Raw genomic sequence first — 122,418 nt, 5'->3', positions numbered from 1 at the left:
CTATTAACCTTGCACAATACATCCTCTGAGACAGTAATATATATTGTACAATAGGCTAGTTGTTGTCAAATTGTGTGTATGAGTTCTATATATTAATACGAATTGTAATAAGCATTAAATTATAGTTTGCAAATGTTGCTTTTTTAAATAAATGTAATAAAATGAAAGCGATTTCGAATTATTTCTTTTTGCATAAAAATGTTTAATTACAAATGCATCTAGAATATTTAATCGTAGCATTTCTAAAACTGCAATTTGTGCAGTGTGGCAGGGTGCATTATCCTGCTGAAAGAGGCCACTGCCATCGGGTAATATTGTTGCTCTGAAGGGGTGTACCTGGTCCGCACTTTTAGGTAGGTGCCACGTGTCAAATCGACGTCCGCAGGACCCAGGGTGTCCCAGCAGAACACTGCCCAGAGCATCACACTTCCTCAGGTAAATGGCCAACGCTGACCCGGCTGTCCACATGATGTAAAGGAAAACGGGACTCGCTGGACCAGGCGACCTTCTTCCATTGCTCCGAGATCGTTCTGAGGCTTGTGTGCCGATGGTGGACGGGGGTTCGAACGGGCTATCCTGCCTGGTCTGCGGCTACGCAGCCCCATACGCAGCAGGTTGCAATTCACTCTGCGTCATAACAAATTCCTCCTGTAACCATCATTAAAATGTTCTGTGATTAGTGCCACAGTAACCCTTCTGTCGGTTTAGACCAGGCAGGAGAGCCTGGTCTTGGGTGCCCAACACAAGCCTTGCCCTTTCAGAGACACTCCGTCCGTGCATCTCTGGCCCTTCCAACACGTCGACTACGAGAACCAACTATTCACTTACCATCCAATATAATAATATATATATATAGAGCTTGACATGTACCGTTCTTACTAGGTAATCTACGTATTTCGCTTCATCTATGAGCGGTCAATTTCAGTTTTATGGTGTATATAGAATTTACAAATTAAACATAATTTGAAAACCACTCGTACCAGGTCTGTGGAATAAATCAATTGCTGTTTTGTAAGGAGCTGTGAGCTACGACACTTTTTGGGAGCTTCCCACAGGTTAGAAGGCACAGAGAGGCTGGAGATGAGATGAATAGAATGTATTTCAGCCGCACAAATGTAGGTGTGGTCTGCGGAAGCTATGGTGCATCACTGCAGAACCCCAAATATACGACAACCCTGGAATAAAAATGAGCGATTATAGAATTTGAATTGCACTAATGAACAGAGTTCAAAAACTTTATTGACCTATGACCTGATTAAAATGTGTCTGATGATAACCAGTCATGTACAGAAAGTTGTACAGATTTTTTTCTCAACATAGAAAACTTTACATTGCTGTACCATATACATTTTATCCATTAGTTTTCTACTATGACCAGGAATGCTTCAGACCCATTCAGATCCATACTTCTCCATCAAAATGCCACACAACGATTATTATTCATATTTCAATACATCCAGCCATCTCAGAAAAAAACCCTAATTTTTTTTATATATTTAACCATTTTGAATTTTGTGCACATACAGTGAAACCTACATCAAACATGGAAACGGACGATTCAGATGCAGTTCAGATTAGTTTGCATTGTTTTTTTCCCAGTTTTAAGAGCATCCCAGTCACTGGCTGCTGTTCATTTTAATTTAAATAAAAGCCTCTGTACATATAAAATGGAATCATTTTACTCTCTCCTTTCATGGGCTTCTATTGCATCAAACTGACCACAACCCTCATCGGACAATCCCAACGAGCAATGGTAAAGTTAAATAAAAACTCTGACAAAAAATAAAACTCCCCAGTGCATTCTGCAAATAAAACATGTGCAGAGAAACAAAATGACAAAACAAAATCACAGAAATTAAATTATTGCAGAAATGATGTCTAGTGTTATGAGATTATATTACAAAGCTGCTTTTCTGTACAACTAGTTTCATCCAAGGGTCTGTCGATGCTTAACGTTAGCCATCGGCTGTGCAAAAGGAAAAACAAAACAAACAAAAAATAATCAAGTCACAAACATTACTCTTCATTTGCACTAATTATCCATCATCGGTTTGTTTGTTTGGAATAGTTTAATTTCTTCAGACGGTGTGAGAAAGTCACGAGATAGCAAGTAACACACGCTCGTTTGAAATACTAGGCTTCTGAACATTCAGAAGGTTAGAAAGTAATTAAATATTTTCATTATTATAATCATCAGTATAATCCTGTAGAGTATTATCCTACTGTACAAGGCGTGGCTCCGAGCTTCACTGGCCCCCCTGCCTGTGGCCCTTGGAGCAGTGCCCTACGCAGCAGGACCCCCGGAAGAGCTTCCAGTACCGTGGGGGTGGGGGGGGGGGGGTGGGGGGTCACTGGGGTGCTGCCAGAGCCGGCTGGGGAGGAAGTGCAGGGGGGAGGGGGGGCAGTTCAAAGAGTCTCTAGTGCCCTTCAGAGGGGGAGGGATTTGCGATACACACCAGACCTTTTTCAGGAGGACAGACAGACAGACGGAAAGGTGGAGGTCGGAGGTGCTGATGCGGCATGTCGGCCTGCCGCCGTGTGCGGTGTCACTGGCTCCCTGCCTCCTCCTGCTCCTCCTGCTCCTCCTGCTGCTGCTCCTGCTGCTCGCCCTGCTGCTCGCCCTGCTGCTCGCCCTGCTGCTCCTGCCCCTGCTTGTCCTGTTCCTCCTGCCCCTCCTGCCCCTGCTCCAGGCTGAGAGGCTGAGATATGTTGAAGACGATCCCGATGCGCAGGTAGAACTTGCGCAGCACCGCCCTCAGCTCTGGGATCAGGTCAAACTGCATGATCTCGCACAGCAGGGGGTAGTATCTGGAGGCGTGGGCCTTGAACTGTGGAGGACAGGGGGGGGTGGGAAGAAGTGGGGGGGCTCATTAAATTCTCTCCCTCTTAAGATTTCCCCAATGGTGGAGGTGGAGGAATGAGATTTCTGATCCATGCACTTCTGTAAAACTCGGCTTCATTTGGAAATCAGTGCAAGTGCATCTCAGGGGGATGTTAATGGCGCTCGCCTTAATGATTTAGGAGTTTTAATTACTTCAGAAAGGCGAACCGAGCCTGCTGAGACATTAATCATGAGCTCAATATGGACGCCATGACACATACAACGGGACACGTCAGGGAAAACACAAAAGGCTTCAACAGAGAAGAAAGATCATATTCCTTAGGAGCATTTAAAGAAGTTTTTGAGATGAAATTCTCCGTCACTCTGTAAAAGTATTTCTGAAAAAGGACAACGTGACGATCTGGGGGGGAAGGGCCTTACCCGGTCGTCGCTGATCTTCAACGCCTTGGTGAGGAAGAGGAGGAGCAGGTTGGTCCAGGCCTCGCGGTGGCTCTCCGACGTCAGGGTCAGGAAGTACGCCACTGCCTCGCTGCAGACGCTGAAAGACAGGAGAGACTGTGACCGCTCTGAGAGGAGCGATAGTGACCTCTGACCTCTGACCTCTGAATGACAATGCCCCTTGTGTTCACCGCCGAGCCCTTCTGTAACGGTCCTCTGACGACCTGACGCCACCCCCGTCCCTGGCTGCGTTCACACACCCCTGGCCCTACGTGTCCTGACAACACGGCTACAGCGCCACAATACGTCTGAAAACACCGACAGGTGCTATTTAAAAAGGAGCCCGGGTGAAGGAAGAGGCAGAACACATCAGTAATCTGCACTGATGTAAGTAGTCCTCAAACTAAACACTGTTGCCGTCTTTTCAGATGATTTGCTTGTTTAAAACCCCATGCCATCTGCAACTCGCAAACTCTGAGCGAGACGGCAAACCACTCTACAAATCAAGCCAACTGCCCCGCACAAGCAGAACGGTTCTTGGCAACTCATTAGCGCGCCTTGCCAGACAAGATGAGCCAGGTCTGTGAAGCGACAGCCCCCTCCTGAATTAGCTGCGAGTCTGCGGTGTGAGAACAAAACAAACACTCCGGGGGGCAGGGATACAGCTTTCTTCTTTTCAACTTCACAATCCAGTAAACAAAAAAAAAAAAGTTTAGGCCAAACTTTGCTAGTACTTGACATTCTGCAAACAATGCAGAGGCTGTAACGGGGAAGGAAATGCGCTTTTTGCATTTGGCTGGAATTGAATGGTATCATTTAAAATATGGTAATAACAGTATAATTCAAAACACAATTCAAACCATCTGCTCCTCCTTCCACTTCCTATGTGCACATCATGCGAAATTGCTTCCATTGATTTTTGGAGTTCACACTTGCTTCTGTTCATTTTGAACAGAGAATAGTGGGAGAGCCGTCTGCATGTTTACTTCACACTGGAAGGTCAAATGGCCCTCAAGCTGCTCCCCGCTGCGCTCTAATTGGATGCCCATTGAAAGGAACTTTGCTGATGGCCTATCCAAATTTTACACTTGGCACGGATCACACACTATGTTCCGCTGTGCACTGGGCAGATTTTGTGAGCTGACCCTGGTCATCACCTTCATTCAGCTCAATGTGCCAGGGCCCCAAGAGACCGTCCATCCAGAGGGCACTCCAGTTCACCGGCAGCACGGCTTCATTTACAATGCCAGTTTCAGCCTCAGCCTCAGCGCAGAATGTAAGCTAAAGTCACACGTTTCTCACAGAAACAGTACGTTTTACTCCTTTCCTTATTCAATTTGACTTTCCAAAGCTATAGCTGACAACACTACTTTGCTATTCCTAGCTCTTATCTGTGGTGGCAAAAAAACAAAATCAAAGTAGTAATGCTATTTCACATCGTGACTGCAACGATAAGTGGCATCCAATACCAGCAGTTCAATAGCATTCCAAAGCATTCTACCTCCGGGCACAGTTCATTAAAACACGCGATGTGACAAGCCGTCTCCCCCGGTGAAATAATGAAAGCTGCTTGCACTGTGCAGATTACAAAAGCGTCTTGAAGAGCTTATGCTCATGTTACTCTGACGCTGCTAGTGTTGTGACCACAAAAACGACTTTATCAAAAAAAGACTTCAACTTTACAAGTCATTAATCTAAACGTAGACCACATTTCCAGAGCTATTTAATACATAAAAAGATGGTTTGAATGAAAGAAACCCAGTGAAAAACGGTGGTGATGCTGTGATTATCTATTGCTACAGAATAGAAAACCTCATTAAAAGGATAAAAGAGTGACATTGGATTTTAATGAGATTGTGTGCAAAGCCCTCAATGACAACATGGTATTCATTTACTCGAGGGCCGAGGAATAAATGTCTCCACTCGACGATTAAAACAGGCGGAGGACACAGGAGCAGGGTGTTGGAGCAGCCATGAACAAGTAGAAGAGCAGACGATAACAATGCGAAAGCAATACTTACCGGTGCCTAAACGGTGCCTGAACGGATACCTTCATGAAGGCCAAATGGTTAAAGAACATATTTTTATTGCAAAGGCAAAGAAATTGAACAACTTGTTTTAGTTAAATATATAAATTATGTTTTATACTAATAACTTTAGGCCTTTTGACAAATTTGAACATTAGCTAGCTTGCTAACGGTACCTGCTTTCAGGGACCGACAGTGAGTGTAACTAGTGAAGCCGGGAGGCACAGGAATCAGTGCAGCTGTTCAGTCGGATAGGTATGAGGGGTATGGGATCCGGTACCATGGTGGACAGGAGTGGGCGTAATGTTAACTAGTGAAGCCAGGAGGCACTGTAATCAGTGCAGCGGTTCAGTCGGTAGGTATGAGGGGTATGGGATCCGGTACCATGGTGGACAGGAGTGGGCGTAATGTTAACTAGTGAAGCCAGGAGGCACTGTAATCTGTGCAGAGGTTCAGTCGGGTAGGTATGAGGGGTATGGGATCCGGTACCATGGTGGATAGGAGTGGGCGTAATGTTAACTAGTGAAGCCAGGAGGCACTGTAGTCTGTGCAGAGGTTCATTCGGGTAGGTATGAGGGGTATGGGATCCGGTACCATGGTGGACAGGAGTGGGCGTAATGTTAACTAGTGAAGCCAGGAGTCACTGTAATCTGTGCAGAGATTCAGTCGGGTAGGTATGAGGGGTATGGGATCCGATACGAGTGGGCGTAATGTTAACTAGTGAAGCCAGGAGGCACTGTAGTCTGTGCAGCGGTTCAGTCGGTAGGTATGAGGGGTATGGGATCCGGTACCATGGTGGACAGGAGTGGGTGTAATGTTAACTAGTGAAGCCAGGAGGCACTGTAATCTGTGCAGCGGTTCAGTTGGTAGGTATGAGGGGTATGGGATCCGGTACCATGGTGGACAGGAGTGGGCGTAATGTTAACTAGTGAAGTCAGGAGGCACTGTAGTCTGTGCAGAGGTTCAGTCGGTAGGTATGAGGGGTATGGGATCCGGTACCATGGTGGACAGGAGTGGGTGTAATGTTAACTAGTGAAGCCAGGAGGCACTGTAATCTGTGCAGCGGTTCAGTTGGTAGGTATGAGGGGTATGGGATCCGGTACCATGGTGGACAGGAGTGGGTGTAATGTTAACTAGTGAAGCCAGGAGGCACTGTAATCTGTGCAGCGGTTCAGATGGTAGGTATGAGAGGTATGGGAGTGGCTGTAAGACACGGCTGCGGCGTCTCACCTGAGCAGCCGGTTCTGCACCTCCTCCCAGGCGGCGCTCCGGCTGTCGTCGGTGTACATGCGGAAGAGGATGCGCAGGCCGCAAGCCAGGCTGCCCGTCTCCTGCTTCAGCAGGTTGGGCTTGGACTTCCCTTTAAAACCTGGGACAAAGACCAGAGCCACAGCGGTTTACTGACACGGCGTAAAAGACCAGAGCCACAGTGTTTTACTTACACAGTGTACAACAGACTGTTTTCACCCTGGATACTGACCGGCTGAGACAGCACTGGACAGCGATTCCAAATCCCATAGAGTAACAGTTAATCAAACAGCCTGTTCACTCCACACTCAACTATTACTGACAAATAATGCTCTGTGCTGTGAGTGTGTTATTCTCTGAGCTGTGAGTGCTCTGTGCTGTGTGTTATTCTCTGAGCTGTGAGTGCTCTGTGCTGTGTGTTATTCTCTGAGCTGAGTGCTCTGTACTGTGTGTTATTCTCTGAGCTGTGAGTGCTCTGTGTTGAGTGTTATTCTCTGAGCTGTGAGTGTGTTATTCTCTGAGCTGTGAGTGCTCTGTGCTGTGTGTTATTCTCTGAGCTGTGAGTGCTCTGTGTTGTGAGTGTGTTATTCTCTGAGCTGTGAGTGCTCTGTGCTGTGAGTTATTCTCTCACCTGCCTTCCACAGCACAGTCCTCTGCTCGTTGTTGGAGTTGAAGGCCTTGGCAAAGCGGTGAGACTCCAGCAGACAGTCCAGCAGTTTAAAGAGCTGCTCTGAGGTCAGGTAGCGGTACATCCCCTGGTCCTGTGTGTCCACGTGCACCTCTGCCTCCAGCGTGTCTCTCTGCACAGCCCAATGCACAGAGGAAAGGTATTCAGCATGGCAGGAGACATCCCACACAACATCTCTAATACAGTGGTCCTCAACCTTGGTCATAAAGCACCAGTTGTTTGCTGCTACTGAGCACTGTGATAAATGAAAGCAGTGGATTACACACTTCTCACCTGGTTTCTGGGGAAAATCGGCTGATTTTAAAGATCAAATGGAAGACTGTCATAGTGAAGCTGTTACACGTAATTGTTCTGGTTTCAAATACTTTGCTGCACTAGATTGATTTTACCGGGAGCAATTGAGCCAACCAAGAAGACCAAAATATCCTAGGTTCCAATACACCAGGCAAACTCATTAAAGCATAGAAAAGTAACTGAATCGTAAACAATTACAAACATAATTGACCCAGGTCTGATTAGGTCCATTACCTGGATGAGGAAGACGTACCTGGGCAGCAGCGAAGTTCTCGGCGTCCTCCTTCTTGCTGGTGGCGGGGAAGAAGACGATGTTGTCGATGGTCTGGATGAGCTCCAGCTGCACCACACACTTGATGAGCAGCGCAGCGAACAGCCTCTGCTCCTGCACCTCTGTGACACGAGGGGAGAGACCGCGTGACCGGACAGAAACACCTAACTGCTCACAGCTCCCCCCTCACAATACCAACAGCCTCTGCTCCTGCACCTCTGTGACACAAGACCATGTGACCGGACAGATACACCTAACTGCTCACTGCTCACAGCTCCCCCCTCACAATACCAACAGCCTCTGCTCCTGCACCTCTGTGACACAAGACCATGTGACCGGACAGATACACCTAACTGCGCACAGCTCCCCCCTCACAATACCAACAGCCTCTGCTCCTGCACCTCTGTGACACGAGACCATGAGATCAGACAGAAACACCTAACTGCTCACAGCTCCCCCCCCAACAGACACTCACTCGCCGGGGTCCTGGCTCTGGGGCCGTCCTCGTAAATGCCCGAGCCCACGCTGTACTGACTCTGCCGCCGGTTCTCCAAGGAACGGTTCTCCACGCTGCATACTGACTGCTGGTCCTCCGCCCGTGACTGGATGTCAAGGGACTTCTGGGAGATTGAGTCCTGGGTAAATAAATCAGGCACTGATTTTGTTGGCATATGCAGTACTGGACAGATGTTTACAATTAACTTCTTGCACGCATCATTGCAGAAGAAAACGCTTTCAGAATACCATTTCCATGCTTTTGTGGACCCTCTTTTTGAATTTTCCAATGTATAACAGATTTAAGTACAAATATGATGTGACGGTAAGAGAGGGGGATACGAATGAGAACATTTCCATTCACATACCAACTGCTTGTCTGACACGTCCAGCTGAGAGGTGTGCTCTCCATCTGGCCCCACTGGCCTCCATGTTAGGAGCCTGGGGAGAGTGACAGTGCAGGACAGTGTTAACGGGGCCCAGCACGGCGTGACACAGGCCTGCACGGACCACATTATTAATATATCACCTACATTTTACTACTGACAAGAGCGTGCGCATGGGGACCTAGGTTTACTTTCAGCATATTTACTGGAACTGAGCTGAATGCCATTTTCCCATAAAAATATGAAGACTCTTCTAATCTATCTGAAAGAAGGTGAATATTAAGACGGCGCATGAGCTGAATGAATGAAAAGCTGTATGAGACAAATTAGAAAATATCATTAAAAATCTCTAGCAAAAGAAACACTTTGAAAGCTTTGCTGGCTAGAGTGCCACAGAATTTTTAATCACTCAAATTCATTTCTGGGTGGAATAACAAAGTCGCTCCGCTTTGCACTGGTTAACACTTCAGTGAATGCGGCACTAATCAAAATATCTAATATATTGCCAGAGGAAATCACAAATGAAGGTTTCAGTCCATGAGGTTTTCTAGTCTTGCGGACCAAATTATACAAAATTAATTTTTTTTACAACTACAGAGCAAAATACCTCCAAGGAAGCAGGGTGGCTCATCCTGTTTTAGTGTATGGATGTTCCCTATGGTCTGATAGTATGAGTGGAAGTTCCCTATGTTCTGATATTGTTCATGGATGGGCCCTATGGTCTGATATTGTTCATGGATGGGCCCTATGGTCTGATATTGTTCATGGATGGGCCCTATGGTCTGATATTGGGCATGGATAGGCCCTATGGTCTGATATTGTGCATGGATGTTCCCTGTGGTCTGATATTACATTACATTACATTATTGGCATTTGGCAGATGCTCTAATCCAGAGTGACGTACAGTTGATTAGACAATGCAGGGTTAAAAGCCTTGCTCAAGGGCCCAACGGATGTGCGGCTCTTATTGTGGCTACACCGGGATTAGAACCACCAACCTTGCGTGTCCCAGTCATTGTACCTTAACCACTACACTACAGGCCACCCCTGATATTGTGCATGGATAGGCCCTATGGTCCGGTATTACATCCAGCTTTGCCAGTGCAGACTGTGGTCAGTTGCTCCACAGGGTAACATACAATTAGCTCCAGCGGGTTTCATTCGGCTGATGTGTCAGCATCTCATCATGCACCAGCGACACGATGCTACAAGAAAGAAAAAAAAAAAAGAGCCAGTTCCATGTCCTACATGTGTGGGATGGTGGTTTTGAAGATGTCCAGCATGCAGTTGCAGGTTTTGTCCCAGGTCTCCAGTGTGAACTTCTCTCCATTGAGGATGACCACGTTCTCCAGGCAGTTAGTGCCTGAGCGGGCCAGCTGCTCGTTGTCTGGAGAGAGAGCGATAAGGAGAGAGAGAGGGAGAGGGAGAGAGGCAGCAGTGTGAGGGAGTGCCAGAGATGTCCGGCTGACCCAGGTCATCAACACAGTCCCACTGACTCCCACTCACCTTGCTGCACGCACCAGTACAGCTGGGAGAGGATGTTGTCCAGGAGAACGTCGCTGAGAGACTCAAAGTACTGGGTGAAGACGTCGCAGATGGCGTAAAGTGCGTGGTTGCAGGTGGTGGTCATCCACTCGGCTTTCTGTCAATGCGAGCACACCAGAGAAAAGGCATGATTTCACCTGAACTCCTGAACGCAAGAACAAATCATTGGAGCACTACAGCCGCACCGTGACTCTCCTGTTTAAGACGCAGCTGTGTATTAGTCACAACACAGCACCAGGGCCCCCTGTTACGATATTAAGTGGGGCCTCGTACTGAAGGAGAGCCAGAGAGGAGCAGCTGGCCAGTGTACAATACAATACAATACAATACAATAGTTGTGAAGGCAACACCAAGGCTCTCTGGTTCCTATTTCGAAGGAGGCTCCCACCTCTGTCTGCTGCTCCGGGAGCTTCATGTTGTCGAAGATCCTGAACACGATCCTGAACAGGTCCTGCCACCAGTGCTTCTCATAGGTGTGACCATAGGTCTTCATGACCTCAAACATCACGGTCAGGCCCCTGGAGGGCACAACGAGAAACAAGGTCATGCATAAGGCAGAGGATCACTAAACTAGACCTCTACTCAGCAGAGGTCTATGCTATTTTTGTCCACTGAGAACATGTGCTCCTAAGATGAAAAATGTAGGGGAAGAGCAAAACATCCTAATTAGTAGATGTGCTCCCAGTAGACTTTCAGTTCCATTTAACACACATCAATTTTCAGGTGCAAATGCTCCTAAAATTGGAGCACTGTAGAGTGTGCACTGCTCAGATGTGTTTTTCTGCAGGTGAGAATCCAATTAGACCAAGGGTGATAATATAAATCCTTCTGCCAGAGGGAACAATGTGAGGGCACACCTGGCAAACATTGAGGAGTAATTCATCCATGAGTAATTCATTTATGAAGGGCTTTTAGTGACATTATTATAATAATCACGATACAGGTCTTTAAATTCTACACATATTCAGGTTTGGTCATATCTGAAATGTAGTTTATATAGTTTTTTTTTTTGTTTAATTTCTTATGCAAATGGTTGCTGTGACATTACTGAAGGAGTGTCTGTGTACTTGGGACAGAGAAGGATATTTGAAATTGAATACAGAAGAAGGATATAGATTGTGTGTATGTGTACGAGAGAGCAGCTGCTCTCACCTTGTTCTCACATCCAGCTTACACCTGTTGATTATGCAGGAGAGCTCGAACAGGATGGGGAACCAACCTCGCACCCATACCCGGTCCTCTGGGGCTACATTCATGTCATCGCTGGTGTAGTCTTTGAAGGCCTGCAGGGGGGCGACATCACAGCTCTCTGTTAGCACCGCAAACCCGTAACCCTGAACTCACACTCTCTCAGCACTGGAGGCTACTGTCCATCAGAGTCTTCACACATGCAGGTTTGATTCCAGGCAGTGGGAAGCAGGCTAGAATATTCTCCTCCAGTCACACCCTTCATCCTCCGTGTTCTACTTAGAGGATTGATCCTTCCACAGGTCAAAGGGTAGGTTGGTCAGAACTCTATAAAACAGGGCTGTTCAACCCTGTTCCTGCAGGTTTTCAGTTCACCCCTAATTTGATGCACACCTGCTTCTGCCAATTAGCTGCTCAACAAGATCTGAAGCTGCTGAATGAGGTGTGCTTTTTTAAGGTTTGGTATGAAAACCTTCAGGATCATAGATCTCCAGGAACAAGGCTGGACAGCTCTGAACAGTAATTTCATAGCTTTTGGGTTCTGAGCGTGACTGGTAATCCTGACATGCACTAGTCACTTATACTTAAATGTACTTTTCACAGTTCACTATCTCCTGGGAGTGAGAAACCCAGCAGGAGGAAAGGGAACATTGCTCACCTGGGGCCGGTCAGACACGTATTTGGCACAGTGGCGGATGAGTCGGATGGCCTCCATGCTGGTGTCGGGGAAGGAGGCGTTGCAGGCGAACTCCGACAGACACTTGACTGCGTCCTGGAAGGAGTCTATGGTGGCGGGGAAGTGCTTCTCAAATACATTCGCTGGGAGGGGCAGAGAGCAAAAAGAAACAGTGGGTTTTTATGACTGTGCTGGTCACTGAGGAGCCCTAAGCACCACAGTCACAATGGCCAGCGGTTTTTACAAACTAGGGCCTCCTTAATTCATGGGCACGAAGGCTTACGATCCACACAATGAATGAAGATTGAGCTTTCTTTATGGACTGAGCACAGGCCCGACTACGAGCTGAACTGCCTGCTGAATGCACGGCTTCATGGATTATTGGAGGAAGCAGGGCTATAAAACAGTTTACATAAGGTCATGTTGCACAATGCATTCTTTACCAATTCTGAGCTTGTATTGAGTAAAAAATGCTCTCCAGGTATAAGGCTCGGCTGTGCTATTTAAGCCTCCCCCGCAACATGGCCCTGCCTGTCTGGACTGTGAATGTGTGTGACTCACTGACGATGTGGCCGGTGGTCTGGAAGGCCAGCTCCACGATGCTCTCGTCCTGGTCGGAGGCTGCCAGGTGGAAGACGGAGAAGATGTTCTTCCACCCGGAGCGGATGTTCCCCGCCTGGGAGTTCACCATCTGGGCGATGCAGCGCACCACCATGTCCCGAATCGTGGGTGACCTGCAGAGACAGCCGGCAGTTCCCATCAACAGCCTGCCGTCACAGAGACCCTTGAGCGGTTGGTTTGGACGGCGGCGGTGGTGGTGGTCACGTGCAAACAGCTGGCCCTGTTTCCCTGGGTTGTGATGAATAACCACGAGCAGACCCTTTTGCTCCCTGGCTCACTCGCTCACTCCCCCCAGATAATGAACTTGCCTGTGTGTGTGTGTGTGTGTGTGTGTGTGTGTGTGTGTGTGTGTGAGCCAGCAGTCCACTGATTCATTACTCCAGTGCACCACCTTCACTGGGCATGGGACTCATACTCTTTATGAAGCCTGCTGACGGACAGTTCTGGAGAGAGGGAGGGAGGAGGGAGGAGAGAGAGAAAAGGGAGGAGACAGCCCCTCCCGGCAGGGTTCCCATCAGTCACCACACTGGGTGGGCAGATTCATCTTCCCTCATAGACTGGGTTGACACTGGGAGCTGAAATCAATCTTCCCGTGTCATTCCCCAGAGACTGAAATCAGCCAGAAGGAAAGGGCGGGGTCATTCCATCTCCAGGGTTATGCATTCAGGGTCGCCTGAGGTCAGCAGTCAAAAATGTCACAATTTTTTAATTCTGCTCGTTCGGCTAGTGACAAATGACTCGTAGACGCCTCGTTTGTCAGCTCTTTTACGTTTGTACGTGCTGCGACATGACAACAGTACGGCAGCATGAGGATCCATTCAAGGGCCTATCTGACCACAGGGAAACACAGTTCAGACTGATTTTACAGCCACTACCATAGTCCTACCAACAAAGTCTCTGTTTACTTGAGCATTTCAGCTGTAAAGTTCACACTCCTAATATTGTGTCCAATTGCATTGGCTCCAGTGTACTGTAAATACTGTGTGCTTTTGAGTCAGTGCTGTAGAGCTGAGAGACTTCCAGGACCCCACTGTGCTGTATCTCTATCTGTGGCCCCAGGCCCCTCTGTGCAGTATCTCTGTCTGTGGCCCCAGGCCCCTCTGTGCTCTATCTCTGTCTGAGGCCCAAGGCCCCTCTGCGATTTAATTCAGGCTGTGGCCCCAGGGCCCTGTAGTGCTATAATTCAGGGTTTGTCAGTGGCCCCCAGGCCCCTCTATGCTGTAATTCAGGCTGTGGCCCCAGGGCCCCGCAGTGCTATAATTCAGGGTCTGTCTGTGGTTCCAGGAGGGCAGACAGGCAGAAGATGGATGGAAATGGAAGATAAAGACACTGCGCTGTGACACAGAGCACAGAGCCACAGACTGAACTCTCTCTCACAGGAGCCCACAGCTGCATCTAACCAGTGCCAACACATCAATTAGCTTACACGTTTATCAGTGAAACACAATCAACAATAATCAATCACACAATCAGAATGCAAAATGCATTTGTGTGAAGTAGTGCTACATGGCAGACATTACGTGATTTTTACAGCTTGAATAAAGCTGCTCTCTGAAAAGCAGAAACAAGTTCATATTTGTTAATTACTACTTTCACTTAACATACACATCTGATTGAAGGGAACACACTTCAAACTCACCCTGAAGGTGCGTTTAAAAGCATTTATTCTTTTGTTGTCTCATTTCTAATTAAATGTTAAAAGCAACCATTATGTGATTTTGGTGATTTGAAAGTTTGTTGTTGTTTTAGCAATAAATACATAAAGAACTCTAAATACGCTTACCTGTTCTTTTTCATGATATGTTCAAAAGGCCTCAAAAAATCCTTCTGGAACCTAAAATTGGCAAGCTCTCCCTTCTCTAAAAATTTCATGGACAGCTGCCTCAGTGAGTCCACAGCAAAAATGGCCACATCCTCATTGGGGTTACAGCCGACCTGCGGAGACAGGAAATTGCACGGTTTTAACTTCCACCAAAAAAACCCCTGCAAATGATGATGGCTGGCATCACAGAGCAGCTTGCTGGTGCTATTCCTTATGACTGTGGCGTTAGAAACGGAGAATCACATAAAGGCCTACCTTGTTGAAATGATCTCCGATGACCTCCCAGATGCGGGACCACTGCAGCCGGATGCGGCCCATGTTGTAGTAGGAGATCTCCACGATCTTCTGCAGGCTGAACATGCGCGGGTGTGTCGGGGACGCCAGCTCGTCCATCGACACGGCACACAGCCACCGCACAAAATCCACTACACAACAAGGGGTAACAATTTACCATACATAAACTGCGGCGACTTGGGCTAATGTGGTAAGCTTCTCCTTTGTCTATCTGTACAGCCAATGAGAGAGTATTATGATTCATTACTAACCGATTGCATTTCCATCCAACCTGGTAGAGCCTGTGAATATCCTAGAGCAACACAAATATGCAGATATTAAGCAAATACCACAGTGTGTGACTTCAAAAGTAAGTCTGCTTCAAATAGCAACAAGAGCACATCACTGCTTCTGGAACATTCCTCGCAGTCATTCAGCGGAGCTGAATTTATCAAAAACATTGAAACTATGTGGACTGAAAGGGCTGTTAGGTTACCTGTCGACAGCGACCACAACACTCTGTGAGCTTGTCTCCCCAATCGACTCCTGTATGTTTGCTATTTGCTTGCGATCAACGTTCCCACCAACTGCGTCACAAATGAAACAAAAAAACAACAAAAATCAATTAAATGTAAGCCTCAGGGTTTGCGGACAATTCCACGGTCACAGCACATGAAATGGTGGCGCTCCACACACACACACTCACACACACTCACACACACTCACACACACTCACACACACACACACACACACACACACACACACAGGAGCTCACCCAGGCCCAGGTACTCGTCGGAGGAGTGGTCCTTGGCCCCGGTCAGTAGCCCGTCCTTCCCCCGCACGGTGCCGGAGATGTAACGGGCCTTCACGCCCGTGCCGATCAGCTGTGCCAGCTCCAGCTGGCTGATGCACTTCAGGATCTGCAGCGTTGCACAGGGACACACAGGCCTTCAGCCGCCCGCCGCCATTCGTCCACGCGTGTCACATGACTTCACCCGCTCTAACGCAAGGCCGCACGACCTCAGCTCAGCTGCAGACCTGGGTCAACTATGTAATTGCTTTGGATTCACATACTTTTCTGTGCTCGATTGATCTTGTCTGGTGCAATTGAACCAACCAAGCGGACCAGAAGGCAGGGTTTGCACTTTTTGTGTTTCATAGGTTCCAATACACCACACAAGCTCAGAAAAGCACAGGAAAATGTTTGAATCCAAAACGATGATGTATTTGGCCCAGGTCTTCTCTGGAGGGGTGTGATCAAGCCAATTCCCCTGCTGCCTTTGACTACCATTAAACAGCTCAGAGCAGCAGTTATGAAATACTGAAATATTAATACATTAAACCAGGTGCTAAAGTGTTGGGGGAGCTGAAGAACCTTCTAGATTGCGTGACTGCTAACCCCCTTGGCCACCCTGATGGAGGACTGCGGCCTGTCTGCTGACCTCGTGCCAAGAGTTGCCCAGGTAGTTGCCATCCGTGTGGGCCACCGTGATGAGGGTCTTGATGGTGTCGATGTTCTTCTGCTTCATCTCGGTGATGCCGGAGCTGGCGGTCAGCAGGGTGAACCGGGCAAGAGCCTGCACATACGCGTCCCTCTCCAGCTGCAGGACAACCACACTGTTCACCCACACCGCTTCCAGGGGCCCTGGGCACGGGGCCCTGGACACGGGGCCCTATGCGGCCACTCATGCGCCTTATCGATTCCAGTCAAATGTGCTGATAGCTTTCATTAGTTCAATGACCTGTCTTCATTTGTTAGATATCTCAGATTGTGAAACTCAGCAATGACTATAACTCATAATTACAGCATTCCTGTACAAAACACACCATCTGATTCCACTTCAACACTGACAAGCTCAACACTGGCGGAGATAGGGAAAATGTTTTTAACAGTAAAAGGGTGGGTGATTTTGAAGGTGGAAACCTCACAGGAGGTTTGTTTGTGAAGCATCTGTCCGTACGTGGGCGTCAGAGTGACTGAAAGCGCTCCGTCGTGGGGCTGTTTGCGGATGAGGAGCGCGGCCCCACTCACCTGGATGGTGAAGATGCAGGCTATCCTAATGGCACAGCGAATCCCCTCCAGACAGAGGAACGCCACTTCTGTGTCATCACAGTCCTGCAGGCCAACGCTGAAGGCTGCCAAGAAGGGTGTCCATGCAAGCTGGAGAGAGAAAGAGAGCAAGAGAGGTAATGATAAAGAGAGAGCGGGAGAGAAAAGAGAGAGAGATTCCCTGTGAGGAGGGACAGCTGCAGCTAAAGCTAATGAACAGTTTGCCAAACAAACTTCCTGCTGTTTTCAGAAGCCCCTTGAAAGAAGCCATTACTGTTACTCAAATTATGGCAGGGTGAAAAACAAACCCAAGAAATAATGAAATTATATCAAAACAAAGCAGCTGATCACTGTATTATTATTTTACTGCACAGCATTATGTTATTGAAGAACAGGGAGGGTTTCTATGTATGCATTACATTATTGGCATTTGGCAGACGCTCTTATCCAGAGCGACATACAGTTGATTAGACTAAGCAGGAGACAATCCTCCCCGGAGCAATGCAGGGTTAAGTGCCTTGCTCAAGGGCCCAATGGCTTGCTCAAGGGCCCAATGGATCATATTGTGGCTACACAGGGATTAGAACCACCAACCTTGCGTGTCCCAGACATTCACCTTAACCACTACATGCTACAGGCCATGGTAACACTTATTATCATAATAGAAATGTTCACCATTACAGTAATAATTACAATAATTAGGGAGGAGTGCTGAGCCCCCAAAAAATACCACTGGTACTCAAAACTTAAAACATCCTGTGCTACCTTACTCAGTTTTTACTTATTTAAACAAATTAATGTATAATGGACTTTTTCTACAGGCAAAAAGCTTTTAAACAGATGAGTATGAGGAGTACGTGTCCTATGGTTCCTTGCCTTGAACATGGGCCGGACGTGCTCCAGGTGTGTGGCGCTGGTGAAGGGAGCCTGTACGTGGCTCACTGCCTCCATCAGGGCCTTGGCTGTCTTGGCCATCTGCTCCATCTCCACGTTATAGAGCAGCCGCCTCTGCTTCTCACTGGCCACACCTGGGACAGGGACGGGGACGGGGACGGGGACGGGGACGGGGGACAGGGGACAGGGGCAGGGACGGGGGCAGGGACGGGGGCAGGGGACAGGGGACAGGGACAGGGGACAGGGACAGGGGACAGGGGCAGGGGCAGGGGCAGGGACGGGGACAGGGGACAGGGACAGGGGACAGGGCAGGAGGACAGGGACAGGGGACAGGGGCAGGGGCAGGGATGGGGACAGGGGCAGGGGCAGAGACGGGGACAGGGACAGGGGACAGGGGACAGGGACAGGGGACAGGGCAGGAGGACAGGGACAGGGGGCAGGGACGGGGACAGGGACAGGGGCAGGGACAGGGGCAGGGACAGGGACAGGGGCAGGGACAGGGACGGGGACGGGGACAGGGACAGGGGACAGGGGACAGGGGACAGGGACAGGGGACAGGGGACAGGGACAGGGGACAGGTGAGGGACATGGAGACCACAAGAACACCCACCTCCTCCCGCCCTGGAGTCAGAGTTTACACAGCTTCAGTTGCCTCTGGCCTAAAAGCTGGAAGCAGGTGAAGGAAGCTTAGCTTTAACTGGGAGCCATCATATACTTTACTGAGATTAATCTAAGCCTAGTTTCCCCTTCAAACAGGCCTATTTGACACCCTCAGTCGAAGAATTACCTAGATCTCTAACAGCACTGATGAATCCGATGTCATCAGAATTGTGTCGTGAGAACAACAGTGACACTGCTTACTTTGCTTGTTTGATTTGATGGTTAATTCTTTTGTTTCCTTCATTGAAATCTTCTTTCCTGCAATTTCATCGTAGATGGCCGACAGGTATTCCTCGGGTAAATCTTTGCTATCGTTGATCCCTCTGTTCATTTTTATGTATTGCTCTTTAGTCATTTTATTTTTTACCTTTAAAAGCAAAAAGATTAAAATCAGTGAGAAAAAGATCAAATAATACCCACCAAACCACAAATACCCAAATGGATTAATGCCCTCAAAATTCCCAAACTCATTGACATTGTGATCCTGAGATTCTTAGCACTGCTTGGCTATCCTACTTTTAGTGTTACTGATGTATGTCTATAGTGTTTATTCTATATGAAATCTACAGCATACATTTACAGCTTTGCAGTCAACTGATAGAAATGTGAGGATTCAACTCCAAAATGGGAGGAGACCTCAGTTGCTCTCCATGACTCAGTGAGTAGAGTAGTGAGAGTGGAGAGCCAGGTGTTTTTCATATGGAGAGCCAGATGCTTTGTTTGGCTCATACAGTAGCTCACACAGAAGCTCATTACAGGTTGGTGTGCCCTCAGAAACCGGTCTTACCTGGGGGCTATGCAGGTCTGTGGTCAGCATAATGATTGAATAAGCAAGGACATAGGCAGTGTCTGCACTCGCAAACAGAGTTTGCCTGCAGAGGGGAGAGAGAGGGAGAGAGAAACAGGGAGAAAGAGAGACAGGGAGGGAGGGAGAGAGGGTGAGAGGAAGAAAGAGAAACAGGAAGAGAGGGAGAGACAGGGAGAGAGGGAGAGACAGGGAGAGAGTGAGAGGCAGGGAGAGAGTGAGAGGCAGAGAAAAAGAGAGAGAAAGGCAGGGAGAGAGGGAGAGGGAGAGAGAGAGAAAGGCAGGAGAGATGGGGAGAGAGGGAGAGAGGAATGGGGGGGAGATGGAAAGAAAAAGACAAATGTTACATGTACACAATCAAACAGAAAGCTAAATGTCAGGCTGCTGCCCAGGAAATGCTAATCGGTGAAGCAGAGCGCTGAGGCAGAACGCGGGTGCTCACCCCTGGTTGCATTCTAAATATCTAGCAGCAAACTTCTCCATCAGCCGATCGATTTTCTGAGCCTCGCCGGGGAGGCGAAAGCCCTCCAGGAACATGCGCAGGGCCGAGACAAAGTCCTTGCCTTGGAAATCCATTTGGTCGACGTACGCGTACATCACCTCTTTATTGAAGCGGTCGTTGTCCCCGAGGAATTCGCCTACCTGAGTCTGGGAGTCAACGACACGCAAAGGATTAACAGCGGAACACCTGACGTAACGCACGCTAAAGCTCAACCCAACCTCTATTCCCCATGCACGGTCACAGCTTTCCTCTTCAGCATTTATTTTAACTAAGAGATCAGAACCGCAAATTATACCACATCAGTACACAACAAGCAGTACTCCCAGTTTTTTTGAACGGCCGATTTGTCAGCCCTTTTTATTTAAAAAGCATTGTAGAAATGGCAGGGACCCTGAGGACACTATCTATCAAGTACTGAGATGTAATATAAATATTTACGGTTTGCTGAGGATTTCAAAGAGGAAGTAGAACGCACGATGCTGAGGGATCACCAGGAGGTTAAGTATTTGTGCGTTTGTGTGTGCGTGCGTGGGTGTGCATTCGTGTAAGTTTGTGTGTCTCTGTGCCTCTTTCTGTGTGTGTGTGTGTGTGTGAGAATGTTCAACAGAAACTGTTGATCAACATCTGCAGTAATTCTGCAGATGGATCTGGCCAGATGTTGGAAGTTGAATTAAGGAGAGCGGATCAACTGCCAAAAACTGCCTTACAGAATCTAGCCTCTCCTCCTGGTGCAGGAACTGGGCGATGTCCTCTGGGGTAGTACCCAGCATGCCTTGCTCCTGCAGGTACTGGATCCCCCTCTTTGGTTTTTTGTTGAACCTGCGTGCACACAAGCAATCAGTTTTAGCTTCTGGTACAGAAAAGCTCCACTTGTAAATGGCCGCTTTTCCCCAGTGGCGATATGACTTACAGGTCGATGCCTTGTTCGATGATTTCTTTCTGCTGTTTGAGGACCTCAAACTGCTCGGGGTTGTCCGTGCCGGACATCTGCGTGCTGTAACTGCCAATGCCCGAGGAGGCGGTGGAGTCCAGGGAGTTGATGCTCCCGTAGCGGTTAATGGTCTCTGGGTGTTTGGTCTCATTGGTCTCCTGCTCTGAAGGCTTCTCCTGGCCTGGGGATATAGCAGTAAACAGAGAGCAGGTACAGCCCATAAACAACACGCGCCTTGGCTGTAGGAGGTAAAAAGCCTGATGGATTGATCTGCTGGTGTCCTTGCTGAAGGGCAGGGGTCTGAGCTGTTAAGAGCTGGCACTAAGACCAGCAGGGTTTATGAGGTAACAGCAGGGTATATAGGTTACTCGTAAAATGGCCTCCAAACACATTAAGCCCACACGATGCTAATCTATGAGTGGTGCTGTTGGTGTGTATTGTGTGGTCTGAGGCAGCAGGGGGCAGTCACAGTCTGTACCGGGGCAAAAACAGATCTCTGTGCAGTTGGGACAGTGTGTATTGTGTGGTCTGAGGCAGGAGGGGGCAGTTACAGTCTGTACCAGGGGCAATGAGATCTGTTGCCAGGACAGGGCCTGTTGGTGGCCGGCTGTAGTAGAAGCCGAACGGAAAGGGATCTCATTACACACGGGAAAAGCTGTGAAATATTGAGCAGGGTAACGTGAGCCCACAGTCGGCCTGGTTCCTCTTCAGCACAGCGCAGTGTGATAGAGCACTGTGGGAGAGGCACTCCTCCATTCCCCACTTAATCAGCCTCAAATGATTCAGCTTGTTTTCACAAACCACACAGCGTGGCCACAATTCAACCCAAAATCCAGTCTTAGGCTACAATACAACCTGAAATCCTGTGTTTTAGGCCACAATGAAACCCAAAATTTTGTGCTTTTGGCCAGAATTGTATTTTAGCCCTCAATGCAACCTAAAACACAGTGCTTTAGGCCACAATACGATCCTGTGTTTTAAAAAATAAATAAAAGCCCTGCGTTTTATCTAATACAAACACTGCATACTATAGCCACGGGAACAACACATCTACATACAGCTAAGCAGAGGACACTGAACAAAACAAAGTGTATGAGCAGAAAGCCTGTACATCTCACAGATAATGACATAGACCGAAAGCTATTTCAGTCCCATCGCCAATAAAAAGGATCCCTTAAGTGCCATTACTAAGCCAACCAGCCTCTACCAAATGCACATCAACTTTCTGCGGTTACCTGCTCTTCCTTTTGAAGTCAGCACATAAAACAAAGGACAAGGAACAATGACACATACCAGTCGGCTGAACATAACCGCACAACTAAACAATTTCAAAAAGACCAATGGCACAAAACACATTCATTTCTCTGACACTGGCAGGCACTGTTTGCATGTTGCAAATCCTTCTACAGTATGTTTATCCCACAGTTAGACAGACATTATGTTCAGAACACCCTGTCACATATTGAGGAAGCTGTTGCATTCAGATTCAGTGCAGTCAGTATGAAAACCATGATATTATACTTTACATGACCCGACATGAAGGTGTACAGACAGCTCGTACTGATAAAGCCATAATTTTCAAGGTTTAGTGCAGTCAGTATTCAAACAGCCCAGCTATGTTGGATCAGTGAAGTCGTTATCATCAGAGTTCTCATGAATACAATACACTGAGAGCAGATATTACAGTTATTATACGTAATGTTTAATGAAACAGTCATTTCGTTAATACTGCGATAGGTTCAATGTAGTCTAGAACAGTTAGCAAATATCCAGGGTGTGAAATCAGTAGTCAGTACAGAAACATCCCTTATGTTTGTATACAGCATCGCTAGTACTGATACAGCATTACGGGATTCAGCAGTGAGTGACAGTGCAGCCCTGGTTTCAGGTTCAGGTTACAAGTACAGTGGATCAGCGATGTGGACAGTGTGTGGGGTTACACTGTAGCAAGCTGAACTTGAAGGCGTACGCACTGTAAGGCAGTATGGACTTGGCTGAGAGTGCCAGGTGTCAGTGGACGGACTATGCACTCAGGCCAGGATGGAGAGCGAGTGTTCTGTTCCAGCGCAGGTCTCAGGTGACAGGTAAGATCACCTCACAGCAATTCCAACAGGAAGTGAGAAATGCAGGGGCCTTCGCAGACTTCCCAGACGCCGGCTCTCCCCAACGCCCGCGTTTTATCTTCACCTGCCCGGGACTGCAGCCCCTGCCTGCCGCCGGCCCGACTACCCATTAACCTCTCTGATAAACGGCAGTCCTGGGCAGCTTTGAGTAAGATTAAAGTTTGGGCCGTGTTTTGTCTCCCAACAATCTTTAATCTCGAAAATTCTCTCAGCAAAGACAAACACCGGCGCTTGATTGACCTCACACCCTCAAGGATTTTGTAAATATGCACCAAAGGACTCTGTTATCAGGGAGAAACTATTAAGGCGCTGAAAATAAAAATGTAAGGTCCATGATGGCTTTGCCCTTCCGTGAACACTTCCCCTTTTCTACCAAAGGGAACCCATTATCAGAGTGTTACTCAAAAGAAAGTCACCGTGTAAATCTGTCCCAGTCGGTGAGACTAACGAGCACTAAATCAATAGGTCAATACAGGAGGCAGACAGATGACTGGAGAGCGTGTGGAGGGTTGGCGGGCGGGGTCTCACCGAGGCTGGTCTGAGAGTTGGGGTTGACGTACTGGTCCTTGCTCCACTCCACCATGCACTTCAAAATGGACACCAGACATTCCAGACCTTTCTTCCTCAGGCTCAGCTCCTGCAATACAGCGACCACATGGCGGTCACACGCCCCGCTGAGGCAGCTCGGCACGAGCGCAAATCCTGGTTCTCCAACCAGGTCACAGCCCCAGTAACCAGCTCTCATTATGCCAGTAACATGGTGTTAGATTCAGGGGACTAAAATCTTCTACAAAGGAACAGTGCATGCGTTACCAGCTTTCAGTTAGTTTCATTGTTCCAGTGCAAATTAGTCCAGAGGGACCACATTAAAAGCGCTCTCAATATATTAATTTCCATTTCTCTTCCCAGAAGGAAAAAAAACTACATGAAGGAAATGAAATATAAGTGTAAATGGATGAGAAGTGCATTTAAAGAAAGATATTACAGCAGCCCCTCACATTCCCGCTCGTCATGCACACGTCCCTCTGAAATAACCTGCTTCGTGTGTTCAGTTATGACAGCGTCAGCGTCAACGGCATTAAACAGCGTGTCAAAATCAGCATGATCAAACTGCAGCGATGTAGAGTTATTTTCTTCAGAGAGAGGAGAAGAAAGACTCAAAATGATTGCGGCTATTGGGGAAATTAAGTGACTGGAAGTGCTGCATCTCGCCGTCTCAGACAGCACAGTGACCTATATGAGAGTCTCAGAAGGAAATGAGTGCCTTTGTGCCGACAGTTTCCCCGGTCGCCGGTGACAGACAGTAATGAGGGGAGCAGGGAACGAAGCTGGGCTCAGACGCTCCTCACAGACACTGTTACTGGGGCATTACAGATTCAGGGCAAAGGCCAAATTATTCAACCAGTCAGAAAGGGACGCAGTTATTTTGCAGTTATTTCCACAACCCGCAAAATGTTAAAAACTATAAAACATTAAAAAGGTAAGGTGCAATGTAGTTCATGTAGTGATACAGCTTCCTCTTGATAGAAACCTGAAAGCTGCAGTATTCATACACAGAAATAAGCTTGGTAAAAAGCTCCCAGAACCTTTATGGTGAAATTCCTGTATTTTGTAATTATTTAGTTATACAGATAAGCTTGCTCAGATATGTTCAGAAAAAACATATTTTAAGCAATGTAATAATGCTGAAGTGTTTGCAGAAAATAATTTTTGTTATTTGAATCGCAGATGTGAATTATTGGTTGATTACATACAAAAGTGTGTGTTCTTCACTCTCACACTCTCACTCGCGCTCTCTCTCACTTGTTCTCTCTCTCTCTCTCTCTCTCTAGCATGGTGGGTAAGTGAGGGATTATTCGGCTGCCAGGGGGGAGAGCAAACTTCATTACCTGAACAGGAGTCATGCCAAGCTCATGTCCGGCTCGGCCCTGTGCAATCTTGGAAAGGTCATTCACAAGCCTTTCAAATATATTAGCAGCATTCAAGTCACAATCATAATTCACATAAATATCAACCACGCTCTGGGCATCTGCAAAAATAAAAACAGACAGATATTACAGTGCGAAGAGTCATGAAGACGCTTGTGTGCATGAGAGCAGGGTCGCAGACATCGGAGAGCGAGGCTACATTTACCTGCACATATCCTGGTAAGGTTCTGTATAACCATCCATTTATGGTCAAAGGAACTTGTGGAAGTTTCCAGAATATACAGAAATATCTCTTTGAAAAACACCTGAAGGAAATACATTTAAACCGTTACAGGTGCTGAGCACTGATGCACAAAATATTGACAACCACAACAAATAATTGCATAACAGGCTTAACTTTAATTAACCTCAGTAACATAACTAATTTTACCAGAATATTCAGGTATTGACTCAAGACGCAACAGCTAGATGCAAACATACATCAAACTGGCCACTGAGCTATATAATCATGTTAGCTGTAAGATCATCTGGTAATAGGAAATTGATTTCCTATATAAACAGGTATGGAGCAGCTCAAACTACAGCAGACACGCAGACACACACACACACGCACACACGCACGCAGACACGCACACCAAAGACACTGAAAATATATCAGAAACAACAGTCAATAGGTGAGAATGAAACCAAGACCACTGAGGGGGAACAGAGCTGTACTAACCAAGTAATAAAACACAGTGCTAATAAAGTCCTCCATGTTTTCCAGGCTGATTCTGCTGAGTGATATTATCTGGGAGTGTAAAATGTGCAAATATACAAACACTTCCTTCACCGGGGGGGAAAAAAGCGTACCTCGATTTGCATCTTGAGATGAGTCTTAAAGTTGGACAGCAGGGTGAGGAATATGGACAGGGACAGCTCAAAGACCTCGGGGACAGAGGACACCCCGTTCTTGGACAGGGCCACGCACAGGTACTGCTTGATGGCGTTGATGAACATCTCGTTGGTTTTGAAGATGGGCCCGGCATTCTGCAGGATGGAGAGGAGCAGCTGGAGGGAGAGGACCTTGGACCGGAGCTCGTGGGACCTGGAACACAGTAACAGAGGAAGAGGGGATTGGCACAGAAACACCCTCCCATTCAGGCCTCGTCGGTCTCCCTGCTATTCCCAGGGACTGCAGTCCATGAGCCGGGAGGAAGACCGGAGGAAACTGGCCCCCATTAACTCAGCCGAGTCCGCTTTGAATCCTCATGTCATGTCAGATTCATCATTTCAGCAGTAATGACCAATAATGTAATATTGATAACAGATTAGTTTGAACTAAGCACGCAAATATCCCAGTCAAAGTGCCTTCCAAACATCTACTCAAATTTGACACAGATTATAGGTAAGACTGAGAGGTCAGTGGAATTTATTTCATAGGAAGACGAACATTAGATTCTGAATATGCCAATATTACGGATAACCAGACATGGGAGCCAATTTTCTGCACTGCCATCTGGAGCTAAGGAAGAAAGCCAGGCACTTAGAACTGATAGGCATCGCCTTCTCTGCAAACCATCAGTGATCAGTAGACACCACCCCTCGCCCTATGAGCAATGCTTGCTTCACTCTCATATTATTTATGCAATCAATTCTCCAGCCAGAGCCGAAATGGCGCTCAGTAGAGAAGTTAAGTAGGAAAACAGACTGCCACACAACAGACATTTTGATACATCATAATCCAGTAGCACAGAGCTGCAGGACATGCAGCAGCAAGCAAACCAGAATCATTTTAATAGCACTGCAAGATCTCTCCTAACACTCCAGTACGCAGATAACCCAAACTGCAACGGGCGGCTGAGGAAACTAAACAGCCAAGACCAAAGGAAAGCTTATCTATCAATGTATCAAACAGATCCTATATTAGCTACTGCTACTCTCTGTGAAACAACAGTGAATGAGAATCACAGTCCACACCGTAAATGCATTTCAGATTCTAATTTCGTGACACTTTCTTTTCTAGCTTCAGCTAGTGGAACTGGTGCTTGAGGCCTATCTCGTGGCTAATAAACCATCTTTCCGGACATGTCGGGTCCTGTACGAGCCTCTCTCTCCCAAAGGTCTACAGAACAATCATGACACCGCACACCCCACTCCCGATACCAATCTCAAGGGCAAACAAGCCGCAGTCCCACTGACGCACAGATCGATAGCGTCATGACACACGGTTCCTACAAAGGCCTGGTGAAGGCAGCAGTGAAAGACAGGCCTCTTTTGCATGCAGCGGGGGGAGGGGAGGAGGGGAGGAGAGGAGGAGAGGAGCGGGGGGAGTATCTCCTGTCTGTTGGCCCGGTTCATGTGCTGATAAAGGGAGCGAGAAGGCGTTTTGGGAGAGCCGGAGAATCCCGCTGGAACTTCAGACAGGACCGTGGAGAACTCAGCCAACCTGCAGGACATCTCCTAAATTAAATTACGCTCAAAAACCATATTTGGAAATCCTATTTTGTGGACACTGCTATCGGATTTCCAAAATCAGATTAATCTCAGTAATAGGTTTGGAAAAAATATAACACCACTGAGCAATCTCACTTGTATCCTTTACTCAAGGATCCAGAATTGGATTATGGGGAGAGGGGGGTTTGGGAATTCATTTTCAGAAAAAGCTAATGTCTGTAAAACAGATGGAGGCTCTGATGATTAGTGCAGCACAGTTTTATGTTTGTTTGTTTGTTTTGTTTTGGTTTAGGCTCCTTAGAAACTGAAACAAAATAAAGAATGAATTGGGTGACATCGAATCTTCTGCTGCATCAATCTGACTGGTAAAATAGCCCTTTATTTGAAACAATCCAATGTGAATGAAGAATATAATGAAACAAAATGGCACTCAAAAGGTTCTGCGTAAGATCATTTGTCCAATGTGAAACAATTCATACAAAATGCTGATTCTTGAAAGCTCTGCATTTCATATACTCTATTGGTTTGAAAAAAATGAAAAAGTTATGATTCAAGAAATCAATGTGCAGAAATGATCTCTTTGCCAATGTCTCCCAGGAAGACTGCAATGCCTAGCAATAAACAGTCAAGGAAAAAACCAATATGGTATGTATGCAATATCAAACTAAGAACTAAGAACTAAAAAAAGAAAGCTTACTTTGGATCAGGGGGCCCGTCCGTAAGTGGTTTCATAGAGAGCTTACAGAGCGATCGGAAAACGAGAAAGGCATCCTTCTGTAGAATGTGGGAGAACTTAGCACTGGGGGAGGGGCCAGTCGTCACTCCAGATTCCTGCAGAAAACAGTCACCAGTAACAAAAACAATAATGATGGAAAAGGCATTTGAGGTATTGCAATAATACCTGGAGCTAAAAATAAGCTTCATAAGATCAATTTGTCACATCTCTGACCTTAGAAATCATTTTCCTACTTTAGCCTGATTTTTAATGCTGAGAGTGTGAGAAATGCAGAGTATGGTTTTCTTATGAATGTATGTACTAGAAATAGACTGAAGTTAAGTGACTGCTCTAAAGGCCAGTTTTAGTCCAGTGACAGTGTCGCTGTGACCAACGACATGCAATGGATGTCAGTGGTCGCAGGGACATTTGGTTTATACTCTGGACTACTGAAATCGTTTTATATTTTTTGCTAAAGACAACGTGCACAGTATATGTTTGGCAACAACAGAGCAGTCATCAACGTTTTGCGATTTCAGTTGAGTGTCGTTGGATTATAAGCAGGCCTTAACCGAGAGACTCCCAAGTTCGGGGCTGGCAGTGGGCTGACCGTCTGGCGGCAGTGCACCTGAGTGTCGTTGGAAGAGACGGACAGCCGGTCGTCGGGCAGGGACGGGGTGAAGCTGGCTGAGATGGGCGTGCCGGGGATGCCGTTGGCGTGGACGTTCTCGCTGTCGCTGCCCAGGCCCCCTTCCTCCTCCAGGGAGGTGGGCGTGCCCTCGGTGCTCTCCGTCCCCCCTGTGCTCTCTCGCGAGTCTGAGGCGAAGGAACACGGGAGCAAGCGTCACACACACAGGAGCTGGGCTTTACACACACACACACACACACACACACACACACAGGAGCTGGGCTTTACACACACACACACACACACACACACACACACAGGAGCTGGGCTTTACACACACACACACACACACACAGGAGCTGGGCTTCAAGCACACAGATTGCACACATCACACACATCACACACACACACACACACACACACACACACACAAAATCAGGAGCTGGGCTTCACGGACACAGATCGCACACATCATACACACACAGGAGCTGGGCTTTACACACACACACACACACAATCAGGAGCTGGGCTTCACGCACACAGATCGCACACATCATACACACACACACACACACACACACACACACAAACAGGAGCTGTGCTTTACACACACATCCCACACACAGACACACACACATGGGCTTTACATGAGAACACCACGTGTCTCTGGCCGCATATGGGTTCCACACAATGAGGTAAGCAGATGATGCAGCATCATAAAGTACTTCAGATTCACGGGATGAAAGGCACTATGGATATTTAACTGTAATTACCTTCTAACTCACAAAGGCCACTGCCTTTCTCTCAGGATGCCTTTATCTCTTTGACTATTATCTGTTCAGCCAAATATTATGCATCTGTTATATGCATAATGACAGGTCCATTTCAGTTAAAGCTCTTAGTGGTGATGATGGTGCCCATTGCTCTATTGTACCTGACAGTGCTATTAATGAATGGGACCCACCATACTAACTGTACAACATCTGTGACACTTTGCTAGTGTTATGGCAAAGTATAACCACTAGAGGGTCTCTGTACAGAAACAAGTTACATCAAATGGGCAAGGGTCTGCAATGTCTGATCTTCTATCACTACTACTAAGAAATAGATTTTTACTGTCAAACACCAGAGTGAAGTGCATTCATTTATGTTCATATGAATTCATATCAAGGCAAAGAAATAGCACTGTCAGCAAGGACGTCCATCTGACCATAACCAGCAAGCAGAAACCAAAACAACAGGACTAAAATAACAGCAGGTAAAGCCAGTAAGCGTAAATGGCCAATGACAAATTACCTCCTACTACCGTGTTGACAACTTCCTGCAGGATACTCTGGACTATCTCCTGGGCCTTCTCCTCGTAATTTGGTGCTTCTTCCTCGTCCGCAACATCGTTCTCCTGCTTTGATAAGCCTGAAAAAGCATCCAGTCAAGCTCTTAGGAGCTGACCTCACACTCATTTGTCTGACTTTCCCGCACGCTGAAGGTCATCTTTTATCACAGCCTGCTGAATAAACATCAGCGAGGCAGGTTTCATGGACATTTTTACATTTTATGAACACTCATTAATCAGTGTAAGGACTGGTAAGTGAATAGGATCCACCATCAGCATGAATCACATACATTAGAACAGAAATCATCTTAACCTTCATATATAAACCCTTATAAAAAGATCTATAAAGTTATTGTATTTTTCCCAAGCATTCACTGTTAAATTACAGTGATGTCAGATTAAACTACAGCTGAAAGTGTGTGTGTGTGTGTGTGAGGGGACTATACATCTTTGACCTAGAAGAGCATGTGACTTCAACCAAGCAAGATGGCTCGAGAATGTAGTTCATCTTCACAACTGTCCTCAGCACCCCATCACATTCCAGCCCCCAGTGAAAGCCTTCATGTGAATTATGAGCCAGACTCGCCTCAAAACGTATTTACACCCAGCACACACTGATAGAGATAAGCCCATCAACAGCCTTACACATCAACATTTATAAAAGGTTTCCTTGCAACACTGCAAAAACCAAAAAGAACAAGTATTTTAGTCTTATATTGAGACTTCCAACCTTATTTATTTTACTTTTTTGTTAAATAAGATGAAAATATTATATTTCTACTTGAGAAAATAACAAGATCTTAAGTCTTATAACAAGACTAAAGTGCTTGTTAAGACAGTCACTTTTTGCATTGGACATGTCATATCCGTGTCTGGCAAATATCACAGTAGCAAGCTGACCACTATGAGTGAGAGAGATGGAGACACAGACTCTGAGATAAAGATGGAGACACAGAGAGATAAAGATGGAGACAGAGAGATAAAGATGGAGACACAGAGAGATAAAGATGGAGACACAGAGAGATAAAGATGGAGACAGAGAGATGAAGATGGAGACACAGAGAGATAAAGATGGAGACACAGACTCTGAGATAAAGATGGAGACACAGACTCTGAGATAAAGATGGAGACACAGACTCTGAGATAAAGATGGAGACACAGAGAGATAAAGATGGAGACACAGTGAGATAAAGATGGAGACACAGAGAGATAAAGATGGAGACACACACTCACTCTCCGCGGCGGTGGCCTGGTCGGCCTCGGTCTGCTCGTTCTCCACGCTGCAGAAGTCGGAGCCGTTCTCGGGCTCCGGGTCCTCGGCGGCCGGACCCTTCTCCGGCTTGTTGCCGTGAGGATGGGGCGCTGGGTCGCCCCCCTGAGGTAGCTGCTTGGACGGCGGGTCCTTCTGCGGCGGGAGCTGGGGCGACTCGGGCTCGTGCTGGCTCACAGGGGACTGCTGGAGGTGCTGCTGTCTGTGCCGCTCTTTCTCCATCTGCCGGGCCTCCTGGAGCTGAGAACACACACACACAGCCAGGTCCATTTACACACGGCGGGCATGTACACACACACGCACACCATGCTCATTCACACACACTGAGCACACACACACACACGCAAATCGGCATGCTCATTTACACACAATGCGAAGGCACACACGCCACAATTCTCATTTACACACACACACAACAAAACACATACACACACACACACACGCTCATTTACAAACGGCGAGCTTGCATGCAGACACAAACACACACATAATACACACATGCAAGCGTGTGCACACACACACACACCGCCATGCTCATTTACACACACACACACACATCGGCATGCAAGCAAGCACACACACCATCATGCCCATTTATACACAGTGGACAGGCATGCACACATAACACACACATACACACACACACACACACAAACACACACACAGCCATGATAATTTATTGATTCTCACTCACTCCACTCAGAGCTCCAGGCTCATTTACACACTGTAAGCATGCACACACATACAAACACACTCACACGTACGCACAAAAACACACAAACATGCATGCACGCACACAAACACGTGCGCACACACAGGAGCACACACATACATGGGCACCCACAGGGGCGGGCGCACACACACACACACAAACATGCCCACCACAGGCTTGCGAGCCATCTGAAATGCCATTTGGCTGCTCAGCCCCAGAACTGAAAATGCAAAGCTGAAATGCATCCAGGATTGGAGGTAAGAAGCAAAACCACAGCTGCTTTCTGGGTGCCACCGTTCTCCAGGAACCAGACGAAAAGTACATAAAGCTGAACTACTGCAGACGTGTCAAATATTTCGGCTTTCGGGAAGATCAGGAGAAGGTCAGAAGACTCGCCTCTGAAGAGATGATATTCTGAGGGCCTTGTTATGTAAAGTCTTCAGTTCATTTAAGGCTGAGAATATTCATGTTCAGCTCTTATGTTACGGCTCTGTATGTATGTGTTATTCTTGCCTGACATGATATATATATATATATATATATATATATATATATATATATATTATATAGATCATGATGTATTATAATATAGTGCAACAGAGCACTTATGAGACAAAGGCATTGTCTTACACCGCGGCATTGGTCGAACTGATTCATAAACAGGACATCTCTAAATGAGTCACTCAATATTTATGCATGGTGAATGAAAATCAGCAAATCATTTGAGTGAAACACACACGGACGTATTCTATAGTAAGAGTACAGTATATTCTATGGAGCTACGCAAGACCAAGGGGCACGGATTTACACATTTTAATATTTTCCTTTACCTAGGGTGTCTAGGGGGGCTCTGTATTGTTCTCTGTAAATTGTTTTGAAATAACAAAACAACAACAAAAGGATGAAAGTGTGGTAATTATGCCTTTATTGCATACCCCATTCCTTCATTTCTATTGTGGCTTTGTCTCAACGAGGCTACCTACAAGCATTCAGAGGGTTGCAGATCCATGCAATCACAGAGTTCCACTACACTGTCCATTCAAGTGCATATTCACAGATCAAACACAAAAGTTCATAGGACTGAAAAGCTGGGCCACAAAGTGATCCAAACAGGAAATAAATGAGAAGACATAGGCTATGGATCAAAACGGAGAACAAACGAATAGCACCGTGATTGAGACCGACAGGTCTATTAGGGTACACACATAGTGCTTAAATTAAAAGACAAAACAAAATTCCTCTCTTTCCCTGTGGAATTACACTGAAACTAATCAAATACCTGAGATTCAGGCAACTGCACCAGAGAAGCATTGCGGTCTAATAACTCCAATAGACCACTGAAAATGACTGATTTTGACAATGCATATATGCATCAAATTTGAAAACCGTTGAATCAAATTTTTCTGGGATTAGCTTCTCAGATCTATCTGGAGCCAAGCCAGGAAGTTAACGACAAGGAAATAATGAAAATGACATTGGTTGCATAAATATTCATCAGCGATTTCGCCCGCGCCGTTGGTTTTTATGCAAGCCGTTAGTGTAGCGTCCGCGCTGTGGCGCCACAGTGGGGAGGGAGGTGCCCCTGGTTCCTGAGCCGGGGGGGAATTAGCATGGCGCTCACACGCTCCGCTCCGCCTTGCCGCTTCGAGTCCTGTCCCCTGCATTTCCCAGTCTCCTAATGAACAGGGGTCGGGCGTGTAGCGCAATTACGGCACGGCGGCTTGACGCGACACACACCGCGCACTCGGTGTGGCACGGGGGGGGGGTCCAGCACGCGCTCCTCTGGGAGAACAGCGCCAGACAGGCTAATTAAAACAAGGTCGGAGGTCGTCTCCCGGGCACTTCGCCGTGGATTAAGCTGTCTGGGGTGAGCGAACTCGCACACCCTCACTCTCCCAGTCTTATCAGCCGCCGGCGAGCACTTCTGTACCTGCTCTGTCTGGACAGACGGGGGCGGTGGTTTCACCCACTCATTCTCACCCGCTTCCTTCTCATGAATGGCACAACGACGTACTTCTAAAGGTTTGAATGATCTGTTCCTCAACACATCACAGCATGCGGGAGGAATCGGAGACTCCGCGCAAGTGGGGAAACATAGAGGTGGAAGGCTTTAGCAGATATGAGTGCAAGATATGAGTGTAAGCTGACAAAACAAATTCAAACACTGTCTTGCCCACAATAGTAACATGAGGTGTGTGATAATCTAGGGGAGGGGTATCACTGCAGCATCACTCGGTACACTGCCAGTCTGACCTTCATATACTCTTCTCTCTTCCTTCCTCAGACAGGGAAATCAAACACGGAGAGGCCATTTTAACAAACCCATTGCCGTTTCTTCTTTCTGACACCAGACATGACACATGGAAATCATAAAAAATGTTGTGTATCAACAGACTACAGTTTTACTTGAGGAAAGAAGACTGCAAGCAAAAGAACAGAAGCCACAGCAAGCACAAAAAAATAAAAACAAGGCACACCGTCTCAAATACTGCCGTAGGAATGTATCAAGCCAAGGCGTACACAACCAGAGAGAGTTCAGATCAGGCAAGTCAAGGCAGTCCTTTGTGCTTTACCTGACGTTCTCGCTTTCTGGAGGCCAAAGACCATATTATCTTGTGATTTGTAAGCTATATTACAAGGGAGGGGGACGAGGGGGGGTGGGGGGGGGGGGGAGAAACGTCAATAGTAATAAAAATAAAGAGGAACATTAGAAAAAGCTTTTTTTTCCCAGCAAGGCGGGGACGAGAGACTCACTGCCTGGTTCTCCATTCGGGCGAAGATGACGTTGAGCATCTGCGTGAGGGTGGCCTTGGCCGTGGTCTGATTGATGAGGTTCTTGCTGGCCAGGTAGATGTTGTAGCACGTCCTGACCGCCTGGAGCACCGTCCCCTCGTGGATCTCTATGTGCTGCGAGGTCACGGCCGTCAGCAACGCCTGCGGAGGAAATCGCCCCGTTAGGACACACCGCTTCTTCTCCATGGCAACCAGACGCACTACAAAGAGGCCACAGGGAACCTTCCTCCCCGGCTTTCAGGTTTTATTGATGAACGCAATTAATTTTTTCCACAAAAGAAGAATTGTGCTGGCAAAAGGCTTAAAATACATGTTCCCGAACGTTCCCATGCACCTGATGCACTTCAGACACCGAACAGCACAACCAGAACGTTACTGAAAGAACAGCTCCGTCCCTGAATCCTCTTTCTGGAAAGTTCCAGACAATCCGGTTGTGTGTGTGTGACATCAGCTCCGGAACATGGCTGACAGGCAAGGCTGTCGGAGAGCGGAGAGCGGAGAGCGACTGAGCGTGTGCAGAGCGGACCTGCGGGGGCCGCACCCGCGCTCACCTCGAGGCTCACCTCCGAACCTCCCCTCGAGGCTCACCTCCGAACCCCCCCCCCCGAGGCTCACCTCCGAACCCCCCCGAGGCGGAGCGGCCACCGACCTTAATGATCTGCAGCTGCACGCCCTCGTCCGTCTGCGGGCCCTGGAAGCAGCCGCAGATGGTCTCGATGATCCTGTCGATCAGCTTCTTCCCCGGCGCCGTGCTGTCTGGAGCGCTGCCCGTCAGGTGGCCGTATGCGATGAGTTTCTGCAGGGCCCAAACGCAGCCCGGCTCAGGTGAGCAGCTGCTCTGCACGCTAATCGCAGACACACCTGACCTGTGAGAGCGCTCACTCATACGTTTCCAGAGCACGAGAGAGCCCGACTCCCATAATCGGAGCATCCTGTCCCACAGACAGAAGGCCAACATGCTCTGGCGGGCAGGGAACTTGCCAGGTCACCTGCGTAAGTGCCGATTCACGCTGCTGTTTTTGCTACATTCGTCACCACTGCCATTTCACACTCTGTACTGCAGCGGCTGCTCACCACGTACGGGGGGGGGGGGGTTTTGCGCACAACTGGCATCCCCAGCACAGTTCTCATCTGTTGATTGAATTAGCTCATTCTTCTGGAGCAGGAAGCCGGTGGCATACTGAGAATTAATAACACCAATACGCCTCATCTCTTGGGGACCATAAACCCAAGTGCTAATGGCACCGCTTAGAAATACCGTCATGATGAGACACACTATATACACATATTATATATAAATAAGGGACTAATTAAGCAACAAACTAATTTTCTCCCACATTTCCCCAGAAGTGCATATATTTAAAATGATTTAACTCCATATACTGTGGTAATGGCCATAGGACAGTGGTTTGTCGCATTTGTCTGTAGTGTTGGGTGTTGGAACACAGGGGTGTCAAAATAAATCTTTTGTGCTTGAGCCAAGAGGTTTCCAGAGAATTTACACACCTGTTGGTGTCAATGCACTGTCTGTAGACACCCTGGAATTGCTTCGTGTCCCAATAAACGTACAGCACACTTGAAAATCAGGCATTTCCTTCTGCCATAATCATTTTCAGCTCATTTTGCAAGATTGAGTTTCCAGGATCACAAACAACAATCACATTTCCACGACTGCATCCTTTTTAGCATTCAACAAGCATGCCTACCAGAAGTGGAGAGTTACACTACAATTAACTGCCATTAAATGAGAACAAAATGTTTGTAAAAATGTACCTCTGTAGAAAAATGGATGCCAGGAAGGAATTTCTGCCTAATTCTTAAATTCCCCACACACAACGTTCACTGTTACTAACCTGTAAACAGTCTAGAGAGGTGCTGACGATACGTGGACATTTGGACTGACATGCCAACTCGAATGGTAAGAAGTATTTATCCGCCTCTATGAAGTTGGTCTTTGATTTGACGGGAGGCAAAGTGCTGGAGCCGGCTTTGTTGTCCCCGGGGGGAGGGCTGAACAAAGAGAGGAACAAATGAAGAAAAAAAATGTAAAAAGGAGAAAAGATCAAAGTAGCAGAGGATGTGATGTTGAACATCCTTGGTTACGGCCGTACAGAACAGCACGCTACAAACCCAGCAGACGGGGGGGGGGGGGGAGGCGGTGGTGAGAGTGTCTAACTAAAGCTCTCTATTTCCACCTGCCCCAAGGCTGCAACGGTTCAACAAACTCTGATCACAGCAAGACCCGGAATGACCCAGATCCAACCGCGCGGCGGGGAGGAGGAAGGAGCAGAGTGCTAGCGCACTGACAGGTTTTCACTTTTTTAAAGAAATGGACACATTCCGTTCGCTCAGTCGGGCTGAGCTGGGTTAGCCCTTCTAGGTGTAAAATCAGCAATATGTGACTAGAATGCTCTTAATGGAGCACTCTAAAGGCTAATTTATGCTTCGGTGATAAAGTGTCATGTGACATGTCCACAGACAAACATTATGCAATGTCTGGCAGTGTCGGGTACCTGTAGATTTGTGTAAGGTTGCACGTCAGAAGTGTTGCTCAGCTGGGATTGGTTGACTGAAATGAAGAAAAGATTGCCGTGGCGAGGATACTAGTAGTACTAGGTACTACTAGGTTATTTGTTTTTTTCTTGTTTTTAGCTAGCTGGCAGAATGGACAGGTTTGAGGAGAAGCCAATTGCTGTAATAACGAAGCGCACTCTCTGATATAGAAATGCGAAACGACGTCCAAGTACTGTCAGCTGACACTTTGACGTGGAAGCGTAACTTAGCCTTAATGCTGATATCACAATCACTACTGGTAATTTAAAGCAATGGAGTTCACCAACATTGAAAAAAACACTCCAGAAACCGAAGGGTTAAAGCGGTGGGGCATCAGTGTGGTGCAGGAGGGGCACAGAGAGGGCCTGCCTTCCACCGCCCCCCACCCTGGCCACCCTACACAGGCCACTCACTGCGACTCATTCCCCTCTGTGAGCCCGTGCCTTAATTACACAGGACATGGAGGGGATTAGCCTGCTCATATTTTATAATTGACATAAACTGGAACTTAGCCAGGAGCACAAGGGAGGCGACTACACACCATTCGCCAAGAACGCCTTCGACTGTGTTTACGGAGCGTGGCTCAGGGCACATGCACATTCACACAGAATATGCGAGTCTCCACTCCAGAAATATACAAGAAGAGAGACCCTTTTATAAAAAATGCATCCAGCCACACGAGCCTGTGAGAGAGGAGACTGTGTGTATGTGAGAGAGAGAGAGAGAGAGAGAGAGAGAGAGAGAGAGAGAGAGAGAGAGAGAGAGAGAGAGAGAGAGAGAGAGAGAGAGAGAGAGAGAGAGAGAGAGAGAGAGAGAGAGAGAGAGAGAGAGAGAGAGAGAGAGAGAGAGAGAGAGAGAGAGAGAGAGAGAGAGAGCGGGGAAGGGGAACTCTGAAAGGTGAGGGACACACTCCTCTGCCCTGGGGCCCTGGGTGAAAGCCCAGACACTGACTCTCTGTTGCCATGCGCATGGTGCACTGCATTCCTCTACACTGGTTACTGCGCAGCAGAAAGCACACAGCCACTGAACCCTCTCAGCCTGAGCCGAGACTCCATGACCAAACACATCAATGTCCATCAGCACAGCCAACCAGACAAACAAGTCTGCAGGGGACAACAGCACATACACAAACACATGTATACTGTATGCAGAGTGGTGTGAGTGTGTGTGCATGTCTGTGTGCACAAGTGTGTGTGTGTGAGAGAGAGAGATTGTCAGTGGGATCAGTGTTTGTATGCAGTGTATGTATGAGGCTTAGAAGTGACACTTGTGACGGTCACAATATCAGCTTACCTTAATTTTTCGCTCTCTTCTTTTATTTCCTCTGAAAAACAAAAAAGAAAACAAAACTTATACAGTTGCCAGAGAACAGGATGAATAACAACCTTCACACAATGCTACAGGGACTAGGGGAAGTGTATGAAGCGTGTGCACACATTTCATATTCCGCAGCATCACCGCCGTATTACAGAGCCCGCAGCATGGAGGGTTTTTGTGTTCTATTAAATGCGTCTTCCCCAGCTCGTGTTACAGCGCAGGAGAAACAGACAGCTACATTATATGAGAGGATGTTCCTCTGCTCCTCACTCCGCAGCAGGAGTGTGTGTGTGTGTGTGTGTGTGTGTGTGTGTGTGTGAGTCAGTGTGTGACACACCTCCGCTGTTCTTTGACACCGGAATGCTTGCTGCACTCCGCAAACAAATCTCATTTTCAATCGCTGCAGATCGGTCCCCAGCACACCCAGCACACAAGTGTTTGTGTTTATTTCACAGATACGTCGCCTTGAAAGCCTTCTGCCAGAGGCTGACTCACTGGGGAATAATGCCAATGTTCAGGGATTTTCTCTTAATAAAAACTAATGCAATTTCAGAGTGGTTTCAGGCATACACGAGTTGAAGTTGTTTGATTATCTCTATCTATTCTTAAGGTTCTTGCCCAAGACACCATGCCCTTTTACAATAGACAAGCCTTAGAATAAAGATTTAGAAAAATCTTCGAGAAGTAGTCAGCAATCTTTAACACTTAGTTACCGATTGTTACCAGTACCAGGCAAAGCCTTCCATCCACCAGCTTCTGTGAAAACTCAAGCTGTGAAGTATGAAATACTTAGTTCAGCAAGATTACTTCTGTCTTTTGAAGTACACAGCACCACCATGAAGAAAATATATTGGGGTAGTCTGGTGGGCAGCCGTGTGGCTTGAGTTTAATTCCCTACAACTGCTCTTTCTCAGCTATCTCCTCTGGAACCTTCCCTGTCTTCCATCTGTCTTCTCCCAGTCTGAACATACATAAGAACAGCACACCCCCCGCTCTCCTTTTCAAAACACATTTCTAATTATGTAGCTATAAACCTTACACTAATAACCTTGCTTTTGAAACGTGTGTGAAATGGAAAAGAGCAGTCCGTATCTCTGGACGGCGTGTGTGATGCCTGTCAGCTGAAATGGGCAGTTATCAGAATTCCGGACCAAAAAAGATCAGAAAATAACTCTATGAAAGAAAGCTTTAAAAACACGTTTGAAAAGGACTTCGACCAAACTTAAGCGATCTTGGCAGCTTACTGTGGTGTGCTAACCTTACAGAGCCATGGCAGTAGCTCTCTAATAGACTGGTAATTATGAGTGAGCGTGTGTTCAGCAGACTGGCTATGAACTGCTGTCGATTAAAAATGCTTCTGGGCAGTAAACAGGGATAAAGGCAGTAACCCTCCAAGCCTATAGGTGGCACCTACATTTTGATCGGTCATATGCATAAATCCCCCCCCCCCGCCCCCTGCAGTCTTCTCCCAGTGTGGAATGGCTAATGGCACTTACGCCACAATCCCCACTGCTGATGTGGGCACAAACATGCACTCTGCTCTGAAGCACCAGCTGCGTCTTTTCACACCACAGCCCACAGGTCAAGCGTGCACAGATACGAGTCCAGAGAAGAAGATTGGACCGTATCCAAAACCAGACCGTAGGCCACTTCTCCTTAACAGGACAGGCCACCCAGCCCCAGATTTACTCTCGCCATTTGTCCTTGTGTGCCCCTGATATCAGGCTTGCACTCAAGAACATCCATTGAGTTCTCCTGCCAATAACTAGGACACCCTCAGGGGCGGACCCAGATGTTGTTGTTTTGGTACATTATAGTTTCATTTGCTTTATAGAGGTCCCAACTATAAATAGCTAAAAATCACTCACTTCAACAAAAACAGGCTCAGGTGGCTGCCTGACTGCACATAACCCAGCAAACTTGTGCATCTTCCCTTAGTGGCCCACATCAAGCAAAGATGATGCACTTTCCTCAAATTCAAGCCCCCACCTCCGCAAATTCTGTCCAACCAGCAAGTTTCATCAACAGCCAGACCAGTACTGGGCACCGCAAAAGTAAAGGCTAATGGTGTTCCTTGGGAAAAGGTCACTGCTCATGATAACAATGGCAGAATGTGACAGCAGGAGAGGCTCCCCCTTAGAAATGTGTGCCTATATTTAGGTACTTTTTAATTAAGATTCAATAAACTGCAGTCACATTTTTGTATAGCACAAAACTTAATTAAACAAGCTTGTGTCCCCTTTAATTAGCCCTAGCATTAATCACACACACGGAATGGATGCTAGTCCTCGACCCGCATGCAGGCTGGCTGCTAACTCAATGTACAAGGGAACGCTATGAACACAGCTGGCCGCATCAAGCAATTCCAACACAATTAAGCAACGTTCAGTTGTTGTTTAAAAAAAATTCACTTGGAGATATGCAAATTTACAGAAACCATAGCAACTCTGCACCTGAAGTCCTATCTGGGATGCTTTAACAGGCCTGCTCCTGTGCCCTGCTCAGAATACAAACAAGGCTGCTGGTGGCTGCATGTAAAGGTAGCATTCACAGATATGCTTCAGTCTGACAGTCATTTCAACACCTCACTTCCCAAGAGAACAAGCACAACTGCTTTTAGTCACACATGGGAATGGTACAGAAATTTCACCATAGTTTGGCGATTGGATTTCCATTTGAGTCTGTGAATAAATAATGTAAAGCTAATTTATGAGGACATTTCTCTTCTGCTGCCACAGAATGTCATAAAACAAAAAAAAACACACCATCCTCAAAGCATTTGAAAACGCCATTTGATTAAAGGACTCAACAAAATAAAAAGCCTGTGCACACAGATCTGACATATTTTGTGCCTGAAACTGAAGGCTGAAGATAACGATATCTCATTTCACCAAGCTTAAAAACAAAACATCCTTCACTGCATTTCAATTTCATTAAAGTCAATGGCTGCTAAATATGCATTAAAAAACTGAGAAACAAAGGTAAACATTGTCAGGGCATAAAAGAAAAAAGGGCTCCCTTAGCTGGCCCTCAAAAGGCTTAATATGCTGTGGCCTTGCAGTTTCCATAATTTTATTAAAAATACACAGTTAACTGTAAATGTCAAGGATGATATGACTAAGCATGATGTCATTGTTCAAGATGATGAACAGTCCCCAGTGCCTGGAGCTTGCATGCTAACAAGTAAAGCTGAACGAGACAAAATAACATGCTGCAGGCTACACTACACAGTGTACAGGGTTAGTGTACACTACACAGAGCATACTGTATGTTACACTACACATAACATGCTGCAGGCTACACTACACATAACATGCTGCATACGGTATGTTTCACTACACATAACATGCTGCAGGCTACACTACACATAACATGCTGCATACTGTATGTTTCACTACACATAACATGCTGCAGGCTACACTACACATAACATGCTGCATACGGTATGTTTCACTACACATAACATGCTGCAGGCTACACTACACAGAGCACACTGTAAGTTACACTACACAGAGCATGCTCTGGGGTTAGTGTACACTACACAGAGCATACTGTATGTTACACTACACAGAGCATGCTTTAGGGTCAGTGTACACTATATAGAGCATGCTCTGGGGTTAGTGTACACTACACAGAGCATACTGTATGTTACACTACATAGAGCGCACTGTAGGATTACAATATATTGGCAGTCTCACTCAATCCAGGCTAGTATGCAAAGTGCCACACATTCCCAAACATGACACTGGGGAGTATCACCCTGGGGAGTATGAGTTTTCCATTTGCTGTTGTAATATGAAGGAGAAATTCTGAGGACATTTAATTCTATTGTGTTTGGTGGTACAGTCAAACAATCTAAATTTGACACCATACATGAGACAGTTCAGCTTGGATTGCAGAGGAATGTCAAGGAATCCATTACTCCACATGGTGAAGCTCAAAAGAAGTTTAAAATGAAAATTTTAATATTTTAAATTTGTATAACTGATGATGCCATAGTTTTTGATGATCACAGGCTTTTTGGCCAAATGTAGAAGACTTACACGGAAATATGTCCTATTACACAGCATCACTTAGGGTAATAAAGGCCCACAGAACCTCTCCCTACATCGCACATTACATTTCTGTGCATGTTTAAGGTCATACCTCAAGGTTATCTCTGCAAAAGCAAGATTTTAACACCTAAAACTGGACTCCCCCTACTTTGGAGTGCCCCGGATCGTGTTTCAGCCAAAACCTGCAGGAGTTCTTCTGGAGGAAAAATAATAATATTTTAAAATGTTAGATAAACTCCCCAAAAAACTATTTTATCCAAGCATTTGGTGGTTGATCTACTAGACCTTTTGAATGCCGCAAACCAAGGCAGTTACAGTATGTTTGCATTTGTCATCATTGGTTCATGACAAATGTACAGAAAGGGGGAGAAATGGGAACTCCTACCTTAACTCTCGGCACACACGCACGCTCTTTGGACACGTTTCAGCATCGTGTTCATACTATGCCACCCAGTAATCCCTCTGACATTCTAAGAAATGCTGATGGATTCCCGGGAATGCCACTACATTTGTTTTGAATCTAAACAGCTCTGGGCTGAGGAGGGAATTATTTGCCTTGGAAAAAAAACTAAAAAAATAACACAACACTATTTCAGTTTCTTCCAAAGTGGAAATTCAATACCCATCACAATCCTGCCCGTGCAAGATACCGGAGCTCGAGCACCTCATTGTATGCAAGAGAGAACACAGTAAACAAATGGCACTTCCACTACAGTCAGCATCTATTTGGTGCTTGTTGCCAGCAAAACTGAGTAAATTAATCATTCTGAACAACCTGCAAGAGCTCCAAAGACAAGCTCTAATAACATCTGAGCCCCCTAAAACCACTCAGCTGGCAAACGTGAGGAACAATGCACGCCTCAGGGGGCTCTCCAGGACCTGTAACAAGGATGGGGCAGAGAACCCAAAAATGCACAATACAAAGCTGGAGAACCCCGTATTTCTCCAACAGCCTTTTGAGCCTCCCGCAATCCAGTGTAGCGACTAACATCAAATAAACTACCACCTCAAATAACATATTTGAATATGGAAAACAGGACTACTTTCATCTAGGTTCTATGGAAACCCTCGCTTTGAAATTCAACACAGTGGAGCTGAAAAAGGATACGGTCAGGTGGGGTCTCTGTGGCAATCTGTGAATAAATCTGCTTTTGCCACGAATTACAGTAATACCTCAAAAACAAATAGTCCCAGAAACAATCATTTTCAAGATCATTTTGCACTGTTAGCCTATACTCGGAAAGCCATAAAATAGGCTGGGTATGGGAAACCTCCATTTTTAAATAGTCTGTAGCTTTAAGGAAGCAAGTGTACTGCTTCTTTTAAACCATTGTCTGTCACCGAAAATGGGGTAACAAAGTTCTGAAGTATCATAGTGCTGCTACTCCTGAATTACTGGACTAAATATTATAATTAAGTCAGAGCCTCGGCTGAAAGCCTCATCAATGCCTTCACATCACCCAGTGACAAGCACAGGAGGAGGAGCTGAAATCTTTCACCGAGGATCTGGGAAGATTCAGAACAATCCTCCAATTACAAATGCCACAAGGTTATCCCAAACATGCACCTCTTTTGATTTCTAAAGTTTCGCAATTAGAATGCTACTAACTCAACATGTAGTCAAGAATCTGAACCAAAACTGGTTGACATGACTGAAAATTCCTGGTCTAGAAACAACAACTGTAGAGAATTTATTATGGGGGGGGTTACTGTTCGTGGTGAGGCATCGTGAGACACTAGATCCTTCACGATGGCCCTGAAACGGTGCCAGATCACAATCGGTTTGAGAAAGACAGAGAAGCAGACAGGGAAAGAAAAACAGAGAGAGAATATCAATGCTCATTATTCTCACTGCATTACAGGGGGTAAATAAAAAGCTCCATATTCAACTGATAGGGATTGTCTTAACATATACTGTATGTACGCAGTCTCAGACACTGAATCAAAAGTACATTGTGCACTCAGTCTTATCAATTGGCCTTCCCCTGGCTCCGTACCACTGCCAGAGCAGACACACATTACCTGATAAACACTGAAATGCAGCAGTATTGACTGTGGTGAATTTAGCTTAAAGCCTGTTTGTTACACTTGGGACTTTTAGAAAGCAACCAGCTGAAATGTCCCAGTAGGAAGTCTTGCCCAAAGAAAATAACAAACACAAACAAAAATAAATACATTTATCATGGTTTTTAGGCTGCAAAGATTGTCTGAGGTTGTAGCAGAGGCATCAAACTAAATTCTGAACCGATCAGCAAAATTACAGGCTTTGCTCTTCAATCACAGACTATCCGAAATAGGGCCTGGGTTCAAAAATATCCTTTAAAACCATATCTTTGGAGAAAACAGCCATTGAATCTGGCTACTGACCAAAGTGATTACCAGATCCGTGAACATCATGAGAAAAAGAGAAAGAATAAGAAGAAAAAGAGAAAATAAGAAGAAAAAGGTAACAAACATATCTGACAACAAAGATGTTGTGTATTAAACAAATTCTCACTTGTGTGAAGAGAGAAAAAAATGATTAAGTTCTTAATTGATTCAAACAAAAAAAGCCAGCAGGCCCTGTTAGAAGGTTTCTGCCAATCAGCCACCAGGTGACCACACACATCACTCCCTAAGCCAGGGAACAAAAAGGATCCATACACAATGCAGGCGCATTTCACAACAGTACAATCACTGATCTAAATCCCCGGCTCTTCCTCCGCTCAGTGAGAGTACAAACAATTGTGTAGGTACTTTCAAAGTTTCAAAGCCGAGGTCCTGCACAGTTGGGTAATTACAGGAGCCACGGAAAGCTATATCCTCAATATTTTGGATGTAAATGGACAGGAAACATTATATACACCTCTAAGTGTTTTGGAACATCTGAAGCGTATGCGTAAAAAAGTACCAACAGTTTAAATTCAGCTCAAATTCAGTTTTGAAGCTGAAATGTGAAAAGGGAGAATTTGTTTTCATTTTCATGTCGCATGGATCAAATATTTAACATGATGACAAAACATTAGTGTGATTTGTCAATTCCACACATTAGGTGTAAAACATGGACAGCAAATACAACACATTACAAGAAGCTGGCATCAGACAAAGAGAGACTTGGGGAGCGTATCCACAAATACATTTTAAAATAAAAGCATAAATAAAGAGGTTCAGCTTCGTGTTTGGGACAAAATATTAGGAGACAGTTATTCTGGGGAAGCACTTGTGCCCTCAGAGGAACTGTTTACAGACAGATCCTGACTGAACCGGGAGTACAGAACCCATGCAGCAGAACAACATCCCCAACCCTGCTCAGAAATGGAGCTGTGTTGAATCTTCTCTGCTGAACCGGAACAGTCCGGAACTGCGACCCTGTGAACCCAAAGCCGCTCGGCTAAATAGCCCCGGAGTCGAGACACACCCCTCTCAGCAGATTTCAAAGGAAAAGTGACATCCTTAGCCTTTAAGCTACTGTAATCCTACATCGGTGTCAGCACCCTGATTCAAAAACATCTCATGGAAAACTTGAGACATGTACAGATACAATCCTGTTTGCATGGTTACATTGTAATACACCTGCTACCAAGCAAAATGAGTGCAAATATGGTGGGGGTGTTATGACACTAGAGCTCAATACATCAAAACGATTTATTTTAAAAAGGGATGTGCAGCATATCATATCTCACATTGATTTAGCCTCATTGCACCTTGCAAAACAAAGTACTGACTTTAGCAAAACCCAAAGGTAAACATGAATCACTTGTCTAAACCGTCCTAATGAGTTTTGGTGTAAAAAGGTTGCGGTATTCCCAGAGGCGTGGGCTTCCTGTGATGTTGTGCTGCTCCAGCGTTTACTTAACCAGCTGAGCTCACTGCCATCACCTAACGAGCAGCCGCCTTCCGCACCTGTGCAGAACAGATGCTCCGCTTCCCAGCTGTGAGCAGCTGCACCACTCCTAACCCCAGCCACGGTTCTAACCCCGCTCCTAACCCCAGCCACGCTCCTGACCCCGCTCCTAACCTCAACCACGCTCCTGACCCCGCTCCTAACCCCAGCTACACTCCTAACCCCGCTCCTAACCCCAGCTACACTCCTAACCCCGCTCCTAACCCCAGCTACACTCCTAACCCCGCTCCTAACCCCAGCTACACTCCTACCCCGCGCCTAACCCCAGCCATGCTCCTGACCCCACTCCTAACCCCAGCCCCACTCCTAACCCCAGCCACGCTCCTAACCCCAGCCACGCTCCTAACCCCAGCCACGCTCCTGACGCTGCTCCCGGCCCCAGTCCTAACCCCAGCCACGCTCCTGACCCCGCTCCTAACCCCAGCTACACTCCTAACCCCGCTCCCAACCCCAGCCACGCTACTAACCCCGCTCCTAACCCCAGCCACGCTCCTAACCCCAGCCCCGCTCCTGACCCCGCTCCCGGCCCCAGTCATGCTCCTAGCCTCGCTCCTAACCCTGCTCCTAAGCCCGCTCCTAGTCGCTGAGTTGCTAAACAAGCGCTCTGGTACCAGTGAGCCAAATGGGCAGAATACTCAATATGATTATGGCCAAAGATGGAACATCCATGACAATAAAGACATCTGCACTACAGTTCTTTAGGGGGAACATAGGACATGTAAATTGTCCCTGAGATATGGCCCTTATAGTACCATAGACCAAACTACAGAATAACCCATGGGTATATAGAAGGAGGGGGGGTTGCTGGATTCAAAGCTTAGAAGGTGTAGCTCCCTTGGCTCAATTGTGCATATCAGAACTTGAAACATGACAAAGCAAATCAATTTTTCATATTTACAGAGTTTTCCTTGAGGAATTCCAGTCTCAAAAAAGCCTCAAAAGAAGAGCTGTATGCCAAGACACATGCATCTAGGCCACAGAAATAGCTACGCATCAGACAGGCCACACTTCCCCACACAGGCAGCTGCACGAGCAGTGTCTCAGAGAGTATAACCAAATCCAAATCATGCCTGATGCCTTCCCTAATCCATCACCGGACTGAACCGCTGCTGAACATTATCATAATCAATGCCTCCGTTAATCATACATATATATAATACATCCAAATGTATTTTACAGCAGGTACATATAGGCCATCAGCAGCCTCTTATTAGCCTTTTCTGTCACTTTTTCTGAAGTAAGAAAAGTCATTTGTGTACAGCGCATTCATTCTTCAGGGAAGAGCTGGCTGGTTTTCTGGGACTGTTTTTCCCGCTATAAGTGAAGAGCTTGTCACAGCAGGGCCTGTGGTGGACACTCCACTGGCACGACGCGTCACTCCTGTAAGCTACACCGCATGAGTCGTCTCTCTCCTACAACTTTAAAACAAGACTAACTACATCATTAAAACTCCTTCCACGGGTGCGTTCCAGACGCACGTCCTGGACCATCTGGGACCAGCATCCAAACACACGGAGTGAGACTCACAAATAAAAGCATTTTCAATTAATTCCTCAACACATTTTCATGCTTGTTTGTATACAAAACCTAAGAAATTCCAAGTTCCCCTCCCTCCATCCCTAAATAAATGAGCAAATTTGCACAAATGACCTAAATTAACTTTAAAATTGCCCGAGTGCTCACAGTACCAATTCCATTTTCACACTATCAACATTATAGATTGGCCAACCTCCGGTGATTCTCTGTGTTTAGAGGCAGTGCAATCTGAATTAAGCAAGACTTAAGCAGGCATACTAATGGCATTTCAAGCCATGAAAACAACCCCAGAGGCCCACCGCGCAGTAAAACGGCGCACGTGTGAACACCACCTGACAGCTCTTACAAGTCCACCGCTCACCTTAAAGTTGCTGCACTGCCCACTGCTGCGAGACGCACTTAACGTGCAGCCAGATCGGCCGAAGGAATGGAAACGCCGATGGCGGGAATGGAATGCTAGCTTCACCTGGACAAATCGTCCTTTTTAATCAACTAAATTAATTCAATTTATCCGATTATGCAGTCAGTCTGGCAGCGAGGGACCCGCATTCAAAAGCATTTTACATCAATTAGGCAACAAGCTGCTGCCTGGTGAATAATCACGCTGTTTGGCATAAGCGCGTCTTCGGGGCGGGTGTGGGGGAGACGGAAAAACGGGAGATCTCCAGAGGACTTCCGCAACATGCCACGACAACCGGCGAAGACACCGGCCTCCAGCTCGCAAAAAAAACCCCCTGAATGAATAAACTCAATCTGACTCATCCTCACACTCCACACTCCACCCCCCCCCCCCCCCCCCACCCAACTTCTCTGTGGCGGCCTGATAAAAAAAAACAAAAAACCCATAATGCACTGTGTAATTTATCTTTGCATTGCTGGAGACCTCATTTGGATGTTTGTTTTTGTAGAGCGCGGCGCTGCTTCTTCTCCCAGGGGGCCGCCCCTCCGCACAGCCGCGCCGCGGGCGCGCCATCGCCACGGCGACTCCGCGGGCCCCCGTTCGCTTCGGGCCCCCGCCCGCCCGAGGCGGCCCACTTCCCAGACGAGCGCACCCGCAGCCGGGACGGTCTCGCCCTCCGTGCCGTCACCTGACAACCTGCCTCCAGAATGCCACGCTGTCGCCTGCCGCCACATTTACATTTCAAAGGCAGGAGAAGCCATCAACAGCTCTGCCTTGGCACAAATTCAATACGGATTTAAACCACTTAAATGCAGCATTAATTCCAACTCAACTGCACTTGCCTTACAAACCCAATGATTATACAATCCTCCCCACCCCCCTCAAGGGTACAACTGCAGCTTGCACTTCCCTTCGCATCACAATTACCATACTGAAAATAACAGAAATGTGTTGTGAGATCCCGTGGAGGAAGATGAAGCCATTTTAGAGTCTAGAATATTATAAAGCTTTCTTTGTAGTTAATTTTCCTAACACAAAGCACCTTGTACAATGTCCTCTTACAATATTAATTTGTTACAGTAGACAGTACAACAGCATCAAGCCCACACAATGATGACAATAACATGTCAAATTGAATTACTAGGTCTATATCAATCCAGACACCTGAATGAGCTGGAATAACAAACATGCCAAAGTCTAAGCAGGACAGAGGCGAATCTGCAGGATTACTAACTGTCAGAAAGTAAAATTGGACAATTGTTCTTCTGATGGCCAGTAATACTGTGTACTCTATATCCATTCTGAGGACTCACCAGGTTACCTGCTAGTTTAATACTTGAACTGTTATAATCTGAACCTATAGGCCAGCGGAGGGTGGGTATCCCCCTATAGCCACGTTACTATTGAGATCTCTTACCATCGGGGAGTTTTTTCCCGCCACCGTTTGAGGGTTTTTCTCGTACTACGGAGTAATTTACCTCGTATGCTATTTGGGGGCTTAGGGCTGACATTTCCCATTTTCCAATGGGACAGTCTGCTGTGATAAGCGCTATACAAATAAAATGTAATTGAACTGAAAAAACTGAATAGTAGAAAAAGGCCTTTGAATCTTCTGACCAAACACATGTTTTAAAGACACATTTTTTCCTTGCATCTATGGTGTACAAGATAAAGATTTACTTTATAAACCCGGACAATTTATTTCGATGGAAATGCAGAAGCTGGAGGATCTGTATCGAAGTTAAGTTCTGATTGGTGGTTCAACCTCAGACCTAGCAACGGTTTGCCAATTACAGACCTTTTCATGCTGGGCTATCCTTGGGGTCGGATCACAAATCCTTGATAGGAGAAAAAAATAAATTTCCATACCAGGTATGTAATTTGTTTAGCTATTTTAAAGTGTAAAATTCTAAGATGTCTAAACAAACCCAGTGAACAATATGAATTTAGCACAGGGCAGTTTAACACTAGACATCTCACAGGGCACTTCGCAAACCTCAACACCGGAAGTAGATTGGCAGAGATTCCAGATGTAACACTTTGAAAGGGTGAACAGAATGTTACAGACCAGAGACAAGAATACAAAATGAGGAAACAATAATAGACCATATCTAATGAACGAAAAAATGAGACAATATAAATAACTTAATAAATCTTAATTAAAATGACATTGGCATTTGCAACAATTAGAATTAGAATTATTATGCGTGCAAGCCTGAAGGTAATGGGCCTATATGATCAATGACTACTAGTTTTATATTGATGTAAAAAGTGTGAAAAATGTGGAGTACATGTTAATAATCCAGTATTTCAGAAACAATCTAATTCTCCAGATAAGAGCTACTGCATTTTTGTTGTCAAACCATTTGAAATAAATGTGAGCTGAATGAAAATGCACAAAATGAGGTAAAATCTTCAAACCACATACTGGAAAATTGATGACAACCGAAAGCACGCAGTCACATGACCATTACCCTATCCACACACGGGGTGCTCAAGTGAAGCACAGTAAACACCATTCACCTGAGTCACATCACATGACTCTATGGCTGATCGACGAGTGTAGGTGTTGCGTGATGAGCTCTCCTACCCACAACGGCATGCTGTTGTTCTACGGGGTAGGAAGGATCCGAGAGGTTATCTTCAGCTTTCCGCTCAGTTCCCATTTAATAAGAACGTTTCCTCGAGGCAAGCTTTCACACAATGACGGCTCGCCGTTAAGAAGTTAAAGCAGCCGCTATGGCTGAAACCGAGAGAGCTGAGCTTGAGTATCTGTCGGGAGAAATGCTACTTTAAATGTCACCGTCTTTGAAAAGGAAGGACGCCGGGGTGTGTGTGTCTCCCAAAAGGACTTCCATTGGCAGGCACTGGAGCATAACAAACCGTAAGAGAAAACCTCTCTTCACTTTCCACAAGCACATCACAGCTCCGTTATGATGCAGCAGTGCCCGTCATGTTTCCATGGCGAGAAAATGAGTGACTGCCCTGAATTTGAATCAGACCGGTTGTCTTCAGCAAATTAACCCTCCGGTTTGAATTTTTCCAGGTGCCCCACGGCAGAAAATGGAAAAGCGACTGACTTTCATTCCAGACGCTCTCCTCTAAAGACAGGTGGAAAACAACAGAATAATTACTGGACGTATGCCGTGTCTGAAAAACCCAACGTCTCACATTTTTTCCTCCCCATTGAACAACAGCGTTTCTAAAGCAAACAGAATAGAGAAACCGAGCACTCTGAATGGACGGGGATTTGGAGCTGAGGTAACGGCACGGCTCGCGGTGGTGCTGAAAACGGTGGCGGTCGGGTCCGGGTGGTTCTGCTTGGCGCAGTGCAGGGCTCACGATGACGGAGGCCCGGTCTCTCGCCAGCTCACGCTTCCATGGTGAGGCTCAGAACAATCTGGCTCCTGACATTTCCATTGTAGCGGGGAAAAAGCAAGACCCACGCTGCCGTAATTACATTCTGGCCAAAGGCAGGAAATCCTGCTCGGGGTTGCCAGGACTACATGATTCCCGGGTCCTCGGCTTGTTTGGGGGGTTTTATCACCGCATTACCATGACAATATGAAGTGGCAAGTTTTTATTGCCGAATGCAGACAAAAATCTTTATTGAAAATAAGATTACAAATCCAGAGTCACTGACAGTACCGGGTTATTAAGTTATCACGCAGGCGTCTGCATTTAATGATTTCGCCATTCGAAACCCACTGTAAACAGAATGCAGGGCCGGCCGCGTAATTTCCTCTCTCCCCAGATCACCCCCTGGCTCAGCATCAGGGCTCTACTCCTCCTCCACCAACGTACACTCAAACTGCAATGTTGGGCAAATCACAAGAACAGGAGAGAAATGTAAGTAAGCTCCGGCCCTTTAATAACTGCCGCCTTCCTCTAGCTCCGGACCTGCGAAAGTGTCCCCATCGCTCTCTCCTTCTGGTAAGGTGAGGCTTCATCAGCCTCAGACGCACGCAGATGGCAGCCTCTAATGAACACAATCACAGGCTCACTCAGCGCAGGTGGGGCTCCGGGACCATCCACTCCCATCAACATTGCAGGTGTACCATAATTAATTCATCACAGGTGCAGGGATTGAATGGACTGGCAGTGAACAGGCCTGCTGCATTATTTACGCTTTAAGTGTAACTAAATATCTTACAATTGTGCCTGTGGTAAAAGATTGGGGTTAGCGTCTTCCCCCGCACTCCCCCAACAGCCAAACCGCAGCATTTAGCATTTCTGCTCTTGTGGAGGTGGCACACACAATAGAGTTAGCTCCCTGCTAATTATCATCTTCATCATTGTTGGTGGCAGTGTGTGTGTGTGTGTGTGTCTCTGTTCAGGACCTCCACGTTTAGAGCGGGCTCTGAATCTCTAACACTGTCCTGTGTTTCAGATCCCAGTGCTCCTCTCAGCACTGAAAAAGCAGGCTGCAAATCAGTCTATCACATTACAGTGCCACTCTTTACCACAATGCCACACACTGGCCAAGATAACAGCTCAATGTCTGATCCCTTAAACGGTCTGAAAACACTTTTATACCCTGTGTTTGTACTGCGTATTTCATTTTATATTTGCATTTCTGGGAGTCGCTGCGTTGTGTGTGCGTGTGTGTGTGCATGGGTGTGTGTGCACGTGAGTGTGATGCATATTATGAAATGTTTACTCAGGCATCATTTTAAGCTGCAGCAGCAGTTATGGTGCATTCATATCAATTTCCATTAACAACAAGGGAAAAAACAGCCAGGGGAAAACAAGCCCAGCACACCGAATCTTCCCTGCTGTGGCCCAAGACCACAGAGCACTGAGGACATGAGCAACATTAAACATGGCTGACGGCTGTTGTATGCTCACTCAGTTTCTCTGGGAGGAAGGGACTCATATGGAAACCCTGCCATTTTAATTAAAAAGTGTCCCCCTTTTGGGTGTTCCGATACGCTTCTTTTTTTTTTTGTCCAAGTCTGGCAGAAAATCTACATTCATAACATGCTGGCAGGTTTGCTTGTTTCCCTACACAAGCCACAGTCCAAATGTAAGTCAGTGGCCATACTGTCCACAATGCTTCAGCTGATAAATAGGACAAGATAAACAATTTCTGTGAATAAATGAACCTTTCAGCGTAAAAAAAGAAGATTAGTGTGAGTGAACGACAGTCGCTTACAGCTTTCCCTGACACCCTCCCAGCACATACAGCTTTGGGCTCTTTCATAGGCAAAATCTGTCACATTTGCATCTTTTCAAACCAGCCGGCCCAGGAGAGCCTGCAGACGTTTCGTCACGTCTCGCCCGCGAACGCCGTACAGTAGCTGCCTCTTTCCCAGACTTCCCTCTGTCACTCCACCCCGTTTCTGATCAGTCGCCGATCCTCCTTCTCTGCTCTTCCTTTCCCCCTCTTCCCTCCTCTGTCGCTCGTCGCCCTCTCTCTCTCTCTCTCTCCCTTCACTCTGCCGGCCCCCCGCTGTTTGGCAAATTCACTTCAAAAGCCCTCATACTCGTTCTCCACTGTGACAATCATTCTGCTTCATAACCAGCAATCTTCTATTAATACTGACACGTCTACCTTGGCTGTGCATACTAATGATGATCGTGGTGCTCACCGTCTCATAATCTCAAATTAGTGTGGATGTCAATTTTAAGAAACCACGGAAAAATTATGAAGCGACAAAATGACCCATTTTAGCGTTAGGTAGCATTTTTACGGCATTCAGTCTTGTTGGCCAATGACAGAGGGAAAAACCCAACCCGGTGGGCACCTGAAATTGAAAACAGAAAAAAATACACCTCTAACAGAGCATGACAATTTATATTTACCAGAAAACAAACCGCCTCTATATACCATGCAGTTTATTTACAGTGGACCATGAGGGCAAGCGTGCTCCTGCAAGTATGAGTCACTGCATGTGAACAGCTCATGCCAACACAAACCTCAGCCACAGAAGCAGCAGTTGCATCCAGGCAGCCACTGGACTGGACTAGACTAGACTACAGTGATTAGAAGAGGAGCAGTGTGGGATAGTACCAGAGGGCCCTCTGAAATGAAAGGACACTACAGGTGATAGAGCGGAGGAGTGCTGGGAGAAGCAGTAGGCCCATCAGGCCATTTCCCGTATCCCTGCACTCACATGACGAGGGCCAGGATTTATCACAGCCACGGCCCGTGAGTCATTCGCTTCCACCAAATCACAGCTCAGCAGCAGCGCCCTGCTCCAATCACAAACCTGCCAGGCAAATTCACACATATGTTAATGATCCAGGGTGCTTAGGACAGAACTGCCTCTCGCACCTGTCGGTTGATTGACAATCAGGGCACCCATATTCATTGGGCAAGAGGTCTAGGTAGGTGTGGCTCCTGTCCAGAGTGCTCTGAATGAAAACCTGTCTGTTTCTTCCCTCAGACCACAGAATGGCATCAGCCACAATTCACCGTGTATCCTCATGCCAGACAAGCCCTCCACAAGGTGAACATTCCGACTCAACCGTTTACTAACGACTCCATTTTGTTTACTGAGGGCATTGATCTAATGCCCTCTAATGGTGGACATAGAAATGTGAAGGAGAGTGAATTTAATCTGGGCTCAACTTTTACGTTAAGAAACAGCATTACATTTATTTAAATTAATTAGATCAGCTGAATGAACGCCAGTTCTCTCTGCTTCGTCCGCGTCAGCAGCCATTTTTGTCCACCGTGAGCATCGCTTTCAGACTGTTAGCAAACATTAGGAAACCTTTGAAGCAAACAGAGAAGGTGCTCAAGTATGTTTGTGAACCTTTTATATTTTCCGTGTTGAATACAGCCAGGCGAGTAGATTTTTTATACATAACCCCTAATCACTCAATTTGTTCAATCATTCCGGTTCATTCCAGTTTCTGTTCAAGGTTTAGCATTAAGACTGCACAAACTGCATGAATCATCCATGATCAAACAATACCGCACAAGGACACTGGTGATGATGGTACACCAGTGGACACCAAGAGCAGGTCTTGAGTTTCTTAAATCCACCCTACAGTGAATGTTTTTCCATTCGGCTTGCAGCACAGTGCCAAGTAGTCTCTGTGTCTGTCCTTTTTGTCATGCCAGCGGCGTACTTTGACATTTTATTCTTCTTCTTTTTTTTTTTTTCACATGCTTCAAAATATGTCCAAGTATCATGTTGGACAAAGTGAGCTTTCAGAATGGATAGAAAATTATCCTGTCATGGTAAAGTGCCTAAAATTGCTTCCATAAAACCTAACTCTAGTTGTGCGATATACTGAAAAGGTTTTGTTACAATGGTTAAATGGTGAAAAGTATACCTAAAACAAGTGGTGTTATGTGTGGAATGGTGAGGAACGCCCCATCCTGACATTGCACACTGTGGGTATGTGAAGCAGAAGAGGCCTTCATTTACTTCATTAAGACATCACATGATCAAGGTTATTCCAAGCCCACAGACACATACTACTGTTCATATATTAAAAACATGACATTTATCGGATGCTGTAGATACTTAGAAAAATGTTTATAAATTGATTTTATGTCAGATTAAAAACAAAAAAAATAATAATAAAGTGAAGATTCTTACACAAGTGGTAAACATGAAATTAGCTCATATCACATTATGAACAGCATTATGCCTACATGGTTGGGAAACCACTGCTCACTGGGTGCATAATTCCAGATCCCTCTGCTTCCCATTTTCCACAGGAGAAAATGTTAATCACAGCATACAGTACAGGAAACACAACGTCTCCGTTCTATAAGGGCAGTATAAGACACTATGACTCTCAAAGGTCAACCAGCAGAATACCAACCAGCACAATAAAACGCCCAAGCAAAGAGCATGCCCGTCAGCGGAGACAGTGGCCTGTAATTTCTCAATATACAGTACAAAGAAATGACCGCCTATACCCTACCTGCAGTCAGCTAAACGAGCATGAGATGCTCCCATCACAGGGAAATGACCATCTATACCTGCACACTGCAGTCAGCTAAACGAGCATGAGATGCTCCCATCACAGGGAAATGACCATCTATACCTGAAAACTGCAGTCAGCTAAACGTGCCTGAGATGGTCCTGTGCTGTGAGCTCTCCCAGGCAGGGGGCTGACCTGTGCTTCAGAGAGGGAACCTGTGCTTCAGAGAGTGAGGCTGTGCTTCAAAGAGGAAACCTGTGCTTCAGAGAGGGAGGCTCTGCTTCAAAGAGGAAACCTGTGCTTCAGAGAGGGAGGCTCTGCTTCAAAGAGGGAGGCTCTGCTTCAGAGAGGGAGGCTCTGCTTCAGAGAGGGAGGCTGTGCTTCAGAGAGGGAGGCTGTGCTTCAGAGAGGGAGGCTGTGCTTCAGAGAGGGAGGCTCTGCTTCAGAGAGGGAAGCTGTGCTTCAGAGAGGGAGGCTGTGCTTCAGAGAGGGAGGCTCTGCTTCAGAGAGGGAGGCTCTGCTTCAGAGAATGAGGCTCTGCTTCAGAGAGTGAGGCTCTGCTTCAGAGAGGGAGGCTCTGCTTCAGAGAGGGAGGCTCTGCTTCAGAGAGGGAGGCTCTGCTTCAGAGAGTGAGGCTCTGCTTCAGAGAGGGATGCTCTGCTTCAGAGAGGGAGGATCTGCTTCAGAGAGGGAGGATCTGCTTCAGAGAGGGAGGCTGTACTTCAGAGAGGGAGGCTGTACTTCAGAGAGGGAGGCTGTGTTTCAGAGAGGGAGGCTCTGCTTCAGAGAGGGAGGCTCTGCTTCAGAAAGGGAGGCTGTGCTTCAGAGAGGGAGGCTCTGCTCATTTATTCTGCTGCTCCCTGATGGGTGAAAATATCAGCACAGCCTCCAGGCCTTAATTTCAGAGAGAAGACCAAAAAATTACAGCCGACATTCTGCCAATTGGTTTTGATTTACATCGCCCAGGATAAATTAAATAGCTGGAATAGTTTCTTTTATGAAATTATACACTGACGCTGCAAATATTTATGTAAATTTAATGGAATTTTAGCACAGTCAATTAAACATGAAAATATTTGCTTCTGTATAAAAACATGTCATACATTTTACAAAAATAACAGCCCGTTAAGCCCACAATCCACACAGCCATAACCAGCCAAACACGAAACTGATTCAAAAAATTAATTCACAGACTGGAGACCAAACACACCACACAGCGCATTCTGGATGCAGCTAGACGAGTGTGCTGGCTGCCGCAGCTTTTTAAACACTGAGGTTTTATGACTCCCGTGGACTTCATAAGATTTCATTGCACACGCTGTACAAAGTCTCATGTTTGCTCAGAAGGAAGACGTGAATTCTTACGGAATTTGCTCCCTGACGATAGCTGCATTTCCAGGAGTGAAGAGCCTGGTTAGGTTGCCCTGTTGGAATCTCACGGACTAAAGTGCAGCCTATACGTCTCCCTACAGTCCTTCCTGTCCCGAGATCCCCTACTGGCAGCCAACCTCCTTCTCTCTCACCAATCAAGACTCCTCCCGTCTTTTCCTCCTAACGTTTCCCAGTGGTGGAACGTACTGCCCATTAACATGCAGTCTCTCGTTCACCTTGAAGGGAAATGCATCACTTCAGCAATGAAAGGCTAATACTGCAACAGATGCTAATTGGCTGCTGATTCATTCCACCTTTTTTTAATCTATGCTAGTGCCTCAATTACGCAGAGCCACAAGTACAGAGCAGAAAAACCACCCACGTCAAAGCAAAATGCAGGTCAAATTAAACTACCCAAATTCATTTTTCACCTGTGGTTATTTACTCAGGGTACACAAAAACTAGCAGGATGTTTAATATTCCAGGAGGGCAAGGCACAATGCCATAGTCTGGCACAAACTCATTCATAGAGTCAGAACAGTAAGAGCTGCAGCTACATTTCAGACACAGCAACAGTAGCCGGTGGTCTAAACACAACAACTGTCATGGCAATTAGCCTAGCTAATCATTTAGCGGTGACAGTTCGCTCATCACTCAGAGGCAGAAATTAGCCGATCGCTCACTGGTTCCTCCTAGCTTATCAGTCACAGGTGGCTTTTAGCGGAGTGCTCAGAGCTGCCACTGCAGCTGAATCAAAACAAGAGCAGGCATCGGTCGGTTGCGCACTACCTGGAAGGACATACAAATGTCACTTATATTTCACCTCCTTTCTCCTGGTTCCTTGCCTGACCAGGAAATCAGGCCCGCCATCATTACGGAAATTCCATTCCGTAAAATGTTCGTTCTTGGAGCTAGGAGCTGGAGCCAAGAGGCTCCTGAAGATTCCTTGAGCAAGGAAACAGGGGAGAATCCTTTCTTTTTTGGGAATTTGTGACGTAAAAATGATCGACCGAACATTCCATTTGCCTAATTTATGTTTTACCAATTGCCCCGTCTTCACCTGCTTTTCTGGGTTTCTTTTCTTGCCTCCCCCGAAGGGTGAAGCTAGGAGCATGGAAAGGAGCAGGGGAAGGAGGAGGTAAAAAAATAAGCAATTGGAAAGAGCCCGATAAATTGCTTGTTGAGGTTTTGTATGATTGAATGTATGAGTATGATGATTTGATTATTTCCATTTCAAAACCAAGGATATAATTTTCTTGATATAAGGACATAATTTTCCTTAATCATTTTAAATTCTTGAAACGCCTGAGTATAGTGCTTTATAGAAAATCTTTCAACGCTGCCCACGCCTGCAAGCAACTGCTGCATGTTTTGCGAAACTCTTCCATCAAGATATCCTGAAACTAGCCTTCCCTCAAAGAGTCATGTGGCTCCATAAAAGATGAATAGCTTGGTCATTCAAGCAATGCTACCCTATCTTTCTTAAATGGCTAAAGCTAGTGATTAATTAGGCTTAGTAAATATAAAAGAACTGATTTAAACAGTGATTAACTCAATCTGTAGTGACGAGGCCTATAAACTGAACCGTAAATGTGGAGGGGTTAATGGATATTCAAGTGCCCTGTGATACTTTGGATCCATGCAATCACCATGCATTTCAGCTTACCATTATCACGATTGCATTTATGATTTCATAGCACTCACCTTTATAATTCAGTTATTACAGCTACTCTTGACAAGCGCATCGATATCCATAATTTTTGGGACAAAGACCCATCATTTATTTATTTGCCTCTGTATTCCACAATTCGTCATTTCCGGAAATGGGGGATATACATATAAACATCGTTGCAAAACCAAAATGTATAAAAATACCCTTTAATAAAATCTGAGAATGAGCACTTTAACCATATTTACCAATTGTGTGATTCCAAATCTAAAATTGTGGCAAATAAAAGGAAAATCAAGACATAATGGGTTTATGTCCCAAACCTTATGGAAGCACGCATTCATCTTCCATACAGTTACAGTGACTGCTATGAACCACTGGCCAACATTATATTCAATGTTGAAAAAGTTTTATTTCTGGGGAGTAGTGGATATGAATGCTGAGGATAATATTTTAAAAGGATTTCTGCATTTACTTCATTTAAATGGTTAAAAAAATGGTTAAAGGCTGTATTTAGTTTACATAAGAAGAACAAACTGATGGGAGCATAGCCCTTAAGACCGTTGTTTAATAAAATCATCATGAATGTACACACTCAGATTAAACACTCTCTAAATGACTTGGCTAGAGTGCCAATTATGCCCTCATCTTAAAAAGGGAGGCCTTAAAAGCCCCTCACATCATTCAAGAATCGGCCTGCGCTTCTGAAATGGGTTCATCACTTTTCACAGATTCTCTGAGAATAATTTAGGCATGCAAACTATGCAAGTTGTCAGATAATGTTTTCTCAAAGGACCAGGGTTAAGTTCATGGGGAAAGTTATTTTCCCATTTCCTACTGTGTCGATTTGGTCAGATCATTTATCTGCTCAATTATTTCAGTAATAACTCACTGGAATAGGCTAACTGTTTTGTTGATGAACTGAAAATAAACAACCAGCTCGATGACATTTTGAACTGAAAAGGAGCTATGCAGGATTAAACATCAAACTTGCTTGTAAAATGAAAGGTCAAAATTGATTCCAACAAACAAGAAAGGGTCATAAGAAGTCTCCCATTTAAGAGTTAATAGGTGGCCACAGCCATTACAGAGCGCATTTGGCCCTGATAATTAGTGTGAAGGTACCAATTAAACTGACTGGATTACTCTAAAAACAGCAGTAGTAGGCTTTGACTCACCGATGATATTTATAAATGTATAGACCATGTCCTGCTACACTAACATAATATCAATGAGCTTACCTGGGGCTTCAACAATTTGCAAAAAAAAAGCAACACAAACTGACTGTGCCATGCATGGACTTCTGAAGAGGATGCATGAGATGGTATATTTTAGTTTTACAAGCCATAGCTTATTGGATCAACTATACAGGCTTCTATAATATATGCTTATAAGTTTGCAGTAACAGTCAAAGGCAGTAGCTTTCATGCAAAATTGATAAGACTGTCTCTTGTGGCTGATTAAAATAAGAGTTATTTTATTTTATTTTTATTTTTATTTTTTTTACCAAATGTTGATATCTGCCCCTATTAATTTCTAATGATACTACCTCATCTTTGATTGAAGATAAAAAAATATATATATACATATTATATGCTTGAATATGAATCTTCCATACACCAAACACAATCATTATGTCAAAAACCCAATAAAGGGCCCGACAAGAAGACAAGGAGATTCTTTCATTCTTTCTTAAGAGCTCTCAGATTGACTGGTCCTAAGTAAACATGGTTTATTTTAATTTGAGACAGATGTGCCTACGTTGGGTGAATTTTGTAATAAGCTGAATTCCGTAGAGATGGACCATACGTGCATGGAACTGTTCTCCTAAAGCACAGCACTGAGGGGCCCAAATTAATCCTCGCTCAAAGCGTGGCCTGCACACACTCAGGGTGCCATCACACTCACCATTTTAATTCACACTGGAGAGTGATTGACAGCTTAATGCTCGCTATCTGGCATTTGAGAAACCACAACCGTATCAGAGAACAACAAACGCTGGAGTTCTTGGCAGAGGTGGCCCAGAGTCCCGGCAAAGCTGACTTGTGCAACTTGATACTCAGTGAACAGTTCTACGACCCCACGAGAGGAACCTACGAAGGACTATGGTCCAGTCACAGAATAGCAAATATATTTTTAGCATGTTAACAGGAACAACTGTTGCTCGTGTGAGGAGACAAAAGAAGTCAAAGTCAGAAATGCTAGCAGTGGTTAAAAGACAACATGGTCTGTAAGGGACGTGGAATACCTTTTAACTAGTTGGTGACATGAAGGTATCAAGGGCAACTGACAGCTATGTACAGAAATGGGAACATAGATTTTCAGACAGTCCAGTGAATGACTATGCACTCAATGGGATTTCACATCATGGATCGTGTGCCCTCTGTCTGGTTAGACTTTCCACTCTGAAAGAAAACACTTCTAATTTGTCATCTGAAATTGATCTAGGACAAAGTACCTGAAAACAGATCTTAATATAAAAGCGCATGACCAGACATCGACCAGAAATAATTAAGCTGCCTGTGAGTAACAATCTATTAAGGGCTTTAATCATGACTGACCCCATTACAATGATACGGCTTTTAAACTCGCACAAGAAAAAACAGCTTAGGAATGAATGAATTACAACAGTGCTTCATTGGTTAAATGTATGAAATGTAAGGTACCAGTATCATTTGAGTTGCATGGCAAAGTAACACTCACTGAATTATTGAATATCAAAAAAGAATAATGGTCAGATTCTACAGATAAATCGTTCAAAGTGTTTTTGTTGCCAGGGAATAGAACAGTTCCACACAGAACAATAACCAAACTGCAAATTTGAGACAGCCACAAATACAACAGCAATGGCAATACAAAGGCAAACACAATGTTCCAAGAGCCATTTGATATGGGCTTTATGTGAAGCAGAAACACTATGACATACACAGCCTGTTCATATTCATAAAACGTGTGCTTTACAATGACAGGTACTATACTCAGCGTAGTATAAATGAGTAGCCACGGATAGAGCCGTCAAAGTAACCTGATTGATGTTGATAGGTAACCGTGAAACCTTTCAGAAATGTTTTTATTCATTTGTAACACTACAATATCATTGCAAACCACTTTATTACAAGTTGTCAAAGTTACTGCAAGTACACGAACAAGAGTTGTGGAGTGCACATATACTCACACAAAACTAGGTCCGTATGTCTAAATACAAAATTATGTGGTAGAACAGTCAGCGTTTGGGAAAGTATTTTCCCTATTGCTTATGAGATCGCCCATAGACATGGGTTGTTGTGCTGACCAAACCCCCACTGATAGGCAGGCGAGTGCAAGCACCTGCACACCCTCATTATTATAGGGAAGCAAAGCTACCTTGCTAGCAAGCAACCTTTCTTAATTCAGCACTGTCATCGCTATTCGTTCTCCATGACTGGGACAACAAGCGAACAAACCGAATATTCGCATCGCAAATAACGGGGTTATCTACACGTGCAGTTGAATGCAATAGGTTATTCACAATTATTTTCCATTTCTACTAGGCTATCTATCAACGTATTCATCTCTCCGTCCCAAAGCAAAGCAACAAAAGAATTTGGAACTGATACATTGTTCCGCTCTATTCTTGCCAAAGACCATGGCTAGCTTGCGCGCTATGGCTGTCCAGCTACCCAAGTAATCCAATATTTATGTCAATGTTAATTACAGTGTTTATTACAAACTACCCAAGTTAACTACCTACCCACTTAGCAAAGCTCGTCGGGAGCTAGTGAGCTGCCAAGTCAAATTATTTGTTTTTGAGACGCTCTATCACTGGCTAATTGGCTAGCTACCGTTAGCTTCCAGTGCCCTAAAAGGTAACCACCCCTGTTGTTTCCCAGCACCTTATTTTGCCATTGAACCAATTAGCTAGATTTCTAGCTAATCGATGTTTAATAAGCACACCCAGTCACACAGGATTACATGTACATATAAAACGGGAAGATAATATTTAACATGTTGACGTCCGCTTACTATATTGACCTTTCAGCTGCAGGAAATATTGTGTGGCTAATTAAGCAAACTAACCATCTATTGATGCAATAGCTGGCCCCACACCTTGCCGGTGCTGGTTAGTGCTGGCTACTGCTTTCCAGTTACGAGTTTGCTTGCAATAGTAGCTAGCGAGCTAGCTTGCAGCTACCCACAGATGTACCCAGCGAACAAGCTTCCCAACATTAACTATCTATGTGACGTGCGGCTAGCAATGACAGCCCAACATTGTAATATTGATAACTAAAACAAAACTTACCTAATGCCACCTCACACGCTTTGCGTAACTGAGAATGGTGAGCCTTTTTCACCTCCTTGTCGGCTAAGATCTTCTCCAACGCTCGGGTTAAAAACATGTTTTTCGTCTTTTTCCCTTCATACATGACGCGCTGGAACTGGGGCGAGGAGAGCCTGTCCCAAGGGCAGAAATGGCTCCCGATCTATCGCTCTTGTAAAAAGCACTACCGATGTGGCCCTAATATACAAACATAAATAAATACGGAAGGTGGGCTAAATGTACACGGAAATCCCTCAGTTTTCCATTAGCAACCTGCCTGCGCCATGTTGGAAGGAAACGACGTCACGCACGTCAAAACGGCCGCAATGAGGCAGGGTGAGTCAGGCAGCAGTTCAGAGAGGGGTAGGGATAGAGAAAGAATAGAGGAAATGTGAGAGAGAAACAGATTGACAAGTGTGCATTCCAAGTGCCCATACATATCGGAGCGATTTAACAAGTGAGGTTGCCTATTCTGATAAACAGCATCCTTTTGCCATACTTTTTCAGAACTGAGGTACTACATTTTACAAGTTGGTGTATTTAAGTGACATAGCCACTAGTGCGCATATCTGCAGTAGTTGCCCTCCCTCATCTGCAGTGTAGCTGCATTCGACAGTGCAAGGTCCTGTGAACTGAGCTGTCTCGGTTATTTCTGATTGGTCAGTGAACCTTGTTCGGAAGTTTTGAATCACTTGTTTTGAGTTCCACTGACCAAACATAGTAGAGGACCCAACACAAAATAACATTTGCATGACAAATCTGAGGAATGAGAATCCCCCAAATTATATTAAAATGCACTATACTCATACTAGTTCTCATCCTATTCTATCGGAGTAAAAACTGTCTAGGCATGAGGCTATCCAGGCATGATGTGATACTTCATGCAGGGCAGGATTCTGGCAATACGTTTTCATTCTCATAGGGATCTCAGATGATCCTCATGATGTGCTCTGTTTTTGCAAGCGACGTCTTAATATGAGATACTTAATAGTTACTTCAAGAGGATTTAGACACTGGGTGGGATACAATTGCATAATGTGATTAGCAGCAACGCCTGTCCAAATGATAAAGATTTCCATATATGAAAGTTAAAGAGAACAATGTGAGGAGACAAACATGACCATTGAACACTAGTGGGAAATAGTTATTTATTTATAATATATTATATATTATAATGTCAGAAATTGCTATGGCTTTAAAATCTTTAGGTTATAAAATATAGCTAGTGCATAAAGGAAAATGCCTGCTAGATAAAAAAAGAGGATCCAATAGGTGCTCTACAACCAGGACTGATAGATTAGATGAGACTCCTTGCTAGGTAGTGCATGTCACAATGAAATGAACACATGATTTAGCTTGTCTCTTATTTTGAACTTGTGGTATGTGATATAGCTAGTTAAATTGCATGCTGTTTTGTGGTCACAGCTTGCATCTTGGCTGTGATTTTGCAAGAGCAACAGAGCCTGTCTCAGCAATTCTGCTCCGCCCTCTCCATTTGCAGTAGTCAAGTTGTGTGAATTTCACAATTGAATCTCAGTGAGCCTACATCTGTGACTCTGTACACGTCAGAGCTGCCTCTCCCTTGTTCGCCTTTTAGGCCATCGATACAGTCATTTAAAAAAAGTTTTTTTGGTCAGTTTGATCTTTTACCTACTAATTGAAATGCCTGGTTGAATTATGACTGTTGCACCAGTCCTAGATTAATTCAATAGTCAGAGTGATGATTGAAACACCTTGGCCTAAATGAAAAAGAAAAACAGGGATTAAAATTTCCCTTGCACAACTCTCAAAAGTTGAACTAATCCAGAGCTCTAACCACTTGTATTTGTTAGTCATCGCTATGGTCCACAATCAAATTGTGACTATGCCAGTGCTGTGGTCAGGACTTCCATGGGTCCCACCACAATTGACCGAGGGAGGACAGGTGGTAGTTGATTAGATATTCCTAATCTCATTTCTTTATAACACTCCTCCATTCAGTTATAGAGCAACTGGCTTTCTGTGCAGCTCTGCCAATGTCTGCACATCTCAGCAGGTGGACTGCAGAGTTAAATAAGTAACAGATTGCCGCTGCCTAATTTTGGAAGATGCACATGATAGTGCATTTCCTTGGCCTGAACTGACAAGATTGTTGTGTTAATGAGTGGTGACACATGGGTTAACAACTACAGGCATTACCCATGAAGAAATAAAGAAATGGGTGCTAAAATTTAATTGCCCAAAAATGCAAAAGGCAAGACAATATTTATTCCATAGCAGGAAAACTGACATAATTCATTATTACTTAACCTCATTAATGATTTTTAATAAGTCACTGGCTAGCGGGGTTCTGCCTGAAATTGACACAATACAAGTGGTTTAGCTGCAATGTGTGCTTTGCACTTGGTTCAAGATGCAGTAACTTGGGATTATGTTCTATTCCTCTCATAGAGCCTGGACAAACATATGATTGTTCACTCTTCTCAAACCACACATGTTCAATGGGGCTTAAGTCTGGTTAGGAGGACATCTGTGGCATAACTGTCCCATTCTTTTTTTCATAAGTAAGCCTTTGTTACATGCACTGGATGAAGAAGAGTGGTGTACTGTTGGAACGATACTGTATTATGTCAGGGTGAATGGCCAGGAAGACCACCAAGCAAGGAGCCAGAAGTTCAGCAACATTGCTTCTGCACTGTGTAGCCAGGTCGCCATCATTCATGGCAATTTAGCTTCTGTAGTGACTAGACACTTCTTCCCAGACTGTTATCTGTGAACCTCCCCATCAATTTGTGGTTGACAACAGTTAATACATCGTCTGTATGTTTGAATTGCATGACATGTCAACCAAAGTTGTCAATTGAAAACCTTTATCATTTGAGTACTCGATTACTGACACCAATTCATTCTTTTTGGTTAAAAGATCATTGGGCAATGTATACTTTGTGCAGGATTTTGGCTATTCTGGTGTAGTCTCAAAGTTGGAACATACTGGGATCTTGCTATTTAGCAAAACACTGTGACTGGTGATCTTCTCCTGAGTTTGGCTGAAATTACAGGCAATGAATGTCAGAGTGTTCAAACTAGGCACCAGGTCTGAATTTTCATATTTACCTGGGTGCAGAAATATAACTATCATCATAATGCAGACATTCATTTAATACAGTCCAGGCATACTTTAAAAATGAAATGTCTTTCTGATGAAGATCAATATATTCTCAACAGCCAGATACCAGTGGCTGATGGTACAGTACTGCAAAAGTACAGAGAGAAAGAGTCCCCGAGGCACTGTAACAGAGAGGTGTTTGAATGTTAATGAGATTAAAATTTTAAATGAACAAAGTATATTTGGCCAGTGAATGACAGATTTGTCAATTAGAAGTGAGGTTTGTGTTTGGTTAGACAATGTGCTTTAACAAATCCATTGAAGTACTTTGCCTGTTTGTCCACATACTTTATTACAGGTTTGATTTCTGCATATTGTTGACAACGGTCATATCACCTCTTTTTAAGTGAAATAACACACACGCACAGAAATACACACACGCACTTGCATTTGCATTGACATTGCATCCAGGTGTATCCACATTCTAGATAGTCTCTGTTTCTGGGTATTTTAAAATGTTATTCACTCTAGTCAGTTCTATGGTGCCTAATTATCTTCTATGTAAGTACATTAGTAGTGCATCTTGTAAATTCATGCCTTTATTTAAAGATGGTGTTTAAACATTTCACTGTTAAATTATATTACTATATTGTAAATAAATTGCAAAATAACATTAAATCAGAGAACAATGTATTATATTTTGCTAAAATCTGATTGCTATAATATGAAGAGACCATCATTTTCACTTCAATTAACACAAATGATCTGCCTCTGTCTGTATGCACTCACATTAGTTACCACTCGTGAATGTTTTATGTAATAATTCAGCTGTGGCTTATTTGCCACGTTGTTTTATTCTTTTCTGAAGCCATTGGATAAATATGGAAACATAGCTAAAGTCGAAAAACAAGTTAGTGAAAAGGAAAGGGGAAAACATCCACCATTCACATAGTCATATTTCAGTGTTGTTATAACAAACAGGCTACTGTCTGAAAAAAATAATATTGGTAAATGCATACTTCCCGTGCTTTGCATGCTTGTTGTAAAGCCACCCCTGAGAGAATGACAGGAAATTACATGAGGAAGTTCAGATAGGGAGGCAGGGTGATTTTTGAGCAACTCTATAAACAACAAGCATCCACAGCAACTGTCAGAGCTCATGGACTGTCTTCCTTTTTGGAGGTGTTTACAGTCTGGATGGCTCAGAAGGTCCCTCCCAGGCTGGCCAGCTTCAGCCATTTGAAGCAGAGCCTCACATGGCCATAACTTTGATCTTTTTCAATATTTGAAGTCAATACCCATTTTTAAAATATATTCAAACCTTGTTTCTCCATTATATGGAATCACTAACTGTACACAGACTCAAGGGTAGGATTCAAGGATCTCTTATTCTGATCAATAGTTACTGCAGCCAATAGACCCTTTGAGCCAAAATAAACCCAACTAACCCCTGGTTGAACCCAACTTATAGACTGCATGTCATATTTATCCAAATGATCCAAACTGCTCTTGTAATGGATGTCTTTATAAGCTGAGCCAACTGAGAACCACAGAAGTACCATTTTAAGTTGCTGGAGGCATTCACCTATAGACTGAATCCACTAATTTTAAGCATCGACTCAGATATGATGTGTGACACAGGCTTTTAATTTGATGTCTGTATTCTAGCTTACTCCGAGGGCAATTCCCTTGCATGGGCTTCAAAGGTCACATTTTGGATCTTGTCTGTTAGCCTGTTAGATGCAACACTGGTCACAGCCTAGATGCAGTCCAGCATAACTGGGCTTCCAAAGCAGAGTATTCCTTTCATAACAGTAGAAATAGCCAGGCACATGAAGCTCAAGCCAAACTCATTGGTCACCTAGCAGCGAGACAATTATATGCTGACAGCATGGTCTGTGTGGCAGTTGGAAAGTTTTTGTTTTTTTTGTTTTTTAAACACTTGGTCAATACTGTCTCTTGGTGTGGGAGGACAATTAGATCACCACAACAGCAGGAAATCATAATGATTTATTCCCCAGGAGACAAATAAGAACTTAATTCCAGCAGTTCTGTAAAGCTTTCTTTCTGTGCAAGATTGCCCTTTCATTTATTTAATCACTTACATTTTGTTTTAATTCGAGAGCATCTTAACGACTCAAATCTGTAATGGCTGAACACTTTGTTTGTCGAATTCCGGAATGCATCGCATACTCCGAAATGTAGTACTGAGCACGATCTGATCACAATAAACATTATAGGTACATCCTTTAAATTCTATAAGCAGTGATATTTTAGAATGTGGGCACGTATACAGGCATTTTATCTTGTCTGCTGTCTGTGAAAAAAGCATGTACTTGCAGACAATGGCTGTCTGTAAAATATCACAAATAGAGAGAAAACAGTTAAGATAGTAAATGGTTGACAACTACCTCGAACAACAAGCTGTTATCTGTCTGCACAAAACAAGAGATTGGCTTGGCACAAGGATTCTCTCTGCACTCTGTGGATCTGCTCCCTGTGACATGTTTAGAATATGGAAAAAGTCTGAAAATCTCAAATTTAGTTCCAGAGGTACAGTAGTGCGCAAACATTTTGGCACTTCTAGTCAAAAGGCCTTTGTTATTAAAATCCAAGTGAACAGATGCTCTTATTTTGGTACAACGTTAAACCTGACACATTTCTACAAATTTTAAAGCAATATTACTTTTTAGTTGAATTTTTTGCAGTTGCAAAATAATGGAAAAAGGCCCTGTTCAAAAGTTTTGGAACCCTATAAGTTAGTGCTCTTTAACACCTCATAAAGCTTGTAAACGCTACCTGTAGCCAGCTAAGAGTCTTTCAATTCTCGCTTTTGGAATTCTTCCTGGCAGAGCACCTCTAGCTCAGAAATATTCTTCAGCCTCCTTGCATGTACGCCATGTTTGAGATCTCACCACAGATTTTTTATAATAATAATATAATAAGTATGGGGACTGTGGTGGCCATTCCAAAACCTTGATACGTCTTTCCTGGAGGTACTTCATGGTTTCGAGGTATGCTTTGAATCATTGTCTTGTTGGAAAACCCAACCTCTCTTCAACTTCAATGTCTGGACTGAACTTTGAACATTAGTCTCTATAATGTATTGATATTTGGTGGAATCCATTCTCCCACTCGCACAATATTTCCTGTGTCCCCAGCTGCCACACAACCCCAATGCATAATGGATCCACCTCCATACTTCAAAGTTGGCAAAGTGTTCTTCTCTGCCAAGGCTTCACCCTTTTTTCTCCAGACATACCGTCTTTGGTGGTGGCCAAAAAGTTTCATTTTATTTTTGTCAGTCCAAATCACATCATTCCATTGTTGTTTAAAGTACGTTGTATTGCTGTCCTGTGAACAGCTAGACCTGTTTGCTATTCTTTTTTGCAGCTCTTTTGCAGTGGTGTGTGGGTTCTTCTGAGCATTTCTCACCAGGTCTCAGGCCAATCTGAAATCTTTCTTGGTCTTCCAGACCTTTGCCTTGACTTCAACTGTTCCATTCATCTTCCAGTTTCTAATAATGTTTCTGACAGCGGAAATAGATCGTTTGAAACATTGACAGAGTTTTCACTTGTATTACAGCCATTGCGCTTCAGGTGTACCATTGCAAGCATGCGTGCCTGCTGTGCTGATATTTACTGAAAAGTGTGAAAACATAAATATAATTTGTTATTGGAAATGGAAAAATAGCTTGAGATGTTAGAACAGCTATAGGCCAGGCTACATGTGTTTCATGGGGAAATGTCAGTGCACACATGCTGCAAAGAGCAGACACACTTATTGTATTCCATATTGTGGTTTCAAGGAAAATAAAGGCAAGCTCAAGCTTCTATCTGGCTGCAAATATGCTTCAGATGAATACAGATGAATTCACACACCTGCCTCTCCTATGGCTGTGAGTCTGATTCAGATTGTGTGAGTGTGCAGGATTCTCCTTTAGGTGTAACAGTGACTCTGGCTAATGAACAGGACATGACCAATACACATACCTTTGGCCTGGATTTGTTTACTCGTGTGGATTTGGATGGGTGAAAGCCTATCTACAGTGATTGACAGGTGAGAATGGGGGGCCTTGTATGGAAGAAATGGTTTCACAGGTTTCACTGCATGTCCAGCACCAAGGGCCAGTCCAAAGATGTGAGGATCAGTTCTTTTTTCATGCTGTCCAAAATGGGTGATTAAGAAAAAATGGAGCCATATGTGTGGGATGAATACTGTGCTGTAGCAGCCAGAACAGATGTTGAACCAAGGTCCTGTGTGAGTGTGTTCACTTTTCTGAAGCATAGGGGTGCTAAGTTCATTGTCCTGTTAAAATTTCCACAAAACCGGCTGTCTCTACATCTGGTCATCTAATCCTTCATGAACATTTGATCTCTTGCATTCAGTATACCCACTGATTCTTCAGGTCATCACTCCAAATGAATCGTTGGTGTTTTCTAGCTTGTGTTTCTACTCCACATTTCAACAAAAAAAGTTATACACAAGAACCAGGGAATGTATTAAAAATGTATAAAACTTTACTTTCATCACAAATACACTGTTCAATGCCCCTGCTAACAACAATTGTGGCTGTAAAAACATAAAATAAAATAAATACCAGATACAAAACAATGCACATTAATATGACTGAATACAAATGTACAGCTTAGCACCTTAGGAGATCCACTGAAAATATAATTTGCAAATGCCCGTGATACTGCTTTTAAATTTACACTACGCACTAGTGAAATGCCCCATGTCTTTTGTAAACACTTTCACATTGTCAGAAATTCTACAGAAATGTACCCCCTTAAAACTAATGAAAGAGAAATTGAAGTGGATAGTTTTTGTGTTAACACTGAACTCTGAGTTTGTGCCCCATGACACTTAATATCTCGACAAGTGCTACATTAATAACATCTGAAAGTTTTAATGCTCACAATGGACTTTTGATTTCATTTTCAAGCTTATCTGTCTGTGACCTGCTTGTCACTGTTCTGCCTGAAACTACTGTGGCAGCTCAAGATTCACTGCATTTCCCCTGTAACAGAGAAGTCACCTATTGCTCTGAGCTCTATGGGAAGGAACAGTGTGAAAAGGAAGAAGTATTATGAGTGCTAGGCTCTCTTAGTCGGACAAGGGGATTTGATGATTCGGAATAGGCTGTATTACTGAGATAGGGGGATTGAGTATTCAGAGCGAGGCTTTTCTTGAGTTGTTAGACAGGAGGGTGTAGCTCAACTAGGGTCTATTCTTGAGATACAAGGATAGAGTAGTCTAAGCAGGGTCTATTGCTGGCATAGGAGGATAGCGTAGTCTGACCAGGGTCTATTGCTGGCCTAGGAGGATAATGTAGTCTGAGCAGGGTCTATTGCTGAGATAGGATAGTGTAGTCTCAGCAGGGTCTATTGCTGTGATTGGACGATAGTGTAGTTTGAGCAGGGTCTATTGCTGGCATAGGAGGATAACGTAGTCTGAGCAGGGTCTATTGCTGTGATCAGAGGATAGTGTAGTCTGAGCAGGGTCTATTGCTGGCACAGGAGTATAGTGTAGTCTGAGCAGGGTCTATTGCTGAGATAGGAGGATAGAGTAGTCTGAGCAGGGTCTATTGCTGAGATAGGAGGATAGAGTAGTCTGAGCAGGGTCTATTGCTGAGATAGGAGGATAGAGTAGTCTGAGCAGGGTCTATTGCTGAGATAGGAGGATAGAGTAGTCTGAGCAGGGTCTATTGCTGGCATAGGATGATAGTGTAGTCTGAGCAGGGTCTATGGCTGGCACAGGAGTATAGTGTAGTCTGAGCAGGGTCTATTGCTGAGATAGGACGATAGTGTAGTCTGAGCAGGGTCTATTGCTGTCATCGGAGGATAGAGTATTCTGAGCGGTGTAGCCGCTGAAGCTTGGAGACAGGGAGTTATTAGGATCATGACTAGAGTCTATGGCTGAGGGAAATCAGTCGAATACTGCAATCACTGCATAGTAATTAAGCTGCTCCACAGAGAGGGCACAGAACGCTCTTACTGTAATGAAGAGTCTTCCACATTATTCAGTTCTGACCTTTACATGTCAAACAGACTGTTGTCTGCAGTGGCCATTACTGTAAAGTGGTCATTACAAATGTTGACTGTAAAAAAATGTTTTCCACCCAAAATGATCAGTGCACACAATTTAAAGTCCCATGCTAAATGAATGAAGGAAATTGTGTGCCTGCAATATCATCTTTGGCTCAGTAAGCTCAGTACGATCTAACACAATCAGGCTGGATTTAATACAAAATGCAACAGAAACACAAAAAATACATATCAAAGAGTGACAGCTATATCGCTACAGAAATGATAAGGACTACGATGAAAGAAACAGTAAATGAAAAGAAACTTGGACTGTATTACTTTGTTTTATGTTGCACCACCAAAAGAAATCAACAGAGGCTTCATGCAACCTCCACTAAGAATGGACGGAGTGTATTTAGTCTTGCAACAAACAGGTTACGAGGTTTTTGACCAGTCAATAATGAAAGGTTTGCCGAGGAGATTTATTTTTATTTTTATGGTATCCTAAAAGCAGATCCTTATGCAAAAACAGCAAATTAAGTTGAGACTATGTTTCAAGTGCTTGTTTCATTTTGTACTTTGTCATGTAGTGTAATGGGTACTGAGCTGGTTCTGGTAGTAATGTGACGGGAAAGGTCAGAATCTCCTGAATACAATAATTTCATAGCCAACTCTGACCTTTAACATTTTCAATTAAGAGCCTTAATTTAATTATATATAAATAACTTGAGGTCTTGCTGCTTTTAAAACATATTCAGTGTCTGCAGTTGGCCCTCATATAAAAACAACTATACTATATAAACAAAACCCAAGTGTATGTGTTCATGTTGGTCAACAATGTCTGTAAAGTAATTTGTAACTCAGTGCCTGGTGTCTTATCCCACCACCAATATAAACATATGCGCATATGCATACTAGCTCATGCATACATAGAGATATACACTCAGTGAGCACTTTATTAGGTATTTATTAGACTTATTTTCTTTTACTTATTTGGAATTCTGCTGCTGTAGCCTATCCACTTAGAGGTTTGACACGTTGCGTGTTCATACCACTGTTGTAATGCATGGTTATTTGCGTTACTGTCACCTTCCTGTCAGCTTTGACCAGTCTGGCCCTTCTCCTCTGACCTCTCTCATTAACAACGCATTTTTGCACACAGAACTGCTGCTCACTGGATGTGTTTCTCACCATTCTCTGCATTCTCTTCCCTATTCTGACATTTAGCCTGAAAAACAGCTGAACCTCTTGACCATGTCTACATGCTTTTATGCATTTAGTTGCTGCTACATGATTGGTCAATGAAATATGTGCATTAACAAGCTGGTGTACTGTTCCACCTAAAGTGGTCACTGAGTGTATGTATACATACACATATTCATTCCATGAAATTATGCAGAATCTCATTAGAAGTTATTAACAGGTAGACTGCTCCTTTTTCTTGGCCTGTAAGCTGCGAGTGGCATCAGAAGCGTGCTGGTTGGTACCGCCTGGTGTGGAGAGAGAGAGAAAGAGAGAGAGAGAGAGAGAGAGAGAACCAGAGCCCTGTCCTCACACCACGCACTTCTTGAGCAGGCCCGAGGCGATGGCCTTCACTGCCCTCATGGTCTCTGTGCAGGTGGGGTTGATCAGGGTCTCGGGCAGCAGGAAGCCGAAGTAGCCGGTGTCGCGCAGCTCAAAGGCGAAGGCGTAGGGGATGCCGTTCTTGTAGGCCCAGTCCATGGAGCTCCCGGAACTCACGTCTGTCAGGGACAGAGTGGAGCGGTGAGACCTCCTGCAGTCTCCCTGCAGGAAGCTGTCTGCCTGCCTCGCCTGGGCGAGAGACTCATTTAAAATGCGGGAGTTTACAAAGCGGGCCGACCTCAGATCTCATCGCACGTATCAGTCTCAAAGGAACGATGAGAGATTAAATGTGAGGCAAAGCCTATGATCCGGTGACTAGTGTCTGAACAGGGAAATAAACGGCATGCACAAATAGATGCAGCAGCGTGCTACTTGTTCAGGGGTTCCTACAGAGTGTGAAACTTACAGAGAGTGGTAGAGGCAGGTCCATATCGATACCTCACACCGTAAGCCGAGTACAGGGCTGTAACTGCGTTCTGAGCAGCTGACTCCTGAAAGCACAAACAAATGGCATGTGATTCTTATGAGCAGCAGCACTGTCACCACACAACAGGAAGGGCATGAGGTCAAATCTGTGTGGAGTTTGTATGTCCTCGCCGTGTGCGTGTGGGTTTCCGCTGGGTGCTCTGGTTTCCTCCCACAATCCAAAGATATGCAGGTTAGGGTAACTGAGAGGTTGTTAGCAGTGCATTACTGTAAAAACCATGTGCACTCAGTTCACCTACCCTGTATAAATAAAGGTAAATAAATAAACTGTACAGACTATCAGTGTTCAGTGACACCACTATGACTTTTCTAGTAGGTAGGCACTTAAAACAAAACACAAAACCTCACAGCGCTCAGTGCTATTTTTATTTTATTTGTGTCACTCACCACGCAGTTGAAGTTGGGAATGGTGGCGTACTTGTAGGAGTAGGGGTAGAGCAGCATTTGGGCGTAGGCGTGGATGGAGATGTAGGCCCGGACGCGCTTGCGGTGTTTGCGGAGGAACTTGGCGACGGCCTTCACCTCCGGCTCGGACTCGGGGAAAGGCCCGCAGTAGGTGTCGTCACAGGGGTGGGAAGAGGCCCCTTCCTCTGACAGCAGATAGCAGGGACACACTCTCGGTACATTTCTGATTACACACACACGTTTTCCCTGCCTTTCAACCTGTGGTACTACACATACACTTTGGCATTCAGAACTCATTCTGAAATTGCAGTCGTCTTGCACGGCAGCTGAGAGAGCTTTGAAGATGCTGTTTGCAGAACCTTAGTGACTCTCAAGAGATGCAAAAACAACTCGAGTTTTTTCCTCCTCTCACTCATATAATCTAAGGTTTTCTCCAGCAGAATATGTAAATAAGCAGTATTTTACTGGCATCTCCCTGTCAATGATAAAATAGACGAGAAGCACATCATAAATTCCGTAAGACTAGACTGTAAATATTAGTCACAGTTAATAGCATGTAAGAAGTCAGAAAAAGGAAAAAAAAAAAAAAAAACATTGTGGAAGAAGCTAATTATTACTTGTATATGCTAATCAGATGAGAATGCAGTACAGTCTCTGGGTAATACAATGCCATAAACAGGCCAGATTAATTACCAAAGGCAAGCAAGTGGGTAAACACAGATTTCTCATTCCTGCTAATATCCTGTTGGAATGTGCTAAGAAGGAGGGGTCCAGTGGTCACCCATGAGAAGAACTGCACTGTCTATATTAAATATTGTTCCAAATCCCACTCTCTATCACCTGTGCTCATTATCCTTTCCAATGCTAGGAACCACTCTGCCAAATGCACTAATTACAGTGTGAGGTTTCCCCCTCACAGATCTCCCTACCGTACGCCCTGTCGCAAACGCAAACAGCAGACCGCACACTCACTTCCCACACAGATCATTTCAACTTCAATTTTAAATTAAATGAAAATGTTCACTGAAAACAAAAAATGTTCCATGAGTCCATCTGCTGTGTGCATGTCTGACTGCTCTCAAAGCACAGAACTAAATATTTTACAAACCATGTACAAGAGAAAGGCTTTCAGAATATATATATTTTTTGACAAATCCTGCAACAAAGGATCTAGTCTGGAAAACAGAAAGTGACGGGCTCTGGATGGGGTCAAGGTGCTGTTGTATTAATGAGTAAATATCCATTCACACAAAAAAGCTATAAGCTCTTCGCTGAATAAGGCCACCTTATACATAAGAAAAATCCAATAAATATGATAATAAAGTTGTACATTTAATAGGACAATAGATTGTTTACTGCTATCATAAAACAGAGAGCTGAAGCCGACCACTGAGGTTGTGAGATCCAAAAATAATGCAGTCACAGAATAGCTCTCTTGGGTGTTGTGCCTACTGTGCCTTTTACAGGTAAAAAAAAGAAAATCCAGAGAAATTCAACCAGAGTTCTCCCTTCTTTGCATAAATATCAATATGTTTATGCAAAAGATTACACACACGAGAGCAGATTCTCTCCTAACAACGTTGCGAACGACAGGACTGGCAGCCAGAGACTCCTTGCAGTTGCATCAAACAGAAGGAGCCATCGCTGCAAACATTTAATCCAGGGCTTACGCTAATTAAGCAGACACATTACCAGGAGACTCAGCTCCAGACGCTGAAGGGTGGAGACACAAAACTTCCAGCTCCTGGTATGTTTCTCAGGGCCATAGATTACTCCTCCTTAGATTACATCTGCTCTTCTCAGAAAAATCTGTTTTTATTTGGAAATATATTATTTTGTTCAAGCCTTTATCAGCCCTAAAATACTCCTATTCAGTTTCAACAAATCAAAAACTGTGGTCCAATCTAATCCTTCCATCTCACCAGCTTCATCCCCTGTTCCTGCTTTTCACAGATTTCTCAGTGCTCAGCCTTAATGCATTTGAGCAAAATAAGAAAAATGGGAACCAGGTTTGTGTGAGTTTCTCTCTCAGACTGAAATGTGTGAGTTTCTCTCTCCGACTGAAATGTGTGAGTTTCTCTCTCAGGCTGAAATGTGTGAGTTTCTCTCTCAGGCTGAAATGTGTGAGTTTCTTTTTCAGGCTGAAATGTGTGAGTTTCTCTCTCAGGCTGAAATGTGTGAGTTTCTCTCTCAGACTAAAATGTGTGAGTTTCTCTCAGGCTGAAATGTGTGAGTTTCTCTCTCAGACTGAAATGTGTGAGTTTCTCTCTCAGGCTGAAATGTGTGAGTTTCTCTCTCATACAGAAATGTGAGTTTCTCTCTCAGGCTGAAATGTGTGAGTTTCTGTCTCAGGCTGAAATGTGTGAGATTCTCTCTCAGGCTGAAATGTGTGAGTTTCTTTTTCAGGCTGAAATGTGTGAGTTTCTCTCTCAGGCTGAAATGTGTGAGTTTCTTTTTCAGGCTGAGATGTGTGAGTTTCTCTCTCAGACTAAAAGGTGTGAGTTTCTCTCAGGCTGAAATGTGTGAGTTTCTCTCTCAGACTGAAATGTGTGAGTTTCTCTCTCAGGCTGAAATGTGTGAGTTTCTCTCTCAGGCTGAAATGTGTGAGTTTCTCTCTCAGGCTGAAGTGTGTGAGTTTCTTTTTCAGGCTGAAATGTGTGAGTTTCTCTCTCAGACTAAAATGTGTGAGTTTCTCTCAGGCTGAAATGTGTGAGTTTCTCTCAGGCTGAAATGTGTGAGTTTCTCTCTCAGGCTGAAATGTGTGAGTTTCTCTCTCATACAGAAATGTGAGTTTCTCTCTCAGACTGAAATGTGTGAGTTTCCCTCTCAGACTGAAATGTGAGTTTCCCTCTCAGACTGAAATGTGTGAGTTTCTGTCTCAAACTGAAATGGCTGAGTTTCTCTCTCAGACTGAAATGGCTGGAAGTTTAGAAGCTTACCACACCACTTCACTTTCCAGTTCCTGTTGGCATCCACCCCTCGGCACTGATACTTGGCATTTTTAGAGCGTGTTTTCCTCCAAAAACGGTCCTGGTGTAATGCAATGGAGTAAATTACGTGAATGCACACTTCTGAAGATGTAAAAATATATATTGCAGTTGCTAAAGTAGAAAAATCAAGGAGAAAAGTGTTACCGTTGTCCAGCTGAAATGGTAGCCATCGACATTGAAGACAGGCATGATGTAGAAGTTGAGCTGATTCATTAGTCTTCTCATTACGGAGTCATACTTATAGGAGTGCAGCGCCTACAATTAAGATAACTGTTGTCATGGCAATGCAGTAACTGAACAACAATATAATTCTCATTTGGCCAGAACCTAATTAAGACTGCGTTGCTCATTTGTACAGTATGTACATGTGTGTTATTGTATGAGATACAAAATCCACAAAGGGTATTATAGGGCATGTATGAAGTGTTACTGCTTGCAAATTTTTGGTTTAACTTCGCAACCATTTCTCACGGTTTAATATTTAAGACTCCCAATAGTTCCAGCTCAACAGCGAAGCGCCTGTTGTTTTTTTAATGAATGTGCTGAGTGAATAATGCACATTGTAAATCTCACACCAGTGATACCCGCTTGCGTCAGTCGTATTGGTTGGCTCATTAAAACAGGATGGGTGACCACACAGGCTCATCTCAGCCTGTCTGATTCAACTGTAGTCAAACTCTACATCACCCAATGCAAGAAAAATATATCCAATGGGCTTAGACTTAAAGATGCAATGCAGAGCTTCCTCCTTTCCTTTCCCCAATCACTGTGAAAGAAACAACAGGACCACAGGAACGGCTCTCTCAGAGCACGCTTTCCTGGCCTGTCGTTAACCGCGAAAGCCATGGGGGATTAGGGCATATTTAACAGACTGTAAAGTTGAATTTCCATTCAAGCAAAATATTAATTAAGCCTCACGGTACATGACACTGAAGAATAGGATTAGCGAAAGCAGATTTGACTGAAGCAGTACTCCGTGACCTCTAATCGGGCTCAGGTCGTGGTTTACACACCTTTCCAAAAGCTTCAGCGCCCTGCCACACTGTGGTGAGTCTGAGGTACTGCAGCCACACAGATCTGAGTGTGGTCACTGCCTGTGCTGTGTCCCACTGACGATCTCTTTCAATAACAGGGTGCCCAAGTGCACACATGAAAGTACTGGCTTAACGGCATTAATAGGTTGACATTTCAAGGTACTTTACGGGGATTAGAGGTGACCTGGTTTAATCACGGATGACGGCTGATGTAATATCAGCCCAGGGGCCTGTCCTCAGAAGCTCTTCAGTTGGCCTTTGGCTAGAGTTCAGTTCCTGTGGCTGTCACGCAAAGCCTGGAGAAAGCCTTCATTCTCTGATGAATGGTGTTAGATCCCTGACATCCTGCCAATCAAGGGTAGGTAGAATACGCACCTCTTTCACAAACCACTGGCAGAAGGCTGGCCCTATCCACTCCCGGGCGTGGACCCCACAGTCGATCCACACGGCCTTCTTGTAGGAGCGCGTTCTCTTTCCTAGCTGACAGGAGGAGAGAGCGGTCAGTCCTCTCAGGTGCAGTTTCAGCCCGGCGCCTGCGGGGGGGGGCCCTCGCACACCAGCCATACCTGAAGGACGTAGAGAGGCCTTCCTTCAAAAGACCTGCCAATGGAGAACATGTCCACCAGGTGCGAGTGGGTCCTGTTCATTTCATACATCCAGCTCTGGATCTAGCGAGAATGGGAAGGACAAATCGAGAATCACAACTAATGATGCACAATGGGGCCAATTATGCTTTTCAACTCCTCTCCTTAACACTAAACCTTTACGGGCCAGAACTGTAAAATACTAAATGTCACAATTAGCAGTATTAGGTGTAAGCTTTGGATCTTGCTTACTCCATTGGGATCTGGCTCTTGGTCCTCACAGCAATGGCCTGTCTTATCTTAGGCCAAACATAACTGCTCCATCACGGGAGCTGCAATGGAGGGCGGCCTGTCTTATCTTACAGGCTATTATTACCATATCCACCATTCCATCTCTTCCAGGTGTCTCTGTACCCTGTTATGAGTGTACTTTCCCGGTTCTGACGTTAAACGCCCCCCTACAGATGTGATGAAGGGGACCCAGTGTTCTCGTGCTGACATGTTGATGACAAGAGGTAGGGGCGTCTGCATTTTTTTACAGTTTTTTTTCTCTGCACGGTTGCGGCATGCTTGCACAAGAACAGATATTTTGAGTCCATTATAATGACAGGCCTATGATCTAAATTATTTTAATGGCTTCCAACATCTCACTGCGTGCCAGTGACACATGATCACTAGAGGGCGTCAGTAGGTAGGGTAGGTCCCTCCCTATCCCTGGAGAACATTACCACCCATCACTCCAAGAACATACCGCTGAACCTGCAAAGAGCTGGTGTGTAAACAGAGACCGAGACAGGAGGAAGTGTTGGGGCGAGCAGTGTGCCAGAGGGTGGATCACGGGGCCTAATGCCAGGCCGCACAGAGGCTCCATATCAGGGAATCTGAGCTCCGTTTTAATAACGGGTTCTGCAAAGCCACGGATCCTGACAGAGCGTGTGCGTGTGTGTGTGTGTGTGTGGGGGGGGGGGGGGGGCTTGAGAGATTCACGATTCAGGAATCTGAATGCGAATGTGCATATGAAAGAAGCCTGATTGCGCTGGTGAGGAGAATGGCTGGAAGCTGCATCTTTACACAAGAAACTAGAGCGAAACTGGCATGGAGGCTGAAACGCCCCTCTTTCGTGTGCTGGGGAATCCAGCGGTGCCTGCTTTTCACAGGGACATTCAAACATTTTAACAAAATATCTGCATTTACCACATGGGCAGATGGTAAGAAATGTGCTTACCTCTTCCAAAGAGTGGTACACCTCATAGTCATACTGAAACTCTGACCGTCGCTTTCTGGAAGATCTATGTCCTGTTTGCTTTTCAATTTCACTCTGGAGATTGGAAATGAGAACCCTGCAGACATTAAAAGTGGTCAGAATGGTTGGTGTCCAAAACCTGTAAAATACACAATAGCCAACATAGACGAGTAATTGACTTGCTTGAAATGTCAACTCTATTTTTTAATGAATAACCTTCTGAAAATGTAAAAACTCTGGGGACTCTCATTCTGATCTCCAGTTGAAAATAATCCATGGAGAGATGTACTGTTGTTGAGATGCTGTCTGTCTGAATAACCCTGGGCGTATTGTTTTTTATTCTGAAGGCAGTTAGGTTTTCTCTCATCATAGAAATGGTTTGAAAACAACAGAGTGAGCAAATCCTTGGATGAAAAATACAAAGGCCAAATGTCAAATGTGAACTTTTGAATTGTTTGGATTTTGAGTTGTACACTGATAGCCCAGTAAGCTTCAATCTTAACAGTCTATTCCTGCATAAAAGAAGAATCTTTACTTTTTTCTGCTCCAAGGCAGTACAGTGCTCTGGAAGACGAGGGTTATGATAGAATTACTCATAAATTCATTCCCTGTCGCAAGAGATTTATTGGTAAGTTTGTAAACACTTTAGGCCACCCACAGAAGCATCCATATTCTAACCATAAACTCACCATTACTTTAGGGGTTAAAGTATTACTTTAAAAGAGCTGTCTTGCCTAAAGTGACATGGAATGGGACAAAATTAAAGGGGTCCCAGGCTTCCCACCCTCCCCTCCCCTCGCTCCATACCCAACTGGATTACACTTCAAAGGACCCTGGCTGAAAATGACATACATTAATAGTCAAATGTAAAGCAAAGCTGTGGATTCAGTCAAAGAAGGGGAGGGGGAAATGGCCTGAGGGTACAGATTGCAAATTGTGGAGTGTCTCTAGCAGTGGCGTCTTTGGTAAACCCCATCATTCCTGCTGATTTGGGATGAGTGACGGAAGGGGGGGGGGGCCTGTATGTGCAAATCATTTCTCCGCACGGAAAGGCAGGCGGCCATCACCTGCGACAAATACTGCGACAGAACAGATGTTGTGGCCCCTGTCTGGGAGAGACGCGCAGCTGTAATGAGAGGGTGCTGGGAGTGCGGCTGGCTTACTGGTGCTGGATGTGTGAGCGCTGAAGAAAGGCCCGGAGGCCTTGTGTGTGGTTCCGTCCCACGTGCACGTCCACCTCACCGCCCTCCCGGATCAGGGCCACGCTGTTGGGCCTCCAGAGGTCCACCTGTGGAGCGAGAGAACCAGGCCTGTGAGCCCTGTGAACTTCTACCTGCATCTACTCAGCGCTAATAGCCACTCTGGTGAGATTCCTCCATTTTACTTGGGAGAAACATATTACTCTCTAACTCCTACGCAACATGAGCTGAGCTATGAATTATGCCATAGCAGGTGATTGGCCAATTCCCAGTACACAGAGTGGGGGATACCCTGAAGTGATGTAAATGAAAGCATCAAACCACACATGCGCTCCCCAAAAGCACAGTCGTCTTTTAATTTACTTTCTTGGAAAACATAATTCCCCTGGGCAACCTATATAGGTTGTAGTCTACATATTATCCCATTTACAGTATACTGTGCTGCTCACTATTTTCTGAGGATATGCACATTAAATAGAATACCGTAGCCAGTGGTACACAAGCTGGTATTCACCCATAAACATCTGATTACTGCTACCCTACACTACACCACGCTACACTCTGAATACCAATAAAAGCCAATTGTTTTCCTTATATACAGAAATGTGCAGTGATGATTATACACTTAACACAATGAAGATAAATCAGAAACCAAGCTCCTTCCGTCGTGCCATCGTGTTTAACACTGTGACACTGCTCAAAGTTCGTGTTACCTTAAATACTGGAACAAGTGACCATCAGATGTAATTTTGCTGAATAATGTTGCTTCAAACCAGTTTAAACAAATTGTTTAGCATGAACAATCATGGAATGAGCCTTCAAACATGTATTCATGCTATGCAAAAGTCTAAAACTTCTGACACCTTTACATTTTTCCCCCAAAAAATTATGCTTTCAGTGTTTCTGTTTATTAGCCATACTTTTACCCCAATGTAATTGTGGGAATGATTTTTTTTGTTCTCCTTGCCTACAATAGTATTGTTCATTACATTTTCACCCAAAATTTTAAACTTTAATTTTTAAAGAAGTTAGAAATTAGGACCCCTTTTAGATAAACTTGGTGGTGTATAATCATCACTGCACACTACTGTACATATTTCAAGAAAAGTACATTTCTTTCCTTTAAGAATTCTTTTTTGCTGATTCACCATGCTATTAGACATAAGCTTGAGATGAAATGATGGAGCAAACAACGTAAAAATAGAAATTAAAGGTCATGTGCATATGAGGAAGAAACATATTTCCTGTTGGGTTCTGTTGTGAGTATGCTGAGAAGTGCCATACAAAGACATGACCTGTACCAGCTACATTTATGATAAATCCATCCCCTGCACAATATTTGTGCATTATAAATCTGCTACACCAATGTCTTGCATTCAGCTGAACAGCACCCCAGGTATTACATCTCCTCAATTGTGATAATATATTTTTGTTAATTTCAGCAAATGTAAAACTTATGTAAGTACTGAAAGATACATACACTCAGTAATCGCTTTATTAGGTAGACCTGCTTGTTAAAGCAAATATTGAATCAGCCAATCATGTGACAGCAACTAAATGCATAAAAGCATGCAGATGTGGTCAGGAGATTCTTTAGACCAAATGTCCGGAATGGGGAAGAAATGTGATCTACAGCAGGGTGCAAAATGTGGGCACCCCTGGTTTAAATGTCTGTTACAATGAATCTGTACCTGAATACCAAATAAAGTGCTCACTGATTGTATGCTTCACTGTTAGCCACAATCGATGCCTCAGTGAATTAGCTGTACCCTTGTGAAGAGCAGTCAAGGTCAGATCACCTCTGGTGGTGCCAAAGGTCACAGTGCATGAGAAATTCTCATTCAGAACAAGTGCTGAATGTTAGTCTGGGTTAATCAGGTCTCTACAGAGCAGCAGCAAAATATCTGGGCTAGCATGACAGAGAGGACTGCAGATTACAATAAAAACAACTTATACGTATCTTTCAAAAATAGGACAGACTACTCATTTATAACACTGTCATGTCCCTCTCCCTCCTCCTCAACTGCCAACATAGTAGCCTACATTTCATTGCATTAAGATTCTACATGAATATCCATTATCAGCACTATCTAACTTACTGTAAGCATTTGAATTTTTGACCTTCGGCAATGATTCACTTTGTGGTACCAAAGAACAACAAAGTAGATGGTTCTTAGGATACTGGATGATAAATGTGTGCAGCACACAATGAAGCGCTTGTCTTTCTCCCAGAGAGTGTGCCTCACGGCACACTATGACAAAACCACACTGGATTACATAAGAAACCATATTGGTTTATACCAGAAATAGACTCATTACAAATAAATATTTGTTTAGTGTCGGAATTTCAAAATGAGTAAATGTTTTACTTCCATCTGTGGTTTCCCTCCAGGTGCCAGAAATGAGAAGAATTATGTATTCATGAGGATCAGTTACACCCAGGAAGGAATAAGCAAACAGCATCAGATGAATATAATTAAATCTGTCAATTTCATTGCAATGTTAACGACACTAAATAAGTGTATTATATTACAATATTATAAACATGTAATCTAAACCTTCAGCATATTACACATTCAGCAGAAATATAGGTTGTGAACATTTTATCTCTCGCCCTTTTCATCTGTTTATGCAGTATCTCAGCGCCCATGAAATGTGATTAATAGGAGCCCCCTGGTTGTGTATCCAGCAGAGATACTGTACTTTTCCCATGGAACTGTGCCATTGGCAGCGCTGTCTGTGGTTGGGCGCAATCATCTAGAACAGCGAGGAGGGTTTTCGGCATGGTATTCCTGAACTCATCACTCCTTACGTCAGTATGGTTCCTGTGGTCTACTTGAGCTATTGGGCTGCAGCCTTTCGATGGATGTGTGTGGCTGAGTACCACAGAGAGGACTTGCAGGACATTGCACACATGGCAATTTTTACAACTCTGACATTTGTGTAGAAAAATGGAAATAGAGTTGTTAAAAAAGTATGTTTAGCAGGCAAACACCAGCAACACCAGAGATACTGAGGACCACCATACTAGTGGCCCTCATGGCCAGATAGCAATTTCCCATTTCGCAGCTGGCAACACAGACATATCTGACGCATGAAATCCATTATTAATGGCCAAGTACAGTCATTTGTCCTGGCATGATTTGAAAGCAGCATGCTATAGCCCATAAAGCCCTCTCCTTCCTTTATGATACCCAAAGTTGTTAACATTTCTACATCCGCATTTCTGTTCAGGATACATGGGTATCGTTCTACTGGTGAATAAACAGGCTCTCTGCCCTACCACACTGACGGCTCAAGTTCAGCTTTGGATGAAAAGGGATTTTCATTCCAGGGGTTGGTTTCACAAAGTCAAGATTTTGACAGGTTGTGAGGCTTGAAGCCTGTGGGCCGGTTCCGTGATTTTGCGGAGATTTAGGGGAGCAGTCAGCTGGTGCCTCCGCTGCCGTAGGGGATGTGCTAATGACCCGCAAAACCATGTCAGATTTACAGCACATGCAAAACTCCCTCAAAAGCACACATCACACATCCCCATGTTTACCACGGAGGTTTCCAGCAACAAAAGCTCCCTTTTAGCATCTGCCAAGAGATTATTCAGGGGGGTTGGGATGAAATAACCAGCCTATTAGGCAGCAAGATTAATGGATATCAATTACCAACACGCTGCAGTTCTGTAAACAGCAATTATTAGAGGTACTTCTGAGTTTGCTATCTATTGCTCTGAGTTATCCGAAATGTAAAAACACTTGCACCTTTTCTGTGAATATGCTCGAAGCTAATTTGCTATTATATTCCACTCCTGGAAAATACATTCTCTTCTGTTCACATTTATGCTTAACAGCTCTGACATTTAAAAACAACAACAAAAAATAATCCCACAATGTATGCTATCGCAATATCAGCTAGAAATTTTCAGATATTAGATGTCTCTCCTTTATATTTTACATTGACTCCTGTACGAATACCAGTTTGTAGAGCACCGCCAGTTTCTTTCAATCCTGAAGCTTAGGAGCTCAATTCATAACACCACTGAAAGTCCTGAAAACACATAGCTTCTCTCTGTTCCCGTTCCATTATAACTAATTGGAACACCTGGGACTACACTCCATTTTCTATCTGCAGTCTTAATAGTATCTTTGTCAGACAACACTGGAAACGTGGAAATCTTCTGGACACAGCAAAGCCCATTGTAATCCGCTAAGGCACCATGACGCACGCATGGGAAATGCCATTCAAAAGCTAAGTACTAATATTAGGCTTGCAGGCAGTAACTGACACCTTAAATCTCCAACTTAAACCTCAAATTCACATTAAAAAATCACTCTATTGTGTCCACTAAATTACATTATTAGAGTGTATGACTAATGGATTTTGTTAGAAATAGCTTATTTGTCTTTTTTTGTAAATCTTTTGGATTATTTGACATCTGTCCACACAGAAGCTCTAATATTCCCAACAGTTACAAGACTGCTATTACCTTTGACAAACATAACGGATATCAGTACACACATTTTGTTTAAGACTTAGTAAAGCAAAAGTGAAGCCAAGATAGTTTCATGTTTCTTTATATTATATTGTGTGTTACAGCTTGGCTTCTAAGCCATCGAGGGCAGGCTGAATGGCTAGCTGGGCTCTATATTCAATACATGGCGAGTATGGGTTGACTATGACTGGAAACCGGCTGTGGCAGAACACACACCACTTCATCCCGACAGGGTAGGGTGGGTTTAAGTGGGCCAGGGTTCCTGCTTCAGTCCTTCCCGGCAATGTACCAGGTGTCCGCAGGCTACCAGTTGTCATCACAGATATACACCTCCTGCCTTTCCTAGAATACTGTGTAGTCTGTAATGTTAAAAACAGCCGCAGGCTCAGAGGAGGGAGTGTTTTCGGAGCGCATGAGCCTCAGCTGCATCAGCCGCCTTTGTGCAGGTGAAGCAGACACAGCAGAAACTGCCTATTTCAAAAAACATGAAAGATATTCAGTGGTAATTGAAGTGGCAGCACTGTTCCCTGAAAGCTGTGCAAGATTCCATAATGGCAGCAGGTGTGGTGAGTGAAAATACAAGAGGGAGTTTTAGGGGAAAATGGGGAAACATGGATTTGCATAGGTGCAGATTACATTACATTACGTTATTGGCATTTGGCAGACGCTCTTATCCAGAGAGATGTTCAGTTGATTAGATTAAGCAGGAGACAATCCTCCCCTGGAGCAATGCAGGGTTAAGGGCCTTGCTCAAGGGCCCAACGGCTGTGCAGATCTCATTGTGCCTACACCGGGATTAGAACCACTGACCTTGCGTGTCCCAGTCAATTACCTTAACCACTACGCTACAGGCTGCTACAGGCCGCCCCAGATGGAGACCAAAGCTCGCGTTCAAGGACCACAAGCGGACGTACCACTGCATGACTTCGCCCGGGTCTGCACAGTGTCCCCCAGCTCGGAGCACTTGCCTGTCACATGTGGTGTGAATTTCTCCAAGGTCGTCTCCCCACAAGAGACAGTCCCCCTTCTGCACAAGTCACTTAGTTGACATTGATCCGAGGCAATTGCCACAATGTGCGTATTAGTCAGCGTCGGTTCGGCCCGAGCGCTGTCGGAAACAAAGCGGGTCTCCAGAAAGCAGGTGGAAGGCTCCGGGGGAAGACCGCGAGGGTGAAAAATACCTGTGGTCACCTCATAAGCATGCCGGACGGCGTCCCCCTCATCAAGCGCAAAGTAAACATTTCCGGGCTGCTCACCGCCGTTATTCCAACTTGTGAAAATAAACGGCAGATTGGAACGATCATCCCAAGGAGAGGCGCTGACCCGTGGGTCGGTCTGGCTCCAGACCGGCTGTTTATCGCCTCCCGAATCCCAGCTGAGGAAGGACCTGAGCTGGGGAGCAGCTGGCTCTCATCTCACTCTCAGAATGGCTCAGGCACAAGCAGGCTGGCACTCCGCTCTATTAATAGACAAAGTGGTTTAATGGTTTGCAGAGGGTCCTGTGTGCGTTCTTTCAAGGAGCTAGGAGTTGGGCACCATGACCGCTCCCAAGGCCCCACAACATGCTCTGAGTGAGTTTTCCCACTCTCCTGCAGGAAAACCAGGGCATTTTAACTTGGTGAAGAAAGTATGTTTATAAACTTTGAGAAAGGGCATTCTCCTTTAAGGTTTTATTATTATTGCTCTGATACTCGTAAGTTGGCAAAAGATAATGCAACATATTCACAAATTTTACCATTATATATTAAACTGACAGCAGTGAAAAGTTCAGTCCAGAATGAATCCAGTCACACTTTACTGGACACTTCAACATAACCAGTTTTTTAATGAAAAGATATATCTGTCTTTCCTACATACTGTGTGTCATATATTTATGCTCCCTTTTCTCCCCAACTGTGAAAGATCCATTATCCTCACTCACAATGCTCATTACAGCCTCTGTTGCTGGAACTGAACAGCGCCTTCACCGGATGAACCACCCAGCAGTCTAGCAGCCTCTCCTAGTGTATAATTAAGTGCAAGGCTTCATATACACTGGGTGGGGGGAGAGCAGTGAAAATGTAAATCTAAATGTCTAAATTGAAACAGCATAGTGTTGAAACAGCATAAATTAGCTAGCTACTCCATCTGCGCACAGCCATATTTTATATCAATCTTAAACAAGTTTATATAAGAAGCAATGGTGCCAGTGTAGTTTGGTTCATGAGATTCAACAACTTTCCAATACCAATTCAGAGTATTGTCATTTTTTAGATTCTACATCTGGGAGGTTGGGCCTGATGGGCATTGCTTAAGTAAAATCCCATGTTCACATGCAATGTCCCCTGATTTAGCCAATGAATACAAAATGATTGAATTGGTTTACTAAACTGAGCAAAACAGATAATCTGTGCCATTTAGGTTGGGTGAAAGTGCAACAAGAGGGCCTCAGAGAGCATCATGCCAAAGAGAGCAGGCCAAACAGCATAACCGAGCAACAGTTAAAAGAGTTTTATTGCTCATTATTCCTCACAGGGAACCGGGCAGCGCCATCCGCAGAGCTCTCGCCCCAGCGATTCCCAAAGTACCCCTCGGTGAGGTGCATTCCTGCGCTCTCTCGTCTGGTACGTTCCTCCTGCTGAATCGCTGCAGCCCTGCCTCCACACTGCTCCCTGTGTACAAAATATGAGCCCAATTTCTGCACAACTGCTCCTGGGGGCAGGGGGAAATTTACTGCCTTCCCACCATTTTCTGTATTGTAGGCATTATTTAGGCCGCTGGACTGTGTGTGTGGTGATGGTTTTCTGTATTGTAGACATTATTTAGGCTGCTGGACTGTGTGTGTGGTGATGGTTTTCTGTATTGTACACATCATTTAGGCTGCTGGACTGTGTGTGTGGTGATGGTTTGTTAGGGGGTTGGTGAGGTCTCCCAGATACCCAGAATTGCTGCGTGATTACTCCCAAATGTGCCGGGGACCGGGCTAAATACCAGGCAATGCATAGCAACCAGCAGTCCTTTTTCTTAGTATCCTTCTCACTGATGATATTTCCGCCAGCCACTGCAGTAGACCCTGTACAGTCTCTTTTTCTTATTGCTGCCGTGGTGACACATTTTCAGGCAGTAGCCCACGTTCTATATTCTTTTTCCCAGTGACATGACAGAGCTCCAGACTGCAGTAAGGGACCCAGCTTAATGGTGGATCTTTCATTGCGGTACTGCGGGATTCTGAAGTTTGTAAGCTCTCTTTTTGTCTCTGAAAATGATGACTCTCAAAGCCATAACTAGCCCCATTCTGTGACAGGTCTGCGGCTGACAGCCCGCTCCGGTGTCAGGGTTGAAGCGAGCTCTCTCTCCGACTGGGACAGGACGTCTCTCCCATCACCTGCACTGTCACTGTCTGCCGAGGCTCCCCGGAAAGCTGGGGTCTGGAATATGTGTGAACTCCAGCGATGAAGCGTTACGCTGCCCTGTCTATACTCTGACAAGTTCATCAGAGATTCAGTGAAAGTGTTTGATTAAAACTAAATTAATCAAGGGAGAGCTGAATTTGACTGAATTTGTTTCGCTGGAACCCACTGATTTTGTACATAGCAACACTCAAAACAAGGTCTGGCTGACTTGACTTTTTATTTGGGAAAACCATAGTACTTTTAATCCCCCCACTGGAGGATTTAAAAACTAGAAGTTTTGTGGATAGAGCCTCATTATTTCACTTGGGAGACCATCCCAATCAACCAATGAGTGGCTGCAACCTCTTCACCTGGCCTCTGCGGACCCTTTTGGCAGGCCCTGGGAATTTACCCGAGTCAATATTAAATAAATAATTTCATAAAAGCCCCCAAGCACAGACAGATATGAACCAAAATGTGGGGTGCATAAATAATATGCTAATGTCAGATGTTAAAAGGGATACACATTCTGTCTTGGATTAATATCTGGTGGAGAACAAGCAATCTGTGTAATTCACTTTTAACACTTTAATCCCTTCAATAACATAACTCAAAATTTTCCGTCAAAGTAACAGCCATCTAAGTAACTTGTCCCATAACCTGAAAGGGTTTTGACAAACTGCTCTGTAAGTAACTGAATGCATTAGAAGAGACATTCTTGTGTAAGTGAATACAGACATGATCTGTGAAAAGACATAAAAACATAAAAAAGCCGGACTCACCGTCAAGTTTGCTAAGAGTGTTCTGAGCTCCTCGACCTCCTCATTGCTGACAGGAGTCACTCTAACAACTTGATCTCTGCAATATCAAGAACACAACCAGGAAATGACATTCAATTAATGCATTTGAAAAAAAATAGGTAAGAATAACATCTTTTTGTTGACTTTAGGAGAAAAGCTGACAAATTATCACTTTACAGTCAAGAATTACATTTACTGAGCGCTAACTGCACACAAAGGCACACAAATGTATTCAGGAATGTGGTGAGGAGAAGAATTTAGCTAAGCTAATTGCTCTCAGTTAAGTCAGCTGCTCACCTGTTTCCATGGAGCTTTTTACACCTTCATTACAGTGACTCATGAGAGTTGACTCCAGTATCGCTAAATGAAACAGTCACGGTAAGCCTACAGGGCAAGGTGAAATCTGCCTACAGTTGAGCAGGGCTTTGTGAGCTCAGATCTCCAGACTGCATGATGGAACCCATCATCTTGAAAACCCTCAACAAAACAACATTTGCTGTTTCACTCAGGAGAAGGGCCACCTGCTCTCCCTGGAACACAGCTGGGGGAACGGCCCGGTTGGCTCTCGGTTATTTAGGAAGGGGTTTCTCTGCAGATCTCATCAGGCAAAGAAAACCCTTCCAAATCTCCAACCATGGGAACTGCAGGAAATGTAACCACAGTCGCCTTTCACACTTTCTGCAATGCTTCAGTGAGAAGAAAAACAGTTTCAATTATTAACTGCCACTACGACAAATAAAGCTAACCGTTTTATTAGCTGTTGCCAAGACAAATACACAAAATTAATGAGGAAATAAATTGAGTTAAGCATGAGCAGAGGCTATCATCCTGGCATTGTATTTTTTATTTTATTTCAAAAAGAGAAAATACCATTGTTTCTGTGGTTCTTTGCATATAGAGGCATTATTTATTCATGTAGCATAAGCTCTTACACAGCAGGACCTATCGTGTGTACGGCACAACTTGGCACAATTCAATAAAAGTGCTGCAACATATATTCCAAATGTGTCATTACATCCGAACAGCCATTACAAATGCAATGAACCACAACACAGACAAACAAGCACCATCCAAACTAATTACAGATAAGTTTGAGTACTGAGTGCCACCCATTTGCTTCATTTGTATAACTTCATTGCAAATTCAATACGCAGTAATGTAGCAAGTCAACACCATACTAGCACAAAGTAATATAAAGGGTTGTTTCTGTAACCAGAAACCTCTTTTGGGAGCTCCCAAGGACAGCATAAAAAATAAATCTTGGCATGTTCAGCTCTGGCAATAATTGCATTGGTAGTTGCCTTGCTTTCTACCCAGACAAATTGATTACTGTTGTGTTTTTACACGTCTTTTGGGTCGCCGTGAACCAGAATAGGCTGACTCAAAGGACTTCCCAGCATGAGTCAATTTAAAGACCATGGGAGGGGTCTGTAAACTGCAGCTGTTCAATGCAAAGGCTTGGCCAACCTTTCAACCTGGTCATTTCTGCCCACCAATACTCCCCCCAAAAAATCATAACTCAGTTTGTCCTTGGGTAGGATCAGACCAATCAGCAGCCTTGTCCCATAACCTGATTGTCCTGTATGTGCTATATTCAAGCTCATAGTATGTGTGATTGTGTAAGAGAGGACACAAGTGAAAGGACCAAAATAAAACACAGACCATGGAGATGGGAAGCTTGCCTCTAGCAGGATACAACTCAGAGGGCCAAACAGACACACGATGCCAGTGCTTACTGTTCACAGGGTTGGGATTATGTAATTGGAAACCCTGCAAAGCTAAACACCCCTTGTACTGCTGCCATCTCCCATGCCCAATGGAGCCAATATAACAGCTGCTTATGATGTCTGTATTGGATAATTCCACATCTGGGAACTAAATTCCAATAAATCTGAATTAAGTGTTTTATGCGCTTTCAGTAACTGTGTTTGCAGTAAGTGCTCTGGACTGGGAAGCAAGTAAAAAAGGAGAGAGGCAGGTGTCACGAAAGCCCCACTCCTGTGAGAACTTTCACGAGACAAATGTGTGTGTAACATCAAAAGAGCCGCATGAGTTTCTACAATTGTAAACTGGGCTACAAACTGGCTTTGAGGCTAGAACCAACCAGCAGCCTAACTTTGGGATGTTCTGCTCGAGCTTCCTGTGAGGAGTTTCATGTCCTGGCCTCTCATTCGTGGGTTTGCATGGGACACTTTCATTAGCCTGGGCGCACACTTGCACAATTCCACAATCACGTGATTGGCACCTCTAATCTGCTCCACACACACTTCATGACATCATCAAAGTGCCCCGGAGTTCCAAAGGGATTAGCATTTGCTTCATTCCTGAACATTACTTAATACCATCCCTGTCACAGTTACAAATGTAATTCCTCTCCTTTATATTAAACTAGAAAATGACATATAATTTAAGAAGTAGTTCAAGCATAAGGGAGTGGTCCTCATACCTTTAAGGATTCGGTAATGTGATCACGGGGTCAACCGGTACAACAATTTTGACGATGTCTCATTATAGGATTACGGCATTGTTCAAAAAGTTTTAAATTACACAAGCAAATCAGCCTGAAACTCTCCAAGCAATACACACTATATCGTGAGAGTTACCAGCATTCCTGAGTACAGAACACACAACAACATTCACTCATGCCAAATTATTCGGCAGTCTTGACACCAAACTAAAAAAATATTTTCCCTGAACAAAGACAAATAACGTGGATAAATTTGCAAAACACAATAATAAAAATCTTTCAAATACAAGAGCAGCTCTTTGAAGCAATAACTGTCATGACTACTGGGAGCCACCCTTTAACCGGTTTGGTTTAAATGCTGTATGATCTGTCCTTGATATACTGGATTAGTAGAATTAATGCAAGGTCTTATTACCTTCAAACCATATAACCTGCCACACCAGCATAGACCCCCAAAGGCATAGTTAGATACTTGCTTCTTTGTGTGCTCACTGCTACATTCACTGAAAGAAGAAGTGGTCTGGGCCCGGTGTACTATGGAATGCACTCTGTCTAATTCATACTGCAGAGGGCCTCAGGAGTCAGTATCTAGGATGTCCTAAAATGTCCTTTGACACCCTCCCAGCCCTCTGGCCCTGTAATCCCTTCACATGCACTATCTGAGTAGATTAGCACTGTTAAAAGACAGAAGACATGGGTATGTGTGAAAGAAGAAGTATATATAGCATGGTTTATCCAAGGCTCATCAGGCTACTTTCAAGAATGGAAAAAAAAAAAAAAGAATGGAAAAGTTTTGTTTCGTCATCCTGGCTTCTCAAATGGCACGGCAAGAAATAGTGTATGCTTTGTGGGATCTGTAGGTAGTAACTTAACATAACATAACATAACATAACATAACATAACATAACATAACATAACATAACATAACATAACATAACATAATGATGCGAACAGGCCATTCAGTCCAGCAATCCTCACCTTTTCCTACCACAGTATACCTAATGCTTAGTTCACCTAAGAGCTAGATCGATAGTATCTACTACTGTAGAGCCTGGAACCCCCCAGAGTTTCTGCCTCCACTATATGACCTGGCAAGCTATTCCACACAGTAACCACTCTGTATGGAAAAAATACTTCCTAATGTCTGGGTGGAATTGTTTCTATTCGTCTGTGCGGAATATAATAATGGTAGCTAACTATGCTGACAAATTTTTTGATTGTCTGTGTCTGGGATATTGGTATGCACACACTGCACTCAATTTGAGAGGAATGAACAGCCCATGCAGTGACACTGAGAAGTCTTTGTCCAAGTCACCTTGAACCCAAACAAATGCGGAAGCTGCAAGTCATACAAATCAGCAGTGCAGTAACATGCTGATATGTTTTCCTCATATTTCTTAATGCAACGCACATCAAAGATGAAATATGCAGCCACACGAATGGTATGAAACACAGTGAAGAGTGAAGCTCAATATGACTGCTTAGACTTCATGAAGACATCAAAAGCAAACGTACCGCATACAGGAATGAGCTAAGGAGAGCCTTCTCTCACTGAGCGGCACCCCCCCACAGAGCTAAAACATTTCCCTCATTAATGCAGTATAAATGGGCTGAGCACAGCACCACACTGATGGGCGAGTGGCAAGGCGAAGACTGCGAGGGAATGCATGGGGAATGCCGAAATGATCTGCTAAATGAACAGAGCCTCACCAAGTCTCATCTGAAAGAAATTTGTTTAATAGATTGCAGAGAGCATTGCTCAATGTTCTGTCCTTAGTTAGAGGACTTAATTACAAAAGAACTCGAAATGTACTGTTGTTAATTTAGATACTGAGTTAAATCGGTATGATTGGTCACCATTATGCATTCATCAGCTTGTTAACTTTAACCTATAACAGCCAGCATTGTAAAACGAGCACATAATGAAGTATTTATGCGCCAAAGCACGGCAGTTTTACAATACCGCTAATTAGAAACAGTGCAACCATTTGGATGCTTCTCCATCTGCATTCTGTAGGTATGGCAACAGAAAAATATAAACATCAATTTTGCAGAGAGGTAATAGTCCACAGAGATCTCGAAATATCCTGCACTTCAAAAGCCACATTTGGGTTGTCCTTCTGAGGTGGACATACAGAGGGGTAAATGAATTGAACTTTGATATTGCACAGAGAGATTGGGCTGGAATTCCCTTTGATTCTCCACCTCATCTGACAGGTGGAGACAGACGCTGGTCCCTCTTTGGGGTTCTGGAATGGAGCGCAATGATGCAGGCATATGACCTAAAAAACACTAAAGTGATCTGTTCACTGAATTGTGAAGCCTGTGCAGAATAGCACTCACCTTGATTACTGTGTTACGTGGGTACTTTCAATGCTGTTTTATCTTTCATACTGCGAAAATGGTTCTGAAATACAGAAAAGCTGGTGAACGATGACTGAATTACCGCTGTGAAATTAATATGGGAGATAAGACCGAGGCAAGAAGGAATTTATATATCTCGTTTGTGAGATACTTTGCAATGAATGGATGTTCCAAATACTGGTCAGTTTTTGCACAGCTCTAATTGTAGCTCCAATAATTAGGTTTTATTTAGCTATTAATGCTTTGTAAAATAAATATTATGAGAGACATATAAAATATTTATCTACCATATCGTCTTAATTATAAAACGGTATTAGGTAAGAATCAACTTCAATAAGATGATTTTGTTTTTAAATTCATTCTCGTTTTGATGGTCTAAAAACGTTTTCTAGACCATCAATCCAGCTTCACTGATGCAGAGACCCTGGGTTTGCTAAAGCCACAATTGAACAGAATAAGAAACACAGAACAAGCAACACATTTGTTGAAACAAACATACTTCCAACCACACCTTTCTTTCCAAAATGATACAGCCGTTAGCTGTTAGCAGTGAAATCCACATCAAAGTCACAGAAATGAACTAGCAGAAGTCTGCTTGTACGACAAGTCTGCATGTGTCTGTAAGACTTCACAAGATGATCTGGGATGAGTACAGAAATCTTTGTCATATTGCAGGATCTTTAAATATTTGGGAAGAGGGATGGGCCATTTCTGAAGCAAAACCTAGTAAAGCACTGTTTTACAGCTTCCTCTATGGCCTGGTATCGAGTCCTAACCATGAATGTGTTGCCCCTGAACGGACCCACAGAGTGCCACTTAATAGGCCAGAAGGAAGGATCAGTGTCACCTGTCTCATTGCACAGGAGGAACTCTGCAACCCCAAAAAAACTTGTATCTCCACTGTGGATGTGCAGATTAGGAAAGTGGAACGTTCCAGCATATGACAGCAGCATTAAACACAGAGAAAGAAGGGTAAGTGTGATAGCCTCACACCCAAGCTTCGTGACCCCCACAGTGCACTGCTTCCCGTGTGAAAACTAAGCAGCAGAAGATGTGTGTTTGTTTCAGATGCATCCCGTCTGCTAGATAGTTTGATCAAAACAATCTACCCAGCTGCCGTTTTTGGCATCTGACCAAAAATGGAATAATTCAAACTGTGCAACTGGGATGCACATTTATCTAACTGAACAAATCACAGCAGTCACATTTGTGACTATAAATCTGGTGGTGGGCCCGGCCAGTGAAGAGATGCATTTTTCTCCATTGGTTCCATAAGACCCCTACCCCCCCCCCCCGCCCCCGCCCCCAGTCCTGGAGGTAAGAGGCTACATGACTCCCTTTGATTTATACAACGAGCAATATCCATTTTTCCAACTTCTCTCTCTTTCTAGTGACAACTAAGGGTTGACAATCAATCCTCCTCCTTCTTGTTATAGGAAATGCATCTACAGATTAGATTCAGTAACAAAATGAAAGAAAAAAGATATGGCCATTTCTCTTGCTGATGTTAAAGCAAGGAGATACAAGGATGATTCTGCAAGCAGCTTCAGTGTTTACCCAATGAGCACTGTTCCTGCGAGCACATTCACTCACAGGGCTGAGACAAAGGGCAGCATTCAGGGCCCGTGAGTCTGGAGCCGGGCACTGCTTTGTGGGGATGCTGAGGCAAACTGGGGACCCGGTGACACCCACGGGGAGGTGCCGAATGTTGCACTTGATCGCCCCGCGCCAGGCGTTCAGGGACCCGGCCTGTACAACACGGTCCCTCTCATCACACTGCTTCATGGTCCTGCCATCTCATAGCAGACAAATCACCAGCAGCTACAAACAATGCTGACACAATTGCTTTGGTTTGCCAGGCTCTACTGCAATATGTGCATGATGGCCAGTGGAGCCATCTTTGTCTTCGTTTTTTGTATAGGGACATGTTGAAAAGTGCTTCCGTTCACATACTGTTGAATGTCCTGGCTTAGGTAGCGCAGCAATTTACATAGTATTATAGAGTATAAATATAGCACTGCCAATTTCTCAGCAAAATATTCAGTTATTTGAGCATGGCTTTGGAATAACATTTAATAATCTATGAAATGCTACCGCTGTTCAGTGAAATGAGCATAATGCTTTCCCTTCAGCTATTCCTCCCGACAGTGTGTCAGACAAACTTACCCAAAAAAGGCTTTGGGCAATTGTACACATTTCACAAGACACATGATTTTTTTGGAATGTCTCCAATTGAAATGCAAATGTACCTTTTTTGGTCAGTTTGGTTGTTACTCTCAACGGTTATTTTTAACTACTCCAGAGAGCAAAGAGACAGGCTCTCACAGATCCCCACGCACCATTAACACCTCGCCTTGGTTTACAGCGCGACCCCATTGTCTGCCGTTCCCTGTGCTTCTCCCCTTCTTTGTGTTCCTCAATCCACTCCGCTGTTTTCCCGCTGCCGTGCAGGAAGTCACGCCCCCTCCAACAAAGGTGGGATGTGCTCATGCATGGCTGAAGTGAGAGGGGACAAAAGGCCTTGTGCCGGATTCAGAGCCCCGTGAGGGGAACGTCCCCAATAGAGCAGCCTCCGGTAGGAGACCCGGAGAGCACCACACATCTGTGCGAACATCTCTGTGAAGAAACTGTCATGACAGCCCCCTTTACAATGTCCCAGTTGGTTCTTGGCAAGGCCTCCAATGAGAAGGCTGCAAAAGAAAGTGACCTAAAATCCCCAAGGGAAAGGCTCTTGTTTGTAGATGCTGTTGTTTGTTGGCTCTTTCCTGATGTTTAGTCTGTGTTGAGCTGTGTGATTCATATTTGGGGCAGAATGCCCTGTAATCCCATAAACTCTGGGACCTGAACTTTGTTCATTCTCTGAAATTGGCAACTGCATTTTAGCTAGCCAAAGCCCTGGTCCAATAGTGAAAACATGGAATGCCAAAATATTGCATTGTTTTCTTTTACATTTTCATGGCTATAAAGAACAAGTTGACCTGACACTTAATTTATTATTTATCAGCACAGTTAAACACTTTAACTACAATGCACTGAAATACAAATCTTGTAGAACGCTGAAACACAGAACAATAAGTCAAGATGAAACTTCTCGACCAGGAACACTTATGTTAGACATAAACTACCTTGGAGAGTCTCAGAGGTGTAATTCAGTTCATGAGTAATATGCACCCATATGTAGGGCACACACAATGGATGTGCTTGGCCTGTTCTTTATAACCTCAGTGAATGTCAGAGCCATGGGTTTAGTATAAAATGAAATAGTTGCAGTAGATGTAATTTCTAGTATTGTTGAACAGAGATCTCCATGAGTTCTCTCCATTAGCTCATTAATTAGTGTGTGTGTGTGTGTGTGTGTGTGTGTGTGTGTGTGTGTGTGTGTGTGTGTGTCTGGGAGTCAGCAAGGGGAATGCATATTTTTATTTTGTGTTCTTTTTTTATTCTTTTATTTTTTTTATTCTATTGTGTATGCCATTCTGGGATAATAAAGAATGAAGTTTACTTTGACTTACAGTAACAGATACCTTTTCCATTCATAGTCAGTTTGTTTAGAATTGCTACCAGTGAAATAATTTTTAATTGATGTTACGGTTCAGGTGTTCTGGGGGGTTGTTTGAATAATTGTCTAAATCATTTCAATATATTGAGGCTGGATTTATTTTGTTGTTAAATTCTCGATGAGACCTTTCGGAATAGTATGATATTTCTAGTGCACTCCTGCTGCAGTGCTTTTTTCCTGTCAGGTACAGTGCGCCTTCAAGTGTTCCAAACGCTCACAGTGTGAAAACCCCTTATGGTGCCCCGATACAGGAAATACTTTAGGTGCTTAATTGACTGGGCTGTCTTTAGGTGCTGGCTTTCATTTTCTCTTTCCTTACATCCTATTAAGACCGAGACTAACATGTCACTAACAATCAAAAAATGTGTATCAAATTAATGCTGCTATGGTTTCAAGCAATCCAAGAAAGTTGCCCAAAGTGCGACTAAATCATCAGCAACAAAGCACCAACAACAATGACGCAGCAAGGATATGTTTTTTGTGATAGTAAATTAAAGAAGTAGCATTTCACCATGTGCAGCACAACTGCCAGAACATGTTGGACCATACCATGTTTGGTGGTATAACTTTCCTTGGACCAACTTCAGAATGCAGAAAATCCCAGCAAATCTACTGGAAAATCTACAGTATTTTTAAAGAGGGAATTCATGCATAATTATAGAGGTATTATCATTTAAATCTCCTAGACCAAAATCCAAAACAACATTTGATCTAAACATCTTTAGTTATCTAAGGACATGTTAGTACATTGTTTTAATATAAAGACATTCGTTGTTGTCCACCATCTGTGTTGCTTTAAATACCTTCATTGTTCTCTTGAATGTATACTGTTCTGTTTCTAGGGAAAATGTAATTTTCCTTTTCTAAAAGCAAAGCTCATATTTCCTACAGACAGCAATACAGCCTATGTTAAAGACATAGTAAATTATGAACTGCCTTTTCAGTTGTCCATTTTTGCATCAATAACCTACATGAGGATGTGGGCCCCACATTGGCATTCAACCTACACTATCAAGCTTAAGACGTAAATGGCCGTGAAATAGCACAACATGATCTTCAGAACTGTCTGAATGCTTTTATTCCCTCAGAAGTCACAACAGACCACAGACTTTGATCTGTCATAACACTGGTACTCTCTCTTCACTCTTTCTTCAAAGCTCCTCTCTTACCAGCAGATGCTCTTTGTTGGCTAATGATGCCCACAAACTGTCACTCTCTTTAAGGCTTCCCAAAGCAAGGCAGGAAGTACTTGAGATATTCACTCAACCCACTAGAAGTAGGAAGTAAGACAATTAGATGTACACTATTATACTGATAACACAACATGATTGCTTCAAAAGAGAAGTATATTTTTAGACATGTACACTCAGTGAGCACTTTATTAGGTATTTATTAGACTTATTTTTTAGACTCATGCTTCAGCTGCTGTAGCCTATCCACTTAATGGGTTTGACACATTGTGTGTTCAGAGATGCTGTTCTGCATACTACTGTTGTAACGTGTGGTTATTTGTGTTATTGTCACCTTCCGTTCAGCTTTCACCAGTCTGGCCCTTCTCCATTAACCTCTCCATTAACAAGGCATTTTTGCCCACAGAACTGCTGCTCACTGGATGTTTTTTGTTTTTCCCACCATTGTCTGCAAACTCTAGAGACTGTTGTGCATGAAAATCCCAGGAGATCAGCAGTTTCTGAGATATTCAAACTCCCCCCCCCCCCATTCTGACATTTTTTCTGAAAAACAGCTGAACCATGTCTGCATGCTTTTATGCATTTAGTTGCTGCCACATGATTGGCTGATTCCGTAACTTTCCAGATTGTCAAAGTGAATGAACAGTGATCCTTGTCTGTCAAAAATGGGGGTGGGGGGGGGGGGGGGTGTTTTTCATTTCTGTGTTCTTGATTTTCCGCTAATAAAAGCTGTGACATGCGGCAGCTGAGTTTGGGTGGGGTGCGGGAGCCAGAGCTGGCCTGGAGCTGGGGAAGGGCTCCATGCCCCCTCAAACACCCCAGGAGATTCCCGGTCACCGTGCATTCCACACAAACGCTACAGTCTGTGCGCGCGGGCAGAGAAGTGAACGTGAGCAGAGCACTCATATTTCAGGACAGGTTTAGTAGGTGACTTCAGAAAGTTCTGAAAGTTTTTCCAGCTTTCCAACAGGTTCTAAAGTATCATATGGTGCCATTTCCGTATGTGCGGAAGTCATTGTGCATGTGCATCGTTGCACAGTGGGGTATAGAGGTGAGACAGCTGGCTCACCTGCTTTTGCCACCAAAAACAAGAGCCACAATCATACTTTGCCGACTACAGCTCTATGACAGAAGCCACTACCCAGCAAAATAGGCTATATGAATTCTGCTAGAGTTGATTTAACACTGAACATTTCAGCTGGCAGCCATTATGATTTTTAAAGATGTTCTCACTGGCAGATCTTTCCACTAAATAGCCTAGTAAACCACAAAAAATGCATGCACATATACATATATACATGGACGTACATGTGTGGGGAAGGGGCATTCTACATGGTGTCTCAAATGTGTTTTGTGTCACATTAAAGTTCATTTCAATTATGTTTGTGTGTTCATTTCAATTATCTTTGAAACGCAAATATATTAGTACGCTATTAATTTCTAATTTATAAATTATTATCGTTTTTTTCCTGTTGCATTATGAGTTAAAACGCCAATCAGCAGACAGGACTTTAGAGGTGCAGCGTTATCTGTAGTTGCAAGTTACCCCCACTACAGGTAAACATAAATAAAACAAAAAGTTTCTCAAGGAATGAAAACCTGTTCATGCCAGTAGCCTAAATAAAATAAGATCCGCGACGATATGGATTACGTTTTATAATTGGTAAATGCAGGGATAACGTAAAACAGTTCCATTCAAGTCCACGAAGTCAGCATCACTTACCCAGCATAGCGATTATTGTAGAGGTAGGCTCCGACTGGACATGCCATGTTACTGAAGATGATCACACATCCCAGAATAACTTTGTTTCTGACAGCTAATTCCATACTAATATAAATGACACTGAGGATACGACACAACTTCCAAGACTAAAGTTAGCCTTTCCGCACATCTAAAATAGAAACTTGTGATTAATAAGAGAGGTCGTCTGTCAACTGGTTTGAAAACCCAGGGGTCCGTTTGCGGTCGCAACGCTGTACTAAGCAGTATCCCCTCAGTTTGTAACGGCGTGATAGTGAGGTAGATCGGGTCAGAGTGTGAAAGTCGTATAGTTGCCACCAGAGAGGTGTTTGGCACTTTCAACCTCTGGTGGGACCTCGGGAAATTCTAGTTCTTTTAAAATGAGGAGGATCGGAGTCACGTGACCTAGTGTCAGGGAGGCTGGTAACCGGAGATTCTCGCGGCTGAGTTTTGGAGAGGGAGGAGGAGCAGACGGTTGATATGAAAGCGCAAGAGAGAACGTAATTCATCAAGCTCCTCAAATGAAAAGAGGCTTGGCTAATATTCAACACAGCGGAAGCCCTTTACAAGTCACCTGTTTCCTTTGAACTTACTGTAACTGCATTAATAAAACACGTGTTTATTACCCTGTCTAGCCTTCATGCGTAGCTTTATGCAAGTATATTTTCTGTACATTCATATTTATGGTTCCAAACTTGAAAGTCACTCTTACGTCTAGTTTTAGGCACTTTTAGGCACTAGATTTTTGTGAGGTGATATGCAGTATATTTAAATATTACAGCTAATCACAGAGCAAAAACAAATGAACTGAACTTTTAATAATGATTTTAAAAACTTGTCTGTTCTCTTTGTTTCTTTTTCAAGTAAATCATCATGACTGAAAATGAAGCAATTCTGTTGAATTTTCTAATGAAAGCATGAGGGGAGAAAATAGCAAGTCTAAGAGTCGTAGCATTTGAGATTCAGAATATTTAGCGTCTTATTGACAGTGACACAATAAACAACCATTTTTTAATGTATGTACCGTTACTGCCGCTAAGTGAAAGCATGAGTGTGGATGGCATTATATACACATATTGAAGACTACTGGGCCTCTCTGTTAGTCACCAGGATGGTGATTCATACTGTAGAAGTATTTAATTTGTTCAGGCCCTGTATGCTTTGGTTTGGTAAGGTATTTATACTGCAGTGGCATGATAAAATGTCAAGGCAAACTATCATGCCTTTGGCTTCATGAATACATAGCAGCAGTACATTTCTCAGATATTTCTCCCAGTGTCAACACTGCAACACCTGTTTTACTCCCAATTACAGCAAAATGATTCCTGAAACAGACATTTGCTGCAGTACGGAAGCTCTGCTTCCAGCTCAGTGCACCAGACTGAACAACAGAAGCTGTGAAGCAAGGCATGTCTCACTCCACGTTGCAGTCACTATTTAAGGGGTGAAACACTGTATTTATGAAACTGGTATGATTCTCAAGGTAAGTAAAAGCTTTTACGGTTCTACTGGGTAGACAGGAACATTTTGCATTCTTAAAATAAGAATTTATCCATTATATCCCGGAATGTATGCATGTGTATGTGAGTGCATGCGAGCATGCATGTATTTGTGTATGTCATGGGTTTAGCTATTAATAGCTACATTTCAAATCATCATCATTACCGCCAGAATAGTTTTACTTTGCATTTACGTATAACTTTTCCCAATCCCAGAATGTTAAGGTCAACACTCTCAACGTGTACATTTTTCTGATTTCCTGGTCGCTCCTTTAAAGTTATATTTAGGTCAGACATTGAAAGGAAAGTCTTAAAATGTTATTCAGTTTCGCTACTTTGAATTATGCATGATGATTCATGTCAATTTATTTGGAAAATAACACAGTTGCACAAGCTTCATTGACAAGTATCCTCTACGCTTTTTCACAATTAAATAATAACCATTGGAGTATATTGCAAATAATTGTGTATACGTATGTCATAGGAAAGATTTATCTGTGACCATGACAGAACATATGTGGAACAGCGAATATATTTTGTGAGTATTGTGGAATGTCTGTATCTTTACAGTTCAGTATCTCCCAGCTGACCGGAAGTAAAACTGGAATGTTCCACAATATTCCTGAAATGTTCCTTGCTAACTGGGTAGTGAACGGAACATTTGTTCTGGTTTCGGTGTCTTGAATGGTGTGTGCCTTTGCATGTGTACCCTGCATTCATATTCTGGTAATATGAAACAAACCAAAGCTCTGTGCAAGGCTTCATGTTCCAGCAGGGGTCGCCTTAGCACAGGTCAGTATAAAAAAAAATCTGCTACTACCTTCCCACAAGCCATTGATTAAATTAATAAAGTGAATCATGAATAACTGAAGATTAAAAAATATATTCTAGTTAAGACTCAAGTGAATATGCTTGGTACTTCAAAATTATTCACATTAAATGAAAAGACAAACAATATATGCATAACCCCAGGTGGTAGAAAACAATTTCTTTCAAGAAATATATTTAATATGGAATCAGAGAGCTGACATGAGACAAACCTATAAGGTGTTTTTGAATGTTTTGAAACTGGGAAATACACTGGCATATTCATAAAATATCTTGCTACAGCATATCATGCACTGGGGGTTTGTGTAAGAGTAAAACATTGCTCAATACAGCCCATTGGTATGCTGGCCCACCTCAGCTGATGGCAGTAAACTAAGGCTGACTTGTTGAATGCTCTGAAAGTCTCAGAGAGCCAGAATGAGTCTGCAGTGACCTTCCCTGGGTGTGCATGTGGTCTCAGTGTTGTTTTAAATGGCGCAAAGCAGGAAGATGCATTTTTCCTGGGTAATGCTTTTTTGGAAAGGTGGACCCACTCCTTCACAGAACCTCCTGTTAAAATGTCCATGCTGGCTCTTAAATCTGTCTGTTTGGGTGAATTCCTCTGTCAACAACACAACTTGATGTGCTTCAGTGTGAAGCAGTGAATAAGGCTTTTAACAAGTAATGAACACTGTTGACCCCACCTCCTGGAATCAGCTATATGCTCTTGGTCTCTTTGGGGATGTGGTTGGGGGTAGGGGAGAGGGTGACAGCAGCCCTTTGTGAGTTATGTCTTTGTGCAGCTGGGTTGATCTAAGGATTGAGGTCCAGTCAGTTAATTCACTCTGTTCACTTCTAGCCACACACCTCTGCTGCTCTACAGGACTAACAAGGATTCTGGTGTGTGAAATGGCTTCTGCATCTTTGGGTACCATTTTTGTACACAGCAGAGTCTGAGACTGACAAAGTAGATACAAATCACACAATGTTTTCTGTTATTTTATGAACAAGAATCTGCCCTGCATAGCGATAGCTCTGAATCTTGGGCCTGGTTTTTCGTTCCATGTGGATTTAGTTAATCAGGTTTGCTAGAGGTTTTTATATGAAAACCTTTGCAAGCTTGAGTGTTCTTGCGACAAAACGTCATAAATTCAGGAATTTCTAACATCTGTGACTGAGCAATGGCAGTGATTTTAATAGGCTTTATAACTATTTCACCATTGTTCTAGGCTTAACAATAACTGACCAAAATGACACAAAGAGATCCATTATTATTGAAAGAAATACTGCAATACTAAGAGGCAGACATAGAGGAATTTAAATGTAAAAATAGCAGAATATATCTCAGAAAAGTACAAGCTCAACTTCAGACCCAACTTCACAGTTCTTCTATGACTCACTCCTGACATATCATTATGAAATGGTGTCCAGTCCAGATGAACTGTCAAGTAACTGTGTTCGAATTTTATTTCATTAAGTGCAGTTCAACCTAAGACCAATATTGAAAAAGGTATTAGACTAGTCTAAACTAGACTAATCTGGACCAGGGCTTGGAGACAAGGCTTGCTACTTTGATTTAGAAAACACATTGACATTAACGATATTTGTTTCCAATAAGTGGGTAAATTCCCAGCACCCACTGGATTTGAAAAAAGTGCAATTAAAGAAAATTCCAGGTTAATTGAAAACCCTGATGGATGGATTTGTCATGCAAGATATGGAATAATAAATGCACAGAATCAGAGGATTTCAAGTCATGTTTCGCATAGTTTAAAAATAAATGGTATCAATTGTGTTATTCCCAGTGTAAATATGTGGGCTGGAAGACCTGTCTCTGAATTTATTGTGGTCTATCTCTCATTAGCCATGCTTAAGGTGGCATCGGAGCCCTGCGCCATGTTACTCTGAAACCCAATCCTGGAAGAAGGAGAAGGGGAATGTTGCAGGCAACAGGTGAGGTCTGGGTGCAGTGACCTCGGATGACACGACTGTCAGCGTTGATCACGGTTAACACAGAGTTCCTGTTTGCCCTGAGAGAGCACGGCAATGCTTTGTGCCACTTCAACTCCAAGTTCCTACAGCCAGATTCCTGATGCAGCTCTCCGTCCAGAAATCCAGAGCGCAGGTGTTCACTTCTCTTTCGTCAGACTTAGAGCAACATGTTTGGACAGTGTCCTACAAGACATCAATGCTTATTTTCCCAACTCTAAGGATGCTGCAACAGACACGTGATGCACAGCTATTGTTTTACATCTTTATAATCTGAGAACACAGCTTTCTTTGTTTCGTTTTTTCACTTAAAGGAGAAATATGCATCCTGGGTTTATTTTTTGATAAAAAAAATAATGGGATTCATTTTTATGTAGTGGCTGTGCTTTCTTACTTACTAAGTGCTAGAATTATAATAATAAGAATATTGTTAGGGCACTATGCGTATTCCATGTCAATAGAGTAATAATTGAAAGGCAGATAAAGCAAAGCATGCAATTTACTTGTAAATGAATGAACATGGAACAGCATTCAAATGATTATAACACATTCAAATGATTCTAATAGCATTTCTAAGCATTCCTTCAGGTGTTGGGCTCACTGTGGCTGACTGTGGTGCAACTAAATTCTCTATATTGAGCAATTTATTACAGTTTGTTGTGGCATTCAAAACATTTATTTCTAACATATATGCATTCATGTGCTATTAATAATCCATAATTAGTAAGATTAAGCCTGTTGACTGTGAATCTACTCTGTATGAGGGTTTTACAATTTTGACACTTTTTGAGTAAAGTGTAATACAAAGAAAGGCCTTACAGTACAAATATATATGGTAACTTAAAATTTTCATATTAGCAAATGTACTTTTCCAACAGGAGGCTTGTTGTACATTTCAGTGATGATTTGATCTTCATTGTTGCTGAGAGTGACAGGGCCTGGCTTGACTCTACATCTTGACATCAAACATCATATTGGGCCTGCTATCATGTGTAGGAACCACAGAATGCTGACCACCTCCTCTTTCTACTGAGATATCTGAAATGCACTACATTAAATTGCATGTATTGCATTACAGTAAACAACTGGGATGTGGCAACGGCAAAGGCAGTGCTATTCAGCAACCTTGCAATGCAGCACAGGATTGAAACCTGGGAGGGTAGGCATCAGACAAACTCTTGAAGTGCATGGTTCCTACAGTAAAACTGTGCAGCTCCTAGAGAACTGCTGAGAGATAGGAAACAGGCAGCAGGCAGAACATGCTTTGGGCAGAAGCTGTGCCTGTGTACTGTAACTTCTCCTAAATCGGTGCTTCATTAACAGTGAGATGGGGCTGGGGGGAGACAGCTCCTTATAGCATAAGTAGAATCTACATCTTCCTCATCAATACAGCCCCTGCAACTGGCCCTGTCTTCAGCCTAATCCTCCAAGTCTTCAACTTTCATCTTTATGGTGGCTGCCCACATCCAATTCAAATCAGTAACACTGATGCACCATGCTTTAAGTGGCACTGCCCTTTCCTCTCTTTAGAGTTCTTACCTTCATACCTTCCAATAGTCCTCTTAGATCAGAGTTGTTTGGCCTGGTGGTCGTCCGACTGTTGAGCACCACTAATTGCAGCCATGGCTCTCCCCTACGCTCTCTCACTGATGGGTGATCCGGCCTCCTCAATTAGCCAGGAAGGCCAATTTACAAACATCATAAATCCTACACCTAAATATTTTGATTAAAAAAACAACAACAAAAAAGCTCCATTTATCTCATAGGCATTGAGACATGCGCCTTGATGATGGCATTGACACGATGGTCTATTCCTAGCTCTAGTGTATATACTTAGCACATCTGTCAGTTAATTCAGCTATGGCTACATTATACATTGAAAATCAGGAGGTGGTTAAAAATGACTGAGACTCCACATTTTAACAGATGTTCTATTACGCTGATGAAAGCATGAAAAACAATAAAACTACTAAATTATAATTGACGAAGCAAAATGTGATTAAACAGTCCCCAGCAGAATCACTGTATATGGCTATGTGTCAGTGGTATTTCAGCAGGTCAGAACTTTCCATGTACTGCTTCAGTGTACAAAGAGGTGCAGTATGTCTGGAGCCAGGTCATGTTTTTACTTTGATGTAAAAACATTTTGATCCACTTTGATCCAAATTCTGTAGCACTTGGTCCTGTATGCCCCTAATTAAAAGGACGGCATGGGGGTAGTTCCCTTGAAGCATTTTCCAGATATCATTATCATTTTTGTAGGTGCAAACACTTCTTAAAAAAGGTTAGAAAACCATGTGGGTCCATATCTTGTTCTTTGCCTGTCGTTTCCTGGTGGATTTATGCCCTTCCCCTGTGGTCGTCTTGGTGCTGTTACTGAACTTTCCAGAATCTTGGCTGTGTCAAACCACCAGCACGGCAGTTTCACAAGATAAACGGAAGAAGTAGAAATAGAGGCGATGTGCAATAAAATGTCACAGGGCTTTGAAGAAACGCACCCGTATGAAGGCATTTGATCCGCCATCTCATGCACACAGGTTGAACTGGGCCGTATGCTACCGTCAGTCAAAGCATTAGCATTCCATAATTGCTGGTGGGAGGTTGTGTTTGATCTTGTATAAGGGCTAAACCTGATGCTTTTAAAAGAGCCAGGAAACGCTTCAAAGGTTAACCTGCATCAGCAAAAACCTGGACTCTTGTGTATAGGGGTGCCACCAGGGATTTTGGGCCCTACGAAAAGATCTCACATTAGGCCCCAAAACCCCAGAAAATCCCATGTTCTAATATTTTTTGAGGGTCTCTCAGCCAGGACTACCCCCTCCTGCTCCCGTACCGCACCCTGCTTGTGTGCATTTATTTTTCAACTCTCATGTCCATAAGAATCCAGACAACAAATCAGGCTAAATGAGGAAGTTAATGCTAAACTAAGCTTAGGTGCAGTTTCATTCCACCTTGCTTGTGGAACAGTTATTTGAAGACCAACTGGAGGTTCATGTCATATCTTACTATGGCTTCAGTAGCACAGTAATTTAAGATGAAAACTGAGGCAGTCAACCAGATTATAAACATGCAATAGCATCCTCTAGTGGCAGTAAGGAGGTTATGTCACCATGCTCTCCTCAGGCATGGTTCATTACAGTTAAAACATTATTCTCAGATTTGGAGATGTGTTATTGTGTGATATGTGCACTCTACCATTATCAAAGAACCACACACTGACAACAACCCCCCCATTTCAATGACATTATGTGAACACTGTGTGTTAAAAATGCAAATGTGTTTGGTATGTTTCTCTAGTGCCATGAGCTCAAACAGAACCTCAATATGCATTGAGGTTCCATGACCTCAATGCATATAGGCAGAGTGGCTAAAGCAAACATTAATCAAATAGATAATGTTTAATATAATTTATGCTGGATCTAATATTTGTGAAAGCTGGGTCTGTATAGTAGGCCCTTAATGTGAAAATGTATGCACACATCTATTATGTATCATTAAATAAACTGAGCACTCATTTATTGAAGTCAGTCAAATAAATGGGAGAAACAGTCCTGATTCATTCTGGAAACATATCAAATGTAGGTGATTGTTAAGGGTGTGATTTTAAAAAGCCTGTAAAATACTTTTTAAACTGTATTACCCATCACCTCAGTTGTATATGAGGAACATTCTATGTATTGATCATTGTATGAAGTGTTTTTTAAATGAACATTATACATACATTCATCAACCCTTTAATAAAAACACGCAGTTCATATCCCTGCTAATCACACAAACACACACACACACACAAACACACACTTGCATGCACATTCACACACACACACACACACACACACACATATGCACCCACCCACACACACACACACACACACACACACACACACATTGCAGCCCATCTGGTCATTTGTTTTCTATTTTTACTTTATACATCCTTAACCTTTTGTTTCACTTGACCCTGTGGAGGCTCATCTTTCACTGTTCTTTCATTGCTTTTCAATGAAATCTTGGGTGACCTTGAAGTACATCAAAAATGAATGTATCCGTTACGTTGAGCTAATTATCAGCCTAACACATATCCTTAGTAACTACCCTGCTTGTTAATGTTTACAAGCATTATGCTGACACAATCTATCATTTTTGACGGAGTAAGCACAATGCCTTCCTGTATGTCCATGTGTGGTACAAGCTGAGAAATCACCCTGGATGAATGTTGCTGTAGCTGACTGTGGGTGTTGAGTGGTATTGAGTTTCCTAACGCAGAGTGTGACTCTCCCATCTGTAAGGAAATTGAATGGGAGGGTGATTGATGGCGCAGGGGGCCAAACATAACTGCTCCATCACGGGAGCTGCAGTGGAGGGCGCCTGCTGTTTCTGACTGGAGGCCTTGGGCACTTCCTGTCTGAGTCGACCACCGCAGCTCGGATTTCACACCATGTAAATTAGAGATCCGTTTTTTTCTCATTGTCAAAACTATGTAACTATGCCACCTACTGGTCTTGTTTAGCCACACTTACAGATTTAAACTTACAGATTCACAACGCCATGACACGCAATTACACATGCACGCACAGAAGAATGCATACACGCATACACACAATCTAAGTCACATGACATCTCTGTTGGTGAAGAACTTCTTCAAAATGATTTACTATTATAAAAAATACTAATAGAATATGTAATATTATAATATACGAATAGATGTGCTATACTTCTGGCTAAAATAACCACATGCAGACTTTTAAGCATATATTTATAGCTGTAAGAAAATAAAACATATAATACCAAAGATAACACAAATGGAAATGTGGACCACAAGAGGGCAGTACGTGCCAACCCTTATGATGTTCACGCTGTAATTCTCCAATTTGTACCCTAAACAAAAACTCTCCTCTGCGCTGGAACTTATTTGTGCTTGAAGCATTCAAAACCAACCAACCATCTGAGGAGTAAAAAAATGGGCTTTGTTGAGGGAACTATCAGACTATCAGACACCATAAAGCTTATTCAGGTTAGGAATATAAACACAGGCTTGCTGTACTGATTTTCTAGAGATGCTGTTTGAGTTTGAATGAAGACTGTTTAACAGTCCATTAATGATGATCATTCTTTTTTATTTGCTTCTTTTTTTTTTTAATCGTTCAAAATGTTTCACACATACTGTAATTTCCGAAACCATTTTGAACTCTCATTACATTTTCACATTTGCAACAAAAACAAAAGCTGTCTGCCATGAAATCACTGCAGAAATGCCTGAACATAATTACTGGACTTTTGGAGTAAAACGTGGAACAGCTCTTTTACTTCTGTCCATGTTCCACCTGGGTTTCACTCAGTGCAGAACCTCCAGCTAACTCTGTAATCCTGCTTTGTGATACAGCCCCTGGGCCATTGTTGTAGTAAAAGCGGACATGAACTTTAGAGTGACGTAGACTTTCAGCATTGAAAAGAGTCAAGGAAACATTACAACAGCAGTTGTTTCCTGGGTGTGCAACCAAATTCCTTTTACCACATGCAGAAATGATGCGCTGTGTGGTGAGACCATATCGTTTTGTCCCATGCTGCATTGGAAAAGAAAGTGTCGGATTGATGGATACAGTAGTAACGCAGACTATGAAACTGAAAATGTTTGAGGAGAACTGATCTATACAATTTATGAAACATTTTCTATATTTATAAAGGCCTATTATTTTTGTTCTAAATAATACATTCATAAATTGCACTGGGATTCCAAGTAGCCTGTGAAGGCACACTTCACAGCAAATTACCAGGCTCTAAAATCACAGACTTTACCCTCAGCCTTAGCCAGGTCTACAACAGCGTTACCCAATCTGCCCTAGGTGTCCCCCTAGGAGTAGGCTGGGTTTAAATCAGCTGTGGTTCCTAAGATAACTAATCCTCCACAACAACTACATTTTTTGCACTTCTTGAACAGCTTCTGGTGATATCATACTTATCACTTATGGGTGCACCTCTGAACCAAACAGAAGCGTGTTAGCAGGACCAGCCACTCAGCAGTCAAAACTCAGCACTCAGCAGTGGCTGCAGCTGTAATACTATAATAACAATCATCTGGTCCAATTGAAATGATAAAGTAAATATATCAGCACTATGTTGCCTCTACCACAAGCTACAGGATTAGTTTGCACACACTTCTTCTGCAGGTTTAGAAGAATGTGGGCGCCTGATGGACCAATGGGAGACACCAATGACACACATCATTCTGGCCAAACAAAACCCCTCCCTGGATGACATTATAGGAAATTACATATTGCCCTGCGGTGTTGCTGGCTAGAGTCAGCACCGGCACAGTCAGGATTTAATATCAGACCCTAGCACTCACACACAGTGGAGCATTGCCCTAACAGAACCTTGCATTCCTGCTCTTAAAGCTTCTTAATGAGTGTATTCTTCATTCAGTCAGCCCCAATGCAGTTGGTTGGTTATGTTTTTGTAAAGGCTTTTTTTTTTTCATTTTGAGTCATGCATTACCTGTCTTGAGTGAGGTGTGAACTATTTGAACGGGTTTTTTCAACAAAACGTGTGTAGAAAATGTGATGCACTGTAATAAAATGAAAAAAATAGCATATGCTATGCACAGGACTAGAGATAAAAAATATCACAGTTCTCAAGCACATACAAAAAAATCCATTTTATTGTCCTTCAGAGAATTGGTTAAGGACCTCCCATTGATTCCGTTATAACAGATGGGCAGTGCAACTGCAGTTATTAACTGAACCCACATACACTATATTCTGACACAGTGTTAGCATCTTAAGAAACTGCACCACTTTAGGCCACGTTCAATGGCCCAACTACGGGCGACGGTCGGCTTGGAGCGCCCGGGCCTTAAAAGTTAACATTGAAATGTTAACAGGATCATCACACGGTCTCCTTTTGGCCCTTCCGTATCCTTCCACTAACGTGTGAATGACTCTTACGGTCCTCTTAAATGGGAAAATCCTTCAGCACAGCACAATTAAACCAAGTTTAATGGGTGATTGCAGCACTGTTTACCCAGGTGTTCTTCCCCTGCAATCCCAATTCAAATGAGCCGCATTGCTGTTGTTTTTAAATGTTCAGGATTGTGAAATGTTCAGACAACAGAGACCATTCTTTAAGCAGTGCATTGTGTGTTTGTATCTGTGTACCCATGTATGTGTGTCCTTGTGCATATGTATGTATGTTTGTATATGGAATACTTGTACACGCATGTGAATGTGTATATGCACGCATCCACATTCATATACAGGTATGTGCATATGTCAACATCTATCTTTCTATGCATGTGTGTATGTCACATGTGAAGCATTATTCAGTGCTGCAGTTGACTTGTACAAGGGCCTAGAAAGGTGAAAATGGGAAAACAACACTGTATGATAACTTACAGGAGTGTTTTTTGCCACGTCCGGGCAAAAAACAGATCTGATACCGACAAAAGCCATCTCCACCCAAAAGGAATTCACTACAAACAGGACCCACTTTAACATAGTAAAAATAAAGTAAAATAGTTTTCTGACTCTGTTTTAGTATTGACTCAAACTATTTGTTGATGTTTCCTCATCATCCTGAGAAACAGCATGTCATATATTGTTGCCTGCTTAGTTTAAAGTTGAGTTTAAGCCTTGTTAATGAGAGAGGTCAACGGAGAAGAACCAGACTGGTTGAAGCTGACAGGAAAGTGACAGTAATAGAAATAAATACAGACTACAACAGTGGTATGTTGAAGAGCATCTCTGAACACACAACACGTCAAACCTCTATGTGGATGGGCTCCAGCAGCAGATGACTTAATAAATCTAAAAAATAAGTCTAATAAATACCTAGTTCTCACTGAGTGCATGTGTATGTAAAAATAAAATAGAAGTATTTGTGAAAATAATGTTGTTGTCTTTGTAATATTGTGGAAGTGGAAAAATTATCCCACTTTTTGAAACAAAGCCCAAACCCCAGTGACACAGTCAGTGATTCAGTGTGCATGTGAGGTACCGCCCTCTGACCCGGTGCTGCACTGGAGTTTCTGTCAGACTGGTGTAGGGGAAAATTCACAGATTCACAGATCTCCCTCCTAAAAGCATGATAAACAATCACAAGTCAAAATCAGACTCCACCTGAGTGAGCAGGCTGGTTCCTCCAAAGCGCTCGACGATGTACGCTAAAAGTGTATCAATATATCCATATTAAAGTAAACACCTATGGCCCCGAATCTGGTCCAGCCTCAGATTCTGACCCTGGTGCTGTATTGGAGTTTCTCTCAGACTGGTCCAGCCTCAGATTCTGACCCTGGTGCTGTATTGGAGTTTCTCTCAGACTGGTCCAGCCTCAGATGGGTGAGGAAAAACAGACTCAACCCTGGTTCACTGGAGCCTGACCTACAGCTGGACACAGTTTGTTGACTTTGCAGTGGTGAGCTGAGACATGGGGGTGGTGTGGGCTCCACACTAATCTGTGTAACATTAGCCCGTCTTGTTTGTGAACAGGCCAAATGATTTCTGACTTATTTGTAAGTCTTGCTGCCATTCTGTATGACCTCTGTTACTATAAGAGCACAAAATAGTTGCATTCTGGTTGGAGCATCTGCTATGACTTTCCATGCAAGGAGACACTGGGAAAACTCCAAGACTTGAAACCACTTAAAATTTGAACTTCAGGGCAAAACAATCATAGAATTGGTGCTCATAGTAAGTGTAGTAATGTCAGGTATATTTTAAGAACAAATCATATGCTGTACAACAGCAAACCTCATGCTGTGAATGTAAAATTCTGTCTTTCGAATCCTGAATTGGTTGAGGTTCATACACGTTTCATTTAATTGGATTTGGGTGAATTATCTATTTACAACAGGAAACTCATTTCCCTCTGGTATCTGAAATAAAGGAGAAAAAAGTTAAGTAGCTTGTGTATTGATAACAGCGTGTGTGTCTGGCTTGATAAAGCTATAATAAAAGTGGACTAAATGTTGTATTTGGACACGGTTGCATTTACTTTTCTAAATGCTTATTTACAGAGGGTATTGTAGAGAAACTGGGCCAGTGATGAATGGGTACAAGCGCCTGGATGTGCAGACTCAAACAAAAAAACAAAAAAACACAATAATAAAAAAGAAAACACATATACACTTAATTTTTTTGTGTTTTAGCATACTTAAAAAAACAAATAAAAAAACAAAAAACAAACAAACAGGATTATATCATTTAAGAATATCAACTAGTAGAGAATGCAAATTAATAATACAAAAAAGCATTTAGCATAACCATTCAAAGCATTAATTTCAAGTTCAGAATAGATAAATAATAATAAAGAAACGTCTAAATTGGCCTAAAACCACTGAATGGCCAATTCATCTACAAGCTAACGTGTTAGATTTTAATTACCCCATGTCATCAACATTTCCCTTCCTGAGTGTCAGGCAGGCTGTGCTGGCACGAATTCCCAGGCATTTGTTTCCTGTCCTTTTTGTGGTGGAAGGAGGTTGGATTTAGGATGAAGGTCGCGAGAGTCACATGGACCCAAGTTTTTGATTGATGTCCAAACACCAGTACTGCGCAGATTTCTCAGGCAACCGAGGCACGAGTAGCTGCACTTCTTTGAGTATTCAAGAAAGTTTTTTGGACAGTACCAACAATTTGCATTTGTATTTAGTTTTCTGCAGTTTAATTGGAGCTTCAATAAAGCCCGAGTTTTCACTCGGCGCAGCCATGTAACTTTAAACTTTTTTAAACTGCATATAATTCACACCTTAATAGAAAATTGTTTCAAGGACCAAAAGTTTGCGGTGGAAAAGTTGAAGTAATCGCTTTATGAATATGACCGAGGAAGGAAAATCAGATCATAGAGGAGAAAGCGGGAAAGATTTGGAGAAACAGCTACGTTTGAGAGTGTGTGTTTTAAACGAACTTCTAAAGACGGAAAGGGATTATGTTGGAACGTTGGAGTTTCTGTCGGTGAGTTCAAATGACTGTTACATTTATAACAGATAATACGTGTTTTATTGTTTTTGCTATCACTTGTTTGAGAAAAGTTGCGAACAACGAAGCTACTTAATATGCGTGGGACTCGCAGGCATGTCACAGCACTCTTGCGGTGCACCTCAGAACCCCAAATCGTGCGTTGCCTGTCAATTTTGGTGAACGTAGGGGGTTGTGTGCCGAATTAAATCGTCGCTGATTAATTATGTATTTATGTGGTATTGAGTTAAAACTTGTCCTCTGGAAAATCGACATCTGCCTTATTTTTTGTTTCCTCTAAAGAAACCATCAGAGCGCCTTTTGGTTTCTCCGGGGAGGTCATCCATTGTTATAAGTATTTAACGAAAATACCTTTAGAAAAGCATTGCACGTTACTTTTTGCTGTCAGCAGGTAGGGCTACAGTGTAATTTTGATTTTGGTTAACGAGGAAAGGCCACAATAACCAGTAGTCTAACATTGTTTGTGCAGAATAAAATGCCATATTTCACACCAGTCATTTTTCACTGATTAAGTGTAGCAACAGAAACTTTCTATAGTGGCTCTCGGAAATGCAATGCACGTACATTGTAACAGTTAAAACCACACCCACTTTTAATACAAGGAGTATGCAGTAGTAAGCATCACTGAATTGTACCATACATCACGTGACCACATACTACCCAGTTTTTTTAGCAGAACATTTGGTGGCAGTGGGTGATGGAAGATATGAGTCCAAAAACAAATGAAAATGTTAGCTTCACATGACATCTGGGACCGTCGATATCTCGATCATCGATCCACTCTGGCTGCACAGCGCTTCCCATTATTGTTTGCGGTTGTGTTCCCGTATTCACATTGAAGCATGGATGCTGAAGAAATTCGTATTCCAGGCGAACGCTTGCTGCTCTGCTTATCAAATAGGCTACCTATAACAGTCCGCGCCAAGAAGTGAAATGACCAGAAAACAGCTTTTGCCACGACCTGTGCTGACGGATGCTCAACTGAAACCGCTGTAGCTGGCAGGCAATACACACTCAGTACACTATTATTATTGACTGCCGGAGAATAAATAAATGGCGTCACCTTTATGGGATTTCTGAGTACCTGTGAATTGAGTCCGTAAGGATGGTTGGAAATTGAGACCCAACGAAATTGCTTGCACTTGGTGTGTGGGGAAATTATCCAGATATTAAAAACAATGATGTCTAAAATCTTTATAGCTTGTATATTGTTACTTCTGCTTCTTTAACTAATACAGTTTGTTTTGGTGGAGTACAGCCATAAGTAATTGTAAAATATTCAACAGAATTAGTACAGACGGTTTACAGACAAAATGTAACTGCAAACACCATCAGAGAGTTGAACACCACCAGCTACTGGGTGATGAAGAACCATTTTTGAATGGCCTTGCATTACTTTCACAGCAGTGCCATGTGTAATTATTATGGGAACTTTGATGAGGAGTGGTGTTGACAAAGTTGCACGTCATTAGGGAGGTTACAATATGTCCTAAGACCATGTGTGCCACCACCACTGCTGTTTGGCATTCCATTCTCAGAACCTTTGTGTCAGATGGTTCTAATGCAGGCACTGAAGAATGTTTTTGGTCTGATGGAACCAAATACGTTTCTTAACTAGTAAATGTAAAATTTGTAGTCTTGTCGAAGAACATTGTTTTTGGTTTCAAAGACTGTGAGAGGACAGAACCTTCTTTTGGATTGAAACCACCCTTCCCTGAAGTACCTTTGGATGAAGGACTTGTCTGCCCTGGCATGTAATCTGCCCTGTCTGTCATTTATGCCCTTGTGTGTCTTATATGAAGGCAAATTGTCACTATTTTGGTATGACCAGTTTGTAACTACTGTTCTCTGCCAAATGGAACATTTACCCTCAAGTTAAAATAAAAATCTACTTTGATCCACCTCTTAATAAAAACTCCCTGCCCTTAAGTCAGCTGTTTATTCTTAAGTGTGTTCTTTTCTCATGCTCATCAGAATAACACCACAGTTAAGTTCTCAATTGTAATTTAATTTAAGTTCTCAATTTGCCCAATGGGCAGTTTTAATTTGAGTGCCTTGTTTACTTAACCATCTAAGAGTGTTGAAATTGTTGCCTGCTAATGAAAACGTGGAGTCACCTTTAACTGTGTATCAAATTAAGATGCAAACAGTTAGTGCTTTCATTTGTTAGTGGCACATCAAATTGTCTCTAAAATAGCAAATATCAGCATTTTCTGAGAAATGCTGTGGAATATTTGTTTGATGTTGATGAAAGCCTACAGTAATGGAGAAGGGGGAGGCAGGGGAGGTTTAGTAATGTGTGATTGTGTCTTATCATCAGGGGCCTGGGGCCCCATGGCATGCTGAGGCTCCTCAGGGGACAGTCAGATCAAAGCCTTTTCCACACCTCCTCCAGAGCTGCTGGATTGATCACTTTCTCCTGCTTTTACATCATTAGCAACATTCTTACACCCAGGGGATGGAAGAGCTGAACCACAGAGACTCAGCATCATGTAGCAATGTGTTACTGTGTGTTAAGACTCTCTGATGGCAAGAAACATTATCACGCATCACCTACTCAGTGCCCCGCAGGCCCTGGCTGGAGTCTGACCCAGCCACTGTGAACAGGGTCACCGTGTGCTGAGCCTGCCAAGGTGTCTGTGGCATTCTGGGACGGATGGGTGGGCGGGTGGGCGGCTATGTGGGGAATTGTCTCAGTGGACAATGTGGTTCCCTGGCGGGACGGGGCAGAGGTGTACGTGAGTCTGGGGGCCTGACGTCAGAAAGCAGGACTGGAGCCTGCTCTTGTAAACCATGTTTCCTTGTGAAGGAATTCCAGAGAGGTTAGGGAAGGCAGGGAACAATGGTGCACCAGTTTTCCACGCCTGGAATTCGACAGAAAGGTTTGCCACTCACCCACCAGCTGCTGCTCCCAGACTGGCTGCTCTCATTGGTCAGTCTGCAGGGCTGGATTAGTATTGAAGCACAGTCCAGCATGTCCTGCCAGATGTGTTTCTTCATGCCATGTGGCATAAGAGCTTTGTTCTCCAGCAATATAAATAAAAACTGCCAAGAGGCAGCTCCCCGGCCTGCATTCCAAATGGTTGTTCTTATCTGAACCACTATGATCTGTTTGTTTGTAGTAGTCTGGGGCCAAAGGAAGCTTCCCTCTTTAACTATTACAACTATTGAAATATCTGCCTCTTATGCAACCTCAGATGATGTCTTGTGGTAGTAGGTGATGGGCGGCATGGTAATGTGTGCCGAGTAGCACTGTCTCCTCACAGGAAGAAGGTGCTGAGTTCACATCCCGGCCGGGAACACTTCATTGTGGAGTTTGCATGTTCTCCCTCTATCTGCTTGGGTTTCCTCTGGGCACTCTGGTTTCCTCTCGCGGTCCAGAGACATGCAGGTTAATCGGAAAGTTTAAATTGTCCTTGGGGTATGAATGAGTGAATGGTGTGTGGGCCCTGCAGTGGATTTATGACCTGTCCAGAGTGTATTCCTGCCAATGTCCGCTGGGATAGGCTCCAGCCCTCCTCCCTCCCACCTCCACGCCCCACGCCACTCTGACCAGAAGCAAGGGGTTTAGGAAATGCATGGATAGTGGGCGGTTGCAGCTAGTCATTTTCTGCCTCAGTCAACTGCCTGTCGGAAGCCAAGAAAATGTCACACCCTTTGAGGAAAGGCTTCTTGCACAGAATGGATGAGTTTATTTTATTACAGTCCTGAGACTGTGCTCTACATAATGCCTGCCCCCTCCCAGCCCTGGTTCTATAGTTCATACAGTGTGTTAATATCACACTCCTGCCAGCATGGATTTGCTCAGAGATTGATGATAGAGTGCTGAAGACCTGCTAAACAGTTTATGCAATTGAGATTTAAAGGGAAGCAATTATGTTCTGGCACAATGCACCGAATCCTTCCACAGGTCCAATGTACCGTGGGGTGAGCCCTTACATGAGGAAACGTTGGAAAGGTTCTGCTCTAAACCACGGAACCTTTCATGGCCTACATGAAGAGATAAAAAAAGCTCAGAGTTAGTCACCTTCCTGTCAGTTTTACCCAGTCTGCCCCATCTCCACTGACCTCGCTTATTAACAACGCATTTCTGCCCACAGAACTGCTGCTTGCTGTATGTTTTTTGTTTTTTGCACCATTCTCAGCAAACTCTAAAGACTGTTTTGCGTAAAGATCAGCCGTTTCTGAGGTCCTCAGACCACCCTGTCTGGCACCAACAATCATTCCATCGTCAAAGTCATTTAGGTCACATTTCTTCCCCATTTTGTCTGCAGAACAGCTGAGCCTCTTGACCACGTCTGCATGCTATCATGCATTTAGTTGCTGCCACATGATTGACTGATTAAATATTTGCATTAACAAGCTGGTGTACTGGTCTGCCTAATAAATTGCTCACTGAGTGTATGTAGCTCAATGTAAAACATTCCCTGGGGCCCTGCTGTTCTTTAAGTAGTCCCTCTGAAATGTTGTTTTGCCCAGATCCAGTGGATCAGTGAACCGCCCACGCAGTGCGATCTTTTAGAAACCTTGATAATCCCGCCCCTAAAACACGGTTCATTCAGCGAATGAGAGGACGCTAAATTAGAATGAGATTGCTTTTCCTCTCGGGCTCCCGCGCTATTGCCGTTTGATGTTTCGGCCCCCTCTGAACGGGCTTCCTCTGAGACCCTCTTCTCAGAAGAAACACATTAAATCTGTGGTGGTTTCATTTAGGCTGGGCTCCATGAAGGAGCTCATAATTCCCTATATTAGGGCTGAGAGGCTGGTGGCCCTGAGCGAAGGCCCAGGTCCCCCAGCCTCTCACAGACCCGTGTGTGTGTGAACGCGTAAGGAAGTGGCGGTTGGCTGTGATGTTCTGCGTGTGGGCAGCCACGGCACGCCGCTTGTGGGGACTGCCCTGGTTTCTCTCACACTGTGGCAGATGTGCTGGCTATGACGTCACGTTACGTGTCACCCGTGAGGATCGGTGTGGCCCAGGGAGGAGGATGGACAGGACACTGACCTCTGACCTTCTCACAGCCTGTGGTCCCCATCCCTTTCCTGCCACCTAATCTTTACGTCTGCAGGTCCCGGTTACCTCGGAGACAAAAATCCAGGAAGCCGAGTAATTCCTCCTGACAAATCTAGGAAAGCCCCTATGAAAATATTCGAAATTAAAATATTTTACTGTAAATGGAAACACTCAAGTACAAACAGGCGCAAAGTAAGCACAGTTTGCAAGCCAGTGAATTTGACATGCAAACTCTCTGAGGGAATTTAATCTTGGCTTCCCATTGTACCGCAAGTCTACTGCCCACTCACTTGGCAGAGTGGTGATGTTTCATGAAAGGTTGCTGTTGGGTCACACCTGCGTCGGTAATGTGAAAATAACGGGACTCAGAGACACGGCCAGAAGTGACTACCTGCAGAAACGAAATTGAGTTCACGGCAGGTCATCTTTCTGGGACACGATTAGGGAATCCTCTGTAATTAAAGTGAGGTATTCCTCTCTCACCTCGCCTGTCCTCCTGGGACCTGCAGAATCCGGGAAAGGGCCCTCTCTGACCCCAAGGCCAGCAGGCCGCTCTGGCTGCACAAGTTCCGTCCATTATTCTCCATACTGTGTTGACCAGAAACGTTCTTTCCTCTGCTACGTGGAACATAATTAAGATTCTTATCTCCGCAATCAGGACCCTTTTTTACTTCCATTGTGAGTCCCAGGTAGAAAGAAATTTTAATTAATTGTACCCCACTTTTCCGTTTTTTTTTCTGTTTTTTTCTTGGCTGTAGGTTGAACTACCACCCCAAGGTTACGCACAGACTTCTCTCAGGCTCAGGGGCCTGCACTAAGAGCAGGGTTGTTTTTCCTCTCGTAATGCCATGCCATTCATTTTCCAGTTGGAAACCAGCACACTTTTCCCATTGCCTCCTGGGAAGAACATGGGTGGTTAAAGCGCCTC

General features: G+C 43.9%; 3 protein-coding genes across 4 annotated transcripts in view; 1 reads left to right on the top strand and 2 right to left on the bottom strand.

The window, feature by feature from the left end:
- Window positions 1–1,221: 1,221 nt before the first annotated feature.
- arfgef1 (ADP-ribosylation factor guanine nucleotide-exchange factor 1 (brefeldin A-inhibited)) lies at window positions 1,222–63,841 on the bottom strand. 2 transcript variants are annotated; one of them, XM_061238315.1, is made up of 40 exons: window positions 63,546–63,841; window positions 38,442–38,472; window positions 36,449–36,605; window positions 35,245–35,391; window positions 34,557–34,736; window positions 34,376–34,429; window positions 31,054–31,330; window positions 29,784–29,900; window positions 28,488–28,675; window positions 27,842–27,975; window positions 25,561–25,795; window positions 24,914–25,013; window positions 24,670–24,809; window positions 23,309–23,417; window positions 20,637–20,838; window positions 20,434–20,545; window positions 19,667–19,872; window positions 19,207–19,291; window positions 18,621–18,786; window positions 17,742–17,893; window positions 16,848–16,976; window positions 16,258–16,416; window positions 15,591–15,735; window positions 15,311–15,401; window positions 15,087–15,127; window positions 14,797–14,966; window positions 14,503–14,654; window positions 12,660–12,832; window positions 12,081–12,241; window positions 11,387–11,517; window positions 10,623–10,752; window positions 10,196–10,331; window positions 9,938–10,076; window positions 8,672–8,744; window positions 8,284–8,443; window positions 7,791–7,930; window positions 7,187–7,355; window positions 6,538–6,676; window positions 3,263–3,380; window positions 1,222–2,828 (listed from the first exon to the last, which is right to left on the bottom strand). In XM_061238315.1, exons 1-40 carry the CDS (start codon window positions 63,667–63,669, stop codon window positions 2,547–2,549), a joined length of 5,754 nt encoding a protein of 1,917 aa, XP_061094299.1. In that variant the 5' UTR covers window positions 63,670–63,841; the 3' UTR covers window positions 1,222–2,546. The 2 variants fall into 2 exon arrangements, with proteins under 2 accessions (XP_061094299.1, XP_061094300.1); XM_061238316.1 differs by lacking the exon at window positions 34,376–34,429.
- Window positions 63,842–71,182: 7,341 nt separating this feature from the next.
- cpa6 (carboxypeptidase A6) lies at window positions 71,183–102,528 on the bottom strand. Its single transcript, XM_061239750.1, has 11 exons — window positions 102,199–102,528; window positions 90,878–90,953; window positions 82,206–82,330; window positions 81,025–81,139; window positions 79,782–79,883; window positions 79,591–79,695; window positions 78,326–78,436; window positions 78,131–78,221; window positions 75,174–75,376; window positions 74,707–74,791; window positions 71,183–74,419 (listed from the first exon to the last, which is right to left on the bottom strand). Exons 1-11 carry the CDS (start codon window positions 102,300–102,302, stop codon window positions 74,229–74,231), a joined length of 1,308 nt encoding a protein of 435 aa, XP_061095734.1. The 5' UTR covers window positions 102,303–102,528; the 3' UTR covers window positions 71,183–74,228.
- Window positions 102,529–116,074: 13,546 nt separating this feature from the next.
- The window catches only part of prex2 (phosphatidylinositol-3,4,5-trisphosphate-dependent Rac exchange factor 2), a 104,132-nt gene continuing 97,788 nt past the window's right edge, over window positions 116,075–122,418 (top strand). The window contains exon 1 of the mRNA XM_061238332.1: window positions 116,075–116,455. Within this exon, the coding sequence (XP_061094316.1) occupies window positions 116,312–116,455 (144 nt within the window). The 5' untranslated portion in view covers window positions 116,075–116,311. The remainder of the gene's footprint in view (window positions 116,456–122,418) is intronic.

The sequence above is a fragment of the Conger conger genome, chromosome 4 (genome assembly GCF_963514075.1).
Source record: "Conger conger chromosome 4, fConCon1.1, whole genome shotgun sequence".
NCBI lineage: Eukaryota > Metazoa > Chordata > Actinopteri > Anguilliformes > Congridae > Conger > Conger conger.
This window is presented reverse-complemented; position numbering and strand designations above follow the sequence as displayed.

Bases quoted from the DNA above. Each gene is read 5' to 3' on its own strand.
- arfgef1 (XM_061238315.1), bottom strand. From the start codon at position 63,669: ATGTATGAAGGGAAAAAGACGAAAAACATGTTTTTAACCCGAGCGTTG. The intron at 18,787-19,206 runs GTAAGACCGGTT...TTGCTTTTAAAG, and splicing joins CAGACCTGCATAGCCCCCAG to GTAAAAAATAAAATGACTAA. The intron at 17,894-18,620 runs GTAAGCAGTGTC...TCCCTGTCCCAG, and splicing joins CATCAAATCAAACAAGCAAA to GTGTGGCCAGTGAGAAGCAG.
- cpa6 (XM_061239750.1), bottom strand. From the start codon at position 102,302: ATGGAATTAGCTGTCAGAAACAAAGTTATTCTGGGATGTGTGATCATC. The intron at 90,954-102,198 runs GTAAGTGATGCT...TTGATATTGCAG, and splicing joins TACAATAATCGCTATGCTGG to AGATCAAGTTGTTAGAGTGA. The intron at 81,140-82,205 runs GTAAGCCAGCCG...TAATGTCTGCAG, and splicing joins CGCTCACACATCCAGCACCA to GGTTCTCATTTCCAATCTCC.